Below are 144,179 nucleotides of genomic sequence, written 5' to 3'. Positions count from 1 at the left end.
CTCACCATGGTAACCCGCATCACAACACTTCATCTGCATCGACCGCATGAACCTGAACATCACTGACCTGCGGACTGACCCGTTTACCAGAAACAGCCCCGTGTTACACGCGTGTTCAGTCACTCCAGTCCTTCAGCATCTGAACCTGCAGTGAGACGGACAGCAATCACCCATCAGTCAAGCATTTATTAGATCAAAAATACTGGGAAATGTTTTTAAAAATATTATTCCAATTTAAAATAGCTGATGTGAATATGTGTTCAGCTGTAATTTATTTGTGTGATGCGCAGCTGAATTTTCAGCATCATTACTCCAGTCTTCAGTGTCACATGATCCTTCAGAAATCATTCTAATATGCTGATTTGCTGCTCAACAAACATTTATGATCAATGTTGAAAACAGTTGAGCTGAACAATATTTTTGCGGAAACTGTCATACATTTTATTTTTCAGGATTCACAGATGAATAGAAAGTTTAAAAAAACAGCATTTATTTGAAATAGAAATCTACTGTAACCTTATAAATGTCTTTACTATCACTTTTGATCAATTTAATGCATCCTTGATGAATAAAAGTGTTACACTTCATATCAGTTCTCAGAAGAGTTGATCTGTTCTAGTCTGATCTCAGCTCACAGCATCGGCTCTAAATAACACTGAAGCTCCATCTGTGATGTGAAGATGAATGAGGAGGCGGATGATATTCCTGTAAGTGACACTAGTGACAATCTCACACCAGCAGGGGTCTCCACACACACACACACACACACACTTCTGATTCACTGCTTCCACTAGTTTTGTTCTGTATGGAGACAAACACAGACAAATACAAGTCACATTACAGTCTCTGCCACTGTTTGTTTTCTGATTGTTTTCTGTTTTCTGATTGCCATCTCATTCATTTTAACTTTTTTTATAACATTATAAATGTCTTTACTACCTCTTTTGATCAATTGAATGTGTCCACGCTGAATAAAGTATTGATTTCTTTGGCATCATTAAACAGTTAAACAGCACCTGCTCATAGAGGGCTGGTTCTGTAGTTCCACAGAAACAAACACACACCTGCAGCATGTGAACACTTGTGTGTGTGTGTGTGTGTGTGTGTGTGTGTGAACCAGTCGAGCCTGTCAGAAGCTGTGCGGGAATGAGATGTGTGTGGGCGACAGGAGGTGAAGCACAGCCGGATGTCAGTCATCAGCAGTGTTGGGAAGGTTACTTTGGAAATGTAATAGGTTACAGATTACAAGTTACTCTGTTTAAAATGTGATAAGTAGTGTAACTTTTCAATTACTTCATTAAAGTACTGTAACTAATTACATTTGATTACCTTTTGATTACTTTTCTAAATTTCTAATATTTTCAACTGTTAATAATTTTGAAACATTTAAACCAGTCAGAGTTAACCGTACAGCATTCAACAATCATTACTTTCAAAACTTTCAAAATCCTTCATCACTTTATTTAAGATTATAATAAGTAAGGGATAATATACATCTTTATTTTGCAATAACAACTGGCTGGATGTACATTATCCCACTCATTACACAGCTGCTGCCACAAAACTAAATAATTAGACACGAAACACTGATCTGAGTTGAAATATCTGAACGGAAAGCTTCCATGAAGAAATCAGTTGCTAGCAAGCGGCAAGTTCAAACTAGACACACATTTTAGGGATGTGGTGCAGTCAGACCACTTTTATTACACAACATTTCACCACATACATAATTAAATACTAGTACGTACAGCAGTTATCTTATAATCCATTACAGTGTACAGTGTAAGAAATTCTGCACATAATATTGAATTAGGTTTAATATTTTATTAGCTAACCAAACGCAAAGCTTCCACCAAGAAAAACTATCAAGCGTATAGCGCTGACTTACGTTTCCTGGATGAGTCTGAGTTATTGGCTTTTACCAGTTGTTACTGGGAAATAACATACCTTGGAATGTCACGACTGACCAATCAGAATCAAGCATTTCACAGAGCCGTGTAATAGTTTAATTTAAAGCACAGCCACACAAATTCAGACTTAACACCTCTTATTTACTTTGAGATCATTCTGAGATTAAATACAGATTTAAAATCATAACTAGAAATAGTTTAATAGCTATGATACTGGTTTTAAATCAAATGTTTGCATAGTTATGACAGGAAACACTGCCATCTAACAATGCCTTGGAAAAAACAATTAATCTTAAAAAATGAAGTATATGCATAAACCCAGATAGGAAATAAAACAGTTATCGAATACGTGTCCTATTCTGTGTCCTAAACTCCCGGAACATTGTGTCAGAGACGCTGTAGATCTAAAGCATTTTATGCTTCATGAATTGCGGTCTGGTTCAGACGCGACACGAACTGGAATCTGTATTCATGCGTGTTTCATCTCTTTCTTCTGATAAACATGCGACGCCTCATGAGACCAAACACGAGCAGAATCTGAAGAAGCGCTGAATCACTGTATGTTGGTAACCTGTGTGTGAGTCACACTGATGTGTGTGTGTGTGTGTGTGTGTGTGTAGGAGCAGAATGTCCAGTACAGAGGAGGAGGAAGTGTGTTTTCTGCCTCATCACACACACACACATACACACACTTCAGTTATGAATATGAGCGAGTGTGAAATGAATGTGGTACGAGAAGAACAAATGTGTGTGTTACTGTAAGATCACGTCTCAGCTGTTCATCACACAGTTTTGAGAGGAACCCGTTACCCACAATGCATCACTTACCGTAGTTTACTGTCTCAGAGTAACCATTTGCATGACATCGATGAGACGAACAGAGAAACGCACATGTATTCTATGTGATCAGCATGTTTTATTCTCTTCCATTTCATCTGATTGTATTTGAAGTTATTGTTTTATTAACACTACTGGTAATATAGTATACTAATGCAAAACATGTATCAGCAAACAATGTTGATTTTAAAGAAATGGTTCAGCCAACAAGACGATTTGCTGTAGATCTACTCACCCTCAGGCCATCTGAGATTAGGATGAGTTTGTTTCTTCATCAGATTTGTAGAAATGTGTCGTTCCATCAGTGTCTCACCAATGGATGCTCTGTAGTGAATGGGTGCCGTCAGGATGAGAGTCCAAACAGCTGATAAAAACATCACAATAATCCACAAGTAATCCACACCACTCCAGTCCATCAGTTCACATCTTGAGAAGACAAAAGATGAAACAAATCCATCAAGATTATTTGAACTAAAATATGAGTCCATGATCCATAATAACACTTCCTCCATTGAAAAAGTGAATCAGGAGAGAAATCTGAACAGATCAAGCACCGTTTACAAGCCAAAACAGCTCTAAACAATTATGTGGCTGGATTTTGATGTGAGAGACAACAGGAGATGGACTTTTTTTCACTGGAGGAAGTGTTATTATGGATTATGCACTTATATTTTAGTTAAAAACATCTTAATGATGGATTTGTTTCAGCTTTTGCCTTCTCAAGATGTGAACTGATGGACTGGAGCGGTGTGGATTATTGTGATGTTTTAGACTCTCATTCTGACGGCATTTGCAGCAGATTTCATTTTAATACAGTTAAATGCAATTTCACATCTGAGATTTTCTGTCATCATTTACTCACCATCATGTCGTTCATACATGTTTGACTTTCCCCTGTGAAACACAAAAGATTGATCTGGTTAGTGCTGGTATAGTTACTACACAACTAATCTTGCTGCATGGTTAAGATAACAAGTTACATAATTTGAGCACAAACAGCAAGACATGAGGTTTATGAATAATATGTGAAGTGAAACTGGAGTGACACTTCAAGCTAGTTAATGGCAGAAAGTGCAAATGCAATATTTCCCTGTAATAAAGCTGATCAATGATTTATCGATCACAGCTGGATCAATTTCTGTCTTTCTCACAGTGAGATCAGCAATTCATTCATGAAGGAGATAAAGGCTGGTAATGGACATTGTGTTTGTGGACTCGAGAGATGCCATCGGCATATTCAGAGTTCATTGATCTGGAAGAAGGTCTAAGGTCAAAGTTCCCAGTTCAGACGGAGAGTGGAGCTCAGGGTCAATACGGCCTGATGGAGATTGAGTGCATTTGAATGTGACCGTCACGCCGGAGGTCAAGGATCAGCTGGAGGTTGGGTCGACTGTCTAAAGGCCTTTATAAAGCCTCATGTGTCAATATCATATGACAGGCGTGACGGATCTGAGATCACAACACCAGAAACACACCAGACTGAATTATTACCAGATGCATCTGATGTGGATCGACTGCGATTAAATAAACCACAGATGATGAAATGATTCTTTCACTCATTCATATCATGTCAGTGTGATGAAGCATCTAAATGTGAGAAAAATTTTTGATAAATGTCCCAGTATTGTTTTTTCCATATAACAGTAGTCTGAGATTATGAATATAAGTCTCTTCATGATTGATTATCCAGATGTGGAATCTGGATGCTGTTTTAACAATAATAAAGACTATTTGTGGGAGAAAAAAAATAGTTTTAAAAATAGTGTTAGTGTTCTGCAGAATTGAGAAAGAATTACAGGTTTTAATTAAAATTATGATAAAATGATCATTTTGTAGTGAACAATCCTTTTAAAGGGCAGCATTCAGAAGTGAAATCAGCAGACTTTGTATCTTTACCAGCAGTTCAACACCAATAACCAATAAACAATTTTAAATAAGCATCTTTAACTGTTCAGACTTATAGTTCAGCCCCAGACTCACGTGATTGGTCGAGTTAGTGATTGACAGGTCTGGGTTTGACTTCATGTCTTGTGAGCATCTTGTCTCGTTCAGTTTCTGTATCATCCTGTGAGAGAAGAACATGTTCAGTGTCATTAATATCTTCATCACACTGTAAAATGTGATTAGTTGACTTTACTTAGAAAAAGTGTGGAAACTGATTGCTTTAAAAAAACTAAGTAAAGTGAAATAAGAATAGTATGTTGTACTAACAAATGCTTACTTAGTATAGTTTACTTACACAAGAGTTGTAGTAACTAACAAAGAACTCTTGGGGGAACTTGATTCTTTACTTTAGGTTTACTCTTGACTTAGTATAGCGACTCACTGACTCCCAGAGTGCATTGTGACATGAATAAATTATGCAATTGCTTTGCTTTACTGTTGTTATTTGTATTTGCCAATTTCATTTGCTGTCTTGTGTCAGTAGTAGCAGAACAAAAAACAAACAAACAAAAAAAGCTAATAAAATGGTTATTGATACAGTTAATAAAAATAAATAAAATTGAGTTGTTACCATTGCTGTGATTCATGTGCTGAATGTTGACACCTGTGTGTGACTCACATACATCGCCACAAATATTAAAAGATTGTATCAACCCAGTTAGAAGCTTCTTATGGGGTTTATAAAAAAAACTCCTATGAAATTGTGAAAGATAACTAACCAACATGAAAAATGGTTTAATGGTCTAATGATTTAATTATATATAGAATATAGATCATTTTCTAAAAGCAATCTATTTACTACTTTTCTTTCTTTGAAATCAGATAACTCAGATTTCATATCAAATTGCTGCATCAATAGAAAGAAAACCATAGTAATATAAACGAAGTTCCAAGTGCCCAACCAAACACTATTCACTTTAATGGTGAGTATTAAAAAAAAAAACTTTTCAGGAAAATCAACATTATTTTATGAAGTCAGCTTATGTGATGTTCTCTCAAATATTTCAGTTGTATTGAAAATTCAAGTAGTGAATGAAAGATGTGAGTGAAAAGTCTACTAAAAATTGCCCCATCACAAAAACTTTCTTTTCTTCTTCTTCTGTTGTCATGTTGCACATTAGCAACATATTAGTGCACCGCTGCCTCTCACTGGTTTATTAATGTCATTGGTTTCTTTGTGGATACTAGAATATTTTAAGTAAACATCACTTCAATGCAGAAATTAAATTGTTTTATTTGCCTTGAAAGTAGCTGTAACTTAAAACCTAGTAAATATAGCAACTAAGTAAAGATAACTAATTATATCTAAGTAAGGTAAAATATTGGGTTTTACAGTGCAGAAACAGTGAGTGAATCCAGAGTGAGTTCAGATCAGAATAACAGAAACTCATTTATACATGATATTTAGCAAATCTCAAGTGCCTGATTTGTTATTTTGTTACATAAATGAACTAGTTTATCATCCAGCTCTTTATATAAAGTTGGATATATAAGTACAGCAAATCTCAACTGCTTTATTGTTTATATTATCACAAATGTAAATCAATTATCATCCACCTCTAATCTCATAAATGTGACTATAAGGTACGAAGTGATTACACTTTATTTTGATAGTCCACTTCAGACACTCTACTAACTATAAGTAACTACATGTCAACTAATTCTCATTAATTTGCAACTACATGTCTACTAACTCTTGGAGCAGACTGTTAGGTTAGGTTTAGGGTTAGTAGAATAAGTTGACATATACTTGCAAAGTTTAGAAGAGTGTTAGAAGATATTAAGTGGACAGTCTACTAATACTCTAATGACTAGTTGACATGTAGTTGCAAAGTTACTTACTGTTAGTAGAATATCTAAAGTGGACTATCAAAATAAAGTGTAACCGAAGAAGATATTACGATATTATAAACATTAACATTATGATTTTCAGCTGCTCTCACACACCTGCGGCTCATTCCTGTGATGGTTTGCTGCTCTCGTCCTCATGTAGGTCAGATGAGTGTGTGTGTGTGTGCGTGTGTGTATCAGTAACCACATTGCACTACTCCTGTCACACACACAATCACTCACATGTATATACATACACACACACACACACACACCCCCAAACAAATGTGAAAGTAGTAGTTTATTTTTTAATGCCATGCTAAACTATTTTTAGCACATTAAGAATTTTTTTAAATTGGGGTGACAAATGAAGTTCAGAAAGTTCAGGGCTATTTTCCTAGAATGACATGAAATGCATGTTTTAAAACAGTGGAAGACAGAAGAACACAAATTCTGGAAAGGTCTGGGGCTACATAAGGTGAATAATGACAATGATTTATTAACTGTGTGCAATTATTTTACATAATAATAATATATATTATGACTCATCAACACAGTTTCACTGATGATTTATTATAACTAATCCAAAACCCAGGTTAGAGCGGCTGAGTGAATGTGGTCTGGACTGTGTGGATGAGGCTCATTGTGTCAGAGACGCTGTAGAAGGACAGAGTTCCTGCACTGTGATCCACAAACACTCCTATTCTACTGCTGATGGGCTTCACAGGGAGAACAGTCTCTGTGTTATTGTGCATGAATGAGTATATGGAAAGAGAGCAGCGTAAACTCCAGGACTGATCATTAAATCCAAACCCACAGTCATTACCCCGTCCCTTCCTGCTGATGCTCTTATATGACACTGATATTCCCACATAATCTCCACTCCATTGCAGCTCCCAGTAACAGCGTCCACACACACTCTCTCTACACAACACCTGAGAATAATACTGAAATCTGTCTGGATGATCAGGATACGACTGATCTGTGTCAGTGTCAGTGATCACCTTGTTGTTCTCAGACAGACAGAGGAGTTTATTCAGTGTGTTCAGATCCAGAGTGAGCTGATGGGAATCTGATGGAGATAAAACACATCAGAATCAGGAATTATGAATCTGTTTGATGTTTTCATGTAGCTGAACTCTTCATGTTCAGTGTATCATCAGTGTGTCAGTACAGATGAGCAGATATCCTGTGCAAATCATCATTTACATCATCAATTATAAAATATATATTCTTTCACCTTCTACAGGAAGAACATGAACACACTCAGTGAGTTTTTCTGCTTGTTTTCTTACTGACTTACATTGTAGGAAGTCGTTCCTGGTCCTGGGAACAATGTTGTTGAATGTGACTGTGGAAATCAACAGACATGAACAGTGTGATTCTCATGATCCTGCATCCATTCCTAACACATTTCTAATATGATGTTCTCCATGATATGAGATGATGATGGACTCGTTTCTGAGAGCAGATGAATCTCCAGGACTTTACCTCTGTTTGAGATCTTCTTGAGCTCCTCTTTGCAGAAATCCTCCAGTTTGTCTTTCAGCTGATGGACAGATTCTCTCAGATCATCAAAAGAGACAAAAGAACTGAAGAAATCATAATTTCTGTCTGTAGATTCAGGAGGTGCTGAGAGAGACTGGAAACTCTACAGAAAACAGAAATCAAAACTCATCAGCTCCACACTTCACCCAATAACCTGCACCAACATCAGATTTGACTCGACTGATCTTTAGTAACTCAATCCAGCACTTTCACAGCATCAGCTTCATTCTTCTCATATTCATTATATCACATTAGAGCTACAGATTCTAGTATTTGTCACTTACACTCTACGTGAACTTTCTAGGAAATAGTTTGTATGATAAAACATCTGCTAAGAACATAAATGTCCATCTTACAGCTCAAACACATCAATGGAGTCTCATTGTAGGGTTGAGTAGATTTGCTCAGGAACAGCAGCTCAAATTCTATGATTAGATTGACCATTATTTATAACTTTGGAGACACTGAAACTTCACAAAGACCCTTAAGACATGACAGGTTTGGTTTGGGTTTCTAAACAAACCAATACAATAAATTCATGTGTTACAGACAAATAAAAATCAGTTTTGTCAGGTCTAAAGATCATCTGATCCAATTAAAATGGCTATTACTCAGAATGACATCATAAATCAAAAGGAAAAATGAGGTAAATACTGAAATGTGTGAAGTTTTGAACTGTTGGTGGCGCTAGTGGTGTTTGACAGATAATTATATCTTCCAGAAGAAAAAGCAGAGAGAAATGATTCCTAAGAGATTTCCAGAGCTGAAAGCCATTTGTAAGTGGCGTCTCTTTCAGAAGAAGATGATCAGACGAGTCTGACTGATGATTATATAATAAGACACTGATGAAATGTTTCTCTGTGAGTCTCCTGTCACAGCAGGATGTGTCTCAAGTCCACTATGATGGTGTTCTTCTAGATCTGTGTTACCTGCAGGAACTGGATGTGATCCTGTGTGTGTGAAAGCTGCTCCAGCTCAGCGTCTCTCCTCCTCAGATCATTGATCTCCTGCTCCAGTCGCTCCAGTCGTCCTTCAGCTCGACTCACCGCTCGCTTTTCCTGATCTCTGATCAGCCGTATCAGCTCAGAGCGGCTTCTCTCAATGGAGCGGATGAGCTCAGTAAAGATCCTCTCACTGTCCTCCACTGCTGTCTGTGCAGAGCGCTGTTAGGACACACAGTGATTCAGGCTTCAGTGGGACTGAAAGAGACAAGAGAGTCTGAACTGAGACTGAGACAAACTTCTCTTCTTCTCCAGACTCACCTTATGAGACTCCACAGCCTCTCTCAGCTGCTGAAGATCTTTCTCTCTCTGCTGGATTCTCTGCTGGAACGTCTTCTGCGTCTCCTTCAGCTGCTTCTGCAGGACAAACGGATGATAGCGAATGTCACAGAAAACTACTGACACTAAATCATCATGAGAACAGATGAATCCAGTAAAAGTGGAGCTGATAACTAATGATTAAAACTCCAGAAGTGATGATCGGTACAATCATCTAATTATCATCAAGGATAAGAAATGCTTCACGCTGCATGTGTAATTATTATAAAAGTGAAACTGACTCAGACGTAGAGTTTCACACTGACAGTTTTTCTGTGTTCTGTGTTATTAAGCTGCGGCTTTACACAGAAAACAGACTATTGGATCACTGCACTGAATATTAACTTGATTGTTAGTTTTAAATACCTGTTTCTCTGTCCTCTGTGCTGCAGCTGATACAGTGTCGTGGTTTTTATGTTCGTCCATCGTACACAGCACACATATACATTTCTGATCAGTGCGACAGAAAACCTCAAGGATCTTCTCATGTGTCTGGCAGATCATCTCCTGCAGTCGTCCAGTGGCATCAGTCACTTTGTGTCTCTTTCCTTTAAACAAACTCTCATGTTGTTCAAGGTGATTCTGACAGTAAGAGTTCAGACACACCAGACAGGACTTGACGGCTTTGTATTTTGTTCCAGTACAGACGTCACACTGCACATCTCCAGCTCCAGCGTAACAGTCAGCAGGAAGTTTGGTCTTCTTCAGTTTCTCCACCATTTCAGCCAAGATGGTGTTTCTAGCTAAAGCAGGTCTTGTTCTGAAGGTCTGTCTGCACTGAGGGCAGCTGTAGACTCTCATCTGATCCTCCTGATCCCAGCAGTCTGTAATACAGATCTTACAGTAACTGTGTCCACAGGGAATGGCCACTGGATCCTTCAGGAGATCCAGACACACTGGACACGAGAACTCATTCTGATCCACTGAAATTCTGGCTTCTGCCATTTTACTGCATGAATACAGAGACACAAACACACAACAGCTCAACTACACTTCAGTTTCTCTTTCCCTGAACTCATGTGATTCCTGTTTCCTGGATCTGTGTTTGAGTAACGTGTGTAAAACAGTTGTGTCTGTGAGTCTGTAAAGCAGATTCCTCATTCCTGCCTCTGTAGGGTTCAGTTTTAACACACCTGTCTGTTATTTAAAGTAAACGTGAAGAACTCTGATAATGAAATGTTTACTAGATGTCAGTCTCAGACAAACTCTCAAAGCATACAAGTTACAGAGAAGCAGGACCTTAAAGAACAGCCTTAAAAACTGCAGTAATACTGCTGTAACACTGAAGCCCAAAGTATACTTCAGCTGTCTGCGTTTTGTGACGTCCGTGTGACATAATTTTCATCATCAGAAGTGTCTGTGTATGTCTGTGCACACTGTCTGCTTGCAGCCCAATTTTTGTTACACGTACAACAGCACAGGCGTGAGGAGAATGTTGAGACAGAACGAGTCTACTAGATGATACTGCGCATTTACCGAACTTATCCATCCACATTTATCCTCATTTGAGTTTACTGAATGTGGAAAGTGAAGTATACCTGGGACTTGAGTGTTTCAGAAGCAAGAAAGAGAAGGATACAAGCAGCATTTTATTAATAAAATCACAAGAGAAAATCTCAGCAATGGGAGACACTGACAGAAAACACAGTAAAACCAAAACAGAGCAAACAGGGGCAAAACAGTTCAGTCTGTTTTGAGCTCATAATCACAAGTGGGACTTATACAGTTTGTGATAGCACACAATGACACCATGAGACCAGCTATGTCCTTATTTTTATCACGCTGTGCTCCCGGTCTATGTAATTCACAAGCGCGTATTTATTATGCACAGTACAATCAGATGAGTGACTTTTAAACCGATTCCGCTTTAAACATATGAGTCTGAACACCACTACTGAGAGTTTCTGACATTTTCAGTGTGTGAGATTGTGCTGTTTTATTTTTGTTGGCTCTTGAAGCTCCGCCCACTTCTGAAAAGCGGGCGGGAGCACCAGCTCATTTGCATTTAAAGGGACAAACACAAAAACGTCACGATTTGGCTCATACCCCAAAAGTGGTAATTTTAACAAGCTATAAAAAAATGATCTGTCAGGTATTTTGAACCAAAACTTGTCATACACACTCTGGAGACATCAAAGACTTATTTTACATCTTGTAAAAAAGGGCATAATAGCTCACCTTTAAGTTGAACCGCTTCAAAAACCTCAGTACTGACAAATGTCTAGCAGAATCAGTGTTTTTATATCTAAAGTATTCCTGTACAACACAAACATCCTATGTGTGTCAATGCTTATTTAATGTGAATTTCCCCTGCAAATTAAATAGTTACGTATCATATTCATCACAGTGGTGAACATCAGATGAACATGATAAACATCAGATGGTCGAGATCCTCAACGTATATATTACAAATGACTTTCTGAAATCTGAATGAAGATTTATGCTTTGTATACACATATACCTTAATTCACCCTGTATTTACTGTTTATGTAATTATGTTGTTTAATTGTTTTAATTCATACAATAAGCTAACTGCAAATGTTTCAACAATGATTTCATTAACAGCATGCATTTTGAAGCAGTTAATGATTTAAACGTTGTTAAATTAATAATGAATTCACTGATAGGTCAGCTGATCTGCCACTTCAGTCAGTTGGGCGACTACTGAATCAAGACAGATTTTACCCATTTTGGAGTCATACACCTTGTAGGTTTTGTTCAGTTAGGCGTATTAAGTTCAATAAAACTGTTACTAAAACTGTTTTAATTACACTGACCAAAATGATAAACGCAACACTTTTGTTTTTGTCCCCATTTTTCATGAGCTGAACTCAAAGATCGAAGACTTTTTTTATGTACACAAAAGGCGTATTTCTTTTAAATATTGTTGACAAATCTGTCTAAATCTGTGTTAGTGAGCACTTCTCCTTTTCTGAGATAATCCATCCATCTCACAGGTGTGACATATCAAGACGCTGTGAGGTGGATGGATTATCTCAGCAAAGGAGAAGTGCTCACTAACACAGATTTAGACAGATTTGTCAACAATATTTGAGAGAACAGTGTTGCGTTTATAATTTTGGTCAGTGTAGTTTAAATAAACAAATATATTTATGTGCATTCATTTCTAATTGTTTGGTTACTGGCAGCTTTGTCCTGCCGGCCTCTATTAAGCTATGAGTTTATGGCTATAAATTCCCCACCACTCTCACTGTAAGGAAATTTTATTATTGTGAATATATTCTTATAAATTCGTCAAGCACAGTTTGCAAAGGCTTCGCAAAGCAATAGTAGAAGCAATGGTACAGTAGCTTACAATTGCAGTAGTTGAAGTAGAAGGCGGCTGATAACCTTTAAAATGAGATATAAACACAAAATAGGTATTAGTACAAATAAAGATAATATTTAAACTAATATTTCACTAATAATAATAACCGTTTTATAAAAGCAATAAGCCCTGTGAAGCTGTGGTTTACAGTGAATTTACAAGACCTAGAGGGTTTAAAAACAAACAAACAAAACACCACCACCACATTCTACATGATTTATAAGCCTGTTTCCTCATGGGGACCTAAAACATGTCCCTAAAAAGTCAAAATTTACTGGTATTACTATCCTTGTGGGGACATTTGGTCCCCCATAACATGATAAATACCAGGCACACACACACATGTCTGGTTTATTATCTTTGTGGGGACTCTCCATAGGTGCAATGGTTTTTATACTGTCCACACTGTATTTTCTATCCCCTTACCCTAACCCTACCCCTAAACCTAACCCTTACAGAAAACTTTCTGCATTTTTACTTTCTCAAAAAATCTCATTCTGTATGATTTATAAGCTTTTGTACCCATAGGGACCTCAAGCCGGTCCCCACAATGTCAAAAATTTCAGGTTTTACTATCCTTGTGGGGACATTTGGTCCCCACAATGTAGCAAAAACAAGTACACACACACACACACACACACACACACAAAACTATTTGTTCATTTTTAAATGTCATGCTAAATGATGTGTCTTACATTAAGCACAACGATGAGACCAATGAAGTTTAAAAAAATTACAAGAGATTTTACCTTAAATGACATGAAATTGCTTGTAGAATAATATGAGTTATAACAGCTTGAAATTTCATGTTATTTAGATGTTTTAACACAAATTATTAACAAGCTGTGACTTGAAAATAATAATTTTTACAGTTAACAATTAAATATGTTTAACATTTAAATGCATGACAATTAAAAAAAAAACAGAAGACAAAAGAACTACACAATCTATGTAAGGTGAATAAATGATTTATTGAGTGTGTGTCATCATTTGAACTGAAAGTTAATTTTGAGAGTAATAATAAAAAATAATGACGTAACACTACATTAAAAACTAAATGACTGATTTCATTAACACAAACAGAAAAAAGCACAGAAACACATGGTCACTCAGCAGGACTCACACACACTGATCTTACTGTCTATATGAGGATTTATTACACACATTTATTCTGACATGTTATTTCACTGACAGAAGTTCAGCTGCAGTATTAATGTCATGAAGAGAAAACAAGAGACTCTATAACATCTCACTGTTACTGATTCATCATCAGCTCAAAGCATTATGGGTAGAATCTCTCATCAATCTATTCTGATTCATCAACACAGTCTCACTAATCCAGAACCAACCCAAAACCCAGGATAGAGCGGCTGAGTGAATGTGGTCTGGACTGTGTGGATGAGGCTCATTGTGTCAGAGACGCTGTAGAAGGACAGAGTTCCTGCACTGTGATCCACAAACACTCCCTATTCTACTGCTGATGCTCTTATATGACACTGATATATACACACATCCACTCCATTGCAGCTCCCAGTAACAGCGTCCACACACACTCTCTCTACACAACACCTGATACCACTCATCAAATCTGTCTGGATGAGCAGGATACGACTGATCTGTGTAAGTGTGAGTAATCACTCTGTTGTTCTCAGACAGACAAAGGTGTTTATTCAGTGTGTTCAGATCCAGAGTGAGCTGATGGGAATCTGATGGAGAGAAAACACATCAGAATCAGGAATTATGAATCTGTTTGATGTTTTCATGTAGCTGAACTCTTCATGTTCAGTGTATCATCAGTGTGTCAGTACAGATGAGCAGATATCCTGTGCAAATCATCATTTACATCATCAATTATAAAACTCTTCTTTCACCTTCTACAGGAAGAACATGAACACACTCAGTGAGTTTTTCTGCTTGTTTTCTTACTGACTTACATTGTAGGAAGTCCTGGTTCCTGGTCCTGGGAACAATGTTGTTGAATGTGACTGTGGAAATCAACAGACATGAACAGTGTGATTCTCATGATCCTGCATCCATTCCTAACACATTTCTAATATGATGTTCTCCATGATATGAGATGATGATGGACTCATCAGATGAATCTCCAGGACTTTACCTCTGTCTGAGATCTTCTTGAGCTCCTCTTTGCAGAAATCCTCCAGTTTGTCTCTTAGCTGACGGACAGATGCTCTCAGATCATCAAAAGAGACGAAAGAACTAAAGGGATTGACACTGACGTCTGTAGATTCAGGAGGTGCTGAGAGAGACTGGAAACTCTACAGAAAACAGAAATCAAAACTCATCAGCTCCACACTTCACCCAATAACCTGCACCAACATTTGATGTAATAAAGCTGAAATGTTGTTGAAGTTTTGAACTGTTGGTGGCGCTAGTGCTGTTTGACAGCTAAATATATCTTCCAGAAGAAAGAGCTGAGAGAAATGATTTTTAAAGTGAGTCTCTATCAGAAGAAGATGATAGAATAGAATACAACAGAATAGAATACCTTTATTGTCATTGCATGTAGCATACAACGAAATTGCGTAACTCTCGTAGAAATGAAACTATATCAATCTACATTCACACTCATAAAACCACACATATATAAATAAGTATACATAAAAAATGAGATTAGTCCTAAAAGAAACAATGTTAAAGAGACTTGTGCATTTTATTGCAGTAGTATGGCACAGTCCATCCTTTCAAGATTGTAAAGGTGGCTATGAAGAAAGACAAACGGGACAAGGCAGAGTTCAGGAAAAACTTCAGTTTGCATATGGCTGTTGAGTAAAAAATGTTTCTGAATCTGAAACTGTTTCTAGATCTCTGTTACCTGCAGGAACTGGATGTGATCCTGTGTGTGTGAAAGCTGCTCCAGCTCAGCGTCTCTCCTCCTCAGATCATTGATCTCCTGCTCCAGTCGCTCCAGTCGTCCTTCAGCTCGACTCACCGCTCGCTTTTCCTGATCTCTGATCAGCCGTATCAGCTCAGAGCGGCTTCTCTCAATGGAGCGGATGAGCTCAGTAAAGATCCTCTCACTGTCCTCCACTGCTGTCTGTGCAGAGCGCTGTTAGGACACACAGTGATTCAGGCTTCAGTGGGACTGAAAGAGACAAGAGAGTCTGAACTGAGACTGAGACAAACTTCCCTTCTTCTCCAGACTCACCTTATGAGACTCCACAGCCTCTCTCAGCTGCTGAAGATCTTTCTCTCTCTGCTGGATTCTCTGCTGGAACGTCTTCTGCGTCTCCTTCAGCTGCTACGGATGATAGTGAATGTCACAGAAAACTACTGGCACTAAATCATCATGTGAACAGATGAATCCAGTAAATGTAGGGTGAGGTTTAAAGGTTTAAAGGTACTTATCTGAACTCGAGAACTGATAATTGATTACAATCATGAAATATGAATTATGATGAAGCATAGAGTGTCAGCAATATTTCATCAGTGTCTAGTTTTAAATACCTGTTTCTCTGTCCTCTGTGCTGCAGCTGATACAGTGTCGTGGTTTTTATGTTCATCCATCGTACACAGCACACATATACATTTCTGGTCAGTGCGACAGAAAATCCTCAAGGATCCTCAAGGATCTTCTCATGTTTCTGGCAGATCATCTCCTGCAGTCGTCCAGTGGCATCAGTCACATTGTGTCGTTTTCCTGAGCGAAACTCCTCATGCTGCTCAAAATGAGTTTGACAGTAAGACTCCAGACACATCAGACAGGACTTGACGGCTTTGTATTTTGTTCCAGTACAGACGTCACACTGCACATCTCCAGCTCCAGCGTAACAGTCAGCAGGAAGTTTGGTCTTCTTCAGTTTCTCCACCACTTCAGCCAAGATGGTGTTTGTAGCTAAAGCAGGTCTTGGACTGAAGGTCTGTCTGCACTGAGGGCAGCTGTAGACTCTCATCTGATCCTCCTGATCCCAGCATTTTGTAATACAGCCCTTACAGTAACTGTGTCCACAGGGAATGGCCACTGGATCCTTCAGGAGATCCAGACACACTGGACACGAGAACTCATTCTGATCCACTGATATTCTGGCTTCTGCCATTTTACTGCATGAATACAGAGACACAAACACACAACAGCTCAACTACACTTCAGTTTCTCTTTCCCTCAACTGCTGAGTTGAAATAGTTTCCTGGTTCTGTGTTTGAGAGAAGTGTGTAAAACAGGCGTGTCTGTAAAGCAGTTACCCATTTCTGCTTTTACTGAGTTTAGTTTCAACACTCCTGACTGTTTTAAATTGACCTTGAAACTAGTTGAGTTTTATGATTATAGGCCTATGATACATTCTCTACCACTCTCACTGTAAGGACATGTACAATTGTATTATTTTAAATACATCAAGCACTTTTACTTAATAGTAAAAACATGAAGCCTTTGAGCACAGTGGACGTTGCGCTACATAGGACTTGCTCGAGAAGAATGCCCCAAAAGAAATGTGTTTTGGATGTGAGGGAAAGATAACCTTGTTCAGCTTACCAGAGAACCCAGGATTAACAGTGGATGGAGTATGTTTTTCCGGCACAGCAACAGATTTTCGCAAGTGTGATTGTTTGTTCCCGTTCATTTTATTGATTAATATTTTATAAACAAGGCCCAGTTTGACGGTGGATTTACACATTGTTTGATACTGGAAGATGGAGTGGTCTCAGCGATAAAAGATCCTGGCCATGAGTCAAAACTGCAGGTGGTAAGTAAAAAATTTCTGATGCATAAAGCTGTATATTTCTTTATGAAATCTGATAAATCTGAAGACTCTTTGAAGATATAAATGATGCAATAGTATTCTATAGGTACTCAAGATTAACAGGAGATTGGTCAAAACTGTGTGTAATGTAAAGTTTGACCAACTAGGAGTTAGCAAAATGGTAATCAAGTCTTATTTTTGTATTCAACTTTGACTTGTCTACTTAATCTAATGTAATTGAATTAAAAAAAAAATTATGGCCAGTCTTGCAGAAAAAAAAATAGATGACCACCTTTTTATACAATCTTCCTTGGTCATGCTAGAGCTCTCCCATTCTCACTGCCCTTGATGGTGGGGTGGCTAATGGGTATGTGGAGATAACAACTGCCAGGAGAATGGAGAATCTGTTCTCAGGTGGTCCTGATCTGGAGTCAATTCTGGGAAACCCAGGCAGACCTTTTCGCTTCCCAGGAATCCTCCCACTGCCAGCTGTTTTCTGACCTGAAGCTCCTCACGACAGCCCCTCCCTGGCATATTCTTCTGGGGAAGAACTTCCTTTCTCAGAGGTGGGCACGTATAGCACCTGCATCTATATCTGTGGAACCTCCACGTGTGACTCCTGGATGGCACAGTGAAGACTTAAGTGGCCAATCACAGGCAGTGACAGACACGATCACTCAGATCAGAGCTGGCTCTAGCAATCAGGCTTATGTACTGAAGTAGAGTCTGTCCGTTAAGTTGTGTTGCCTAAAGTTTTGTGCTTTCCTTTCTGCAAGAGAGGCTGGAGTAGAGGCTGTCCACTTGAGTCAGATGAGCTTAAGATTCTGCCTTTTAAGACAGTGCTCCTGAAATTGCTCTCATCCATCGGGGGACCTACAGGAATTTTCGGTCAAAAAAACATGCAGAGAATTTGGGCCGACTGACTCTCACGTGATCTTGAGACCCTAGCCTGGATATGTGCCCAAAAGTCTCATCACTCCCTTCCGGGAACAGGTGATGGACTTGCAAGCTCTGCCCTCAAGAGAGGCAGACTCAGTCCTTACAAGGTTTTTTTTTTTTTACAATGTCAGTGGAGCGGTCTGGTGCCAGTTCCAGTACTTGAGTTGTATACCTGTTAGATCATCACCTGTAGTGGGCTAGGTGCCCATATGTGAGATTCCTCTTGGGTATCCCTGTATGTGTATTTTGTCATGCTATGGTTTCCCTTGACAAAATTCCTTCTGTCCGACCCTGCATTGGTAGTAGTTCCATCTGTACTCATGCCATACGTAGTACTGTCCTGTCAGTTAGTCCATATGTGTATTCTCTAGGCACACTTTTACTTGCCAGCACCACAGTTCAGTGGTTGTGTTGCTTTCAATAGCGACCCCATACGCCAATATCGATGTAACATTGAATGTGACTGACTAAAAGGGAACATCTTGGTTATGAATGTGGGCCTCCACCCTGCCCTCAACCTTGAATGAGCAGAACGTGCTCTTAGTCCCTCAGCACAAACCTGAATGAGTGGATCTTAAATGCCCATATGTAGTGGGGAATGAATGAACATGTAAATTCCACTTGCCAGTGTTCATTAGGCGTTTCTCTCTCTACTCAGAGGTGAATGGGCTCCCAAATGAGACCCCAAACATCAGAATTGACTTAACATCTCTGTTCCCATTCTAACAAGGGTTACATAAATAACTGAGATGTTTCTATCCCCTTACTCTATCTCTATGCCTAATGTCCTAATTTTTAGATGTTCAAAAAAGATAATTCTGTATGATTTGTGAACATTTCCAATGATTATTTCCACATGGAGAGCAAAATGTCCCAAAAAGGTCACCATAACGCAGGGAATACCAAGACCACACACACACACACACACACATTGGGTTTCCATGTTTTATGGGTTTATTCCATAGTGTTAATGGTTTTATCTCCTTACCCTAACCCTACCCCCTTAACCCCGTAAAAATACAGGCATTTACAGATTCTCAAAACACTTCATGATGTGTGATTTATACTTTTTTTTTCCTCATGGGGACCAAAAAATGTCCCCCTCAGGTCAAAATTTACTGGTATTACAATACTTGTGGGCAACCAGGACACTTCAGCAAGACCAGATAAACTTTATGACGTAAAAGTATGTAGAGAAACCCCCCACCCTACTTAATTCTCTCTAAAACAGACACATACTGCTGTAGGATATGACTTTCATTAATTCATAGACAAACCTTTCTTTGACCTTCCTATCACAGTTAGCCCCAGGTCATTGTGTATATTATTACTGTTTTTGTATATTTGTCTTTGAAAGTGTAAATCTCCATTGGTTCTTCGATTCCCCCAGAGGTGTGACCTCGACACAACTTAAAAAGGCCTCACATCAGTGACCGCCTCCATCTGAGAGGATTCTGAGCTAGAACTCTTCTGGACCCCTATGTTTGTGCCAGGCTTCAGCCTTGTCTTTCAATTCACCAAAGATCCTCAGATTTCAGCTGATGTCTCTCAAGATCTGTGCTCTTCTCTCTTCATTTTCCACCTGGGAAGAAACCCCCAATCACCACAGCCTCAAAATAACATCTTTGGAGCTCATCACTCTTCAAACCCAAAAGAACGTGAACGCAAATCCAAACCTCGAAACCTCGAAAGACTTTAATCCGAGACTGCATCCGGACACTCGTCAGTGACCAAGGCAATGCAAGTATCGTACATATAACTAAACAAAACAGAGGTTTAGTATAAGCTGTAGACCCTGCTGTAAAATGGTTTCATTCAAAGGGTAACTGACTACCTTTCATAGCTTCATTCCTTGTTTCTCTAATGGCTTCATTCACCCAGTCTCACTTTCCCTTCCCCTATGTATGAGTGATTGTATGTTTGTTTGTTTAGATTAGTTATGTGTGTAGTGTAGCAGTTAATAAATGTAGTGCTTAGTTAATAAAACTCTTGTGCACAAATTTGCATGAGTTTCTGATTCTGTCACCGCTTGTAAATAATGTCCCTTTTATGATCCGGTCCAGCTACATGCTCTAATACATTAGTACTGTAAGAAAGTGATTTTGTGTGGCCACGAAAATATTCTTTTTTAGAGTTGATATGAAATTGCACTGAATGTTCGCTGGATGAATAGATTAGTTGATGGCAATTTAATTCTGCTTACAGTTACTACTAACAGCTGATATAAATAATTATAATTCATTGTAATTAATTGCAGCTATTTATATACATTTCCCTTTCGAGCTAATTTGCTACAAAACTGAACACGTGGTCACTAAGCAGGACTCACACACACACACTGATCTTACTGTCTATATGAGGATTTATTACACACATTTTTTCAGAAGTTCAGCTGCAGTATTAATGTCATGAAGAGAAAACAAGAGACTCTATAACATCTCACTGTTACTGATTCATCATCAGCTCAAAGCATTATGGGTAGAATCTCTCATCAATCTATTCTGATTCATCAACAGAGTCTCACTAATCCAGAACCAACCCAAAACCCAGGATAGAGCGGCTGAGTGAATGTGGTCTGGACTGTGTGGATGAGGCTCATTGTGTCAGAGACGCTGTAGAAGGACAGAGTTCCTGCACTGTGATCCACAAACACTCCTATTCTACTGCTGATGGGCTTCACAGGGAGAACAGTCTCTATGTTATTGTGTCTGAATGAGTAACTGGAGGGAGAGCACTCCAAACTCCACGACTGATCATTAAATCCAAACCAACACTGTTTACCCGATCCCTTCCTGCTGATGCTCTTATATGACACTGATATAAACACACCAATCCCACTCCATTGCAGCTCCCAGAAACAGCGTCCACACACACTCTCTCTACACAACACCTGAGAATAATGATCAAATCTGTCTGGATGATCAGGATACGGCAGCTCTGTGTAAGTGTGAGTAATCACTCTGTTTCTTTCAGACAGACGGAGGCGTTTATTCAGTGTGTTCAGATCCAGAGTGAGCTGATGGGAATCTGATGGAGAGAAAACACATCAGAATCAGGAATTATGAATCTGTTTGATGTTTTCATGTAGCTGAACTCTTCATGTTCAGTGTATCATCAGTGTGTCAGTACAGATGAGCAGATATCCTGTGCAAATCATCATTTACATCATCAATTATAAAACTCTTCTTTCACCTTCTACAGGAAGAACATGAACACACTCAGTGAGTTTTTCTGCTTGTTTTCTTACTGACTTACATTGTAGGAAGTCCTGGTTCCTGGTCCTGGGAACAATGTTGGTGAATGTGACTGTGGAAATCAACAGACATGAACAGTGTGATTCTCATGATCCTGCATCCATTCCTAACACATTTCGGTAACGCTTTAGATTACAACCCGCAAAGAACTACGTAAGTAAACTGAATTTACGGTGTATGTTTCTGTAATTATAGTGTACCTATAAAGAACGTACATGTAGGTATAAGGGAACAATATGTTATATTTGGGTAATAAGGGGATAACAAACCAGATATTCAACCTGCAAAGAACTACATAAGTATACTGAATTTACGGTGTACGTTTCTGTAATTATAGTGTACCTATTAGTACGTATGTGTAGGTATAATAGAACAATAGGCTATGTTACGTTTTGGTAATTCGGGGGTAACAACCAGATATACAACCTGCAAAGAACTGCGCTAGTAAACTGAAGTTACAGTGTATGTTTCGCATTTATATTGTACCTACGTGTAAGTATAAGGGAGCAATATGTTACGTTTGGGTAATAAGGGGGTAGCAAACAGATATACAAATAATTTATAATGGAATTACTTAAAAACTTAACAGGTACCTATTCTATTAAATCGTAAGTTTGGTGTATCTATACGTAAGCTTTTTAAAATTACTGGGAAATTATACTCTTGTTCCATGTAATTACAGGGTAAGTGTGCCCTCTGCGGGCTGTAAATTAAAGTGGCGATTGTTCCCCTCTTGTTCAACGAAGTTACAGGGTACAATACATATAACAACGTGACGTAAAATGTGGTTCTACAAAATGTACATTTATTTACATTTTTACAGACACTAAATGTACAATACTGACATATTTACATCATCTAAACATTTAACGTTTACTTCATATGAAATTATAACATTTCATTCTGTTCTGTGTGATTTCTGTTGCCAGCTCGTTTCCAAGAATAGGTCTACATAATGTTATCATGACTACACGTTAAACCCTTAAAATAAATAATATTTCTGCAATCGTTTAATCATTCATGTAATATTAACTTCGTTTGCCGTGGTGGAACACAAAGGCGTTTTCTCTAACATGCTGTGACTAACAATAGAACCATAAAATACACCGAACACACATCATAATTACAAATTAAACCATTTTATTTGTGTGCTGTAACCCAGATCTTCAGAATCCATACGATTTGCGAGGACCAGAACCAAATTCAAGGCTTTGTCCGGCGATCTTCATCTCAATCTCTAGCAGCGAGTCCAGCAGCAACAGCCATAAACCCGTGCTAAAGTGCATTTTGCAACAGGAAAATCGGACGTTCATTGGCTCTCGCCTGCATTCGTCACAGATTACGACATGCCGTGTTTCTGGTGAGATGTGTTGGAATGACGCGCGGGCGCCTTCCTGAGTGGATCAAGACAATAATCTGGATAATATTTTCAGCGATTAACAATTTAAATTCTGCTCTCATCCTACTGCACCTCAAACCTACTGTATTCCGCCAGAGAGGACTGCGGCTGCAAACGCATCGTTATTTGGATTACTTTTTTGTATGGCTGTTGACATTTTTGCAATAAATAAATGATTGTGATTGCACTTTCCTGTTTTTTTAATATTTTTATTACTGTTCAGTCATAGTTAACGTTAGGTTTAGAGGTAGAAGTGGGATTAGCGACTATAAAAAAATATTTTTACTTACTTACCCTGTAACTTCCTTGAACAAGGGGGAACAATCGCCACTTTAATTTACAGCCCGCAGAGGGCACACTTACCCTGTAACTACATGGAACAAGAGTATAATTTCCCAGTAATTTTAAAAAGCTTACGTATAGATACACCAAACTTACGATTTAATAGAATAGGTACCTGTTAAGTTTTTAAGTAATTCCATTATAAATTATTTGTATATCTGTTTGCTACCCCCTTATTACCCAAACGTAACATATTGCTCCCTTATACTTACACGTAGGTACAATATAAATGCGAAACATACACTGTAACTTCAGTTTACTAGCGCAGTTCTTTGCAGGTTGTATATCTGGTTGTTACCCCCCGAATTACCAAAACGTAACATAGCCTATTGTTCTATTATACCTACACACATACGTACTAATAGGTACACTATAATTACAGAAACGTACACCGTAAATTCAGTATACTTATGTAGTTCTTTGCAGGTTGAATATCTGGTTTGTTATCCCCTTATTACCCAAATATAACATATTGTTCCCTTATACCTACATGTACGTTCTTTATAGGTACACTATAATTACAGAAACATACACCGTAAATTCAGTTTACTTACGTAGTTCTTTGCGGGTTGTAATCTAAAGCGTTACCCACATTTCTAATATGATGTTCTCCATGATATGAGATGATGATGGACTCGTTTCTGAGAGCAGATGAATCTCCAGGACTTTACCTCTGTTTGAGATCTTCTTGAGCTCCTCTTTGCAGAAATCCTCCAGTTTGTCTCTTAGCTGACGGACAGATGCTCTCAGATCATCAAAAGAGACGAAAGAACTAAAGGGATTGACACTGACGTCTGTAGATTCAGGAGGTGCTGAGAGAGACTGGAAACTCTACAGAAAACAGAAATCAAAACTCATCAGCTCCACACTTCACCCAATAACCTGCACCAACATTTGATGTAATAAAGCTGAAATGTTGTTGAAGTTTTGAACTGTTGGTGGCGCTAGTGCTGTTTGACAGCTAAATATATCTTCCAGAAGAAAGAGCTGAGAGAAATGATTTTTAAAGTGAGTCTCTATCAGAAGAAGATGATAGAATAGAATAGAATAGAATAGAATACCTTTATTGTCATTGCATGTAGCATACAACGAAATTGCGTAACTCTCGTAGAAATGAAACTATATCAATCTACATTCACACTCATAAAACCACACATATATAAATAAGTATACATAAAAAATGAGATTAGTCCTAAAAGAAACAATGTTAAAGAGACTTGTGCATTTTATTGCAGTAGTATGGCACAGTCCATCCTTTCAAGATTGTAAAGGTGGCTATGAAGAAAGACAAACGGGACAAGGCAGAGTTCAGGAAAAACTTCAGTTTGCATATGGCTGTTGAGTAAAAAATGTTTCTGAATCTGAAACTGTTTCTAGATCTCTGTTACCTGCAGGAACTGGATGTGATCCTGTGTGTGTGAAAGCTGCTCCAGCTCAGCGTCTCTCCTCCTCAGATCATTGATCTCCTGCTCCAGTCGCTCCAGTCGTCCTTCAGCTCGACTCACCGCTCGCTTTTCCTGATCTCTGATCATCTGTATCAGCTCAGAGCGGCTTCTCTCAATGGAGCGGATGAGCTCAGTAAAGATCCTCTCACTGTCCTCCACTGCTGTCTGTGCAGAGCGCTGTTAGGACACACAGTGATTCAGGCTTCAGTGGGACTGAAAGAGACAAGAGAGTCTGAACTGAGACTGAGACAAACTTCTCTTCTTCTCCAGACTCACCTTATGAGACTCCACAGCCTCTCTCAGCTGCTGAAGATCTTTCTCTCTCTGCTGGATTCTCTGCTGGAACGTCTTCTGCGTCTCCTTCAGCTGCTTCTGCAGGACAAATGGATTATAGTGAAAGTCACAGAAAACTACTGACACTAAATCATCATGTGAACAGATGAATCCAGTAAATGTAGGGTGAGGCAGTTTAAAGGTTACTTATCTGAACTGATAAACAGTGGCTGTAGGTTCAAACTCCAGAAGGGATAATCGATTACAATCATCAGACATGAATTATATTTCATCAGTGTCTAGTTTTAAATACCTGTTTCTCTGTCCTCTGTGCTGCAGCTGATACAGTGTCGTGGTTTTTATGTTCGTCCATCGTACACAGCACACATATACATTTCTGGTCAGTGCGACAGAAAACCTCAAGGATCTTCTCGTGTTTCTGGCAGATCATCTCCTGCAGTCGTCCAGTGGCATCAGTCACTTTGTGTGGCTTACGTGAATGAAACTCCTCATGACGGACAAAATGAGTTTGACAGTAAGATTCCAGACACATCAGACAGGACTTGACGGCTTTGTATTTTCTTCCAGTACAGACGTCACACTGCACATCTCCAGCTCCAGCGTAACAGTCAGCAGGAAGTTTGGTCTTCTTCAGTTTCTCCACCATTTCAGCCAAGATGGTGTTTCTAGCTAAAGCAGGTCTTGGTCTGAAGGTCTGTCTGCACTGAGGGCAGCTGTAGACTCTCATCTGATCCTCCTGATCCCAGCATTTTGTAATACAGCCCTTACAGTAACTGTGTCCACAGGGAATGGCCACTGGATCCTTCAGGAGATCCAGACACACTGCACACAAGAACTCATTCTGATCCACTGAAATTCTGGCTTCTGCCATTTTACTGCATGAATACAGAGACACAAACACACAACAGCTCAACTACACTTCAGTTTCTCTTTCTATGCACTGATGAGTTTAAATACTTTCCTGGTTCTGTGTTTGAGTGACGTGTGTAAAACAGGCGTGTCTGTAAGTCTGTAAAGGAGGTTCCTCTTTAGCCCTATTTGGATGGGACTAATTTTCTAAGCAATGTTTTAGTTACAGGTCTTATCACCCAACATATGTGATTACAAGTACCGATTTGAATGGGACTAATATCTACTTGTTTATTATAGAGATGGGAGGGTCTGTTTTGTACATCTGGGCATTACAGAGATCACATGCTTTGTACGCATGCATTGCATATTGCTTTGCATACTTAATGTTCATAAGGGTACATACGTAATTAAAACATTATGTAATTGAGTGCAGAAATGAAGGTAAGTAATCTTACCTGACGCTGATATTACTGTAGCCAGTCTTAACAGTTTACGTGATCTGGCTCCATTATTGAATTTATTGATTTTATTTTATTGATTTATTATTATTATTTATTTATATTTTTTATTTTTATTTCTGCGCCAGGAGGCAAACTCATCTTTATCCATAATGAATGGCATGTAAATGCGCATGGTAACTTACTTAGAGTGTCTAGTTTAGTTTTAATGCACCTGACTGTTAATAAAGTAAACGCAAAGACCTTGACTAGTTGATTCAGGTGTGTTTTATCATTATAGACCTATAATGCGTTCCCTACCACTCTCCCTGTATGGAAATTCAGTTTTATTATTGTACATGTATCAAGCACTGTTACTTTATGAAAGATATGATGCCTCTGAGCACAGTGAATGTTAAAAACTCTGCTGATTTCCCCCGTCTGGGGTGGTGGCATGGAAGGCACCTTTTACTGCCTGGGGTCAGTTGCATAAACTTAGCCTGTATGTTAAGACTGTGTCTTAAGTATGAATTTGACCAACTAACAATTAGCAAAGGGCTAATCAGTCTTATTTTTGGATTTAACTTAGACTAATTTACAATTTAATGTAACTCTTCTTCATCTTCCTCTTTCAGCTTCTAGGTGTCACCACAGCGGATTATCCGTCTTCATTTTGGTCCATCCTCTGCATCTTCCTCTGTCACACCAACCATCCATATGTCCCCCATCACCACATCCATGAACCTCCACTTTAGTCTTCTTCTTCTCCTCTTGCCCGGTGGCTCCATCCTCAACACTCTTCTCCCAACATACCTTGCATCCCTTCTCTGCACATGCCCAAACAATCTTAGTCTTGCCTCTCTCACTTTGTCTACAAACTGTTCTACTTGCGCTGCCCCTCTAAAATGCTCATTTCGGATCCTGTCCATCCTCGTCACTCCCAAAGAAAATCACAGCATCTTTAACTCTGCCACCTCCAGCTCCTTCTCCTGTCTTTTTTTCAGTGCCACTGCCTCCAAGCCATACAACATAGCTGGTCTCACTACTGTCTTGTAAATATTACCTTTCACTCTTGCAGGTACTTTTGGTTTTTTACTTTTTTACCACACTCTCCATTACTTTGGACAACTGACCCCAAAGTATTTAAATTAATCCACCTGCACCACGTCTGTTCCTTGTAACTGCACCATTCTGCTTCCCTTTCTCCCGTTTATGCACATGTAATCTGTCTTTCTCCTCTTTCTACTGACTTTCATTCCCCTTCTCTCCAGTGCATACCTCCACCTCTCCAAACTCACCTCCACCTGTTCCCTACTCTCGCTACAAATCACAATATCATCTGTGAAAGTCATGGTCCGTAGGGGTTCCTTCCTAATCCCATCCATCAACCTGTCTGTGACGAGTGGCACGGGGCCAAGAGCCGTGGGAACGGAACAAGGCCGGTGGAGTATAATGATAATGAGCGACACCTGCGCCACTCACCAGTCTCGAGTCCCATGGAGGAGCTCCAGAAGGATAAAAGGAGGAGCGACGACAGTGGAAGACGAGAGAGGACCAGGCCTGGATATTAATTTTGTTTTGTGTGCGGCAGCCGTCCGTGAGGGGCTGCAGCTTTACTTTTGTGTTAGTTTATTTTATTATTAAGGTGATTAAATGTTCGCCGGTTCCCACCTCCTTCTTCCCATTCTACGAACTGTTTTACGTTGGTGCCGAAACCCGGGAGGAAGGAGGGACATGCTGTCTGAGAGCCCTCGCTGCTGATGGGGTTCACGGTGCTGAGAAGGTTGGGCAGCATTAAGGAGCAGAGACCGCCAGTGGCTGCCCGAGACGGTGGTGCTGGAACGACTGTACAACAGGTGGAACGGAAGGCTCGCTGCTGTGCTCTGGGTCAAGGAGGGGTGGCTGCCATCCGAGAGGGAGCGGAGGAGTCGGCGCCATTCGCCATGTTTGGGGAAGAGCAGGGAACGGGGGACTCGCTGCCGGCTGCCCTCAAACCGGAGGAGCCATTGCTGTCCGCCGGGAGGTGGAGGAATGTCGAGCCGTCCACCAGAGGATGTCCAGTACCACCGCATGGCACCACGAGTGAGAGCCTCGGCTGGTTGAGGACCGAGCGACAGTGTGTCCGGCAATCGGACCAAGAGCTTCTTCTTTTTTATTTTCCTCTCTCCCCTCTCTCATCTCTGTCTCTCGTCAGCCTTCCGTCCCCTTTTCTCTCGCCTTGTCTGTCCTTACCACCAGGTACACCGCGGCCGCCCTGACGGCCCCCCTGGGAGTGGGGGGAGTAGAGCGCACTCTCGAGGGTACCCCTAGGCCTGCAAGGGGCGATAGGGGTATGTAACGAGTGGGGCGGGGCCAACAGCCGTGGAAACGGAACAAGGCCAGTGTAGTATAATGACAATGTGTTTGTGTTTTGTGTGCGGCAGTCGACCATGAGGGGCTGCTGCTTTACTTTTGTGTTTGTTTAATTTATTATTAAAGTGTTTAAATGTTCGCCGGTTCCTGCCTCCTTCTTTCCGTTCTACGAACTGTTTTACACTGTCCATCACCACTGCAAACAAGAAAGGCCTAAGAGAGAAGAGCAGCTCTTCTCTCGGCATCCTGTGATAAGCTTTCTCTAAATCCACAAACACGCAATGCAATTCTATCTGGCCTTCTCTTTACTTCAACAACACTCTCAAAACAAACATTGTAGCCGTGGTGCTCTTTCCTGGAATAAACCCATGCTGCTGCTCACCATCTCCATGCCTCCACTGGTATCTCATCTGGACCAACCACCTTTCCACTCTTCATATCTGCCCTCACTTCATCCTCACTAATCCCCTGAACTTTCTGATTCACTATTTCCACATCACCCAACCTTCTCTCTCTTTCATTTTCTACATTCACCAGTTCCTCAAAATACTCTTCTCAACACAATCTCCTCACTTGTCAGCACATTTCCAACTGCATCCTTTATCACCCTAACCTGTAGCACATCCTTTCCAGCTCTATCCCTGTGTCTGGCCAATCGGTACAGGTCCTTTTCCCCTTCCTCAGTGTTTAACTTCTCATACAGCTTGTCATACGCTTACAGTCATTGATCTCCTGCAGTTTGCAGCTCCTACAGAGGACATAGTCCACCTTTGTGCACCTTCCTCTGCTCTTAAACGTCACCCTGTGCTTCTCTTTCTTCTTAAAATATGTATTTATCACTGCCATTTCCATTCTTTTTGCAAAATCTACCACCATCTGCCCTTCCACATTCCTTTCTTTGACAGCGTCAACCACCCATCACCTCCTCATCAGCTGCTCCAACATGTCGATTGAAGTCCACTCCAATCAGCACTTCTTCTTTGGTTACCCTCACCACCACTTCATTCAACTTACTCCAAAAATCTTCTTTCTCCTCCATCTCACTTCCCACTTGCAGGGCATATACACTGATGACATTTATCATCACCCCTTCAATTTCCAGCTTTACACTCACCATTCTGTCAGACACTCTCGTCACCTCCAATACACTATTTACATACTCTTCCTTCAGGATTACCCCTACGGTGTTTCTCTTTTCATCCACACCATGGTAGTTTGAATCCACCTCCTGTGAGTTTGAGCTCCGTCAAGTTAATTTATTATCGTCTGTTTTTTAATCCAAAATCAATTTTATACACCATCATTTTCGTTTCTTATAACGTGTGAATATATCCCCTGTTGTATTTTACAACTAAAACAATCAGAGTGCCTTCTCACTAGTTTTATTTGGATTTCCTGAGTCCGCTATTAGCTTATAGCTCTATTCACTCACATTACCATTGTACTTGGTGCAGCTCGAGCTGGAGGCCATGGAGAAGCAGATGTATGAGCTGTTGGAGAAGCAGGCCAAGCTGAGAGAGCGGAGAACTGTGCTGAAATCTTTCCGGGCTGACGCTCACATGTCTGAGGTAAGTATACAGCACGATACTAACACTCCCACCACCTCTACTCGGTGTGTTTCTCTGCACAGGCCCAGTGCACCCAGGACTCCTAAAGACTAAATCACTCGCACCCAAAGCAGTTATTGTAAATGAAATTATTACAGATAATAGTTTTGATGTAACCTGGCTAAAACCTGATGATTATATTGGTCTAAATAAGTCTACTCCACCAAACTACTGTTATAAGCATGAGCTCCGAGATTTGAACATTCACTCTGATAATACAAATGATGCGTTAGGACTTGCGTTTACTGACCTAATAAACTCCTTTGGCGTCATCAAAGTGAGAATTTTTCTGACCATTTCCTTGTATTGTGCATGCTGCGTATTACTGATATTAACTATATGGCTCCACGTTATCATCTTGGCAGAACTATTGTTCCAGCCACCAAAGATAGATTTACAAATAACCTGCCTGATTTATCTCAACTGCTCTGTGTGCCCCTTAATACACAGGATCTAGACAAAATGACTAGCAATATGGGCACCATCTTCTCCAATACGTTAGAAGCTGTTGCCCCCATCAAATTAAAAAAAGGTTAGAGAAAAACGTACTGCGCCATGGTACAAAAGTAATACCCATTCTCTCAAAAAAAGGAAATCGTAATCTTGAGTGCAAATGGAGAAGAACTAACTTGAAACTTGAACTGCATAGAAAAACAGTATGTCCAGATATAGACAGGCTCTAAAAGCTGCTAGGGCTGAACATATCCGCAAACTCATAGAAAATAACCAAAACAATCCAAGGTTTTTATTTAGCACAGTGGCTAGATTAGCAAATAACCAGACAACACCCGATCTAAATATTCCCTTACAGTTTAATAGTAATGACTTTATGAATTTCTTCACTGATAAAATAGATAACATCAGAAGTACAATAATAAATGTAGATTCTACAGTGTCTAATACATCAGCTTCTTTCACCACGCCCAAAGAAAAACTGCAGTTCTTTACAACTATAGGACAGGAAGAGCTAAATAAACTTATCACTGTGTCTAAACCAACAACATGCCTATTAGATCCCGTACCCACTAAATTACTGAAAGAACTGTTACCTGTAGCAGAAGAATATTATTAACTGGTGGTTATTAAGCCTCTTATTAAGAAGCCACAACTAGACCCTAGTGAACTGGCAAATTATAGACCCATTTCTAATCTTCCTTTTATGTCTAAAACTATAGAAAACGTTGTGTCTGCTCAATTGTGCTCCTTCTTGCAAAAAATGATCTCTATGAAGAATTTCAGTCAGGTTTCAGGCTCCGTCATAGCACAGAAACTGCACTTGTTAAAATCATTAATGACTTGCTTCTTGCGTCAGACCAAGGCTGCATCTCATTGTTTTACTTGATCTTAGTGCTGCGTTCAACACTATAGATCATGACATACTTATAGACTGATTACAAAACTATACGGGTATTCAAGAGCAGGCTTTAAGATGGTTTAGATTCTACCTGTCCGATCGCTACCACTTTGTTTATCTAAACAGGGAGTCATCTCAGTTATCACCAGTAAAGTATGGAGTGCCACAAGGATCTGTCCTAGGTCCTCTGCTATTTTTATATACATGCTGTCCAGGCAAAAATACTTTTTCCAAACTGCACTGTATCATCTTTATGAAGATCGCATGTTTTATAGGTTCATTCCATAGATGTAATGCTTTTTATACTGTACAAACTATATTTTCTACCTACCACACACACACAAAACTATTAGTTCATTTTTTGTAATGTCATGCTAAACGATTTTTCTTACATTTAGCATTTTACAACATTTAGCATTTTGCGGTGACAAATAAATTTCACAAAGTACAAGACTATTGTTCTTAAATGACATGAAATTGCATGTAGAACAATATGAGCTATAACAGCTTGAAATTTTGAGTCATTTACAGGTTTTAACAAATTATTAACAAGTTATAACTTAAAAAAAAACTGTATGCGTGTTTAACAATTATTAAAATGTGTGACAATAAAAACAAAGAAGAACACAAAATGCTGGAAAGGCCTGTGGCTGCATAAGCTGGAAAATGAAAATGATTAATTGGCTGTGTGATCATTTGAGTTGAAAGGTAATTTTCATAGTAACAATTAAAATAATGATATGACACACGAAAAACTAAATGACTGATTTAAATCAACACAAATTGAGAAGGTTGAGAAAAGCACAGAAACACCTGGTCACTCAGGACTCACACACACACTGATCTTACTGTCGATATGAGGATTTATTACACACATTTATTCTGACATGTTATTTCACTGACAGAAGTTCAGCTGCAGTGGAGACTGGGAGCAACTGTAACTGAGGGCAATTATAACACACTCAATTCCTGCAATCAAAAACAAGCTAGAGTGATAACACACTGTAAAAAAATGGTCATGATTTTAACAGCAAAGGCTGTAAAAATGCTACAGTAAAAAAGTTATTTGATTAACACTTTCTGTACTATATATGGTGAATAACTGTAATTACATAGTTAAAATTGCACTTTTTTGGAAGTGAAAAAGAACGTCATTGTATAATTTATAGTGAAAAACTGTAAATTAACATTCATCCAGCTCATTACCACCTGATTTTGGTGGTTATCACAATATTACAATTGTATAAAACACATATCAGTATGTTAATAGGTAGTTAAAAATGTTTTTTTTTATTATTATTATTTTTTTTTTTTACTGTGAATTTAATTCTGTAAAACCTAACGTGTTGAATTACATACATTTTATCTCTGGGTTATTGATAAAAAATTAACATGAACAACCTATGTTACAGTTTTTCTCGATTGCTAAAACACTATAACCAATCTTTTTAACTAAAATTTCAAAACCATTGTTACATCCCAGGATGTATTTTCATTATTTAGTTTTTTTTTTTTTTTGGTTTTCCAATGTGGGGCGTGGTCATATGCTCTGTGTCTGTGCTATGCTCTCTCTCTCTCTGTCTCTCTCTCTCTCTGTCTCTCTCTCTCTTTCAGGCAGAATCACCATCACCTGTGGCTCGTTAGGAGAGCGTGCCTGAGACTGAGAGTGGAGTACATGATGGCAGTCCTGTGTTTGCACGAGGGAGACACACTTCTCCCCTGCTCCAGACTGAACTTAGTGGGGTTTTTTTTCAATATCATAGTTGTCAACCTGAGTTTGTGTTGGGAATTAGCAGTGGCTAATGGTGTTTCAGTGTGAACTGTCTGGAGGTAGTACCTGTTTTTTTTTCATTTATTTATTTAAGCTAAAAACAATTGCAAGAATCTCTACTCTTTTGAAATTTGTTATTTTTTGTGTATTGTTGTGGGAAGCGTAGGGAGAGAGTGCCTTTCTTTGGACTTTTCCTTCATCCCTGTTTTTGGTTCAGTTAGGGAGTAGAGGGAAGTTTTATGTTGTTTATTTTCTCTTTTTTTTGGAATTTGAGGTAAGTTGCTCCCTAAAATTTTTGTTTGTTATTTTAGGCCTTGCTCTCTCCTGAGCCATTGCTTCCTATTTCTTTTGTTGTAAATAAACCTACTTTTTTTTGTAACTCGAAATTGGTGTCATTTTCAGGGGACTGAAGCGTGTTCTTGCTGGGTTTTTTTTATTATTTGTTTTTTTTTTTTCCCGTTGCTACTTCCCCTCTTAAACCCCTAGATAGGAGGTGAACATAACAAGTGGGGGCTCGTCCGGCCATTTTTTTTAACAACTACGATTAATTTGGTGAGCACAATTTATCTTTTCTCTCCTAACGTCTAGTTCTCGCTGTCTTTGCTTTAGTGTGAGGGGGAGGATCTCTGTGGTGGTAGAAATGGAGTTTGATTTGTTGGCATTTACTCTTTCTCCCAACACAGAGGTCTTCCATAAATATAGAAAAAGGATCTGCTTTTGATTGCAGAATTCTTTAATACAGAAGTCCCAAGAGAAGAGAAAAAGCAAGTAATTAAGGATTTTCTGTTAAAACAGCTAGTGCTCAGTGGTATTTTACCAGAAGTTGAAGAACAACCTGCAGTTATGACAAAGGCCTTAACTGAAGAGGTTGCTTCTGGGGTAAATGCCACTGAAAGTGCAAACTTTGATCCGGCCTTATCCATCCATTTAAAAGAATTAGATCTCCGCGTGAAGCAGCAGGAAAATGAAAATTTGCGCTTAAAACTTTGAGTGGTGATTACTCTCCAGTAAAATCATTACTTTTGAGCAGTTACAAGAGTTGATTTTACTGGAGGACTTTAAAAGCTGTCTTTCCGAGGGTGTTGTCGTTCATTTAAATGATCAAAAAGTAACTGCGTTGTTGGATGCTGCTGTGTTAGCAGACGAGTTTGTTTTGACGCACCGTAATGTGTTTCCATCTGTCCGTTCATCAAACATTCTGCTTGCTAGTAAAAATACTGTGCGAGATTTTTCACGTGTTCCTCAGCATATGTCAAAAAGTAACGGTAACCGAGACAGTAAGTCTGCCCCTTCAGGTGGAAGAGACAGACGTTCCTGTTTTTACTGCCTTGACCAAGGTCATCTGATTGCTGAGTGTCAGGCTTGGAAAAAGAAAAATGCTGAAGCTAAAACTAAGAAAGCTGCTTTGGTGCAAACTATGTCTTTGGTTGAAGAGGAGTCCATGCAACCTTTTCTCCTTTCTGGCTCTGTTTCCTTGTCAGACACTGAGCATCAGCCCATTGTGATTCTGCAAGATACTGGCTCGGCACAGTCCTTCATTTTAAAAAAGTTACTGCCCTTCTCACAGAGTTTGTACACAGGCACTGATGTTTTAATTTGTGGTATTGAGATGGGGTGTGATAGTGTTCCTCTCCATCAAGTACACTTAAAATCTGACCTTGTGAATGGATCAGTTCATCTGGGAGTGCGTGAACAGTTACCATTTGATGGAGTGGGTCTTATATTGGGAAATGATCTAGCAGGGGGTCGAGTCTTCCCCAGGCCTATTGTTGTGAACAACAGTAAAATTAATGATACTTTTAGTCTCTCCCAAGAATTCCCATCTACATTTCCTGTGTGTGCCATAACTCGAGCACAGTCCAAAAAGTTTGTGAAGACGTTGTAAATCTTACTGAGTCGTTCTTACAAGTGCCCTCTGAACCTCTCAAATGTGAGTTAATAAGGCCTGCACTTGGGGAAGAAACTGACATAAATAACCCCCATGAGACTCTTGGTGTTGACCAAGATCAGTTAATTGGTGCGCAAAAGATAGACCCATCTCTTACTCCCTGTTTTGATGCTGCCCTCGACTGTAACCAAGTGCCTGATGTTAGAATTGCTTACTACTGTGATAACGGTGTGTTAATGAGGAAATGGAAGCCAGAGAATGATGATTCAGACTGCCGTGAAGTTCATCAAATAGCTGCTTTTTTTCCTGCTGCTTAACGTCCACAAGTGCTGAAGCTTGCCCATGAAAATGTACTTGCAGGGCATTTGGGTGTCAATAAAACCTTTCACCGTGTAACAAAGTACTTCTTTTGGCCAGATTGCAAGTCTTCAATAACAGAGTTTTGCAGAACTTGCGATGTATGTCAAAGATCTGGCAAACCAAATCAGAAGGTCCCTGTTGCTCCTCTGCATCCCGTGCCTGTGATGGCTGAACCATTTGAGCGGTTGATATTAGACTGCGTGGGTCCACTGCCTAAAACCAAAAGTGGTTGCCAGTATGTGCTGACCATCATGTGCACCGTGACCAGGTTCCCTGAAGCAATTCCTTTGCGCACAATTAAGTCCCCTGCTGTGATTAAGGCTCTTGTGAAATTTTGCACCACGTTTGGGTTGCCCAAAGAGATCCAAACAGATCAAGGGTCAAACTTTACATCAAAAAAATTCACACAAACATTGGCCGCATTGGGAGTGTCGCACCGTATGTCAAGTGAACACCATCCTGAGTCGCAGGGTTCCCTTGAGCGGTATCATCAGACCCTAAAAGCCATGATACGTGCATACTGCGTGTTGAAACTGGAAGAGAATGGGACGAGGGGCTTCCCTTTCTTCTATTTGCCACTCGTGCCTCTATTTGCCACTTCAGCCGCCTTGTCACAATTCTGTATTCTTAAAGGCGGTATATAAATAAAGGTGATTTGATTTGATTTTGATTCGTGAGTCTGTGCAGGAATCAATCGAGTTTAGTCCTGCTGACCTTGTATTTGGCCACACGGTTCGCGGCCCATTGAAGATGCTGAGTGAACAGCTGTTGTCTGTGAAACGTTCACCTGTACCAGTGTCAGAGTATGTCAGTTCTTTCAGAGAGCGCCTGGTACCTGGGACATCGCACAAAAACATTTGAGTGCTACCCAAGTCAAAATGAAGTCACGCTTTGATAAAAAGAGTGTTGACTGGAAGTTCAGCCCTGGTGACCATGTTCTTGTCCTCTTGCCCGTTCCTGGCTCCGTGTTTGCTGCATAATTCTCTGGGCCATATATGGTTGAACGAAAACTGAGTGACACTGATTATGTGATTGCCACCCCAGATCAGCAGAAACATAAATGTGTATGTCATGTAAATATGTTAAAATGTTATTTAAAACGTGGAGACAAAACCTCTTCCACTACCGCAAGTGTTGCCCCTGTAGCTGCTGTCTCTGTGGCCAGTTATTGCCCTGCTGAGGATGGCTTGATTGACAAAATTCCTGTAAGCTCCTGTGGAAAGCTTAAACATTCAGTAATTCTGCAAGACTTGTCTAGCACTCTTTCCTATCTGACAGACTGACAACGTAAAGAACTTCTGCAGCTGATAGACAAGTACCCTTCACTGTTTGCAGATATGCCAGGTAGAACTTCAGTGCTAACCCATGACATTGATGTGGGTGATTCTCTACCAATTAACCAAAATGCATGTAGAGTTAATCCAAAGAAACATGCAATAATGAAGGAGGAGATTGAATACATGCTGTGTTATGATATTGCCATACCCAGTCAAAGCCCGTGGAGTTCCCCCTGTTTACTTGTGCCCAAGCCTGACTCATCTTTTCGATTTTGCACTGACTATCGCAAGGTGAATGAAATCACCAAGGCTGACTCATTTCCATTACCATGAGTAGAGGATTGTGTGGACAGAGTGGGCTCTGCTAACTTTGTATCTAAATTAGACCTGCTTAAGGGCTACTGGCAAGTGCCTCTAACTCCTCGTGCCTTTGAGATTTCCGCGTCTGTGACACAAGATCATTTTATGCAATACAAGGTTCTAGCGTTCGGGATGCAAATGCACCTGCTACCTTCCAACGCCTAATGCAGAGGGTCCTGGTGGGAGTCATAAATTGCGAGGTCTACATGGACGATGTTGTTGTCTATTCAAGTTCATGGGAAGAACATGTTAAAGCACTGGAGGATGTGTTTAGTAAGTTAGCTGCAGCTTCGCTAACTTTAAACGCTGCCAAAAGTGAGTTCGGAAAGGCAGTAGTCACTTATCTGGGGAAACAAGTGGATCAGGGATGTGTGAGACCTGTTGTTGCCAAAGTGGAGGCTATCCTACAGTTCCCTACCCCCAGCAATAAACATGAATTGCGCCGATTTCTTGGTATGGCAGGCTACTACCGTGGATTCTGCAGAAACTTCTCTGCAGTAGTTTCCCCACTCACTGATCTCTTAAGTAGTAGCCGTAAGTTTATCTGGGACAGCAGCTGCTCGCTAGCTTTTGATGCAGTGAAAGACCTGTTATGTAATGCTCCTGTGCTCTCTGCCCCTAACTTTGAAAAGCCGTTCAAGCTGCAGGTGGATGCCAGTGCCACCGGGTTGGGCGCAGTGTTGTTGCAAGAAGATGAACATGATGTTGATCATCCCATCTCCTATTTCTCAAAGAAGTTCATGTCCTATCAAAGATGCTATAGTACCATTGAGAAAGAGGCTCTTGCTCTCTTACTTGTGTTTCAACACTTCAATGTTTACGTAGGAGGTAGTGCAACTCCTCTTTTTGTGTACACCGATCACAACCCCTTAACTTTCCTCGCCCAGATGTCAAATGCAAATCAGCGCCTGATGCGTTGGCTTCTAATTATACAAGAATATAATCTTGAGGTCCGTCATCTAAGAGGTTCTGAAAATGTGATTGCCGATGCACTATCCAGGGCCAATGGTGCTAAAACTTAAATTGATGTGTTACACTTTTTTTCTCAGCCCCTCCCTTTTGTTTTTGCATTGGGTAAAATGCAAAAATTTGAGAAAAAAAGGGCAAGGGTGAGAAAACAAGCAGTCTTATATATTGAGTTGATGAGTGCCAGGGTTGGGTCAGGCATGCAAGAGGATTTTACCGCCGCTGCCTGTCCAGGGCCAATTTAGTCTGTGATGTTGAGGAGGTTGTTTGGCCTGTCCCAGACCAAAGACAGGATGCTGGGGCAGAATAATTATTTTTGTTGTTATTTGCCGTTTTGTGCTGTACTCTACACTACAATAAATTAAGGATTAAAACGCTTGCAAATGCATACATTTATTGTGTTCATCATGTGATTTTTTTTTTTCTCCCAAGAACACTTGGAAACACTTGGAACAACTGTTGGAAAATGAACATATTTAAACATTTAAAAATGATTAGTGTTAAACAATGTGTTACTTTTAAATCTTTAAAAGAATACAATGAATATTATTTCCACATGATCTCATTGAGTTATGCTGCTAATATGTCTATCTTGTACCATTTCATTAAAGTTTAGTTAAAGACCATCTGGAAGTTACCACTGGAATAGTTGCCTAGTTTTCTGAAAAAATAGAAATAGACTTTTGCTTTTTGAACACCTAAAGAATTTGAACACTATGCAAAAATATCTTGAGTAGTTTTCTTAAATAATACAACAGTAAAGTAATTACTTTGAGGTGGGCTTTTATTTGAAATACGGTGGCTTAATTTGACTTTTCTACACTGTAATAATCAGTCCCAGCAAGGGACAATTGTAACATTTTGACTTTTTACATTTAATTTAATGTTACAGTCTTGTGCTTATTAGTGCTAATTAGTAAAAATATATGAATTGTATTATTAATTAGTGCTACTATTTTTATTTCTTGAATCAAAAGATGACTGGTCTATTTCAAGTAGTCTGTGAGTTATAAAGCAACTCAATGTAAAAAATCTAAAAATTGCCCTGTCTCCCCTATTGAAACAATAAAGACAAAACAAGAGACTCTATAGCGTCTCACTGTTACTGATTCATCATCAGCTCAAAGCATTATGGGTAGAATCTCTCATCAGTCTATTCTGATTCATCAACACAGTTTCACTGATGATCCAGAACCAAACCAAAACCCAGGATAGAGCGGCTGAGTGAATGTGGTCTGGACTGTGTGGATGAGGCTCATTGTGTCAGAGACGCTGTAGAAGGACAGAGTTCCTGCACTGTGATCCACAAACACTCCTATTCTACTGCTGATGGACTTTACAGGGAGATCAGTCACTATGTTATTGTGTATGAATGAGTAACTGGAGGGAGAGCAGCCCAAACTCCAGGACTGACCATTAGATCCAAACAAACACTCATTACCCCGTCCCTTCCTGCTGATGCTCTTATATGACACTGATATAAACACAGCTCTATCTCCACTCCACTGCAGCTCCCAGTAACAGCGTCCACACACACTCTCTCTACACAACACCTGACAATAATGATCAAATCTGTCTGGATGATCAGGATACGACTGATCAGTTTTAGTGCCAGTAATCACTCTGTTTCTTTCAGACAGACGGAGGAGTTTATTCAGTGTGTTCAGATCCAGAGTGAGCTGATGGGAATCTGATGGAGAGAAAACACATCAGAATCAAGAATTATGAATCTGTCTGATGTTTCATGTAGCTGAACTCTTCATGTTCAGTGTATCATCAGTGTGTCAGTACAGATGAGCAGATATCCTGTGCAAATCATCATTTACATCATCAATTATAAAACTCTTCTTTCACCTTCTACAGGAAGAACATGAACACACTCAGTGAGTTTTTCTGCTTGTTTTCTTACTGACTTACATTGTAGGAAGTCGTTCCTGGTCCAGAAAACAATGTTGGTGAATGTGACTGTGGAAATCAACAGACATGAACAGTGTGATTCTCATGATCCTGCATCCATTCCTAACACATTTCTAATATGATGTTCTCCATGATATGAGATGATGATGGACTCGTTTCTGAGAGCAGATGAATCTCCAGGACTTTACCTCTGTCTGAGATCTTCTTGAGCTCCTCTTTGCAGAAATCCTCCAGTTTGTCTCTCAGCTGATGGACAGATTCTCTCAGTCCATCAAAAGAGACGAAAGAACTAAAGGGATCATCATTTCCGTCTGTAGATTCAGGAGGTGCTGAGAGAGACTGGAAACTCTACAGAAAACAGAAATCAAAACTCATCAGCTCCACACTTCACCCAATAACCTGCACCAACATCAGATTTGACTCGACTGATCTTTAGTAACTCAATCCAGCACTTTCACAGCATCAGCTTCATTCTTCTCATATTCATTATATCACATTAGAGCTACAGATTCTAGTATTTGTCACTTACACTATATGTGAACTTTTTAGGAAATAGTTTGGATGATAAAATATCTACTAAGAACATAAATGTCCATCTTACAGCTCAAACACATCAATTGAGTCTCATTGTAGGGTTGAGTAGATTTGCTCAGGAACAGCAGCGCAAATTCTATGATTAGATTGACCATTATTTATAACTTTGGAGACACTGAAACTTCACAAAGACCCTTAAGACATGACAGGTTTGGTTTGGGTTTCAAAACAAACCAATACAATAAATTAATGTGTTACAGACAAATAAACATCAATTTTGTCAGGTCTGAAGGTCATCTGATCCAATTAAAATGGCTATTACTCAGAATGACATCATAAATCAAAAGGAAAAATGAGGTCAATGCTGAAATATGTGAATTTTTGAACTGTGGGTGGCGCTAGTGGTGTTTGACAGCTAAATACACTGCTCAAAAAAATAAAGGGAACACTTAAACAACACAATGTAACTCCAAGTCAATCACACTTCTGTGAAATCAAACTGCCCACTTAGGAAGCAACACTGACAATCAATTTCACATGCTGTTGTGCAAATGGAATAGACAACAGGTGGAAATTATAGGCAATTAGCAAGACACCCCCAATAAAGGAGTGGTTCTGCAGGTGGTGACCACAGACCACTTCTCAGTTCCTACGCTTTCTGGCTGATGTTTTGGTCACTTTTGAATGCTGGCGGTGCTTTCACTCTAGTGGTAGCATGAGACGGAGTCTACAACCCACACAAGTGGCTCAGGTAGTGCAGCTCATCCCGGATGGCACATCAATGCGAGCTGTGGCAGGAAGGTTTGCTGTGTCTGTCAGCGTAGTGTCCAGAGCATGGAGGCGCTACCAGGAGACAGGCCAGTACATCAGGAGACATGGAGGAGGCCGTAGGAGGGCAACAACCCAGCAGCAGGACCGCTACCTCCGCCTTTGTGCAAGGAGGAACAGGAGGAGCACTGCCAGAGCCCTGCAAAATGACCTCCAGCAGGCCACAAATGTGCATGTGTCTGCTCAAACGGTCAGAAACAGACTCCATGAGGGTGGTATGAGGGCCCGACGTCCACAGGTGGGGGTTGTGCTTACTGCCCAACACCGTGCAGGACGTTTGGCATTTTCCAGAGAACACCAAGATTGGCAAATTCGCCACTGGCGCCCTGTGCTCTTCACAGATGAAAGCAGGTTCACACTGAGTATGTGACAGACGTGACAGAGTCTGGAGACGCCGTGGAGAAAGTTCTGCTGCCTGCAACATCCTCCAGCATGACCGGTTTGGCAGTGGGTCAGTAATGGTGTGGGGTGTCATTTCTTTGGAGAGCCGCACAGCCCTCCATGTGCTCGCCAGAGGTAGCCTGACTGCCATTAGGTACCGAGATGAGATCCTCAGACCCCTTGTGAGACCATATGCTGGTGCGGTTGGCCCTGGGTTCCTCCTAATGCAAGACGATGCTAGACCTCATGTGGCTGGAGTGTGTCAGCAGTTACTGCAAGACGAAGCCATTGATGCTATGGACTGGCCCGCCCGTTCCCCAGACCTGAATCCAATTGAGCACATCTGGCCTCATCCACATCTCGCTCCATCCACCAATGCCACGTTGCACCACAGACTGTCCAGGAGTTGGCAGATGCTTTAGTCTAGGTCTGGGAGGAGATCCCTCAGGAGACCATCCGCCACCTTATCAGGAGCATGCCCAGACGTTGTAGGGAGGTCATACAGGCACGTGGAGGCCACACACACTACTGAGCCTCATTTTGACTTGTTTTAAGGACATTACATCAAAGTTGGATCAGCCTATAGTGTGTTTTTCCACTTCAGTTTTGAGTGTGACTCCAAATCCAGACCTCCATGGGTTAATAAATTTGATTTTCATTGATAATTTTTGTGTGATTTTGTTGTCAGCACATTCAACTATGTAAAGAACAAAGTATTCAATAAGAATATTTCATTCATTCAGATCTAGGATGTGTTATTTTAGTGTTCCCTTTATTTTTTTGAGCAGTGTATATCTTTCCAGAAGAAGGAGCTGAGAGAAATGATTCCTAAGAAATTTCCAGAGCTGAAAGCCATTTGTAAGTGGCGTCTCTTTCAGAAGAAGATGATCAGATGAGAGTCTGACTGATGATTATATAATAAGACACTGATGAAATGTTTCTCTGTGAGTCTCCTGTCACAGCAGGATGTGTCTCAAGTCCACTATGATGGTGTTCTTCTAGATCTGTGTTACCTGCAGGAACTGGATGTGATCCTGTGTGTGTGAAAGCTGCTCCAGCTCAGCGTCTCTCCTCCTCAGATCATTGATCTCCTGCTCCAGTCGCTCCAGTCGTCCTTCAGCTGGACTCACCGCTCGCTTTTCCTGATCTCTGATCAGCCGTATCAGCTCAGAGCGGCTTCTCTCAATGGAGCGGATGAGCTCAGTAAAGATCCTCTCACTGTCCTCCACTGCTGTCTGTGCAGAGCGCTGTTAGGACACACAGTGATTCAGGCTTCAGTGGGACTGAAAGAGACAAGAGAGTCTGAACTGAGACTGAGACAAACTTCTCTTCTTCTCCAGACTCACCTTATGAGACTCCACAGCCTCTCTCAGCTGCTGAAGATCTTTCTCTCTCTGCTGGATTCTCTGCTGGAACGTCTTCTGCGTCTCCTTCAGCTGCTTCTGCAGGACAAACGGATGATAGCGAATGTCACAGAAAACTACTGACACTAAATCATCATGAGAACAGATGAATCCAGTAAAAGTGGAGCTGATAATGAATGGCTGTAGATTCAAACTCCAGGGGCCTTGTTTATAAAGCATGTGTATGCACAAATTTGATCTCAGACTGTGCGTATGTTGAAAGCCACTGGAACGTTCATATTTATAAACACAGTCTTTTGCATGGAAAAGTGCTTAAAGCCACGTCAGGGTCTGAGGAGACGTACACACTTTTCCTTGCGTCAAATTGGAGCACTGCAGGTATTTGGAAATATAAGCAGCGGCCATAATGATGATGATGATGATAATAATAATAATCGTATTAGGGGATGTGCATTTTGGTTATTTTTTTTCTGACAGACATCATCAAATTTATGTAACTGCATTTTATTTATTTATATTTTATTTTAATTTATTTTTTGGTTGATGCAGTTGTTGTTCTGTTTTGCATGGTTTGAGATGTGCTATGTTTGCCTTGTGCTTTTGTGTGATGATAGAACTGAAAAAAAAAGCTATATTGAGTTTTGGTTTATTTCTGTGATTCACTCCATAAATTAAAAAGAAACAAGACTGCTAAAAAGGCATCTTGTTTTTCTTGATGCTTCAAATTAAAGCCTCACTAAAATTCTTTTGCTTGCCACCCGCCATTCTCAAACAACAGTTTTCAACGTTGACTGATGCTCTTTTATATGCTGATGATATTAATTAGGGGGTGTTTACAAGGCGGAGATCTGACACCAGTCAGCTGCGCACAATTTCAAGATCATTTGTGATTTATAAATGTCATATCCGGATAAGAGGCGTACGCACACGTTTTTGTGTGCACGTTCGTTTTCTCTGAATCACACTTACATACTTTTGAGGAATGATCTTAGAACAAATTTAGGATGATTTATACGCAAACTTTTTTAAATAAGGCCACAGAAGTGATGATTGGTATAATTATCTTAATATCAGTAGCATAAGGAACGCTTCACACTGCGTGTGTTATTATTATAAAAGTGAAACTGACACAGATGTGGAGTTTCACACTGACAGTGTTTCTGTGTTCTGTGTAATGAAGCTGCGGTTCTACACAGAAAATAAACAGACTGTTGAATCACTGAGTATTAACTTGATTGTTAGTTTTAAATACCTGTTTCTCTGTCCTCTGTGCTGCAGCTGATACAGTGTCGTGGTTTTTATGTTCGTCCATCGTACACAGCACACATATACATTTCTGATCAGTGCGACAGAAAACCTCAAGGATCTTCTGATGTTTCTGGCAGATCATCTCCTGCAGTCGTCCAGTGGCTTCAGTCAAACTGTGTCTCTTTCCTTTAAACAAACTCTCATGTTGTTCAAGGTGATTCTGACAGTAAGAGTTCAGACACACCAGACAGGACTTGACGGCTTTGTATTTTGTTCCAGTACAGACGTCACACTGCACATCTCCAGCTCCAGCGTAACAGTCAGCAGGAAGTTTGGTCTTCTTCAGGTTCTTCACCATTCCAGCCAAGCTGGTGTTTCTAGCTAAAGCAGGTCTTGGTCTGAAGGTCTGTTTGCACTGATCCACCGAAATTCTGGCTTTTGCCATTTTACTGCATGAATACAGAGACACAAACACACAACAGCTCAACTACACTTCAGTTTCTCTTTCCCTGAACCAATAAGTTTAAATACTTTCCTGGTTCTGTGTTTGAGTGACGTGTGTAAAACAGGTGTGTCTGTGAATCCGTAAAGCAGGTTCCTCATACCTGCTCCTGTAGAACCTCATTCCTGCTGAGTTTAGCTTCAACACACCTTACTGTTTTTTAAATAAATGTAAAGATCTTGCCTAGTTGATCCATGTGTGTTTAAGTAGAAATCAAACTGAATCAAACCCTGTGGAAAAGTGACACTCCTGGACTAGGAATGGGAAATCTGATTCTTAGTAAATTACTTTGAATTAGTTAAAGCTATGCTTACTCATTCTTGGCCTTGGTGCCCTCTTTCAGGTTGCAGTTGCAGGACACCCTGCTTCCTCCTGCACCTTCTGCTAACCATCCACAGGATCCTGGAAACCAGGTAAGAGTTACACCACACTCACTGCCTCTACATCATGATGCTACGCTTTACGTGTTGGGCATCCACACTTCCTCTCACTGCCCCATATTGACTGTTGTCCCTTTCATGTCACTTGTACAGAGTTTGGGGGACTGGCTAGCACTGCACAAGCCGTCTTGCTGGCTCATTCAGCAATCTGCAAGGTTCAGCTGTGCTCTTTTTTTTATCTCGGTGGCAAACACTCGGTTTTCTGGAATCAGTGAATTCATTCAGGGGAAAATTGCAGTTTCACTAAAGGAATTTCAGAGGTTCTTGTGGCATATGGCATCCGCAGCAGCCGTGGCCTAATGGTTAGAGAGTTGGGCTTGTATGTGAAACGTTGCGGGTTTGATTCCCAGGTCCAGCAGGGATTGAATGTGGGGGGAGTGAATAACCAGCGCTATCTCCACCCTCAATACCACAACTGAGGTGAGTCCCTTGAGCAAGACACCAAACCCCCAAATGCTCCCCGGGCACCGCAGCGATAGCAATATGGCTGCCCACTGCTCTGGGTGTGTGTTCCCTACTCACTACTGTGTGTGCACTTGGATGGGTTAAATGCAGAGCACAAATTCCTAGTATGGGTCACTGTACTTGACCACATATCACATCCTTTTCTTTCCAGTAATAATGCCACTTGAATGGATGCATCTGAGACTGCTTCAGGGGTCTCATTTATAAAACTCTCCGTAGATTTCATCCTAAAAGTATACGTATGCACAAAAGCTAGATTTTGCTAAAAACAGAATTTTTGCCAGAACCTGCAAAAAAATCCCTTTATAAATCCCGGGCAGGGCAAGATTGTGCATACATGTATCTCCACCGTCTCCTCCCTGAAATCACCATTTATGGTGCATACAACACCTAGTTTTACTATGCATTACCTCATCTGCATATCATTTAACACTAAATGTGACACCACATTTAACACTGTCAAAGGTACAAGACATTAAGGAAATATGAGATATGGAATATTATTCCATTTGTGCCATACACATTGATTTTTATTGCTAAAAAAATATCCAGTATCCTTGATTTTTTTTTTTTTTTTACAGTGGCCAAATAGTATTTCGATTATTTTAAACAATTCAAATCAATTTAGATTTATGCATTTATGCTGATCAGGGGAACATAAGGTGAACATCTATTTTCAGTGGGAAAAGTCTATATGTATTGCAGTGTAGATTTGTCTGACTCTACACATTATGATTAAAGTATCAAAGTAGTACCTTAAATTTAAAGAACTTTAAAAAGTATTTTAAATTTTAAAAGTATTTGTGCAAGTCTTACAGTTTTCTTTGAGTTGTATCCTTCAAATACAGTGGTATTTTTCATAATGTTGTGGAGACGCCTTTGCACGACATCAGCACCTCTGTGCAGCTGCGGTTGTACAGTAATCTGTTATCAATGGACCTATTCAAACCCGAGACTATTTGACCACTAAATCCAGCAGTGTCTGTCATAATATCGAAGTGCACATCAGTGAGCAAACGGTATTGTTTGTCCTGCTTTGGTTCCGGCCATTGCTTCAGTTCAAGGATGTGCCTGTCCAGAAGAACAACACTGTGACAAGGTGGATTATGCTCATGTTGCAACTCGCCCACCATCTCTTCCTCTGGAGTCAGACAAAACTCCTATGGCTGTGTGCCATTCACATCCTGGGGAAGCTCAATCATTCATCTGATGCACTGTCATGACAGCTTATGCTCCTAGTGGTTCAGCTAATCTGGAGTTGAGTTGGTGAAAAACCCTGGTAGACCTGTTTGCTTCCCAGGAACCTTCCCATTGCCAGCTGTTCTATTCCCTGACCGAGGCTCCTCTTGGCATGGATTCATTGGTGTACTGCTGGCCCCACGGTCTGCACAAGTACACATTTTTCCAAGTGAGTCTGCTTGCACACATATTTGGCAAAATCAGGGAGGATGAGGTGCAGGACTTGATGGTTGCGCTCTACTGGCCCACCCGGACCTGGATTTCAGACCTGATGCTCTTCATGACAGCCCCTCCCAGCGCCTTTCTCAAGGATGGGCACCATATGGTACTCATGTCAAGATCTGTGGAACCTCCAGGTGTGGCTCCTAGACAGGATGCTGAAGACTTAAGTGGCCTATCACAGGTAATGATAGACACTATCACTATCAGACCAGATCCCTCTCTACCAGACAGGCTTTACATCATGACACAGTGGACAGCAGGTCCCTGGGGAAGCACAACCTGATCATCAGGTTCCTGAAAGGTGCTAGGAGGTTAAACCCTCCAAGACCCCACCTCCGAGGTCCTTGCTGCGCTACAGAGAGCTCCCTTTGAACTGCTTGAGTCAGCTGAGCTTAAGATTCTATATTTTAAAACAGCACTCCTGGCCTTGCTCACTTCCATTAAGACGTTGGAAAATCTGCAGGCATTTTTGGTCAAGCAAACATGACTAAAACTGACTCTCAGGTGATCCTAAGACCCCAGTCTGGATACGTGCCTAAAGTTTCCGTCACTCCCTTGCAGGACCAGGTGTTGAACTTGCAGGCACTGCCCTTGGGGGAGACAGACCCAGCCCTTGAAAGATTTTTTTTTGTTACAATCTCCAGGTTGAGCTAGTTTCCTCCTGTGTGTTTGGTCCAAACAGGTAACAGGCAGGAGAACTGGCTCTGTGTCAGTGCAAAACAAAGACATTGTGTTCCTCCTGCCACAACCTTGAGTGACTGGGATGCGTTCTCGGCCCTTCAGCACAAACCTGAATGAGTGTATGCACACTGTTATCTTATGTGCCTCTATGTAGGGGGAGTTGCTGGACATGTAAATTCTACTCGCCAATGTTCATTAGCCATTTCTCAGACTAAAGGTGATTGGGGTCCCCCAAATTATTAACAAGATATAACTTTAACAGTAATTAAATGTGTTTTTAACAAATGCATGTTAATAAAAACAGCAGCTTGTGACACCAGAACACAAATACTGGAAAGGGCTGGAGCTCCATGAGGTGAATAAACAAAATTACTTATTGACTCTGTGATCATTTGAAATGAAATATAATTTTGATAGTAATAATAAAAATGATTGATGCAACATTTAAAACTAAATGGCTGATTTTAATCAACACAAACACAGAAAAGCACAGAAACACATGGTCACTCAGCAGGACTCACACACACTGATCTTACTGTCTATATGAGGATTTATTACACACATTTATTCTGACATGTTATTTCACTGACAGAAGTTCAGCTGCAGTATTAATGTCATGAAGAGAAAAGAAGAGACTCTATAACATCTCACTGTTACTGATTCATCATCAGCTCAAAGCATTATGGGTAGAATCTCTCATCAATCTATTCTGATTCATCAACACAGACTCACTAATCCAGAACCAACCCAAAACCCAGGATAGAGCGGCTGAGTGAATGTGGTCTGGACTGTGTGGATGAGGCTCATTGTGTCAGAGACGCTGTAGAAGGACAGAGTTCCTGCACTGTGATCCACAAACACTCCTATTCTACTGCTGATGGACTTCACAGGGAGAACAGACTCTATGTTATTGTGTATGAATGAGTAACTGGAGGGACAGCACTCCAAACTCCAGGACTGACCATTAAATCCAAACCCACAGTCGTTACCCCGTCCCTTCCTGCTGATGCTCTTATATGACACTGATATATACACACATCCACTCCATTGCAGCTCCCAGTAACAGCGTCCACACACACTCTCTCTACACAACACCTGATACCACTCATCAAATCTGTCTGGATGATCAGGATACGACTGATCTGTGTAAGTGTGAGTAATCACTCTGTTGTTCTCAGACAGACAGAGGAGTTTATTCAGTGTGTTCAGATCCAGAGTGAGCTGATGGGAATCTGATGGAGATAAAACACATCAGAATCAGGAATTATGAATCTGTTTGATGTTTTCATGTAGCTGAACTCTTCATGTTCAGTGTATCATCAGTGTGTCAGTACAGATGAGCAGATATCCTGTGCAAATCATCATTTACATCATCAATTATAAAACTCTTCTTTCACCTTCTACAGGAAGAACATGAACACACTCAGTGAGTTTTTCTGCTTGTTTTCTTACTGACTTACATTGTAGGAAGTCCTGGTTCCTGGTCCTGGGAACAGTGTTGGTGAATGTGACTGTGGAAATCAACAGACATGAACAGTGTGATTCTCATGATCCTGCATCCATTCCTAACACATTTCTAATATGATGTTCTCCATGATATGAGATGATGATGGACTCGTTTCTGAGAGCAGATGAATCTCCAGGACTTTACCTCTGTTTGAGATCTTCTTGAGCTCCTCTTTGCAGAAATCCTCCAGTTTGTCTCTCAGCTGATGGACAGATTCTCTCAGATCATCAAAAGAGACGAAAGAACTGAAGAGATCATCATTTCCGTCTGTAGATTCAGGAGGTGCTGAGAGAGACTGGAAACTCTACAGAAAACAGAAATCAAAACTCATCAGCTCCACACTTCACCCAATAACCTGCACCAACATCAGATTTGACTCGACTGATCTTTAGTAACTCAATCCAGCACTTTCACAGCATCAGCTTCATTCTTCTCATATTCATTATATCACATTAGAGCTACAGATTCTAGTATTTGACACTTACACTATATGTGAACTTTCTAGGAAATAGTTTGTATGATTAAACATCTGCTAAGAGCATAAATGTCCATCTTACAGCTCAAACACATCAATGGAGTCTCACTGTAGGGTTGAGTAGATTTGCTCAGGAACAGCAGCTCAAATTGTACTATTAGATTGACCATTATTTATAACTTTGGAGAGACTGAAACTTCACAAAGACCCTTAAGACATGACAGGTTTGGTTTGGTTTCTAATAGAAACCAATACAATAAATTCATGTGTTACAGACAAATAAAAATCAAGTTTTGAACTGTTGGTGGCGCTAGTGGTGTTTGACAGATAATTATATCTTCCAGAAGAAAGAGCTGAGAGAAATGATTCCTAAGAGATTTCAGGAGCTGAAAGCCATTTGTAAGCGGTGTCTCTTTCAGAAGAAGATGATCAGATGAGAGTCTGACTGATGATTATATAATAAGACACTGATGAAATGTTTCTCTGTGAGTCTCCTGTCACAGCAGGATGTGTCTCAAGTCCACTATGATGGTGTTCTTCTAGATCTGTGTTACCTGCAGGAACTGGATGTGATCCTGTGTGTGTGAAAGCTGCTCCAGCTCAGCGTCTCTCCTCCTCAGATCATTGATCTCCTGCTCCAGTCGCTCCAGTCGTCCTTCAGCTGGACTCACCGCTCGCTTTTCCTGATCTCTGATCAGCCGTATCAGCTCAGAGCGGCTTCTCTCAATGGAGCGGATGAGCTCAGTAAAGATCCTCTCACTGTCCTCCACTGCTGTCTGTGCAGAGCGCTGTTAGGACACACAGTGATTCAGGCTTCAGTGGGACTGAAAGAGACAAGAGAGTCTGAACTGAGACTGAGACAAACTTCTCTTCTTCTCCAGACTCACCTTATGAGACTCCACAGCCTCTCTCAGCTGCTGAAGATCTTTCTCTCTCTGCTGGATTCTGTCCTGGAACGTCTTCTGTGTCTCCTTCAGCTGCTTCTGCAGGACAAATGGATGATAGTGACAATCAGACAAAAGGCTGGCTTTTTACGGGCACAGTGGGCTAGGGTCAGCCCACACCAAACCTAAACAGGCCCAGTGCAGGTTTGCCCAAGTGAGGCCCACAGCTTAAGGCTCGTCGCAGGCTCTCTGTGAGCAGCCCACACTAGTGGACTGTCCACATTAATCTCATGATGGCCCAGTGTGGATCAGCCCGTTTGGGCCCAGAGCAGCGTATCTACCTTTGGGCCCATGCAGGCTTTGTGTAGGCAGCCGTGTAATGCAACTAGGAGAATACTACCAACATTGACTGGCCATTCTTTAACCACTCAACTGAACTGAAATTGCTCACCAGCCTGTTGTTTCATATAGGCCAGGAATCCTCAAACCTGGCTCATAATATCCACTTTCCTGCAGAATTTCCCTGCGTTCCATTCGGAAGGGCTCATCCCTATGCCCTAATCTCTTCAAAGGGTTTACCCTCCAGAGTGAGAGCGTCGAAGGGTTGAAGGGTGTAGGGGACCACACAACTGTTTCTTGAAGTGCCCTTCTGCGTCATCATCCCGTGACCACATGGAGGCACTGTCATCATGGAAAGAATCAGCGCAAAGGATCATGGGGGCCTGAAGTGTCAATCAGTTGTACACTTCGAAATCCTTCATTCCAAAGGGCCCTTTGAAGGAGCCAGTTTTGAGCACTTTGGTTTGGAACGACCCTTCAATATGGCGGCCATGATTGTTTTCACTTATTAGAAAACCACAGGTGGGTGAGTCTGATCAAAGTAGGAGCTAAACTCTGCAGGAAAGTGGATCTCACGAGCCAGGTTTAAGGATCCTGATATAGGCCTATTTGCTTTTTCAGAGGCTGATTGAAAATGTTCCTTTCAGACAAGTCCTTCTGATTCAGAAGTTGTGAGTGAGATAAAGGTGTGGTTGCGAAATTCAAGAGACAGAGTGGGTGGACGGAAGGAGCGCTACCACTGTCTACTGACAAGTTCCCTGTTGAAAAAAACAGCATATGCTGGTTAGGTAGGTTTTGATGCTGTGATGTTGGTTTATGCTGGCTCTTTGCTGGTCCTTAGCTGGTTTAAGCTGGTCCTGGACCAGCACATGACCAGCATAAACCAGCCAAAACCAGCATCCCAGCATCAAAACCTACCTAACCATATGCTGGTCCTTTCAACAGGGTTGAGAGGCTGAAGATGGACATGAGGAGGAGAAAATACTGTAGCAGGCACAGTAATCTCACGATTCACAATGCACAAAATATTAGAAGAATCTTCTAAATAATGAATGGGGTCTAGAGTTTATATGAATGTACTGTCTGTTTTCAGAAAAATTTACATGGCGTATTTTTTTTTCATCTAGCATCTGTAAATTGCATTATAAATCAGTGTTAATAAGCATAGTACAGCTTTGTGTACAGCAGTAACCAAGAACACTATCGTTGCTTAGTGTTGAGCCCTGTATTAACTTTAATTTGTCAAAATATTGCACCCTTTCCTGCATACTAAGTCCTTTTCTATATGATTTAGCAGCTTCCACACATTTTTCCATGGTTTAGAAAGCATAAATTAACAGAACGTCTTCAATAGTGCATTAACCGTGCAATCCATGCTGCTGTTTGCATATATGTATCGCCACAATACCCGTGCAACTGACCAAAATGTGATGTCAGTGCAAACCTTCTATATGTAGTCCCTTTTAGAGAGTGTTAAATTAGCTGTATTAACCTGAATTTAATGTTTTTAGTATGTTGTATTTAAGAAATTCATTGATTTGAAATCCTTTTGACTACAGTACATTTTGGACAATACAGACATTATTTATGTGGTGACTGTATCCATTTCAGATGCATATTAACGGTTATTCCCAAAGACTAAAGTTATAGCAGTATTTATAATGCAATAGATTAACAGTGTGGGAGTGTTTGCACACCACATATGCAAGTATTATAAAAGTGAAACTGACACCAACATAGCGCTTCACACTGACAGTGTTTCTTCTGTGTTAAGTTGCAGCTCTAGACACAAAATAAATGAAGCGAAGCTTTAAATGACTGAAATCATCTGGACTCTGTCAGATCTACTGAACAGAAAGTCGTATGTCACTGCATAGAAGAATGCAAGAATATATTTTGTCAAACAACGTGAATAGTTCACTCCATTATTTTATGCTGCTTTACCAAAGCCTATTATACAAAAGATTGTGTTGATGATCAACAGTGCATTTTCAGCGAACAGTGAAATTCTTCTGCTGTTCCTTTCTGCTGTCGTGTGCAGTGTAAATGCTGTAAGATGTTAATATGGGTGCTGATATAAACACACATGAGACTAGTCTCAGCAATATATCGTCTAGTTTTAAATACCTGTTTCTCTGTCCTCTGTGCTGCAGCTGATAAAGTGTCATGGTTTTTGTGTTCATCAATCGTACACAGCACACATATACATTTCTGATCAGTGCGACAGAAAACCTCAAGGATCTTCTCATGTGTCTGGCAGATCATCTCCTGCAGTCGTCCAGTGGCATCAGTCACTTTGTGTCTCTTTCCTTTAAACAAACTCTCATGTTGTTCAAGGTGATTCTGACAGTAAGAGTTCAGACACATCAGACAGGACTTGACGGCTTTGTATTTTGTTCCAGTACAGACGTCACACTGCACATCTCCAGCTCCAGCGTAACAGTCAGCAGGAAGTTTGGTCTTCTTCAGTTTCTCCACCACTTCAGCCAGCATGGTGTTTCTAGCTAAAGCAGGTCTTGGTCTGAAGGTCTGTCTGCACTGAGGGCAGCTGTAGACTCTCATCTGATCCTCCTGATCCCAGCAGTCTGTAATACAGATCTTACAGTAACTGTGTCCACACTGGATGGTCACTGGATCCTCCAGTAGATCCTGACAAACTGCACACGTGAACTCATTCTGATCTACTGATATTCTGGCTTCTGCCATTTTACTGCATGAATACAGAGACACAAACACACAACAGCTCAACTACACTTCAGTTTCTTTTAACCTTAACTGAGGAGCTGAAATAGCTTCCTGTGACTCTGCAAAGTAGGTTCCTCATTCCTCACACCTGACTGTTAGCAAAGAAAACACAAAAACCTTCACTAGATGATTCAAGTCAGGTTTTATACTACACTTCACACAACATAAGTCGTCCTCTGTGCAAGAGGACAATAAAAAACAATCAGTTTTTCAGTTAAAGTTCATTGTTAATCCAGTGATGCCACCATCCAGCTTAGTTCAGTTCTCTTCAATAGTGTCTGTGCAATCAAGTTGAGAATATTGACAGATATTAAGTGTCCCCAACTAAGCAAACCAAAGGTAACAATAGCAATAAACCAAACCTCCAGAAACCCCAGAAAAATGGAGATAAAAAACCATGGAAGAAACCAGGCTCTCCTCTGTCTCCTCAGTTCTCCTCTGGCCAGATGAAACCAGCATAGTGAAGTTTAACTCCAGGCTGCAACGCAAGTCAGATTGAGCAGAGGACTCGTCTGTTTCTTGCGGTCTTGTCCCGACTGCTGACGAGGTCTTCACAGGATCGGTCTCTGGGGCTCATCTAGTTGTCCTTGTCTCCGCTGACATTCAGGGCTGTCGAGGTCGTCTCTAGGTGCTGATCCACCATCTGTGCTGGAAACGGACTGGATCCGGTTGACTGAAGTGACCTCGGAATAAGAATGAATCTGTGAGGTGGATGGATTATCTCGGCAAAGGAGAAGTGCTCACTAACACAGATTTAGACAGATTTGTGAACAATATTTGAGAGAAATAGGCCTTTTGTGTACATAGAAAAAGTCTTAGATCTATGAGTTCAGCTCATGAAAAATGGGGGCAAAAACAGAAGTGTTGCATTTATAATTTTGGTCAGTGTAGAAATGTGTTTTCTGTAAGCCAGGTTAAAGAGATTTAAACCGACAGAGTGTGTCTGCGTCCCAACAGTGTTAGGTAGATTGTTCCAGAGTTTGGTCGCTAAAAAGGTAAAGGATCTGCCGCCCACAGTTGGTTTTCTAGGTTTTATCAAATGGCCAACGTTTTTGAGATCGCAGTGGACGTGAAGGACTATAATGCGATAAGTGCTCATTCAAGTACTGAGGTGCTAAACCATTCAGGGCTTTGTAAGTAATTCTTTTTAGTCATGTCTGAATTTTGGCTACTTCATAGGCCTGCATCCTCCACGTCCTTCTGTCTTTTACCACTACCTTGAGGTTGCTTATTCATGGTGGTGTCCGTCTGGATGGTATTCTTTGGGCGTCCTCTCCTGCTTGCTCCACTGACCAGACCCAGCATGATGCATTTTTCTAAAGATGAATTGACATGATATGTCCAAAGAGTGTTAACGGTTGCATGATAATTTCGGCTTGATTTTGCATGGTAATTAATGTCTGGCTTGATTCAGTTTAGGACTTCCGCATTGGTTTTCATCGCCGTCAAAGGAATTCGCAGCAGCCTTCTTAAAGTGTCTTATGTGCAATGAAAGAAGTGCGGCGTGAGCTGTAGATTTTTAGAGTTCAGGAGTAGGTGGAGGTGGAAGAGAGTTTTGGACATCAGCATCCTGACAGACTGATGGATGAAGCTGTTTGAAAGGCTTGTGGAGTGAGCCTGGATGCTCCAGTACCTTCTCCCTCAAGGTATGCTCAGCGATGCTGATGGCTCTGCTAGTGAGTTGGGTGTGGAAGGTGTCCCTAAGGGAGGGCAGAGAGACACCGATGATCTTGCTGCCTACATTTACTGTGTGTTGCAGAGTCTTTCAACAGCATGCAATGCAGCATCCGTATCACACAGTGATAAAGCTGGTGAGGAGGTCCTCAGTTGTGCTCAGGCCAGAGTCTGCTCTACCAGGCAGGCTTATGCCTTGAGAGTCTTTTTGTTGAGTGGTGTTCATCGCGTCGAGTGGACCCCCGAAGATCCCTCATCAGTGTTGTGCTTTCCTTTCTGTAAGATAGGTTGGAGCGGAGGCTGTCCCCCTCTACCTTGAAAGTGGACAGCAAGTCCCCGGAGAAGCATGATCTGATAATCAGGCTCCTGAGAAGCACTAGGAGGTTAAACCCTCCAAGGCCTCATCTCATCCCCTCGTGGGATCTCTCTGTGGTCTCCCTGTGGAGCCGCTCGAGTCAGTTGAGCTTAAGATTCTGTCTTTTAAGATGTCACACCTGACCTCGCTCACTTCCATCAAGAGGTCGGGGGACCTGTGGGCATTTTTGGTCAACAAAACGTGGCTAGAATTCAGGCTGACTGACTCCTGTGTGATCCTTGGACCCCAGCCTGGATATGTGCCCAAAGTCCCATCACTTCCTTCCAGGACCAGGTTATGAACCTGCAAGCACTGCCAGTGTACAGATTGTAAAATTGGGGTAATATGATCATATTTTCTTGACCTGGTAAAGACTCCAGCAGCTGCATTTTGGACTATCTGTAGTTTGTTAATTGAAGGTGCAGGACAAACACCTAGTAGTGCATTACAACAGTTCAGTCTAGAGCTCATGAATGCATGAACTAACTTTTCTGCATCAGAAACAGGTCACATGTTCCTTAGCTTAGCAATGTTTCTAAGATGTAAGAATGCTGTTTTTGTAACATGTGAAATATGATTTTCAAAAGACAAGTTGCTGTCTAATATAACACCTACATTTTGACTTTAGAGGAAGTAACTGTACATCCGTCAAAAGATTATGTGTACTCTCATCTTTATTGGTCATCCAATCTTTTATATCTTTAACACACTCTGTTAGCTTAGATAATTTAGAAGTCTTATTTGGTCTTGTTGAAAAATATAGATGAGTATAATTAGCATAACAATGGAAACTTATCTAATATTTTCTAATAATATTACCAAGGGGCAGCGTATTAATTGAGATGATTCCTCATTTAAATAGACAAAACAGTACCGGTTGGACATGTAGGATATAAAACATCCTAAAGTCTGCCCTTGAATACCCGCACAGTTTTGTAATCGATCTATGAGTATGTTATGATCTGTCATAGTAAACTAGTATTCAAGTAAAATTAGTATTGAGATGCAGCCTTGGCCTGACACAAGAAGTCATTTTAACAAGTGCAGTTTGTGTGCTATGATGGGGCCTGAAACCTGACTGAAATTCTTCATAGATATTTTGCAGGAAGTAACACAGTTGAGCAGACACAACTACATTTTAAACACAAACTGAAGATTTGAAATGGGTCTGTAATTTGATAGTTCATTAAGATTCATTAAGAGGCTCAATAAGCTCCACATAACATCTCTGTTCCCTCCTAACAAGGGTTACATTATGTAACAGATGCTTCTATTAACCTACCCCTCACACAATTTTTGAGGGGAAAAAAAGTCATTCTGTGATGAATGATCAAAAATGACTAGTATTGCTATACCTGTAGGGACATAATGTTGGGATAATGCAGGGAAAACCAGAAGCACACACACACACACACACACACACACAGACTTTTGTACCCACTGTGTGTAAACGTGGTCTTTTCTCTGGTGTCTCGGTCAGTCTCTCTTTCATCAACAGCACTGGGACAATGTGTCTGAGGTCAAAGGTCAAGGGTTAAGGGTCATACCCCTGAGTTTGGCTCTGGCTTTTTCAAGTGTGATAAATAACAGGGAGCTGCTGGATGGGGCTCGGGTCACTCATGTCCAAAAAAACACACACACACACAATCATTTACTCAACACGCAAATACTGTTAAATTATAGAAACTTTCTTAAAACAAGATCCACCTCAAGCAAAATCATCAGGTTCATCTGCTCTGTGAACAAAAGTAGTATGTATAAAAAATGCATATGTTTTCATAATTTTCAAATTTTTGAACATTATTGAAGACCAGATAACAGTGAACAAGCTTCATTAACTTTTTTTTTTTGAAATGTTTTATTTTGATGTAGCAACATAAACGACTGTACATTATTTCAAACAAATGTAGTTACATTCTTCTCTGCTATTCAATTTTCCTTTTTTAACAAAAAACAAAACAAAATAAATTAAAAATAAACCAAAAATAAATACATAAAAATAAAATGAAATCATTTTAATAACAATAGTCACTTGTACAATTTGGAGAAGGTCGAATATAAACTTAATCAAACAAATGCTACATAATGTTAAGTGTTTACTCTTAGTCTGTGATAGAGACTGCAGGAGAAAGTCTGCTGGTGTCCGATGTGGAAAAGGCATACAATGGAGGTTACAATATTTTCATTTAGACGGGAAGGGTCATTTGTTTTAAAGTCCGGCCGTAATGGTCGTACATATTCCACCCACTTGGACCAGACTTTTCTGAACACGTTCTTCTAAAGTCGAAGGGAAAATGTAATCCTTTCCATAACATAAATATTGTTTACTATATCCATCCACTCTTGTATTGTGGGGGGTTCAGGAAGTAACCAACGCCTTGTTAGCGCTTTTTTAGCAGCAGATGTTAAAATGCCAATAGGCATCTCTCAGGACATCTGGTCTGAGGATTAGCATTTCCTAAAAACAATTTGGAAAAATGCAAAGGCAGTGTAATATTAAGTATGCTTTCCACTGCTTTATGAAGTTTCGCCCAGAAAGGTTTTATCACTGGGCATTCCCAAAATATATGCCAGTGATTAGCTTCCCGAAACCCACACTGTCTCCAACATTTGGTGTCTCCTCCATCAGTATGTGCTTTCTGTTTCGGTGTAATAGAAAATCTGATAAGGCACTTCCACCCAAACTCCGCCATATGTGAGAGTTAGCACATTTCCACGGGAATTTACATACATCAACCCACTCCTCATTTGATATCAAAAAATGACCTTCTTTTCCCCATTTTTCTTTAGTGTATTCTGTGGAGTGAGTGTTTTTTTTATCCTAAGTCCTTTATAAAATTTAGAAATGACACCTTTTTTTTTTTTTTTAAATCACCTCGGTAAGCACCTATACAAATCTTCAGTATTGGGTCAAAGTCTGTTTTTTTTTGATGTTGTTTTCAAAATGATTACGTAGCTGGAGATATCTATAAAAATCAGCTTTCTCAAGACAATATTCTTTCTTCAAACTTTCAAAGTCTTTCAAATCTCCCAAGATTTTCTCCCAAGATATCCAAGATTTAAATCTATAATCCATTCTATTTGGCTTAAATTCAGGGTCATAAGCACACCACTGAATTATCTGTAATTTACGATCCAGTTTATATTCTTCTTTTATTGTATTCCAGATTTATAATTGGGTTTTAATCCATGAGTTTGGCACCTTATCTATAAATCCTCCCAAGTTTTTATGTGCCAATATCGCTAAAATTGGGGGATCATTCATTATTGAAAGTTCAATATCTTTCCACCTATCTTGATATGTTGGATCACATATGTTAATTAAACATTTAGTCTGGGCTGCATAAAAATAATCTCTAATGTGGGGTAATCCCATACCTCCTTCCTCCGTTGGAAGCTGTAATGTTTTGAATTTAATCCTAGGTTTTTTCCCTTGCCAAATAAATCTGGAAATGATCTTATTTAATTCAGACCAATGTTTTAATCATGAACTTTCTTATTAATGTTCTGAGAATGTTGGAAAATAGTATAGAGTTCAAAAACAAATAATACTCAGTACTAGACAAATATTTTAATTACCAAAGGATGTTTGGACATGATATGATTAACACTTCTGCAGTGCATATAGGCCATCACAGATTAATGTGTGTGTGTGTGTGTGTGTACCTGGTATTTATCACGTTATGGGGACGTTACAAGGATAGTAATACCAGTAACTTTTGACCTTGTTTTTTAGGTCCCTATGAAGAAACAGTCTTATAAATCATGCAGAATGAGTTTTTTTGAGAAAGTTAAAGTGTGCACAGTCTCCTGTGAGGGCTAGGTTATGTGTAGGGCAACAGAAAATACAGTTTGTACAGTGTAAAAACCATTACACCTATGGAAAACATGGAAACACAACACGTGTGTGTGTGAGAGAAAACCCCTCACGTGACGCCAGCAGGCAGTCAGATAGACAGGATGTGATGCGTCACATGGATGCTGCTTCCTCTTTCCTTCCCACTTCCTCTTCTCTATCAGCTCACAGGACGTTGGGTAAGAGAGAGGCCTGCGCTGCTTCCTGTCTGAGATCACAGACACACACGGTCATTTCCTGCTTGGTGACGACAGCGGCGTTCACTTCCTCTGAAGATCAGCAGCACTTCTGTCTGCAGCTTCCCTGTTCGTTAACAGAATTAATGAATTAATAAAAAAGGCCACAGAATAATTTAAACACATCAGACTGATTAGAATGAAAGCTTGTTTCTGATTAGAGGGAAAAAAAATGACAATTCTGACTTTTCCTCACATTTACATTTTTCATCTCTCATTTACATTTTTTTCAGTTAATGATTATTTTATTTCAAGTAAAAAATGGCTTTGGTTGAGTTCATTTATAATGATCCACATTAACAGAGTGACAGTGAAATCACATCAGTCTCGTGTGTTGATCACATGTGCTCACGTGTGTAACCCGTAGCAACAGCCGAGCACTGATCAGCCAATCACAGGCCTGCAGACGAATGATGACGGAGGTCAAAGGTTCATGGATGCTAATATCAGACGGTGATGTGAGCGTTATTGATCGCTGAACAATAAATATCTGTTCATCAGCGTAGGGTCAGAGGAGAGCAGCGCAATTAAACATCAGCGTTTATTACAAACCCGCGTCAGACGACAGTATGGATCCGTTTACACGCAGAGCCTCATCCTCACAGCCTTCATTACTGTCATCAATGAGTCTGTGTCTGTTATCAATCACATCCATGTTCACACACAAAAGCACTGGCATCATCACTCACAGAGCTCTAATCAGAGTGAAACAGTCCGTTTGTTTTCACATGAAGTTTCGGAAGATTGTTATGATGCTGTTGAAACAGCACAATTCCTCAACAGATCTCCTTTGGTGTTGCACCTAAAAATCAGCATGTTGCAAACCCTTGAGCACAGGATGAGTCTGAATGTCTGATTGTGATTCAGCACGATCATCACAAACTGCATTTTTCTAATGATCACAAACCCAAATTACAATTACAAATTACAATTACTATTACAAAAGATTTTTTATGCATTTGAGAAGATGGAGATTTCTGAAATTAGAAATAAGTCGTATTTTATTGTGCTTTTGATGAACATTATCTCATTGTTTCCATTTGTAATAGTAATATATGTTATAAAAAAAAACCTAAATTACCAATCAAACATGTTAAAGACACAAACTGGTCCAAAATGTCAAGTAAATTCAGCAGTTTGTCAGTTTAGATCTGCGTCAGTCCAGATCAAACACTTTTACCAAAATTACAGCAAGAAAACTCATTTATCTTCAGCAGAAAGTTGTTCAGTACTTACAACCCAACATTTGTTCCTCGAGCGACAGCTTCATTTCGTTTCTCCCACAATGTTTATTCCTAAAACAGAACAAATCACACAGTTTGAAACGGTGAAAAACACTCTCATAATATTTAGTTTGACAAATGATATTAAGAAGATTTAAAAACATGCTTTCACTTACCATTTGAGGAAAGGGCCTGGTTTTGCACCCGTTTCATGAATAATGTCTGGAGTAAATCCATGTTCATCCACAATTACAGCCAGATTTGATGGTTTGTGAATTGAAGATTATGATGCTGTTTGTGTGTTTTTAAAATCTCATTCACTGACTGAAACAGCACAATTCCTCAGCATATGTCCTTTTGTGTTGCAATTAAAAAAATAAAGCTCTTTCTCAGTATTTTTGTCAGTTTTCCAGTACAAATATCAAAACGTTCCTAAAACATTTACTAGTGAAACAAAATGTCAGATTTATCAGCATGTCATAAACACTAAACGCAGAGTCTGAACGTCTGATTGATCATCATGAACTGCCTCTTTCTGATTAATAATAACTCAAACACGCTCATGTTCATTTCAAACACAGCAGAACTAAACGCTCGTTTGTCTGGATGAAATTCACACACATTCACACCTGTTCACAGACAGATACTGGTACAAACATCCCATAAAAACAATGAGATAATGTTCATTAAACGCTCAGCAAACACTCATCACAGCATGAAGCAGAAGCTGCTGTTAAACACTTCAAGAGAAATGATGCATTTCTAACCTCATAACCTCAAAAATGTCATTCATACAAAAGCATCAATCTTATTTTAAGCAATATATTTTAGAAAAACACTGAATCAATTAAAAAAAAACAAACAAACAAAAAAAAAAAAAAAAAGAGAGACAAACTGGTCCAGTAAATTGAGCAGTTTGTCAGTTTAGATCTGCATCCATCCAGGGACCGGTCGCATAAAAGGTTTAGACTACACTCTTAAAAATAAATTCTGCTTCATGATGCCACAGAAGAAACTTTTTTTGTTTAAATGGTTCCATTAAGAACCTTTAACATCTGAAGAACCTTTCTGTTTTACATAAGGTTCTTTGTGGCGAAAGAAGGTTAAAAAAAGATCTTCTTTAAAGAACCTTTGACTGAATGTTTTTTTTTGTGGAACCAAAAATGTTTTTTTTATGGCATCACTGTGAAGAACCTTTTAAATCACCTTTACTTTAAAGAGTGAAGTCTTAAAAAGTTAGTCAGCTATTTCTTTCTTTAGGACTGGTAATAATGTTTTAAATTCAGTTACAGAAAAATGTAGATTAGTTTAAGTTAATTGCAAAAAATATGACCGATTACCCTTTGGTTAACTGCTAGTTGACACTGTCTTAACATAGAGGTTAAGTTTACACAACTGGCCCCAGATCTAACACTTGTTACTAAAGTTACAGCAAGAAAACTCTTAACACAGATTTTAACATATGAAGAGTTCAGATGCAAAAACCTCTAAATCCATCTGACGTCTTTCTTTAAAATGAGCATTTCTTTCTGGCTACTTTGTGTAGGTTTCTATGTAAGTACTGGTACATCTGATCGTGCTGAGGCTGGAATGTAGTGAGTATAAAAGTATTTGATGGACGTATAATATGTGTCGAGAGCATTCACTCACTATCATTATCTCATTTTTGACCGAGATGGCTTTTAGCTGGTTTTGCATCTGAACTCTTCATATTTTTTAGTAAAGTTGTTCAGTACTTACAATCCAGCATTCAGTTCCTCTTGAGCGACAACTTAACTTCAGATCAATCTGCAGGCCTTCTCCATTTCTCCCACAATGTTTATTTGTTTATTCCTAAAAGAGAAAGAGATCTCACAGTTTGAAACTCATATGAAATAAACATCACTCATATGATATTTTGTTTGACAAACAATATTAAGAAGATTTTAAAACATCCCTTCACTTACCATATGAGGAAACACTCGAGTTTCATGACTAAAGTCTGGAGTAAATCCATGTTCATCCACAATTACAGCCAGATCTGACGGTCTGTGCACTGAAGGTCTTTGTGTTTGTCTGTTAACCTACATTGTGTCTCGAAGCAGGGATTTTATTCTTAAAAACTAAAACCATAACAAAAACATCTCTGCTACTGAACTTATTTAAAAGTTAACTGAAAAAAAAAAAAAAAAAAAAAAAACAACAACTTTTTTTTTACAGCTAGTTTCCAATGCAACATTTCTTTTTGGTTTGATTCAAGTTGAAATACTAAATAAATAATTATAATAATAAATAATTATGAAATATTTACAATAATTATAATAAAAAATAATATAAACATTATAAAAAAAACTGACAAAAACACAACAAACTTGTAAATTTAAATTTCCAGCAACGTATAAAAAAATTTTTTTTTTTAAATTTTAAGAACTGAACCAATTTAAAACATTACCAAAACCTGTAACAGTCTATTAATGACACTACAAGAACAGTAATTTAAAGTGACACACTGTTGTTTTTGCGTGTGGTGTTTGCAAATGTCAGACTCACGGTTTAATGTTTCAGATCCTGCTTTACCAACAAACACAGTGTGAAACCACCGAGATCAAACCAACGGCTGACAAACACACCTGTGACTGACTGACTCAACGTCTCTATGACACACCTGTGATATAAACACACACTCAACATCAGCAGCGTCACATGACTCACCGCCGGCTAGACCAGACCACAGTAAACCAGATTAACTAACGCTTACATGACGCTTAACATAAAGACTAGACTCGGTGACTAACTGCTTTTGTTCCTCTTTTGTAAGTCAGTTTGAATAACAGCATCTGCTGAATAAATATAAATATTGTTGTTGCACGTTTTCAACCTCTCATTCTGACGGCACCCATTCACTGCAGAGGATCCACTGGTGAGACACTGATGCAATGACACATTTCTACAAATGTGATGAACAAACAAACTCATCCTAATCTCAGACAGTCTGAGGATGAGCACATTTACATGTTTGTCTGAACTGTTAATATCAGAGGGAAAAACACTAACAAGCAGCAAACATTTCTTCATCTTAATTTATTATCTAAAAAGAAATAAAAACTAAACTGCAAGCCACACTAATTTATTGCTTATGAAAAAACATCTTCATTTTGAACACTATAGTTTACACTGGGACAAAAACACACAAACGTGAGAAAGAAAGAAAAGTGACAAAACCAAAGCACAGAATGTTTCACAGTAACCAGATGAGTTTATAAATTAATACAGTGGTATGAATGTGCTACACACTTCCTGAAACGCCCCACGACAGACCATGGGCTCAAAAACTACTGCAACCGACCTGCAACCAAAGAACACAAAACTGAAGTCCTGCTTCATGCCGAGCGTCTCTGAGAGATGATCCGATGCAAGAACAAGAGGATTTTTGTGCTGCAAAAAGACAAAACGAGACAGACGGGAGGAGCTTCATGAAACTACAGGCCGCCGATCCAGTGTGAAAGAAGACGACGTCAATCACTCATCAGAGATCAGATCGCAAACTCGGAAAGAGACGTCATTCCACATTCTGTCAGGAACAGGAAACACACGTTCACGGGAGAGTTCAGGGAATCCACACGCGTCGCTGCTCCTTACAGATTAAATAAGGCCACTGAACAAATCACAGCAAACGTCTTCCTCCACACGCGCTCCAGCAGAACCAAATCAGCACATGAGCTTTCAGTATGATGCAGATGTTCCCTCCATTTCAGATCAGAGTTTTGTCCGTGAGGAACACATGCACATCTGCACACGTGTGATGGAAACAGTCTGTGTTCAGATTCATCGCCTCAAATACAAACCACAGAAACACAAATGGACACTGGCTACCGTTTGAGAGAAAAAAAACAAAAAACAAAAAAATCAGTAAGAATCCACAAGTAAATGCTGCATTACGACTCTTATTCAGTTAATGTCTAAGAAATAGAATGAGTGAAGCTCACAAAATAGGTCCATATTTCATCCTAAAATTTAAATAAAAGAAATAAAGCCTATTTTTAGAACAATTACCCAAAAAAAAAAAAAAGAGAACAATAATAATAATAATAATAATAATAATAATAATAATGATGATGTTTTTTTTTTTTTTTTTTTACTTTATGTACTATAATAAAGGGGGAAAAAAAAAACTAAAGACAAAGAAACCTCAAAAATAACAAAGCAGGGATTAATTTAAAATATCATTATTTTTAAATAATTTATATTTAAAAAAAAAAAAATAATATATATATATATATATATATTTAGAAATAAATGTAATAATAAATATATATATATATATATATATATACACACACACACACACACATATATATATATATATATATATATATATATATATATATATATATATTTTGTGCTATCAAACGACTAATCTCGATTAATTGCATCCAAAATAAAAGTTTGTTTACATAATCTGTCTAGTATGTATATTTATTATGTATATATAAATGCACACATACAGTATACATTTAGAAATTATTTACATGTAAATATAATTATATTCATATAATTGATAATATTTAATTAGATTTAAATATTTTTTAATATAAACAACATTTTTCTTAAATATATACATGTATGTGTGTTTATATATACACAGCACACACATATGTACACAAAAACCTTTATTTTGGATTCGATTAATCGCTTGACAACACTAATGTACAATTTTTCATAAAGAAATAAAGCCTATTTTTAGAACAATTAGGAAAAAAAAATACATCAGTTTTTTTTTACTTTATGTACTATAATAAAACGGGAAAAAGGAAAAACAAAAATTTAAAAAAAAAAAAAAAAAAAAAAAAACATACACACATATATATAAAAACGTTTCAGTAATTGTTTTCTTTTGATTTTGGGGTGAAATATGAACTGTTTTCATGAGATTCGCTCAATTCCAGGATTCATAAAGGCTGAATAACAAGTCTGATCTCAGATTGAAGTACTGTCCTTTAAAACGCATATCAAAAATATTATAATGCTCAACAGAAATGAACTGTGCAAAACATCATGTAACCGGAGTTGAACACCTGACGTGAAAATGCTACATCCTGCGTTTCGTAACATCCATGAAGTGAACTGAGAATCACTGCAAACCGAACGTGAACGCCATAAAGCGTCTCCTGAGGGACCGAATCCAAACCGTCTGCGTGTTTCACAGTCGGACATTAATGCCCATGTTGTGTCACGTTTTCATCCAGCTGTGCGTCAAACTGCGGCTCAGGCCACGACAAACTCCGCGTTCATGTCTGACGGGACGTCGGGTTTCCAGACCGGCTCCTCGTAGTCCAGGTCCAGTGAGCCGTCGCTGGACAGGCTGCAGTCGCTGTGGCTGCGTGCGCTCTTGCGTTGGGCGAGCCAGTGATACGGGCCGCGCGTGTCCCTCCGGGCCTTCCGACGCAGACGCCGCTGCTGCAGCAAGAGCTGGAGCTGCTCCACCTTACAGCGCGTGGCTTTATTCTCCGTCTGACGCAGACGCTCACCTGACAGAGACACAGAGACACGGAGTCAGACCATACGCAACAAACAAAAGACCAGCGAGTTCAGAAAATGGTTATTACAGGTCAACAAGAACTATTCATTTATTTGATATAAATTAAATACATTTATACACACACATTTATTATGCGTGCAGGCCTAATCGACTTTATGCAAAGCTGGTGTGTTTGTGGTGAAAGATGAGCCGCACGTTCACGAGATTCCCGTGTAAACCTGCACTTCCTCCAGGAGTCGTGCTCTGTTCTTTCCAGAGCTGCTGACCCATGAATCATTCATGCTTCATCAGCATGTTTCCACTAAGCACACACACACACACAGGGACAAGGTGCTGCGGGGCTCCTGGAGGCCCCTGAGGGCCCGAGTGTGCCTGAGCAAAGCTGAATAATTTATGCAGCCAGTATGCTGGAAAGATGTGAGTCGAGATAAGAGTGTGTGTAAGGTCAGCGGCGGCTGGTTAATGTTCACTAACGGGGTCGTGACCCTCTGAAAGCCCAGAGCCCGGCGTGACCCCACAGATGACCTCTGAGAGCTCACGTCTCATTCAGAGCTCAGACAGGAGACACATGAGAAACGGAGCAGAGCCGCGGCTGAATGCACATGACAAGCTGTACTGTGCTAAAATGACATTATAACATGCCATTATTAGTGAGATAATCAGATTTTAACAATCAGTCTTGTATAGAGCACTGCAGGAATAAATATGGTCACTATTTTCACTAATATTAAACATTTCATAATAATCACGATAAATAAACTATTTAGCGCATTTGTTTACAGATGCATGAATGCATAATTATTCACAGCAGCTCTTTTAAACCAATTTCAGATGTGTGATTTTGGCTTTGATGAAGCAGTGTGTGTGTGTGTGTGTTTGCAGTAAATCTGATCCGATGTGCTGAATTTTACAGAATGAGACACAAATGAGCAAACGCACACTGAGCAATGAATCAGGAGAAAATGAGAAGTGTGTAAAGTTAGAAAAGACTCTGAGTCAGAATGTATGACTTCCTCTTCCTCCACGAACAGATCAGTTTACAGCAACTCAATGAATTCTCACCACAGATCTCACACGCACGCAGGTTGGGTTTTTTTGCTTTTTGAGGACTCTACATTGACAGATTTTCATACTGTACTAACGGTAGATTCCATCCTCTAACTCTAAACACTAACTCTAAAAACTGTTCCTATAAAATCAAAATTTCTGATTTTATTCCCAAACATTTTTAGAAGCCAAACACCTTTGAAACAACATTTTCCTGAATCCCCCCTGAGATTATAATATTAGTTAGAAGTTATATGTAATATTATAAGTTATTATTAATTATTAATTAACATTCACATTTTACAGTGCTCTTACGTTGTGTCTGACTGTTTGAGGGTTGTTTTTTTTTAATTAACAAATTGGTCTTTCATAGTAGCATACATTTAGACCCTGATAATCAGTTAAACCCACAAATATAGCACCTCAATACCATGGTTAAAAAAGTAATATGGTTTCGATGTATGTGTATGAAAAACATTAGTCCAAATACATTTAGTATTAATCACAAAAATTAATCACAAAAATACTGCAATTATATTCCACTACTCTCCCTTCAATGCATTTAATACATTAATAACATCTAGCAAACTCTTGTTATCGTTTACCGACGAAATTTATATTGTGCAATAATTATTGTTATCGATTTATCACCCCGCCCTAATTTGTTCACCTATCAAAGCTCATTGTGATTACCGGATTCTACAAATAATGTTTAGTGATTTAATGCGAATTAATATTGTTGGTTGTTGAAATTTCAGCACATCACCGATTTTCATGATTAAATTAATTAATTATCTTTTTATCAGCTCATGAACCTCAGTTTGGGAAAGCCTGCTTGAGCAGAAGGACGTCTGTCTCACTGTGCTGTATTTCAGCAGTGAGGTTGTGTTATATTGTGTCACTAGCTGGAGCAGCTCTGAGTCATGTCTGATGATCAACACACACACTCACCGGAGGGCCTGCGCAGGTGTGTGTGCGGCTGCTGGCGGTCTGAGGTAGGTGAGGGCGGAGGTGAGCAGGGCGCGGCCGGAGGGCAGCGGAGGTGCGCCAGCGTCGGAGGAGATCCCTGGTAATGCCGCGTGGCGCTCAAGAGGTCGTTGAGGATCTGGAGGATGGTGTTGACGTCCCGGCGAGGACGCCCGCTGCTGTCCTGACAGTTGGGGTGTAAAGTACCTGAGGAGAGAAGAGGTCACCATGAGTTCGAGATGAGTCGCTTGTTCTGACTGCTGTAATTGTCATGATGAAGCGATGCATTACCTGAGAAAGTTCCTGAGAAAACACCTGGCGCGTGGTTCACCAGGCTCTCGATGACGGCGCCGGGTTTGCATCGCTGTCTGGAGCTCTGAGTGCTGTCTTCAGACTGAAAAAAAAACACATCACAACAGGTCAACTCTCCTGTGTTCGTTTAGTATCATTAATATACTACTATAGTCTGTGTTACTATAAATTACATTTTATTTTTATAGTCATTGTTTTAACTTCAATTCAATTTTAGTTGTTTTTTGTCTTTTAATTTTTTTTTTTTTTAATGTCTATAATTTTGTTTATTTAGTTTTAGTTATTTTAGCACTAACAGATTCATTTTAGCACCACTGAAATACTATAATTTTTATAGTTCTACTTTCTGTTTTTTAATTTTTGTTAAAGTTATAGTCATTTTATGATGCATTTGTCACTTTTTTGTTTTTAACAAACTAAATTAATGAGAAATATTGAAAATAAATGTGTTTGTTTTTTTTTAATATTTTAATTTATTTCAGTTCAGTTTGTTTCTTTCAAGTAAATCTTTTCTGGTTTAAGTTTTAGTTTAACCTTGCAGTTGTCTCTTTAATACTGGAGCTGCTCAAAAGTAACTTTTACAGCACAAATGTGAAGCTGGTATATGTGCTCTCTTTGTTTTTACTCAATAAGCCACATTATGAGAGCTGTAAACTCTCTAAAGCTCCTTTCTCTAATGTCTCTGCTTTTAAGGACAGATGAACTTATCCATCTCAGACATAATTTTATGCATTTTGCAGAAATAATGTTTGCTCTTTTTTTTGAGATGTTATAGCTTGTTGAATTCAGCACAATTACTGCAAAATGTTCAGTGTTTACTGGCTTTACACTGTTATGAGACCACTATTTTTGCATTAGGATTTTACAATAAAATAAAACGAATCAAATAGTTCGACAGGAAAGACTGGAGCAGCTCCACAGTCGTGTCTCACCTGAATGCGAGGAGGAGGGGTGGGGCTTTGAGTACTGTGGGAGTGGCAAACATGTTGAGAGTGAGGAGCAGGGGCGGAGCTTCGCACACTGTGGGCGTGGTGAACATGAGATGATGGTGGGGCAGAGTGGCTCTTAAAGACATCCTGTTCCCTGGGCTGAAAGTCTGAGGGATTTTCACTGCTGACGGCCTGTCTTGGCATCTGGTTGGGGCCCGTAGGACCCCTTGAAACGGACGGCTGTCCTCCAGACGGCTGAGCCGCCAACTGAAGCTGCACAAACATCATGTGATCTCCCACACGCAGGGCAAGGGTCAGCGGGGACCGTCCCGACAGGAAGTCACTGACCTGCACACAAAACAAGACGATTGACAGACGTTAATGAGACTTGCATGTTACATTCAGCAGCAGAACATCATCTGATGCAACATTGTACAAAGAAAAAGAGTGACAGTGTATCAGTGCATGATTGTATCAGCAGAGCACTAACAAACCAGAGAAACCAACATCCCCAGAGTCTGATTCAGATACCAACAGCGCTGAGGTTTCACATACGTTGCCCAAACCACACGAGCAGCAGGGCGAGCGTCTAATGTGGAGCTGCTCTTGTAGTTTAAGAGGCCGTGGAGAATCCGCTGGCCATCAAAGGAGATGATGACTGCATGACCGAGGGAAGCCTGACACTCTCTTAAGTCAATGAGTAACGCTGACGTCACACATCTCGCTCTGCTTCATGAGGCAGACGCACAGAGCACATGAACCTACTCACACTCTCTAATTAACGCTCGTGGAGTAGAGCGAGAGATCTGAGAGCTGAAGAGCGCTCGGCTCTGATGTAAAGGTCACGTGTTGGTGTGCTGGGCTCAGGAACTGAAGTGGGTATGCGACCTTCCACTGGCATGACGCTTCAGCCTCTGAAATCAGTCAGTGGTGTGGGTGAAGACCAACAGCGCAGCAGTCTGGGAAACCGTAAATTCTCAGAAATTGTGGGCTGGTACCTTGTAAGGCAGCGCGACGCAACCGACGCGTCACGACTAATAGCAGATCTGCGCCCATAGGCGGCAGAGAACGTGAAACGCAAACGCAACACTTCACAGTACGCTTTCATTCATTCGCTTTCATTAACATGAACTCTTAGCTAATAATCTTAGCTAATGATAATCCCAATATTTACTACAAGATTTTAAACATCTAAAGTTGTATCTGTTACCATTAGGTAATGCATTGGGAACTAACATGAACCAGGGTTATTATAGTGAATGTTAAAAAAAAAATAAAAATAAATATTGGAGCACAAAACCAGTCTTGAGTATCACAGGTATATTTGTAGCAATAGCCAAAAATACATTGTATTGGTCAAAATGATCAATTTTTCTTTTATGAAAAAAATCATTAGGATATTAAGTAAAGATCATGTTCCATGAAGATATTTTGTACAAAAAAATATATATCAAAACGTAATTTTTGATTACTAATATGCATTGCTAAGAACTTCATTTGGACAACTGTAAAGGTGATTTTCTCAATATTTAGATTTTTTTTTTCCAACCCTCAGATTCCAGATTTTCAAATAGTTGTATCTCAGCCAAATATTATCCTGTCCTAACAAACCATACATCAGTGGAAAGCTTTTATATATATATATATATATATATATATATATATAAATATATATATATATATATAAAATGTATGAAACCTGTAAAAAAAATAATGTTAACTGAAATAAAAATCAAATATAAAACAAAATTCAGCTATATTTCCATTTTACTTTAATTTGTCGTACTAAAGTAAGTAAAACTAAAAATAAAAATAAAAACTATATTGACATATTTACAAAACACAAAAACAAAATTACTGTAACTTGGACTAAAATTTAAATAAAAACAAAAATATAAAATTTAAAAAAAAAACAAAAAAAAAACCTAATTGTAAACACTGACTGACATTAACAAAAGGTTAAAATGCGGTGACTAATGGAAAAAATAAATGCAACCAATCACATATTGGTGCATAGAGTAAAAAAAAAAAAAAAAAAAAAAAAAAAAGACTTTCACCACATTACAAATTAAAATCCTTAGAGAAGTGCTGTATTAAGAGGTGGATTATGGCATGAATCCGGACTGATCACAGATTTACACGATGACTTCACACTGAACAATAGTTTGGAAATCAGCAAACTAGGAGGAAACGCCCAACCCTTGATTACAAGAAGCTCTAAGTGTGGCAACCTGACATGCGTGACGTCATCACATCTCACACAGTACCAGTCCGAGGAGTCCGGTTTAAAGCGGTTTACTGTACATCAGAGCGGCTGGTATGCAGATGAGTGAGATACGAGCGACTTCACAAAACCCTGAAACTAAACACACTCCTGACTCACAGGAACTCCTGCGCTGCACTGGGGAAACGAGCGAAACGACTCAAGCACTTTTGCCCCACTGCTGATGGAGGACAGTCAAAGTGAGAAACGGCAAACAGCGAAGCTCTCGTTCTCAGAACAGCACAGCGACATTTAAAAAGCACAAACTCAGGATCACTGCAGATTACAACATCTTTCTGCTTGTGATTGCACTTCACCAGTTGCAGTGCTTTAACGGTGTCCAGGGTTCATACAGATACTGTAAAACTACATTCCAGAACTTTAACCCCACACATACAAATGATTCGTGAACCTGCACTGTACACCCGACCTGAAACAAATGATTCACCATCCATGCTTTGAAGTTCAGATCTTCGTATTGCAAATCATTTGATATAAATCAATAAACATGAATCATTCAATTCTCAAAATGATATAAAACCCATTCTGATCTAAATGAAACGATTTGTGATACGCGCTCTGAACTCCTGAACTGAATCACATGATTTGTGACCAACGCTTTGAATTTCCGATTAGAGCAAAAGAATCACAAACCCACTCCGAGGTTCCAATCGTCCGAGTTTGCGCCACGAATCATTTGATTTGAATCATTCAATCCACAAAACGATTTACAAACCCATTCTGTTTTAAATCAAATGATTTGCGATACGCATTTCCGAAGTCCCGAACTGAATCTAATGATTCGCAATACACAAAGTTCCAATCTAACAAAAAAAAAAAAAAAGGATTTAAAGTCACAATCTAAGTCAAATAATTCACGAACCCACTCCGAAGTCCCAATCTAAACCAAGTGATTTGCAATACACGATTTAAAGTCCTGATCAGAAACAAATGATTCGCAATACGTGATCCGATTGAAGCACTTCGAAACCAATCGAATCATTACAAGCGATATCGAAATTTGAAAATGAACGGCTCTTTTAATTTGATCTGGTTTTTGCTTTTTGCTAGTAAAACGCTTGCAATGAACGATCAGAGTCTGAACAAGTTTGAATCAATCGGAGCGGTTCCAGCGTAAATGACTCAACTAATTTGGTTCATCTGTTCCTCTTTTTGCATCTTCAGCAATGTTTACACATCACTGTCAGTACTACTGCTGGCTTATCTCGCTAGTTTTCTGATATTAACTCAAATAAGCAAAAAAGTAAAGATCGTTTTGATGAATTGCGTGAAAAGATGTGCTTATTGAAAAAAAATAAACACCCATTTCATACATTGTCTTTCACTACTTGAAGCACTTTTCAAGTACCTCTTCAGGAACATTCTTATTTTCAAGGGTTTTCCAAGCCTTAAATGTCAAAAAAAAAAAAATCAGAAGTACTTCAAGCACTTTAAGCACCTTGTTCAAACCCTGGGTATCTGAATAACTGATGCCCAAAAAATAAACAACTATTACATAAAAATCATAATAAAGAGAGAACCTTTATTAATTCTTAAACCCTCAAAGAATCACAGCCTGAAATCAAACCCAAACATGCAGCAGTAGTTAGCAAGGCTGTGAAATGCAGAATTGCAGCAGGGCGGTGGATGTGACGGGAATGAAACGGAGCCGATCCGCTCCTCCCGTCTCTCCAGCGAGTCACGACTCTGAGCACTTCAATCACAAAGACAGGCGGCTAATGAAAGACTGGATATCACGACCACGCAAACGCCTGTCGTGTGTTTAAACCGCACATCCATCAGCCGCTGAGAGCTGTGAACTCACGACCCAAAATCACTCACACGCTGAGCCCAATAAACACTATCTGTTATTTAACCCCGTCTCTTCCTCCTCTCTTTACACACATTCCGTCTTCACACAGAGATATTTTACACAATCCAATCAATTCATCAGTAATAACAAAGCAAATTCTTTTTCTTCCTTGAAATGACCAAAAACCTCACACAGCCCGCAGCCGAGGCTGTCGGCAAACACATTCCTCATCCGTCCTGATATCTGCCACATTCTGCATCTGAGGTTAATGAACATCGAGCTTCAGAGAGCAATGCTGAAGTGGCTAGGAGAGCATCTTCTGTCTGAAGCTCTATTGATCCGCAGGCCTTCAGCGAGATCTGCTCCCTCAACGCACAACGCTATTAAGAGCAAATGATTTCCAATCACGCTGAATGGAAAGGCCAGAGATTCCCCAGACACAAAGACGAGAGCAAGACGACACCGGAGGATCTTCACAATAACAATGAATGTTATTGTGAACACACCACAGGACCTGGATGAAAACCGTGAGGATGGAGCACTTTAATAAGCAGATAATGAAGTCGGCATTAAATGGAAGTCGCAAACAAATTCACTGCTGTATTGAGATGCATTTCAGAATTAAATGGCTAAAATGAACAAAGAAAAAGGACAAAACAGTGCACTTTTTAAATCTTCTTTTCCAGTACAAGTATCTGGTTCGACTCAAGATATTAAGAACTGCTTTCTGAAAAAAATAAACTAAAGTGAGAAAAATGTCAATGAGGTAAAAAAAAAAAAATAATAATAATAATAATTCTTGTTTCTCCTTTAAATTTATTAGTTTTTTTTCTAACCACACTGGCAGATTTGTGTGCGTGTTTGTGTTTTTTTTCTTGTTAAGGAAAACTCATTATTTTTATTATTTTTTTTAAGCAAACGCCTTAACATCATGTCATTAAGCTTCTTTTGCTTTATCTAGATTTAAAAATGTTTCGATATATTAAGACAGAAATACTGAGGAAGAAAATCATTTTTTGTAATGTGTTCACTGGAATGGATGCAGATTTGAATGCAGATTGACTGAAGTGGCATACGTCAGAGACATCAAGTGAGTCATGACACAGGAAGAGCAAGTTGACAACAATATGATTAAAGATTTTAAAGTAAACAGCAATACTGAAAAAAATGCACGGATGAATTATTCACAATAAGGCCTGGGTCACGCATTAAGAAAATACACTTGATGTCATACTGACTTTTGTTTGTTTTGGTACAGGTACGACGTCTAACGCCCTCATTGTGAGACCCGTTTCATTCAGAAAATGTCAGGGGGAGAGAAAAACAAACCTGCGCCACGACTCACAAAAACAAACTTCCTGAAACACCACCCACACACCGACCCACACAGGTGGTGCAGAAGGTGTCTAGACGCACAGACAGGTTGAGCATCGGGCTGTTCTAACACACTTCACAGGAGGATTTCCAGACTAAAAATACCTGCAGCATCAACAACCACATCTAACAGCGGATAATCTGCAAAACCCTGCATTACTGCACAAACACAGCGTCGTGAACGTGTGCGTCACTAAACTACAGTTCCAAAACAAAGAGCTCGGCTTGCTCTCCGACACATGTAAACAGGTGAAAGTCACCGAACACGTCCAGCTCTCAATTAGTTCAACAATGAGGCATGGATAAATCATTAAACACTACAATGCTCTATGTAAAAAATCAGAACTGTTCATTTTGATCTCATGTTTGCTTTAAGGTTCCTCATAGAGGACCCTAGTGAAAACTAAATATACTAAAATGAATTTAAAATACATTTATTTTATGCACGAGTATACTGCAAATACATTTACACATTATGCACTTAATAAAAAAAAAAATACCATACAAGTGTACTTTTTGTATACTAAACTGGTATATTTAAAGTCTGCTAACTGTGCTTAAGGCACTTTAATTGTGCTGAAGTCCAATAAAGATATACTTAAGTATATTTGATTGTGCTAAAGTGGAACTGTTGCAAGTATACTTCAGGCACACTTTAAATATTTTGCATTTAAAGACCGATATTTAAAGATCATACAATCCTCATCAATAAAACATCTTTTATGCCTAAAGGAGAAGTCCACTTCCAAAACAAAGATTCACATATAAATGTACCCCCTTGTCATCCAAGATGGCAAGATAGGATGATTTTGAAATGACTTTTGAAGTTGAGGGAGAAAATACAAGTTTTTTGACATAGTTCAGGGAGAGTAAGACAAGACGAGCGTTTGAGATGAAAAAGCATTTAAATTGTATTTTTTTTTTTAATGAAAATAACTGTTCGTTTCGCTAGATTAGACCCTTCTTCCTCGGTTGGGATCGTTTACAACCGCATTTGTGATCGTTTGAAGACACATTTAAACTACATTTTGGAAGTTCATAATCAGGGCACCATATCAGTCCATTATATGGAGAAAAATCCTGAAATGTTTTCCTCAAAAAAACAATTTCTTTACAAACGAAAAAAAAAAGGCAAAAACATCTTCGATGACAAGTGGGTGAGTACATTATATGTGAATCTTTGTTTTGCAAAGTGGACTTCTTTAAAATTAAGAAATGTGCATTGTGCACTAGCAGTACTCCAAATAAAGCTGAATTACAATGTTTTACATCAGTAAGTCTCGAGTGATATGTCAGTAAATATGTCAATAGACTTAAACGATACTTAGTATAAAATAAATGCATTTTAAACCTTTTTATTAGGGGAGAAACAAGAGCCGGATGAGTTTCATGAGATTCAGAGCCGCTTATAATAAGAGTGTGACATGCGTCTGTTCTAGGAAATCATTTATCGTTCTTGAGTCTAACCACACACACACACACACTGAACTGACATCAAACAGCTCAGCATTGCCAAAATGACGCACAGACCCGCTGATGGGGCGGAGCGCACACAGATATATATGCACATGTGGTTTCACAGATGTAGGTGCCACTTGCAGGGGCTAAAATGTAAAAATAGAAAGTTTTCTGCTTATCTAATGGAGTTTTTGTAGGTTAACGATCTGTTAAACATCAAATGTCACTTTTACAGTGAGCGTCTGTAAAACACACACGCACACTGATTTCAACCGGCTCGTCGCCAAAAGAGCAGCTGTTTGATTTGCTTGCATGCAAATCCATCATAACACAGAAGAACATTCATGAAAAGCATCGGCCCGTTTTTGCCGTTTACTCAGAATCCCCCAGCGCTTATTCTGAATGAGAGCGTGTATTTGTACACACGTGTGGGCGTCTTTCGCTAGTTAAATTCAGCTGCTGGTGGGAAACGCACACTCATTAGAATAGTCATTGTGCGAGTTCTTGTGAATGAGTGTGTGCTGGTAGAAGAGGAAGTGTGCGACCGCAGCGAGAGCTTCACCTGAGCGTCTGAGAGACTCTCCAGCGCCTGCAGGACCGACTGCTCCGAGCGACACGACTGCGACTGCAAACACACGACAACAACATCATCGTAACTCAAATGCATGTGCGAGATGTTAAAAACACTGTCAAAACATTTAGTTTAGGCCTTCAAATGCAAAAACAAGTGAGATTTCAGAGGAGGAAGTGATATTTACCATCAGCCCGGCTTCAACCGTAGGCACCAGCGTCAGTCTGCTTCCGTCAACCACGCCAAAATCCAGCAGTTTTCCTGAGTTTAACCTCCTGCAGATGGAAAACACAATCACTGAGATTTCCCATCATGCACCTCTCCACATACATCACAACATTCATGAGATGGTTTCAGTTCAGCGTGCTTTGCTTTTAACATCAAACACTCTGAATAAACGTCGCTGTGATCTGACAGCCTTATCGTGTTGTTGTTTTGGGAGTCAGCCTGACTGTAACACACTGGAATGAATTGCTGAAATATACACAATGAGCATTTGTAAAATATCACCTTTGACTTGCTCATTTAAGCAGTTGATATTCAGTAATATTATTATTACGGATTTAACCGCACTGACACTTTCAGATGAGAAGAGTTGAGTGCAATAATGACACAGTAGAGCTGCTTTACAGCTGAAATTGAATTTCAAACTGATTAATTTTACAACATTAAGACCGTTATGTTGCCGTTTATTACGGTGAAGCTGCTTTAAATTCATCTGAATTGTCCTGTGGCTTTACCTGTGTTGTCCAGAAGTGTCAGGACTATCACTGCATTACCTCTCATAAAACAATTCTACAGGAATCTGTATGTTTTTCTGCCAGAATTGGGAATCAGTCCTGCAGGATTCATTAGGACGATTATGATTCCCAACAAGAGAACTTTGGGATTTCTGCAGGATTTATGAAGACACATTTAAGACTTGTTTAATACTTTTTAAGACCAAGTAAAGAAAGTTCAAGGAATAAACTGAAGGGAACATCATCACTTCCAAAATCTTCCAAAAGATGTGCATTCGTTTTAATTTTTTTGACAAAGAGAAACAGCTTTAGGCTTAATTATCTCAGATCCAAACACAGAATCACATTCACTGTACCTTAAGATCACAAGACTTGAGAAGTAAAATGAGTTTAAGCTTAAAACAAAAACATACAAAATCAACTTAACTCAAAAGGAGAACATGTTTTCTTTCCCTACAGACAGATGTTCGTTCTTGCTTTAAGCATAAACTCATTTTATTCAGAGTTTAGTGTCTCAGACTAGACTCATATCTCTGTTGTGCATCTCAAGTAAATGCATCTTGACTGAAGGATGTTTAGATTTTTGCTCTGGAAAACGCTGCAAGATGTTCATTTTTTGCAGTGCATGCAACATTTACAATTCAAGACTTCCTGACCTGATTTAAAACAGTTTAAGGCCTTAATTTGAGGAAAGACCTGCAGAAACCTGGAACGTGCACGTCCAAAACCAGTTCATTGTACATTTTCCTGTCATTTGTCTTCACAGGACTGTACATTCTCCTTCAGAACGCCATCAGTCCTGATGTTCCGATCTAGATTACACTAAGAATCAGAAAGGAACCGAAAGGATTCGTCATAACCGAATCCAGATCTACAGAAACTGAGTTTTCTCGGCGGATCCCGGACTCGGACTCGGACTCACGTGTCTCGGTGCAGCAGCAGCAGTCGCTCCCCGGGCACCCGCAGTTTGTCGGACAGCCTCCTCTTCAGCCCCTCCACGGTCTCGTCCAGCGGAACGGAGAGCTCGAAGCGGGTTCCCGTCGTGGAGCTGATCGATACGTTCATGGAAGCGTCGCCGCGGAGGAGTTCCGGACACCGGGACCGCGATCCGTGATTGCTGCAGCTCCGCGCCTCGGTGTTCCGCTCCATCCGATAATCCCGTGATCTGTGAAGCGAGCAGGTGATGATGAGCTCCGAACGGCGTGTCCTCTCACCGCAATAATCCTTTCGCGACCGGTGAAATATCCGGTGTGTTCGGATCGGTCTCTCTGAGGTAAATCCACAGCGTCGCGCGAACCACCACAATAACGGCCGTTGATCTGCACAGAAACGCGTCGAAATGTCAATATCAGCAGGCCGTAAGAATACGAATGTACATCTATATTTATACGAATATCATTTTTTTTTAAATACCCGGTTTTTGATCTCCTAACGCACTCAGATAAGCTCTATTTCTTAAGCCGATTGCTCGGTCTTGTGTGCAGCACAGCTGCTGCGTCTACATTTGTTGCGAGGCCCCAGCTGAGAGATCCCGCCCACCGACACAAATAACCAATGGCGTTAGTAGATACGCTTGACTTCGTGGTGTCAGCCAATCAGCTGTCCGCTCGTAACACCCACATGCGCATAGGGTCCGCCCACCCCATCCTGTCCTCTGCGATAATTCTTGACGTGACCAATCAGAGAAGCGCTAATAAAACGGCTACGCCCATTCCCGCTATGATCATTCATAACAGCAGAGCGTAAAGCATTTGATCAAATCATTTTGTTCTTGGATTTTAACACTGGCTTTCCTGTAATGACAACATAATAAAACTATTACGCATTTTTAAAAAATTTCACTTGCACGAAGCCAACGCTATTTATTTATTTATTTAAATCACTGGCTTCTTGCTTTACTAAAAATAATTGTAATTATTTATTTATAGCATTAAAAACTTGTCTTGTTGAAAGGAGCTTCAAGTGCTGAAAAAATGCAGATTTACATACAAATTAAGATAATAAATTTAATATATACACATATACATTGAAAATATTGTAGATGTATTTGTATATAATCTGAGAAAAAAAACATCTTTTTTTAAATTTACACATTACTTTACACATTACTTTAATGATTTAAATAATTTTATAAACAAGGAAATTTTATTAGAATGTTTTTTTGGCTTTGTTATTTAATATTTGTGACCCTGGACCAATATTTTAATTTTATTTTATGCATGAAAGCTGAATAAATCAGCTTTCCACTGACGTAAAACCTGGAATCTGAGGGTGCAAAAAAATCAAAATATTGAGAAAATCACCTTTAAACTTGTCCAAATGAAGTTCTTAGCAATGCATATTACTAATCAAAAATGAGGTTTTGATATATTTACGGTAGGAAATTTACAAAATGATTTTTGGCGTTAAAGAAAAATCAATAATTTTGACCCATACAGTGTATTTTTGGCTATTGCTACAAATATACCCGTGCTACTTATGACTGGTTTTGTGCTCCAGGGTCACATTTATATTTCAGTGTTATCTGTGTGATGGACTGTGTCGTGTCAGCTCAGTTCTGATGTAGTTAGTGTGAAGGAGAGGATGTTTCTATGAACACATGAGTCATTCCTATCTGTAGATATCTGTGCATTGTTGAGGCTGTGATGAGTTTGTGTTTTCATATCTGAGCACAGTCAGCGTGAGCTCTGATGAATCAGGACGGCCTGTCTACAGTAGTGTTTGTGTCCCTCACCATCATCATCATCATCATCATCACGGGCGTGTCGGTGTGACTCGACACGTCAAAAACGCTCACTTCCTGCTTTTCCCAGCGCTGCAGCGTTCAGGAATTCGCAATCGTTTGCTGAAGTTATTAATCACTTGGCCTCGTCGGCTGGGGTTCATATCTGAGCGAGTGAGATGTTGTGGGAGGAGGTTTGCGCTCCGGAGGAATGTCGAGCATTTGTGCGAGTGAAATTCCAGCCCTGTTCCTGAAACAGAACATTCCGATACTATGATGCGTGCTGTTTTACGATTGTTCTACAATATCCATGCAGGGGTGTCTTATGTAAAGGTTACAGTAATACGAGCTACTCACGGGTTAGTCAGGATGTTTGTTAAACACATTAGAGTAACACACAATACGGATCACAATTTGGGTCAAAATGAGCAGGAAACACGTTCCTTCACCAATCACACTCATCGGCTGACAAACATAAGTTCTCAGAATGATTTCCAAACACTGCCATTAAGTGATGAAAACACTCTCAGAACATTCAAAATGTGCTGGTTTTTAAAAACATGTTGTGTTATGTGAACGTTAAGGGAACATGTAGCATAATGTTACTATAGTTTCAGAACGTTCATTAAACATTTAAAAGTAACATTCAAGGTTTGAAAGAATGTTACTTTTAAATGTTTGATGAACGTTCTGAAACAAGTAACATTTAAAATATGTTACAGGAATGTCCAACTAATATGTTTAAAAAATGTTCTATGAACAATTTATAAATAACATTTTTGTTCAAAAGTTTAAAGAACATTATTAAAGACAAATTAAACATTCCAACCAGACAAACGTTTGTTCATAACCCTGAGAAAACCTCTCTAGAACATTCTGAGAATGTTCCATGTTATCTGAGAAGGAGCAGTTCACCAAAATGAAAATGAAAGTTACTCATATTCATATTCACATCTCAAACCCGTATGCTGTTATCTGTGGAACACAAACAGACAATCTTTAAAGATTCTTTATGTAACTCTTCACAATACAACAATAGTTCATTGAGTTCATGACTGATGAGCTCCACAAGAACTGAACCAGTTGCATATATTGTAAAAGATGATATATATATATATATATATTGATTATTAGACTACTTTTCATTTCAGTCTTTCTACTTTCAAATTTCACATTCACATCAGTGTTGAAAACATTTTTTTTTCAGTGTACCATTAATAGGTAAATCATAGAGTCTAGGCTCTGTAAAATTTTATTTTAGTTTTCTATATTTTTATAAGTCTCTTCTGCTCACTAAGGCTGCATTTATTTGAACAAAAATATATTAAAAACAGTCAAATTATGAAATATTAATAGAATATAAAACAGCTGTTTTCTATGTGAAAATCTGTTAAAATATAATTTATTTCTGTGATGCGCAGCTGAATTTTCAGCGTCATTACTCCAGTCTTCAGTGTCACATGATCCTTCACAAATCATTCTAATATGCTGATTTGCTGCTCAATTTCTGATTATTAGAAATGTTGAAAACAGTTGTCCTGCACAATATTTTTGTGGAAACCATTATACACATTATTTTTCAGGATTCAGATGAATAAAAAGTTCAGAAGAACAGCATTTATTTGAATCATAAATATGAAGTAATTGTCTTTACTGTCACTTTTAATCAATTTAATGCATCCGTGAAGAATAAAAACATTCATTTGTTTTATTTTCAATACTATTTCAGTTTTTCTACTTCTAAATTGAATTCAGTATTTGCATTTGTGAAATTTACAAGTAATTTCTCAGTGAATGTAATAAATGAATGAATAAATGTGAATGTAAAATAGTTTTAAAGTAAATCTTTTTTTTTTTTTTTTTAAATTTTCTTCAATAAAAAAATTTGGAGTTTAAAACAACATTTTATGTTGCACTGAAAATGTTCATTTGGCTCAATAAAATTATATGGACTGAATGTGTTTTAACACTTTCACTTTAATTCAACCAACTGAACATTATTAATGCAGCAATTAACATAAAACATTGAGTTTTTACGCCGTACAGATATGGTATTTTAATTGGTGTTTTGTACTTTTTTGGAGTTCAACAGTCAAATATGTTCATTTATGCTTTTAGCAGATGCTTTTATGCAACCCAACTTAACTCCAAATATCTGACAGCATCAGATGTGTGTCTGTTCCTCTAGTCTGTATTTGTACATACAGTGACTGAGCTGAGAGAACTGAAGATGAGATGAGTGTGTTCTTCAGATGCCTCATGCGGTGTGTTTGTGTTTGGCAGGTGCTGCGCTGCTGTAATGCGACGGCTGCAGGAGAAGCTCGGCGTGAGTTTGGCAGGATTCTGTGGAGGAGTTTGTGACGTCAGAGCAGAGACGAGCCACTGTATTCCCCATCGCAGGACTGAAATAGCTCCTTCCTGCCACTGCGTCACTGTATTCCAGCCCACATCCGCCTCTTCATCCTCATCCTTATCCACACACGGACTCTCAGCTCCACTAATGATCATCTCTCTGAAACACAAACAGAGCTTCATGAGCTTTAATGATAGAATTACATTCTGAGAAATCACAGTGATTCATATGCATACGAGAATCAATGACTGACTTCCGAAGCGAATCTGCTGCGCACGTGTCGAGCTGATCGCCGGACGTCCAGGAATCATCTGAAGCGAATGTTCCGACGTCAGAGGAACCGACACACGTCATGCAATCATCAGGGGATCTGCAGGAGAAACACTCAACATGTTCACAAAAACAGAGCTTCAGCTGGACAATAAATCATCACAATCCTTCTGTTATTTAACAGTATTTGCTTGTGGAGTAGTTTAGTCTCATAATCACAGCTGATGCATTTAAAGAACATTATCTTAACAAAAATGTCCGGCCACAAATAATGTAGATCTTGTAACATGAGCTCTGTAGCAGATACTAATACTAATTTTAATACTGTTTTATTTTTTCTACTTCAAAATTTCACATTCAATGCAATGACTCACTTGCTGTTTATTTGTAAGGAATTGTAGAATTTACTATCAATTTCCAAATGAAAATTGGTTCTACTTTTTTTTTTTTTTTCCGGTGTACCATTAATAAATAAATCAAAAAGTCTGGGCTCTGTAAGTTTTATTTATATATTTATTTATTTGTTTATGTTTTTGTAAGTCTCTTCTGCTCACTAAAGCTGCATTTATTTAATAACAGTAAAAAAATTTAAAATATTATTACAGTTTCAAACAGCTGTTTTCTATGTGAATATCTGTTGAAATGTAATTTATTCCTGTGATCAAAGCTGCATTTTCAGCGTCATTACTCCAGTGTTCAGTGTCACATGATCCTTCAGAAATCATTCTAATATGCTGATTTGCTGCTTAATAAACATTTTGTCTTAACATTATGTTTTATTTTTCAGGATTCACAGATGAAAAGAAAGTTCAAAAGAGCAGCAACTCCATTGTAACATTATGTCTGTTACTTTTAATCAATTTAATGCATCCTTGATGAATAAGTGTTACTTTGTTTATTCTTCCACCACCTGGGGTCAAAGGTCAGCAACAGCATCTGCACCTACGACGGCAGAACTCGACTCTCACAAGCTGTTTCACATCCACGCGGAGGCCTGATAACTTTCACTTCCTGTTTGATCTGTGATTTCTGTGACTTGAGCGAAACTTAAAGAGAAACGCGCCACACGCCCTGCAAACGGTTCAGACCCTAAAGATGTTGTTGAGAGCTGCTGCACATGTTTGTGTGTGTGAGATGTTCACTCACATCACATAATATACAGTAAAACACAGTGAAGCATCAGTGTGAATGATGTGATCAGTACAGGAAGTCGCTGCAGCCCACGGTTATGAAGACTTCCAGTAATCGGTGTGCGTCTGATCTGATAGAGCGCTCGCCAATGGGGGTCACAAATCACACATTCAGCTGGGTTCTTCTTAAACATCTCCATTTTCGGTCATAACCAGCTAATCATTACCTGATGTTCTCAGGCCACTTGCTCAAAAGTCACCTGAACAGATTTCGGCTATTGGATTGGATCAAATCTCGAAAATGTTCAGTTTGCCCTCCTCCATCCTCAACTCCATCAGCATCTTGTTTACGGAAATCATCTGTAATCATTACTTATTAATCTTGTCCAATCTCATTTACAGACCTGTATCACTTCTGCATGTAATTTCATATCTGTTGCACGTTACAGTTCTGGTAACTGCATTGGGTTTCGGGGGTTTCAGACCTCAGTGAGGTTTGCATGTGGACAGATCAGAATCGGAACCCTTCAGAGCAAAGCCTGCCTCAGAAATATTGTTCAGGACCTCTACAATAACCTCAATCAAATAGTGATCCTGAATGAACTAAGACTGATCAGAAACCCAGAAATCTGAATTATTCTGATCCCAGCAGAAGGGAGGATTCCAGGAACAACAATGAAATAAAACTTTAAAACTGGTCCAAAAATACATTTATAACACGTAAAATATGCCCAAATCCCCAAACATATGTCAATATCAAACAAAAAATATAATATATCATTTAAAGTGTTTTTTAAATCACTGTTTGTAAACTACATTGGCACAATCAACCTAATTACTTATAAAGCCCTGAATGGTTTAGGCCCCCAGTACCTGAGCGAGCTCTTATTGCATTATCGTCCCTCACGTCCGCTGCGTTCTCAAAACTCTGGTAATTTGATAATACCTAGAATATCAAAATCAGCCGCAGGCGGCAGATCATTTTCTTGTCTAGCGCCCAAACTCTGGAACAATCTACCCAACACTGTTCGGGACGCAGACACACTCTGTCAGTTTAAATCTAGATTAAAGACCCATCTCTTTAACCTTGCTTACACATAACACATCGACATATTCCTATAATTCAAATCCGTTAAAGGATTGTTAGGCTGCATTAATTAGGCCAACCGGAACCGGGAACACTTCCCACAACACCCGATGTACTCAGTGCATCATAAGAAGAATGGCATCTACGCTAATATTAGTCTGTTTCTTTCTTATTCTGAGGTCACCTTAACCACCAGATCCAGTCCGTACCCAGCCCAGACGGTGATCAGCACCTAGAGACGACCTCTACAGCCCTGAATGTCAGCGGAGACCACGTCGACTAGATGAGCCCCAGAGACGGATCCCCAGTGAAGACCTCGTCACCTAGACGGCTTTTCTGTCACAGGTGGAGTTTTGGTTCCTTGCCACTGTTGCCTCTGGCTTGCTTAGTTGGGGACACTTTATCTTCACTTTATCTTCACACAATATTGTATTTTATTTTATTGTTTTTGATTAACTACCTTTACCTGAAAGTTGAGTGTTTACTTTTGCCCTTGGCATAGTTGATGAACTATTTCCTATTTAATACTGTACAGCCGCCTTGTCACAATTCTGTATTGTTAAAGGCGGTATATAAATAAAGGTGACTTGCCTTGACTTGACTATTGTGGTGGCTAGTAATCCAGATTTGGTCATCTGAAAAAAGTGTATATCTAAATATATAAATTTGCTTTCAAAACCTAGTAGAAAAGTTGCATGAGGCCAATTGTTCAAAAGTAATCTGATCGGATTTTGGCCATCGGATCGGATCAAATCTTTCAAATGGGTTGATCAAAAGAAAAAAAGGATTCTGAATTTGGATTAGATCACAAAGTCCAGTCTTGGTTTTGATCTGTATTCAATCTTCAGTTTGTGTTGTTCAAAACGTTTTAGTAAAATTGTGAAAACTGGATTATTCTGATCCCAGCAGAAGGGTGGATTTCAGGAACGAAAATGTAATAAAACTTTAAAAGTGGTCCAAACATACATTTTAACATGCAATATATCCCCAAACAAAAATATGATATTTAATTTAAAGTTGTTTTTTAAATCACTGATTGTAAACTACATGGGCACAATCATCAGAGATGGATCAGTCCGAGCGGTGCTGCTAGCTCATTTTTTTAGGGGGAAGTTGGTAAAGGAGGGTTGATTTGTTGCTAAAAGTTTCTAAATGACATTGTGATGTCGTTACGTAATCATGACGCAAAATGATGTCACTGCATCGAAACTGCAGCAACACAACATTGAATTATTGAACACTTACACATCTTTGAATTACTTAAGTTTTTTTTTTTTTTTATTAACTAATAAACTTATATGTTTATCATTTTAAGCTGTGTATTAGCAGTTAGTTAGTATGCTGAAGAGTCTGTCAAAACAGGACACAATTTATGTTAATATGAAGAAATTTTCCATATTGATTTTTCAGTTTTTTTATTTGTATTTTTTAACCTGCATTTTAAACTGCACGTTGTACTTTGTGTTTTCGGGTTACAACGGATAATGGATAACAGATGTGTCCTGGAAAATTACTATTACCTTTTCTATTTTTCTAGATATTTTTTTCTTACATTGTACCAACAATGGCAGATAAAAGCTACTAACAAGGTGTTTTATAAATGAACAATGATACAATGACTCAATGATTATTATTATTAAATTGAGCAATTGTAAAGAGCAGCTAACTTAACTCATGTGTTGTGTGCACTGCTAAACATCTTTGGTTTCCTCTTTTTGTGTAATTTAGCTGGAAATTGTGTAAATAAATTAATAAATAAAATGTAAGAATAGCTCAGATTATTGCTAGGTGTTTTTGACAGAAAAAAGTTGCTGGGGTAGACTGAAAAGTTGCCAAATTTAGCAGCAAAATTGCTGAGTTGGCAACAGAGCAGTTATTTGTGTAAATGCAACGCAAAACTAAAATGCAAAACATTGGCATTTTCCCCCATCAACATTTAGGGGCTCCGTAGAGCACTAGTAATCCAGATTTGGAAATCTGAAAACTTTAAAATTAATAATATTTAATATAATCACTGTTTGTAAACTAGATTGGCACAATCAGATGTGAACCAGTCAGAAGTAGTTATTTGTGTGAATGCAATGCAAAAGATTGAAAAAGCTTTGACATATAAATATATATTTTTGCCCCATCAGCGTGTCTCTTTAGGGGCTCCGTAGAGCACTAGTAATCCAGGTTTGGTCATCTGAAAAAGTGTATATCTGGATCATTGTCATCCAGTGCAAATTTGCTTTGAAAATCGAGCAGAAAAGTAAGATGGATTACCTGAACCTGACAGCAAAACATGGGATTTGCAAATTCAGAACATTCTGAACCAAAGTGAACGTTTTGAACAACTGGTCCTCGCATGATCATCACGTATGAAATGAAGGGAAACTGCGACACCGTGTGTCCGTCACAGGAACTACAGCACTACCGCCTCCAGTGAACGAACGGGACTGTTCTATCATGTCTCAAAAAAGGTTCTAAATCTAACACATATTATCGCTGTTATTTACTTTAAATTTTTACATTCATTTCAAAGTGTATTGTTTTGTAATTATGAAATTAGAAATCTTTAAGCAATAGTGAAAAATTATTTTCTTTTTTTAGCTCAGTTATGAATCAGTCACCTAATTTCAGACAAGCATGAGATTTCTATTAAACAACATTAAATAGAAATTCATGAATTGCTTTAAAAAAATACATTTTGCATTAGTATATGCATTCATCTGAAGGAAGAAAGTCATATACATCTAGGATGGCTTGAGTGTGAGTAAACCATGGGGTCATTTTCTTTTTTTGGATGAACTACACTGTAACAATTATTGTGCTATTTGCATCAGTTTTTAAAGTATTTTTTAACTCATTTTATTCCTGTTTGTGCTATTAGACTTTAAATGTTTCCAACCTGAACTCTTAAGTAATGGCAGCTTATTTTTTTCAGTTTACAAAATACAGTTTTAAGTTCATCAAACATAAACCCTGTTGTTTTTAAAAGTAATATTTACCAGTTTATCCTTATAAGCCACATCTTTAATTTTAAGGATGCATTCAATCTGTATTTAAATATTTCTACATTTTTTCTACAATAGAGTAATGAAACAGTAAACAGATGTCTGAAAACAAAACATTTTATTCCCTTTAAAATCTTACAACAGTGCAACAATGCAAATTACAGAGCATCATTAACACTTCAGTTTAGAGACCAGTTCTCACTGTTAACTGGTTTATTAGCGATATGCACATTGTGAGCATATTGACTGTGTATTAGTAGCCTCCTCATGAAGCACATATGAATGTATTAGCAAATACATTTGTTTTGATTGATTTTATTTTAAAATAACTTATGACTTTTATGAAAACCCCGGCCTTCAGTATGAGGTGCTTCTTTTTAGATGTGCAAATTGCATATTTATATGCAAAATATGCCATGTGCATAAATATTGCCACATTCTCGCAGATAAATATATGAATAAATAATGAGGGTTGTGAAGGGTCCGATGTTGAATATTAGAGAATCAGTATCAGTATCCATCATGAGCTCATTTCGGTGACACAGCCTCTTCTCCAGATCTGTCGGATCAATATTTATGATGTGATGATCGATCATTCACAGCATCATATGAATCGATCAACGCGTCCAGTGTGATTTTCACTGCTGATCTGTGCTGTTCGCAGAAATCCTGCTGTATCTTCATGCATCCGCTCATGACGTCATGCAGGCCGGACCCGGTTCGGGTTTTGCTCTGGTTTTGTGAATCAGTGCTTTCTGCAGTGAAGCACCACCATCCTCCTCCTCCTCCTCCTCCTCCTCCTCCGCCTCCTCCTGCTGCTGCTCCTGCTCTCTGACGCACATGAGGAGAATCCCAGCGCTCGCGTCATCCGCGCCAGTGGGCGTGGCGTCGCTCCGCTTCATTCATAAAGTCCGGCTGCCATTAGGATGAAATGTAACGCGCTGCTGGAGCGTCGTGCCATTGGCGAGCGCTTATAACGCGTCCCTCGCTCGGACAGCATGAATTACAAATAGGTGAGTGACTCCCCGCGTGCTTAGCGACGCACGTTCTGTCTGCCTGCGTTTAACGCGTTTTGTTAAAAATGCGCTGAGCGTAAAAAAAAAAAAACAGCGCGGCGGCGCGTTCTGCACGCGTCCGCCGTTCATCAATAAATAAACAAACAAACGCGTCTTCGGGTTGCGATGCGGCGCGTCGCTGATGTAGCCGTGTCCGCGATGATGGAAACCTGCGTCGCGTCCGGACCGTGGTGTCGCGTCGCGTCGAGCTCGAGTTATTATGTCAAGCCTCTGGATCAAAACATGAATAATGACGTCAGTCAGCGGCGCGGGATTAACTGTAAAAGCGCGTCGCGTCAGTGAACAACAAAAGGCTGTTGTGTGAGTTTCATTCAGCATCACCGCATCATATGATTTATGTAACGCTCGACATACATTCACATGTAAAGAGTTACACAAGAAACTACAGCACAGACACCAGCTCTGATTCTATCACTCCTCATATACCAGTTTACACTGATTATTAACAGTAAAAGGTTTTAAGATGTGCTAGTGGCACATTCTGAGATTATTAAAAGTGTAAAAAAAAATGTATTTATATTATTACTTATACTGTATAAGATACACATTACTGTATATAGCCTATATATAATGTAAATGTATATAAATAGATTATAAAAATTGACTACAAGATGCAGAAAAAACAGTAATATTGCAAAATGTTATTACAATATAAAATAATGTTTTTTAGTTTAATATACATTAAAATAGAATTTATTCCTGTGATGCAAAGCTGAATTTTCATCAGCTGTTACTCCAGTCTTAAGTGTCACATGATCCTTCAGAAATCATTCTAATATACTGATTTATTATTAGAATTATCAATGTTGGAAACGGTTGTGCTGACAAATATTTTTTGGAACCTGTGATTCTTTTTTTCAGGATTCTCTGATGAATAACAAGTTAAAAAGAACAGCATTTATTCAAAATATAAATCTTTTCTATCAGTGTAAATCTATCCAATCACTTTTTATTAATTGAACACATCCTTGGTGAATAAAAGTATTGATTTCTTTCAAAAAAGAAAGAATAAAAATGTACTGACCCCAAATGTTTGAACAGTAGTGTTTATTATTAGAAAACCTTTCTATTTTAAATAAATGCTGTTCTTTTTAGCCTTTTATTGATCAAAGAATCCTGAAATAAAATTATCACAGGTTGCAAAAAATATTTCCAACATTGATCATTCTAATAATAAATCAGCATATTATAATGATTTCTGAAGGATCATGTGACACTTAAGACTGGAGTAATGATGCTGAAAATTCAGCTGCGCATCACAGGAATAAATTATATTTTAAAGTTTATTAAAATAAAAACCTTTATTTTATATTCTAATAACATTTTGCAATATTACTGTTTTTTTTCTGTATTTTTGATCAAATAAATGCAGCACTGATGAGCGTAAGAGAGTACATATATATACATACGCCACATTTTGAGGTTGTTTAAAATGTGATTTTATAAATGTAAAAATTTGCTCATAAAATGTAAAATACAGAGAGCAGCTTTTTTGTTTTGTGATATTGCGAGTACTTAATATGCAAAATGATGATTTGATATATATCAGATGATCAGTTTGAAGGCATCTTGCTCTAGTTTCCTCCATGAATCATCCACATGAGCGCTGTGTGCTGTATTGTGTGTGTATCTGCAATGTTTGTAGATTCCGCTGTCCTACTTTCTGCAGTTATCAGCGCTGCTGAACGCCACAGCATCCTCCATCATTCCCATAATGCTCGGATGACATCAGTGGGCATCTCTGTCTCTCCTGTGTGTGTGTGTGTGTGTGTGAGCTGTAGTTTTCCTCATGAATACTCAGAGCCGTGAGCCGCTCAGTTTCCCAACATCACACATGCACAGGAAGCACAGAGTCGCTGGTTAATGGTCAGTGTGTGTGTGTGCGGTCAGAGAGTTAAACAGCTGTAATGAATGCTCAATCAAGCACAGACTGTTTATGGCGTCTAGTTCACTGGACGTCAGGGTGTGTGTGTGTGTGTGTGTGTATCATCGGCCCTACCAGAGTGTGTCTCGGTCCAGTGCGTCTCGGCCCGTTTGGCTGCAGGACACGCGTCACATGAGCACCTGTGTCAAACACGACATTCATTAACATTTACATGACCTGCATAAACTCAACAGTTTGCATCAGTAACAGCACACACAGACTCAAGTGTGAAATGTGTAATTGTGTAAATGCACAAACACACAGAACAAACACTGGTTTAATGCTGGAGCACAGTCGGCCAGATGAACAAATGACAAATGAGTGTGTGTGTCACGGACAGAAGAGTTTGATTTGACACACAGTCTTTGGGGAGAGTTTTCACATCACTTTTAAAAGCTGATTAATTATTGACTATCCTGTGCGAAGATAATTGATTTTTATTTATTTCTTTTTTTAGGATTTTGATGTGTGCTGGGAACAGGGTTATTGTTAGCTAAAACTAAAAATATAAAAACAATTTCATTACTTGAAATAGAATAAAATATTATTAAATATTAAATATATTTTATTTCAGCAGCTAGCAACATCTCATTTTCATTTTCAGTGAAGTCATAAAATAACAAAAACTAAATAGACTAAAAATAAAAACAAACTAAAACTACATATTTAAATAAAAATAACAGCAACTATAAAAGTATATCGACAGATGCCACAGCAGCTATTTAGTTTGTTAAAATACTAAAATAAAACAAATTCAATAAACTAAAACTGAAAATTAATAAAAAACTATATAAACTTTTCTTTCTAAATAAAACAAAAACTACTAAAAATGACTAAAACAATTGTATCTGTAAAAAGTATATCAATGATAATACAAAGACACTGTCTGGAAGGACTAGAGTGTGTTTGTGTCACACACAGTCACATGAATGGCTGCATGTGTGTGTGTGTGTGTGTGTGTGTGTTCTGATCCAGACGGTCTGTCGTTCTGCAGTGAATCTGCTCATGTTGCTGAGTCAGCGCTCTGGGGTCCTGATGATGGACGAGCGTCTGTCCGTCTGACTGCCTGACATTTTCTCTTGTGTTTCTCACAGGCGTCTCACACACGCTTTTGGACCATGAGTGATGAGTCTCCATTACAGACGCGCCTCACCACTGTGAGTACAACACACACACACACACACACACACAAACAAATCTCTATCTGACATGAGGAGAAATGTTCAAAAGGCTTTTGAACATTTTTTCTTTTCATTTTCTGGTGATTATTTTGCCTCTTCAAGTAAAGCAAAAATTAAACTAAATAAATAAATAAATCTGTATCTATAATAAATCTAAAATATATATTCGAAAGTAAAATAAGAAGCTTTTGATAATATTTTGCACCAGCAGCAGTTGAACTATGATGTGACTAAATACAGAAGTGTCTTCTTTTAGCATCTTTGATTCAGCTGGCAGGTGGGAATATGTTGCTTTATTTTACTTTTATTTTTTCAAAAATAATCAGAGAAATTAATGGAAATGTGTCTTCATTTCCCTCATAGAAACGAATGGGTAACTTTGGTTAAGTAGCCTTTTTTTTTCAGTTTTCATGTATAACATCAGTGTGAGAAACACTTCACTAGAAACTGCAGACGAGGTGTTTTTCTGTGTCTTTTGGCATTTCTCTGTTTGGAAACACACAGTGAGAGAAAATCTGTTTGTTTGCACATTCATTCTCTGTGGATGAGAAAAACATGAACAGCTTGTGTTATTGGGTGTGTTCAAACTCACGTCACCCGTACGACATACCGGAGGATTCAGTGTGTGTTCACTACACGACATCCCACCGACAGCAAAACCTGAGACAGACACAGAAATTCAGAAAATACATTAGTATAGATCGAACTCTGATGCTGCGAGAGTGAAATATCTACACAGATGATTACAGACAGAAAAAGAAAATTTACGGGTGAAGCCTGTATATGTTAGTGTTATCATATGTATATGATTACGCACAGTAAAAACAGTGATATTGTGAAATATTATTACAATTTCGAACAGCTGTTTTCTATGTGAATATGTGTTCAGCTGTAATTTATTTCTGTGATGCGCAGCTGAATTTTCAGCATCATTACTCCAGTCTTCAGTGTCACATGATCCTTCAGAAATCATTCTAATATGCTGATTTGCTGCTCAACAAATATTTATGACTATTTGCGATGTTGAAAACACAATTTTTGTTTTTTATAAACAATATTTTTGCTGTCTTTACTGTCACTTTTGATCAATTTAGGCTAGATAAAAAATATATTTATTCTAAATAGCAGTGGTTTTCACAAACATATTGTGCAGCACAACTGTTTTTAACATTGCTAATAATCATAAATGTTTGTTGAGCAGCAAATCAGCAAATTAGAATGATTTGTGAAGGATCATGTGACACTGAAGACTGGAGTAATGATGCTGAAAATTCAGCTGCGCATCACAGAAATCAATTACAGTTTAACACATATTTACTTAGAAAACAGCTGTTTTATATTCTAATAATATTTCACAATTTTTACAGTATTTTTGATCAAATAAATGCAGCTTTGGTGAGCAGAAGAGACTTTCAGAAACATAAATCTTCATTATTCCAGTCTGTGTGGCTGATCTGAGGTCAGTGGTGTTTCACCTGCTGTAGGTGAGGGAGGGGCTGCAGGGATGCTGTTGCCATGGAGACACAGACAGACAGATTCACCTGACAGAAGGAAACCCCTCACAGGACGCCTGTTTGTGTCTCAGTGCTGCACACTAATTAGTTTACATAGAGCACGGATGGAAAATCTTCATAAGCACATGCACTTAATGTTTGTCTGCTTCACACACACACAAACTTATGTGGTTTACAGGGACTCTCCATAGGCGTAATGGTTTTCTACTGTACAAACTATATTTTCTATCATCCTACACCTGAAACTACCCCTCACAGGAAACTACTGCAATTTTTGAATTTCATAAAACACCATTAAGTATGTTTGTAAGACATTTGGTTTATGGGGACACAAGAAGTCTAAGCCTCATAAAGCATGTTTACATTGTAAAAGCCATGTCTTTATACACATTTGCATCCTTATAAACCATAAACCATACCACAACACAACACAACACAACACACACACACACACACACACACACACACACACACACACACACACACACAATCGAGGAGCTGCAGTAAATGTGTCGTTGCTCAAGGCTTTATTCCGTGTCTAATTTTAGAGCTCGTGTCCTCATTTCTCATTCAGAGACGCAGAAACTGAAGAGAAGAGTTTTGATTATGAAGAGACTCCTTCTTACAGTCAGCACTAATTAATCAATCATCTCTCTCAGAGTTAATTGTATTATCCAGCGCTGCTGAGAGACTCTCGAGTGACTGCGGTTTTAGTACTGTACATCCCGCTGACGGGTCGCACACACCGGTAATGTGTCCGGTATATATTTAATAAGGATCCTACAGTACATCAGTCTCTTTGTTTAAACAGACGTCTCTTTTTAATTCATTTCCTATAAAAACTGTGAACTGTATATGAAGCACTTTGAATTGTCACTGCGTATGAAATGTGCTAAATAATAAAACCATACCTAGTAAACACAAGGGATCATTCACACAGAAATGATCATTCTGAGTTACAACCTGTGTGACTTTATTGCTTCTATAAAACACGAAAGATGATATTTTAAAGGAGCCAAACAACATTGGAGCTCATTGACTTTCATTATATGGACAAAAACACCTGTCACTTTTGATCAATTTAGGCTAGATAAAAATATTATTTTTTTAAAAAAAAAAATATTTATTGTAAAAGGCAGTGGTTTCCACAAATATTGTGCAGCCCAGCTGTTTTTATATTGATGATAATCATAAATGTTTGTTGAGCAGCAAATCAGCATATTAGAATGATTTGTGAAGGATCATGTGACACTGAAGACTGGAGTAATGATGCTGAAAATTCAGCTGCGCATCACAGAAATAAATGACAGTTTAACAAATATTATATAAATAAATAAAATCATATCTAGTAAACACAAGGGATCATTCACACAGAAATGATCATTCTGTTATGATTTACTATGTCGTTCAAACCTGTGTGACTGTATTGCTTCTGTGAAACATAAAAGATGATATTTTAAATGAACCAAAAAACACTGGACATCGAGTTTCATAAAATGGACCAAAACACATTTCTGAAAGTATTTCACTAAGAAAGTCACACAGTTTGAACAACAAGAGTAAATGAAGACATGAAACTATTCCATTAATCCATTTACAGCATTAGTGGCATAATTATGGTTATAGTTATAATAAAAGTGACCCTGGACCACAGTCATAAAGGTCATTTTTTTTAAATTGAGATGTATACATCATCTGAAAGATAAATAAATAAGCTTTTCCACTGATGTATGGTTTGTTAGGATAGGACAATATTTGTCTGAGATACAACTATTTGAAAATCTGGAATCTGAGGTGTAAAAAAAAAAAAATAAATATATATATTGAGAACATCACCTTTAAAGTTGTCCAAATGAAGTTCTTAGTAATGCATATTACTAATCAAAAATTAGGTTTTGATATATTTACAGTAGGAAATTTACAAAATGTATTCCTGGAACTTTACTTGATATCCTAATGATTTTTGGCATAAAAGAAAAATTGATCATTTTGACCCATACAAGGTTTTTTTAGACATTGCTACAAATATACCTGTGATACCTAAGACTGGTTTTGTGCTCAAGGGTCACAAATAGTAAAATAACACTTTAAATTCATCAAATATGAAACCAATTCAATTGAGTTGTGTTTCTGCTTTATTATTTTGTGTAATTCAGTGTTTTAACGTTTGCTGTTTTTAACGTTGTAAATCTAAATCATTATCTGTGATTTATGGACATACATTCATGCATTCAGCAGTGATTTGCCTTGCGTTCAACTACACATTTTTTGCCAGTTCTTACCATCTCTGGGAATCGAACCCATGACCTGTGCGTTGCAAGCACTGTGATCTACAGTTTGAGGACTTCCAGGAAGTCTGTAGATGGAGTTCACCGCATGACGCTCTGCTGTGGTTCAGCGTCACATCTCTGATCTGGAGAAAATGCACATGATTTTAAATCAGACGAGCAGAAGCACAGAGATCTGTATGTGTGTAACGCAGCACTGATGTGTGTGTGTGTTCAGGACGTGCCGCTGGCGTCCGGCTCTCAGGAGAACTACGTCCTGCTGTTGGTGCTGCTGTGTGTGTTCGCCGGTGGGACGCTGGTCCTCCTGGCCATCCTGCTGATCTTCTGTCACCGCTGCTGTCGAGGAGAACGACGCTACTCCAGGTGAGGAACATTCACACCTCCAAACCTCCAGAAACACCACTGAATCTCACCTGCAGAAATGAATTAATTTCTGGATTGTGTGTGTGTGTGTGTGTGTGTGTTTACAAACTCCAAACAGTTCAATATATCTCAGATGCTTCAGTTCAACTTGCTTATGTTGTTCGTGTTTGTTTGGTGTTCAGAGCCAGTGATGACCTGGAGAAAACCAACACCACATACGTAGAGGAGAGTCAGCCGATGCAAGGTGAACACGACAAACACAGCAATACAGTCAGGCCAAATTAACTAATTAAGATCAAAATCATTAGGATATTAAGTGAAGATCATGTTCCATGAAGATATTTTGTAAATTCCCTACCATAAATATATCAAAACTTCATTTTTGATTAGTAATATGCATAGCTAAAAACGTCTTTTGGACAACTTTAAAGGTGATTTTCTCAATATTTAGATTTTTCCAGATTCCAGATTTTCATATAGTTGTACCTCAGCCAAATATTGTCCTATCATAACAAACCATACATCAACCAGCCTTCAGATGATCAGTTTCTCAATTTCAAGAAATGGGCCCTTATGATTGGTTTTGTGGTCCAGTGTCACAAATGTGCCTTACTTTCATTTCTGTTTTCTGCAGACGTCAGCATCAGACTCGAGAGCGGCGAGTCGCTGTCCACTTCCAGCTGTCATGGCGATACGGACGCGGATCACTTCCTGTCTGCGTCGGTCACCGGGCGACGGGTGTCTTTCAATGAGGCCGCCATCTATGAGCAGAGCGCCAAAGACCAGGAGAAAGGTCGAAGGTCAGACACACTCATTTGAAGGTCAAGGGTCAATAGCGGCAGTGACCTGAGAATGACAACAGGTTGAGAATCAAATTCATGGTTTAGTTCAGTTTTATTTGATTAATGACTTTAAATATGGGTCGGTTTTGTTCCAATTACATTTAAATATCAGCCAGTTTTGTTCAATTAACACTCTTAAATGTTGATTGATTTTGTTTGATTAACAGATTTAAACATTGATCGGTTTTGTTCGATTAAAAGATTCAAACGTTGGTTTGGTTCGATTAAAAGATTCAAACGTTGGTTTTGTTCAATTAAAAGATTCAAACATTGGTTGGTTTTGATCGATTAAAAGATTCAAACGTTGGCTTTGTTCAATTAAAAGATTCAAACGTTGGTTTTGTTCGATTAAAAGATTCAAACATTGGTTGGTTTTGATCGATTAAAAGATTCAAACATTGGTTTTGTTAGATTAAAAGATTCAAACATTGGTTTGTTTGTTTGATTAAAAGATTCAAACGCTGGTTTTGCTTGATTAAAAGATTCAAACATTGGTTGGTTTTGATCGATTAAAAGATTCAAACATTGGTTGGTTTTGTTCGATTAAAAGATTCAAATGTTGGTTTTGTTCGATTAAAAGATTCAAACATTGGTTGGTTTTGTTCGATTAAAAGATTCAAATGTTGGTTTTGTTCGATTAAAAGATTCAAACATTGGTTGGTTTTGATCGATTAAAAGATTCAAACATTGGTTGGTTTTGTTCGATTAAAAGATTTAAACATTGGTTGGTTTTGATCGATTAAAAGATTTAAACATTGGTTGGTTTTGATCGATTAAAAGATTCAAACGTTGGTTTTGTTCGATTAAAAGATTCAAACATTGGTTGGTTTTGTTCAATTAAAAGATTCAAACATTGGTTGGTTTTGTTCAATTAAAAGATTCAAACATTGGTTGGTTTTGATCGATTAAAAGATTCAAACGTTGGTTTTGTTCGATTAAAAGATTCAAACATTGGTTGGTTTTGATCGATTAAAAGATTCAAACATTGGTTGGTTTTGTTCGATTAAAAGATTCAAACGTTGGTTTTGTTAGATTAAAAGATTCAAACATTGGTTTTGTTCGATTAAAAGATTCAAACATTGGCTGGTTTTGATCGATTAAAAGATTCAAACGTTGGTTTTGATCGATTAAAAGATTCAAACGTTGGTTTTGTTAGATTAAAAGATTCAAACATTGGTTTGTTTGATTAAAAGATTCAAACATTGGTTTTGTTAGATTAAAAGATTCAAACATTGGTTTGTTTGTTTGATTAAAAGATTCAAACGCTGGTTTTGCTTGATTAAAAGTTTCAAACATTGGTTTGTTTGTTTGATTAAAAGATTCAAACGCTGGTTTTGTTTGATTAAAAGATTCAAACATTGGTTGGTTTTGATCGATTAAAAGATTCAAACATTGGTTGGTTTTGTTCGATTAAAAGATTCAAACGTTGGCTTTGTTCGATTAAAAGATTCAAACGTTGGTTTTGTTCGATTAAAAGATTCAAACATTGGTTGGTTTTGATCGATTAAAAGATTCAAACATTGGTTGGTTTTGTTCGATTAAAAGATTCAAACATTGGTTGGTTTTGATCGATTAAAAGATTCAAACGTTGGCTTTGTTCGATTAAAAGATTCAAATGCTGGTTTTGCTTGATTAAAAGTTTCAAACATTGGTTTGTTTGTTTGATTAAAAGATTCAAACGCTGGTTTTGTTTGATTAAAAGATTCAAACATTGGTTGGTTTTGATCGATTAAAAGATTCAAACATTGGTTGGTTTTGATTGATTAAAAGATTCAAACATTGGTTTGTTTGATTAAAAGATTCAAACGCTGGTTTTGTTCGATTAAAAGATTCAAAGTTGGTTGGTTTCGTTTAAGTATGATATTTAAATGTCTGTCAATTTAGTTTGATTAATAGAGTTAAATAGTTTGACTTAAATAGTTAGTTTGAGCTAAATAGAGTCGGTTTTGCTTTGTCCACTTTAGCTGTCTGTCAGAGAATCGAGTCCATGTTTTAGCTCACAACCATAAGGAACAGAAAGGAAAACAAATAACCAGTGAATACTGGAAAACAGCACATGAGTCAGATTTACACTGGAGCTCATATTGATTCTGAATCTGTAACGGTTTCTCAGGTACACACTGACGGAGGGTGACTTCCATCACCTGAAGAAAGCTCGTCTGACGCACCTGCACATGCAGCCGCCAGCGCTGAAGATCCTCACCATCATGGAGTGTGAATCACCGGAGAACAGCGTGACGCTTCCTGAACAGCCCTCACAACACCCGTCCCTCTCCATATTCCAGGTGACACACTGCTTTATTATCTCTCCAACACGAAGAGCATCAGCAGCGTGTTTATTTCTGTCGAACGCACTGCAGAAAACATAAAATACGCACTAGTGACCCATTTGCAACACAGGCTTTTGTGAAGCAACATTAAACAGCTCACATTATACAAACAACTAAACAAACTCTGACTGGGCCTGATGATCCGCAAACAAACAAAGACTCTCTTTTGAATAAAGAACATATCAGCAGATTACAGCAGCACTTTTGGGTTCCGATTAATTATCATTTGGGCGTAAACGGGAATCGCTTTCTCATGTAAATTAGATAAAGTTCATCGTAACTGTCACTGACTCACTGCTGATTCACTTTCTGCATAGAGCTGCGGTTCAGTTACGCAACACAAGCGCTGTCAGTGTGTCTGACTCAACTGCTTCTGAAACTGCTTTATAGATAGTAAAATATAAGAATATTATGAATTATAATAATTAATCGACCTGTTAGAACATCTGTCAACCAATCAGAATTGTTTATTTGCACAATGCTCAAAATATTATTTTGATATTTCCTGTTTTCAATTTTAAGTTAAGATTTTAATCATTTTGATAATAATCATGCTTTTGTCATTTTTATTTTACAGGAGATTTTTAAATATAATGTTTTTACATTATAAATATTTAAAATATTTTTTATATTATATAAAATATGTCTATGTATGTCTATATGGCTTGTATTCATTCAACTTTTTTTAGTCACAAATATTTTTTTCATAGTTAATTAGAGTTATAGTTTATTAGTTATTAACAACTCTGTGCTGGACTGAAGCGGGAGCCTCATAAGCTGTTAAATTAACACTGTCATACTCATAATGAGCCTAAGTGTTGAGCAAAGTGCATTTTCAATTAGGCTGAATGTTTTGATATTGCATAGATTTTTCATTTGTATAATCATATGCATTTTGGGATTCAGTTCCGGGATTGGATACTGCATTAAAATCTGGTCAAAGGAAAGCTCTTACAAGCAGCATTATCACACTGGCTATAGTCTGGAGTGTATGATGCCTTAAAATGCACCCTGTGCAGTCAACTCATTAGATTGTGTGTGTGTGTGTGTGTGTGTGTGTGTGTTTTTTCAGCCTGCGGAGGGTTCCGTGCCGGAGGCTGCAAGCTTGTGGAGCACTCAAAGCCCCAGCTGCGCTCTGCCCGGAAACACACTGAACTCCAGCGCCGAACACACCGGCAAACCAGCCCGATCACACACCGTGAGTCACGTCGATCATCAATGAAACACAGCAGTACTGTAAACTGTACAGTACAATTGGTGCATATCAGTGTTTGTTTGTTGAACTGAATTAAATTTATGCGCTGCATCTGGACAGAATGACTTTAAATGGCTTTAAATGTGTTTGACTTTGGGTTTTAATGTGAGCCGGATGTTTTCCTGAGATTGACCGGCGTTACCTGTGACCTGCTGGACACTTTCATGATCTTTTCCCTCCTGATGTTCCTCTCCAGATTGAGGTGATGAGCAGAAGCCTGCTGATGGACAGAGATTCCACTTCCTGTGCGGCCGGCGGTGCTGCAGGTCCAGCTCAGGGCACCATGTTCCACTTCCTGTCTAAACTCAGACGCCACGCCAGCCTGGAGGGAGCAGGTCCGTTCTTCAGTGTCAAGAAATGGAGACTGGACACCATCCAGCGGGCAGCGAGTCTCGAGACGAGAGGTGAGCATGACCTGAAACACACAAACACTTCCATTCTCCATTCTCAGATCAAGTTTTGTCATCTAAAAGATGTTCCATAATTCAATGAGTAATAATGATTCCTCATAATATGAGATGCAATATTATACAGGAATCACATTCCATAAAACAATCCAAGCCAGACGTCCTGCAGTCTACTTAAACAATGTTTTACACCCAGAGATCTTATTCAGCCCTGAATGAGCCTGGAGACGAAGAATCAATACAGGATCAATACGGGTAGAGTAGCTCAGTTTAGTTAGAGTCACGTGGCTGGTGTGAGATCTGATTGGCTCAGAGATTTAAAGCAGGAGTGCAGGACAAAAGCTGCTTCCTGATAAATGAATTATAAAATAATCGCATTATTCTTCACCTGATGTGAAAGGTCAGTCAGTAACGCACGCTCATTTCCTGCTAATGAGCAATAGATCGCATTACACGCTCTCATTATTGAGGATGAGGGGAGCCGTGGCGCCTCCTTTCCAAGCTTCTTTGCTACTCTGTAGCTCTGTTCCAAAACCTGCTGAGCTGCTGACGTGAAGAACACGCTGTGAGGAGCTCCGGGAAAACAAATAAAATAAAAGCCAATTGAAGATATAAAGAAATACTATAATGGTACATAAAAAAAATACTAGATTAACACTTACACATTTCTGCCTATGTAGAGCGTCTCAAATCAGTCACTTCTAAGGTTTCATCGTAGTTATGATTCTGTCTTAGAAGGTTCTGGAACAGAGCTTGTGTTCAGTCTGTGATTGTGTATGTTCTTGTGTTCTCTTAGGTTCTCCACGGAGACGTGCGTTTCAGAGGCAGCGGGCGGCCAGCGAGACTCTGGATCAGGGAGAAGAAACCTTGCAGTGTGGAGTCAGTGACTTGCTGTTGCGAAAACCCACCACACCACTGCAGAAGGAACCGCCAAGACGCCTCTCGGCCGGTTCTTTGGATGCCACTGCAGGAGCTCCTCCTGCCCTCAGCAGGTACAGCTATATCCTAAAATTAGAGCAGTTGTGTCCAATCTTTCCTCACGAAGGGCCAATATCCTATGAAGGAGTAGTTCCTAACCAGGTCCCATTTTTAACCTAACCCCAACCTAAAGAGTTTAGCTCCAATTGCCCACTTGCCTGAAAGTTTCTAGTGATCCTAAAGACATTGATTAGCTGGTATAGGCGTGTTTAATTAGTATTTGAGCCAAACTCTGCAGGGTTGTGGACCTCTAGGACTGGGATTGGACAACCTTAAATTAGTGTCTTATCTGGCTCTCAGAAGGCAAATGTCCTACAGCAGTGCTGTCAAAATCTTGTCCTGGAGACCTTCCTGCAAAGTTTAGCTCTAACCCTGACCAAACACAAATGAACCAGCTGAATGACTGAGATTTTCAGGAGCACTGATAATTACAAACAGGTGTGTTGGAACTAAATGCTACTCTAGGGAAGAGATTGGGCATCCCTGACTGGCCCTGCGTTCCATTCATAGGGGCTCATCCCTATGCCCTAATCCCTTCGAAGCTCTCACTCTGGAGGGTAAACCCTTTGAAGGGATTAGGGCATAGGGATGAGCCCTTCCGAATGGAACGCAGGGTGTGATGCCAAACATTCCCTGTGCAAAGGATCATGGGGGTGGAAGTGTCCATCAGTTGTACCCTTCGAAATCCTTCATTCCAAAGGGCCCTTTGAAGTGGCTAGTTTTAAGCACTTCAGTTTGAAACAACCCTTCAATATGGCAGCCATAATTGTTTTCATTCCGAAGTGCCCTTTGGAGACGATATATGCCGCTTGGAACGCACCACTAGAGTTTAGATCCAATCTGACCAAATTCACTTGCCTGAGAGATTCTAGAGATCCTGAAGACCTTGATTAGCTAGTTTAGTTGTGTTAGTATTTGAACTCTGCAGGGTTGTGGACCTCCAGGAGTAGGATTGGACACTCCTATCCAGCTCTCAGAAGGCAAATGTCCTATAGCATTGGTGCCAAATCCTTTTCCTGGAAATCAACCTTCATGCAAAGTTTAGCTCCAACCCTGAACACAAATGAGCCAGATGATTGATTGAAATTTTCAGGAGCACTGATAATTACAGACATTGGAACTAAATGCTGCAGGTAGGTGGATCTCTAGGGAAAGGATAGGGCACCCTTGACCTAGAAAAGGGATGGGCAACTTCGGTCCTGGAGGGCCACTGTCCTGCAGAGTTTAGCTCCAACCCTAATTGAACACACCTGAACAAGCTAATCAGTGTCTTTCAGATCACTAGAAACCTACAGGCAGATGTATTTGATTAGAGTTGGAGCTAAACTCTGCAGGACAGTAACCCTCCAGGACTGAAGTTGCCTGACCTAGAGTTTAGCTCAAACCTGACCAAACACTCACCTCATAGTCTGTACTGATCCTGAAGACCTTGATTAGTTGGTTCAGGTGTATTTAATTAGGACTGCAGACAAACTTTGAAGGATAGTGGACCTCCAGGAGCAGGATTGGACCCTCCAGACCTATAGAGCAATGCTCTCAAACCTGTCCTGGGGACTTTTGGACATCACCTTCAATCTAAGCAAGTTCAGTCCTAGAGAGCCGCTTCTGCAAAGTTTAGGTTTAACCCTAGTCAAACGTACCACACACCAGAACAAGCTAGACAGTGTCTTCAGGATTACTAAGGCTGTAGGCAGGTGGGATTATTTAGCATCTCTCTAGGACAGCAGCTCTCTAGGACCAAACTTGCCTACTCCTGATCTAGAATGTTTGCAGAAGAATCAGAATCAGAATTGGCCTTCCACCTCTACTAGTTATATAGAACATTTTACTGTAACATAACAGTCTTGTTTACCTTTAGGTTAGAGGTAGAAGCCGTAATGGAGCTCAGAGTCGACACAGATGCAGTGAAAGACATGACTCCAACATTCCCCTCATCCCATGGACCTCTGGAAGTGGAGGATGGTGACGGGGATGGACAGGAGGTGATGGCAGGAGCATCTGGAGGCGGCGGTGAAGAGTTTGGACCAGTGAGTTGTCAGGAGAGTCTAGAGCAGCCCAGCCTGTACCGCGACATCTGGAGCCTGAGAGCGTCGCTGGAGCAGTACGCCTCCTCCGACCTGAGCAGCAATGACAGGGACTCCACTCGGAGCGATGCCGACAGCGTTTGCTCAGCAGGAGCAACGAGAGCGGGCGTCCCCAGCTACCAGTCCCAAGACATCGATGATGATATAGACGGAGACAGTGAGCTTCCATATGATGATGTGGTCAGGGAAGCCGGGCAGAGGAGAAACGGACGGGACAGCGTGGACTCGGAGAGAGGCAGTGATGGAGAAACAAACAATCGCAAGCTTCTGCAGATGGACAGCGGATACGCCTCTATCGAGGCACCTTGCAAGGCTCCGGAGGAATTCAGATTGTTCGGAAGTAGCTCCGGAAAGACAGCATCAGAACGTCGCCGCTTTTTCACCAATTCTGGCCGTAAAGGCACGGTTTGTGAGAGTTTTGAGGCAAGGTTGTTCAAAGAGGAGCTGGAAGACGAGGCGTCGGAGAGCAGCGTAAGTTTAGAGGCAGAGACTCCCGCTACGGTTTCCCACCAAGAACCGCAACCCGCGACCAAACCCAGGCCGCGCTTCCGCCGCAGAGACTACAGCATCGATGAGAAGACGGAAGCGCTGTTTAATGAATTCCTACGCCACGATCCCCAGTTCGACCAACAGGGCTCGCCCTTGTTGCGTCACCGGCACCGCTCCCGAATCCATCTCAGGAAGCAGTGGCAGCGCAGCAAGCAGTACAGCGACCCCGGAGCCGCTCGATACTCGCCATCTCTAGAGCGACAGCGCTGCTACCCGCTACGCCGAGGCGACAGCGCCAACTACCCCTTGGACACGCGCTACCACAGTACCTTGCCTCGAATCGCTAGCGCAGCAGACGAGGAGGCCAGCGAGGGAGCGGCGGGAACGGAATCGCCCGAGCCGGAAAAATCCGGTCCGGAGCTGGAGGGTGCTGGTCCGCCCTCAGAAACAGGCAGTTCTGGTCCAGACCTGGAGGAAAACGCAAACAACAGCAGCAACAACACAAGCCGGCATTTCTTTTCAACACAAACGCAGGACAACAGTACCAGGGATTGTGAGATACTGGAAGACCTGAGAACAAATGCTCATCCCGGAGATTCACATAAACATTCACAGATGACACGAATGACTACATTTAGTTCTCATTTGCATTCACATACAGACACACTCACGCCAGACCCCACCGATCTGGATCAGGATTACACGTGTCACATGCTCGCCGACATCAGTCCGTCAGACAAACTGGTGTCCACACTGGACGATCGGCTCTACTCTAACCTGAGGACTCAAAGAGGAAGTCAAGAGTGTGTCGTGACCGTAAGCCGCACCTCACCGGATCTAGAAGAATAAAGGGCTGTTCACACAAAGAACGATAACTTTAACCATGAAGTTTTATTAATCGCTCTAAAAGAATTGCAAAGCCCACACCACAACTCTAACGATAACGTCACAGATAAACGATATAGTTGGAATTGCGAAAAAACATCATCCGCCAATCTGACTTTAATGACCTTGAGCATTTAAAGCAGCAGATGAGATGACAACGTTATCGTCCATTGGTGTGGACGCTAATATAGTTAATGTTATAGTTTGAAATGGTACAGCGCCACCTATCGGAAAATTGACTGATGTACAGACTCAGATCTGTTTTATGAATATCAGTAGCTCCTTTTCCACCGACAGGGTGCTGGTGCTGGCCAACTAATGTCCTTATCACGTAAATAACAAGAACTCAATCTAGCAACAGTGATACAAATCTAGATCACAACTATTATAATTAACAAACACACTGCTTCCATGTCTGTCACATTGCATTGTGGCACTAAACAATTACTATTTGCAATCCGAAATGAATTTGGTCGTCACTCAGGTCTGAGTGAGTTCTGTAGATCCCACGGCTGAGCACCAGCACCGTGCCTGTGGAAGAAGAACAGCAAACATCACATGGAGAGAAATGAAAATAACACTACTGCAGTAGAACATGAAAAAAGAGAACACAAGCATGACGTCTAATGGGAACATTAGCAATAAATACACACACGTAAAGACTGAGGCGTGTTGTAACTGACCAATGGCATTATTTTAGCAAATCTGTTTGCTGACAGAAATGACACACTTTATTAGAGTAACTATAATAGAGTTGAGAACATCCATCCAAGATGAAATAATAGAAATCCTCATATAACTTCATCTCATGGGACTAAACATAGAAACACGGATCTGCAGTCAAACTAACTTTCACTGTGAATCAAACTGCAGCCGTTTGGTGCTTCAAGACTCAAAATCAGCACTGAACATCATAAATAAACAGGTCTAGAACACATTCTGTGATGTGCTTCTGACAGTGAAGGTTGAGATCTGGTCCTGCGGATGGATTGACGTACAGCAGAACTTACTGCAGATAATAGAGATCTTACATATCCCATAATGCATATTACCCTTGACGAGGGTCTGCAGTTAATTTGTGAATCCAGAACATCATGAGTCCTTGTTATTAAATCATTGATGGTAAGATGATCAGTGCTCAATATCTCAGTCTTCAGATCATACGTGTATAACTATTAGGCTCAGAAATGTGTCTTGTATCATTTATTCCATCCAGATCATGTTTAGCGTTAAGAACGAGGGGTAGGCTGTAGGTGATTGTATATACATGTACATCTAGATCACTCTGAACTGTCATTTTTAAATTATAACTCCTTTGCAATAAAGGTACTTTTGTTGGTTTTATGTAAAAATCATTCTTGCACAATTATTGGGGGAAAAAATGTAAACAATCTGGCTGACTGATTAAAATGTCAGGTAATATCAATGCAAATGAGACGTCTACTTGTATGCTTAAATTAAATGATTGCTTTTACACAATAATGACTTAAAATATTTGGAAAAATCCAGAATTCCAAAACAAACTGCTAGATGCATGTTGGGTTGTTTAAAAATACATTAGTTATATGCGGTCTAGTGAGCTAGAAGAGAAACGTTCTGTTACTGTCGTGTTCTTGAACACATATTTTAGATGCCTTGAGCAACATGAACTCTGATGGACATAAAGCTGTCGGCTAGATATCGCACATAATGAAATACTACAGAACACATTAAACAAAACCGGAGCTGAAGGTGATTTTCTGTGGAAGTGGGCTTGTTGCCATGGAAACAGGCGTGTAAGGAGTCATAGGTCACACGCCAGAGACGGAGCAGCACCGTTCTGCTGATTCTGGACAATCTCGCCCTTTCCTCTCACTGTATTCATAGATTTTTTTGTTTGAATGATTGGATTGAAACAGCAGCGGAAGAGAAGCTGCAGCCGCGGGAGGAATGCGCCGAGTTTCCTGCAGCTCTAAAAATACTGGAGAACTTCCAATCATCCATCAACAAAACCATGACCTCACTGAATCAGTCTCTCAGAAATACCGTTTGATTTCACAGATAATAATGAAGGCCAATTTTAAGAACAAACTTCTATTGTTTTCATGACTAGTAAGCACAAAATATTTATTTTACATTTTGCTCATTCATTTGTATTACTGCCACGCCAAAAAAAAATGCAAATGATATCACTTTAATTGCACAGCATCTGTATACTACAATGTTGTACAGCCTTTATAAAAATAAATTAATAAAATAAATAATTATAAACAACTATGACAATAAATCTGACCATTCCCAGTGATGACTTTAATAATGCAAATTACAAAACAAGCCAAAAGATGTCTGTATGCATTACAGTAATCATTAATTTGTGAGTAAATATCCATAATAGTCATGAAATAATAATGACAATTCAAAGTGTGATAAAAAAAAACAAAAAACAAAAAACAAAAAACAAAAAAGTGTGCTGAAGAACATCAACAGAAGATCATGGATCCACAGCTGCAGGAGGAACATCTTCTCGTTCACGGCCAAATTGTTTTGCTTTAATACAGATGGAGCTCAAACAAACATCTTAGATTTGGTTTGATCAAAAAATGTGGGTTCATTCTCAGATTTCTGAACCGAGAAAACAGCTTCACAGATGCTGCTTAACAGTTCAACACATATATGGCTATTTAATTATTTATTTTTTTTTTTAAGTAAATCAATTCTTAGAAAAAAAAGTCAGAAAACAATAGTGAGCTATAAATTCTGATAATTGTTTTTAAACTGTGACATTAAAAAGTAATTTCACTTATTTAATTGCAAAAAAACTAATACATTTTAAAAATGCAAGATGTAAAATCAGAATTTGTAGCAAAAGTTAAAAAATAAACTCAGAATTGTGAGATTCTTGACGAAAGACAAAAACTTGCAATTAGCAATAATGAGAAACAAAGTCTGAACTGCAAACCAAAAAATGAAATGTGGTTTGATTCTCAGATTTCTAAAGCAGTAAAACAGCTTCACAGATATTGTTTGTTAAATCTTGGGAAAACTGGGTCTCGTGTTTGTTTACAACAAATGTTAAAGTCAGAAACATATTAAAGCAATATTTCCTCTATGATTAACGGTTTTGGCAGTAACTGCAGCATCGAGTGTCTTACTGCTTTGAACTGAATTGTCAACAGCAAAATGACATCAGAGAAACAAGTTAAAGGCTGATGATACACTGTGTATCAGTGCCACTTTTTGAGAAATGTTGCAACAAATTTCAGGATACTTCAGATCGGTTGTGGCCATAGGCGGATTAACAATATGAGCAATTGGGCAAGTGCCCAGGGGCACCAGGTCCAGGGGGGCACCACGCAAATAAATGAGCATCAGCCTTGCGCTTTCACCTAGTTTGTAGCCGTTGGCAATCAAGAAAGAGTCAGAGTGTGAACGAGTGAGTTTGTAAGTTTAATTTTCAGTACAAATCCTTACAAAACAACGTGGCTATATACAGTTCTTAACAAATTTGTTAAACCACCCATTACCCGCCAACTTTATTTAAAACAAAAAGTTGTATTGTCTTGTATTAGGCAAATAACTGAAACAATAATAACCAAAAAAAAAACACAATAAACAAACCAGGGGTGTAACAATACAATGAATCGTTCGGTTTGCAATGTGTACCGAATAAACACCTTGTAAATGCCAATTGATTGAATTGACAACAACAAAACCATTGTGTCGAACCAAACCTTTACACCCCTAAAACAAATTTTAAATTTCATATTAATAAACTTAGAAAAAAGTGTGTGTGTGTGTGTGTGTGTGTGTGGGGGGGGGGGTCGGGTCTTAATCCACCACTGGTTGTGGCCCTTTCTCTCACCTGGTTGCTCACATTGCTCAAAGTTGCCCCATGTATCATCACTATATTCATTAAGCCAGCAATAAATGACTCCACATAATGGAGCAGATGTGAGTTCAGCAGCATTTACACAACAGCTTTAAACACGCCTCATCCGATCAGAACCACAATCATAACATATATCACCTTCTGTGGACTCATTTGTTTTTTTGTTCTCATTACCAGTGTAGGGGTAACACATTACTAGTAATGCGAGTTATTTAATCGGATTACTTTCCTCAAGTAACGGATTACTTTTACATTTACAAAAAATATCAGTTACTTTTTCAATTAACACAAGTTACTTTGTTTTCCCATGTATTGACTGACGTGTCTCCTGTTGAGAGAAATCAGGAGTAAGTGCAGAGGCAGAAACACTAAAGATTATTCATTTCACTTTTGGTCAAGTCTTTTTTTATTAAAAATAAATAAGGAAGTCCAGCTCAGGTGACAAAAAGTAGCGCAAAGGTCATGTAATGCATTACTTCCCAAAAGAAGTAACTAAGTAACAGTTACTTTTTTACAGAGTAATGCAACATTGTAACGCATTATTTTTTAAAAGTAACTTCCCTCAATACTGCTCAAAAACCAACGTTTTCTGCATAGACCACACCGTACCATGCTGTGCATCAAAGGGAAAACTCTCTGATCAGGAGAGCAGTGATTGTGCCGGCGGTCGAGAATGACTGAATGCGTCACCGATGAGTCAAAGCTCCTGTCCTGCACAAACACTGATGACACACACACACTTCAGAGAAACACGACAATTCTGCATCAGATTCTCGCTCTCATGTCGCTTTACGGAAAGCGCAAATGGAGAAGTTTAACAGAATGTTCACGCTGCTCTTCTCTAGACACCGTCAAACTCCAAAAATGACCAAAAAAACATTCAAAAGATCACAGAATCCTCATCCTCCATCAGGAACATCATCTTTGTGATGCAAAGAAGAAAAAGTGCATGTGAAACCACATGTTGAGTAAATAATGACAGAACCTTGAAGACTTTATGCATAATACAACAAACATTGTACATGCATTGTATCTTTTCATAATTACTAAAACGCAACATAATATTTGTCATTGTATGGTCTGTCATTTCGAAGTGTGGCTTAAAAGCCCTTTAGAAAATAAAGGATCTAGAATCAAATTGTATGGAAGCATGTTTTTGCTGCATTACAGAAAAAAAATGAAAGATAATTGCCATGTTTTCTCTTACAATTCTGACTTTTCCGTGCAGTTTTAAGGAAAAAAAAAAAAAAAATTCCAAAATAGAATTGTGAGAAAAATCAGAATTGCAAGAAAAAGAGTCAGAATTGTGAAATATAAACCACTGGGAGAGGGAAAAAAAAAAAAAGATATAAACTCTAGAAATATATATTGTGAAATCTAAACACTTATGAGAAAAAAAAAGGAATATGTTAACTCACAATTGCAAGAAAAGTCACAATTTTGAGATGCAAAATGTTGTGTCTTATTTTCTTTTTTTTCTCAACTTTTCTTATTTGGTGGTGGAAAAAAACCTGAATTGCAAGAACTCAAGAAAAAAAACTCAGTTTATATCTCAAAATTCTTAATTTTGTCCTTGCAATACCGTGAAAAAACTAAATCCTGGACAACTGTGAGCTAAAATGTTGCAATTTAAAAAATGAAAATTTCAAATAAATAAACGTCCACACAGTCGAGTACGAAGGCGTTTCTCGCAGCTAAAGGCCTTTTTCCAATCAAACACATGCAAATAAAGACCAGGAGCTCAGCTTCAGTTGGGATGTGTTTTATATAAATAATACTTAAAAAATATTTAATGGGGAAAAACAAACCAAATGGGGAAAATGAACCCAAACGTCCTGCGGTGAGCAGCTCTCCGTCCGCTGTCCTCTCCCAACGCGTCACAGCATGCAGTTTAGTTTTTAACATTGGTATAATCATCATCATCATCATCATCATCATCTGCAGCATATTTCTCTACAATAACTGATCTCTTTACATTAAACCATCTGCATCTTTAACTGCAGGTAACGACTGTAAATTAAAAGACGGTCTAAAACTAAACGGAAGGTCGGGTGAGACGCGCGTCGTCCGCGAGAGAAACCGAATGGATGATCCTCAGCCATGGAGGAGGACTGTGGGAAACGTCTCCACTCTTTAACAGCATTCTCAAGTGAAGTTCAGTCCGGTCCAGTCCAGATAAAGTCCTGGCACTGTGTGTTTGAGTTCATCATCATGGCAGAAATGTGCGTCGGGAACAGCGTTCAGTACTTACTGCTGGGAAACAACATAAACCTGCGGAGAACAGAGAACAGACAGAACACTCGTGACGAAACGTCTCGTTAAGAGAACGACTGTCAGACACTATTATTAACCCGTCAGGAGCGTCACAGCTGCAGAGACATCAATACAACCAAACACACACTGGAGCACAAAACCGGTCTTAAGTGTCACGGGTATATTTGTAGCAATAGCCAACAATGCATTGTATGGGTCAAAATGATCGATTTTTCTTTTATGCCAAAAATCATTAGGACATTAAGTAAAGATCATGTTCCATGAAGATATTTTGTAAATTCCCTACCATGAATATTTTCAAACTTAATTTTTTACTAGTAACATGCATTGCTAAGAGCTTCATTTGGACAACTCTGAAGGTGATTTTCTTAATATTTTGATTTTTTTGCACCCTCAGATTCCAGATTTTCAAATGGCTGTATCTCAGACAAATATTGTCCCTAACAAACCACACATCAATGGAAAATGCTTATTTATTCATCTTTCAGATTATGTATCTCAATATCAAAAAATTGTCCCTTATGAGTGGTTTTGTGGTCCAGGGTCACATATAACCATTTAATGTTGTAAACAAAGTTTACTCTACTATGATTAACAAGAAAATTATTCCTGATTATTTTAGTCCATTTCCAAATTTCATGTTTAATTCAATGTGTTACTTGCCATTTCTTTATAATTATTTGTGAAATTCACTAACAATTCCTGAGGGAAAACACCATCATACTGCATCCCAAAATAAAAAAAGAAAGCAACAAATGTGCAAAACATTCTGAAAATATGCTGCAATTACACTGTAATGTAAAAAAAAAAAAAAAATCCATGAATATATTTTTTAAATAATAAAATATATATCATATATATATATCTGATATATATAATTGTACTTACAAAATGGTAGTGTAAATATTTAATAAAAATAAAATATTTTTCAGTAATGTGAAAGAACAGATAAATTTCTAAAATGTTTAAGGTGAGACACTGAAGGTGAATAGGGTAAAAAAAAAAAAAAAAAAAAAAACTCATAATTATTGCCTTACCCAGTTGACTGATTACATTTACAACTGGAAAAACATTTTTTGTATTACAAGTTTTTTTAAATGTTATGTTTAAATATGCAAATGAGCAATTATTTAATGAAATATGCACACATTTGCAAAAATCTATTAAAAACACTGAATGGAGTCAGTTTCAAAATTCTTCCTTAATTTTTTGGACATTTTAGAGTCAAAAGTTTTTACAGAGGGAATCTCATTTTTGTCACCCGATAGTCCAGAAAACAGTCACAGAACAATATATTTTCACAATTTTCAGGGAATACAATGTAAATAATCAAGCAAATTACATATGAACAAATCCCTCTGTAAAAACCGTCAGGATATGAACAGGAATAACAATGTTTGGTGTGGTGTGTGTAAGTGCTGCTGAAGTGTTGACTTTAAAAATCTGTATTGTAATTGCAATCTATTGGAACAAATAGATAAAATGCTATAAAAGAAACATTTAACAGTGTCTTTAGGATGTTTTCTTTCCACTAGTCTGAAAAAACACTTTTTAAAAAACCAAAAAGCCCAAAATTTCAAACTTGACAGGTGCATGAAAAACAGTATTTTTGCCTGCAGTGTCTCCCCTTAAAAACACATGAATTGTACTTAGAACAGTAGTGAAAATATTTTATGAAAACATGATATATAAATATAGTTATATAATATATAAGAACTGGAGATATATATATATATACTGTATATACTGTGTGCCAATATAAAATGGTAGTGAAAATAGGATTATAAAAATATCAGATTTCATCAATATAACTTATTCATCATCTCATTCGTAAACATCAGCGAGATCTGTTTCAGATTCGTTAGGTGTTGTTCTCGTTATTCAATGTGATTTGATGCCTTTGCATTTCCAATTTCCGCATGTTGTGAGATGAAAGTGTAAACAGGTTTCCATCCAACTGCATCCAATCGAGCAGAGCTGAAGATGAAAGCGCTAAATATAGACGGACGCAGAGAGAGAAGAGTCTGAGTCACTCGCTCCATCAGAGACAGAGAGAGAGAAAGAGAGATGATGCGATGGAGGGAGACTGAGTCATCGCATTCACTGCGGCATCTCATCAGCATGAGAGGAACCCCACCCCGAAAACACACACACACACACACACACACACACAAAGCTGTCACTGCACTTCCTGTCTCTGGATAACACTGATCATCCTCGGTTCACTGCTGATCCATTAACAGGACATGAACATCATGAGATTCAACAGAGGACAGTTCAGCTCATGGAACACACTACTGCTTAAAGCTTGGAATAATAAAGATTTTTTAAAGTTAAAGTCTCTTCTGTTTACCAAGGCTGCATTTATTTGGTCAAAAACACAACAAAAACATGAAATATTAATAAGCTGTTTTCTATGTGAATATCTGTTAAAGTGTAATTTATTTCTGTGATGCGCAGCTGAATTTTCAGCATCATTACTCCAGTCTTCAGTGTCACATGATCCTTCAGAAATCATTCTAATATGCTGATTTGCTGCTCAACAAACATTTGTTGAAAACACAGCACAATATTTTTTGTCAAAACTGTCATGCATATTATTTTTCAGGATTCACAGATGAATAGAAAGTTCAAAAGCACAGCATTTATTTGGAATAGAAATCTTTTGTAACATTATAAATGTCTTTACTGTCACATTTGATCATATTAATGTCTAAAATTATAGTTTTTGGTACAGTTTTATGATTTCCACAAAAATATTGTTCAGCACAACTGTTTTCGACATTGCTAATAATCATAAATGTTCGTTGAGCAGCAAATCAGCATATTAGAATGATTTCTGAAGGATCATGTGACACTGAAGACTGGAGTAATGATGCTGAAAATTCAGCTGCGCATCACAGAAATACATTACACTTTAACAGATATTCACATAGAAAACAGCTGTTCGAAAATGCAAAAAATTTTCACATTTTTTACAGTATTTTTGATCAAACATTAAACACTAGTTGAATTCATAACACAGATCATCTGATGCCGCTCGGTCTCTGGCGCGCAGCGAGTGTCTCACCTGTACAGAGGAGGCGCAGGTGTGCAGCGCAGCAGCTGCATGGGGTCATTGCTGCTTGCAGGTGGAAAGTTTGCGGATCTTGCTGGCGGCGGAGACGCCCTTCCTGGAGGGGTTAGAGGAAGAACTGGAGCGCCGCTCGGATTTGGGTTTCAGTGCGGCCGACTCTGTCCCGTTCACACACACCGGTTTGGCCACGGCACAGGTGCGCTCCGGAGCGCGCTCTTCCTCGTCCTCCTCATCCTCCGGAACCTGCCCTGTTCAAACCCCACGACGGGAGCGTTAGTGACGAACACACCGACAAACACAACAGCAGAGATAATGAGCTGCTGCAGAACTGAGTCTGTTTGAAACCAGAGAAACTACTAAATCACTTAAAAAAATAAAAAAAATAAAAATAGGGGTAGAAACACTTGAAATTGCTAGTAAACTAAAAAAAAAAAATAAATAAATAAAAAAAAAGACAGACACACTAAGCCTGACAGAAAACTTTATGCATTTTTAATTAATTAAAAAAAAAATATTTTCTATTTTTATTTTCTTATTTTAACATTAACTTTACATAAAAAAAAAAAAAAAAAACACAATTTATAAAAAACATATATAGTTTATTTTTATACCATTTTTACAAACAAGGATTTCCAAAAGGAGTTTTTGTCAGATTTAAATCACTTCTAGGTACACACAAACACTAACACACAGCAGGTCAAGCAGTGCAGTACTAACTAGGAGCTGAAAATCAAATGTGGGTGGAGTCACAGTGTTCAACAAGCCCCGCCCCCATGCCCCCGCTCACCTGGTACAGTGAAGTCCTGAGTGTATATGATGTCATCCTCCCCATCGAACAGCTCGTCATCATCCTCCTCCTCAGCGTAACCGTGGAGATCCTCCAGGTACGGCACCACCGTCATGCTCCGCCACCGGTCACGCGTCTCTGCGCTGGGTGGGATGGGGACGGGCGGCTCCGAGGGAGGGTGTTTCTTACGCACCCAGCTAAACAGGAAGAGCAAATGACTCGTGAGACCAGTTATGGTGGACATCAACTGAAGTGAACCATTAAAAACATTTTCTTTATTTGAAATAAAATACATTAAAAAAAGTATCTAATATTTCTCATTTTCATTTAGTTTAACATGATGCACTAAAATAAGTGATATTTAAAAAAGATTCTATACATATATATATATATATATATATATATATATATAAAAAAAAAAAAAAAACTATAATTTTTAAAAAAGCAAAAAATAAGAAAAAACTATTTTAAAAAAAAATAACAATTACGTAAGATTAATTATTTAATATTTGATAAATTTTTTTTTAAAATGCTCAGCAAGGCTATATTTGTTTGATCAAAAATGCAGTAAAAATACTGAAATATTATTAGAATTTAAAACAGCTGTTTTCTATGTGAATATCTGTTGAATTGTAATTGATTGCTGTGATCAAAGCTGAATTTTCAGCATCATTACTCCAGTCTTCCTCCAGAAATCATTCTAATATGCCGATCTCAGGTGAGCTCAAACATCATTAGTGCACGTGCTAATGAGCTCTTCCGTATCCATGGAAACCGCATCCGTTTCCTCACTGGAGGATGTCTGCTGGATGAAGATCTCAAATCCAGGCCAGGTTTATTTCTAGCTCATCTCTCCCACTCTCACTATTCTCCACTTCCTCTTCCTCCCACTCTCGGCTCTCTGTGTTCATCTAACATCAGCTCTCCTGCTTCCCTGGCTCTGATTCAAACCTAACCATTCTGGTGCTCTAATGATTTCGTTAAAGTTTTGAATAGAATCAGGCAGCTAAATGAACAATACTCCGAAAACGAGCCTTCAACGCTGCATTTGATCACAGCGACCCGTCTGTCCTGAAGAATCACACTCATCACATTAGGCGCTTGGTAATTCTGCACTGATGGACTCACTTGTGTTGTCTGATGCGCTGTATTGAAAACCTCTTCACAGGATCATATTCCAGCATCCCTGCGAATAAAAACACTTCAGATGAAGGAACAGAGAGGGAGGTTTGCTTCATCAGCACAGGATCAAACACACAAAGCCACACGATCAATATCAGGATCACTCAGAATATGCTTCAACCACCGACTTTATATCTATACAACTATTTTTAAATGATTAACAATTAATAAACATGAAAGCTGAAATGTGAGAGATTTCGGGTTTACCACATTTGATGCACTTGTTTAGTTTATTTGTTTTCAGGGGCAAAACATGTCGGTAAATGTGCCAGAATGAGCCCAAAAAAGGCTATTTTTTTATCTGTAGACCCTTGAGAGAATGTTAAAAAGTTACCCTAAAAACAAAAACACAGCATCTTATACAGATTTACACACATATACACAATCACAAAGATCGATCGCTGTTTATATAAGAATAAAAGCCTGCATTAAATCAGTTTTAACATTAATTTTTTGCTGAACTGCAAACAATACATATTTCATTTTTGTATTGTGATATATTGTGACAAGATACATTGTTACACCCCTAGTGGTTGCTTAAGGGCTTGGGGCGGTTGCTAGGTGATGGCCTATGGATGCTTTTGTTGTTTAAAAAAATGTTACACTCAAATGTAGCATTCAGTGTTAGGAGTTTGTTTATCTAATGAACAAGTTTAATGGCTGTGTGTGTGTGTGTGTGTGTGTGTGTGTGTGTGTGTGTGTGTGTGTGTGTTCATTCATGAGTGTTCGCTCTGAGCTTGTGATAATAAAGCTCTCAAACTCGAGCTGATCCAACATCAGTGCTGAACATTAATGTCATGGCGCCATCTAAGGGTCAAACATATGAATTACAGCACAGCCATTATAAACAATGCTGACTGTGCACAACAAGGTAAAGGGCATTTAATTAAATAAATGGGCTCAATTTTAATTTAATGTGTTTGACTTATACTCAGGATGCATTACGCATTTAATCAGATATATACTGACACTATATAATAGTGTCAGTATATATCTGTATATATCTATATATATAAATAATGCATATTATATTATTCAATTTTTTTTTATTAACGCTTTTTGAGAATTGCTTACTGTTGCTTTGAACACAATCAGTATTTGCTGTGAATGCTCAGCCGTGAGTCACTGCAGCACTGATATATGTGCTAGAAAACACTATAAATACAATACAGCTAGATGTAAATCTGGAGGATCTCTTGTATCGTTATATATCATCATATCTGCCAGTACTAAAACTGCTCTCTGTTAAAGCACTCAGGCATTATACTCATAACAGTCAGGCTTTCTGCGAAAGCGTGTGTATTGTGAAATGTTCTACACGAATAAATTTGACTACATTTTCAAGTCAAACGAGCTCTGCGGTTTCATCGCTCACCTCTCAGCAGGTCCGAGAGCAGCGGGCCGCACTCCTCTGGAATAGTGTAGTCGCCCTTCCCAATGTTCTCAAATAGCTTATAGATGTTGTCCCCTTCAAACGGGTACAGGCTCGTGGTTATGTTGTATCTGTGAGGAGAGACGGACAACTTTCACTGCATGTGTGCAGCTTAAATGACCATCAGACGACGTCTGTTCAGGTTTACAGCGAGAGAAAGCAAGAAATCTAAACGTTTTCCCACACGGGTTCACTGATGGAGCACAACAGTCAGTTCTGGAAGTAAAAATCATTTTCTTCATAGGGAAATTTAATTTGCTTTTGTTAAATCCATCTGTTCGCTTTATTTCAACTTGTTTTTAAAATGTGTTTAGCAGCAGAATTCATGGTGAAAACTACAACACCCATAATGCTGTGCAGAAAATTCCACCAATCAGAGCCAAGGCAAAGAAATAGCGTTGGGGGGGTAATGCATTACAAGTAACACCAGTTACGTAATCAGATGACTTTTTGAGTAACTAGTAAAGTAACGCATCACTTTTGAATTTACAAGAAAATATCTGAATTACTTTTTCATGTAACACCAGTTACTTTTTTTTTTTTTTTTACCATTTATTGACTGATAAGTCTTCTGTCGGGAGATTGGGAGTAATTACTGTGCATTAATTCATCTCGCTCACAAAAATTCCTCAAAATTAATAAAAACAGTGAAATGGAAACTCGGAGTATGACACAAACTTGCAATTAATTTTCTGAAACTGAAATTTATACATCATATATATGAATAAATAGTCTTTCCATTGATGTATGGTTTGTTAGGATAGGACAATATTTGGCTGAGATACAACTATTTGATAATCTGGAATCTAAGGGTGCAAAAAATCAAAATATTAAGAAGATCCCCTTTAAAGTTGTGCAAATGAAGTTCTTAGCAATGCATATTACTAATCAAAAATTAAGTTTTGATATATTTATGATAGGAAATTTACAAAATATCTTCATGGGACATGATCTTTACTTAATACTCTAATGATTTTTGGCATAAAAGAAAAATCAATAATTTTGACCCATACAATGTATTTTTGGCTATTACTACAAATATACCCGTGATACTTCAGACTAGTTTTGTGGATCAGGGTCACAAATATCCTTTATGTATGTAATCCCGCTTTATTAACCAATGTCTTTGGTGCTGACCTGTCTTTCGATGATCCAATTCAACCATAACAATAAGAAAATTATTTTATATACACTAACATTCATGCTTCATTTTTTTTTTTTTATTGCTGAAGAGTGTTTTTCTCCTAAGAGAATTTACTTTTCTTTCAGCCAGAGGTGCATTCATTTCACTTTTGGTGTGAAAGGGCTTTTATGTTTGCTAAAAAGAGAAATTTTTATATTATAAACAAACAAGCCCTGCCCAGATTTACGTAATTAGTTACTTTTTAGGAAGTAACACAAAACTTTAATGCATTACTTTTAAAAGTAATATTGCCAAACACTGCGAAGAAATCATGCCAGAATTGCTTAATCGAGTCAGCTTCTGTACACTCTCAAGATACTTATATAAAGTAAAAAAATAATGAAAAATAAATTCAAATCAAAGTTTGTTTTTCTTCGTGGCTCATAACTATTGTGACGAGTCGACTGCCTCCCCCCCTTATTGTCAGCTGCACCCCGTCGGTAATCGCCGCCCTTCACCAGGCTCCCGACGGGAGTGGGCGTGTGGGAGGAGGAGGGGCGCCGAAACATCCAGGTCTGGCGGCGTGTGATGAGGCACACCTGATGTGAATGAAGCCTCATCACCGCCGCTGTTAAAATGCCGAGCGCGCCTCTCCTCAGGAGACCGGTCTCTTCCCCGTGCATGCACGCTGGTGTCCTCGTGGGTCCAGGAAGGGGTGAAGAGGGAACCAGCGCCGCAGGACGAGTTGCCGGACCCCGCGGGTTCGGATGAGGACCGCACCCGTAACGGCTGACGGGCCAAGATGCCGGGCCGTGATATCCCCCAGAAGCGCCACGTAGGTGGAGGAGCACGATGCCGCTAGAGAAGCCGCCGCCCCTCGCACCCCGGACCTGAGTGGGGAGCGCGTGCGGCCGCCGGACTCCGCCCCTTACCTGGACCCTTCCCTTTTGGAACACTACCCCTCCTTCACGGAACCCCGTCACTTCGAGGACACCAGATCCCCCTTTTGTTTTGGACACTTTTTCCCCCTTTTTTGGACACTTTGTTTTATTGTTTAATAAAAGCCTCTCCGAGGCCTGACGTCACGCCCACTGTGTCTGTCGCTTTGCTCCGCCCCCGTGACAAGTGGTGGAGAATGCGGGCATGGGCGGAGCTTAGGCAGCGCAGTGGGAATCACCTGGTGACGTCATCCCCTCTCGCTCGCAAAAGAAGTCAATGGAGATTCGGACCCGGAGGACGGAGAGACGACGGTGACGGCCTCCCAGCCGCTAAAGGGGTAAGTGACTTGTTTCATTTAATATCACTTACCCTGCGGTTGGTTGAGGCTGTCGACTAAATTCCGGCTTCTCTGTCCCCGGTCCGGTGGCGTTGCGAGAGGGAGTCGCCCGGAGAGGAATCCCCGCCCACTCCGACCGCTGGAGCCTGGTTGAGGAAGGTAGCACTCCTGCGTGGGCGGCGACCGGATGACGGGGATGTCGCTTGGGGGGGGGGATGTGACGAGTCGACTGCCTCCCCCCCTTATTGTCAGCTGCACCCCGTCGGTAATCGCCGCCCTTCACCAGGCTCCCGACGGGAGTGGGCGTGTGGGAGGAGGAGGGGCGCCGAAACATCCAGGTCTGGCGGCGTGTGATGAGGCACACCTGATGTGAATGAAGCCTCATCACCGCCGCTGTTAAAATGCCGAGCGCGCCTCTCCTCAGGAGACCGGTCTCTTCCCGTGCATGCACGCTGGTGTCCTCGTGGGTCCAGGAAGGGGTGAAGAGGGAACCAGCGCCGCAGGACGAGTTGCCGGACCCCGCGGGTTCGGATGAGGACCGCACCCGTAACGGCTGACGGGCCAAGATGCCGGGCCGTGATATCCCCCAGAAGCGCCACGTAGGTGGAGGAGCACGATGCCGCTAGAGAAGCCGCCGCCCCTCGCACCCCGGACCTGAGTGGGGAGCGCGTGCGGCCGCCGGACTCCGCCCCTTACCTGGACCCTTCCCTTTTGGAACACTACCCCTCCTTCACGGAACCCCGTCACTTCGAGGACACCAGATCCCCCTTTTGTTTTGGACACTTTTTCCCCCTTTTTTGGACACTTTGTTTTATTGTTTAATAAAAGCCTCTCCGAGGCCTGACGTCACGCCCACTGTGTCTGTCGCTTTGCTCCGCCCCCGTGACACTATTCAAAGCTTTTTTTTTTTAAATCCCTAAAACACTTCCATAACCAAAGCCGCTGAAAAAGTGGGTGGTACTAATGCACTCCACTGGCCTGAGTCAGAGTCTGACTCCACCCAGCAGCTTCAGCAATCTCTGTTTACATTAAACTGCAGTGTGTTTCATCACCAGCATCAAGTTGCGCTGCTAATCGTGTCTGAAGGAACTCACAGTGTGACCCCAGCAGACCAGATGTCCACCTTGAACCCTGAAAACGTGTCCAGGCCATTGGCGATCTCTGGTGGCTGGAACGCCGGCGACCCCTGACTCGTCCGACACGTGTCGTCCTCCGCAAACGGGTGGAGCGCCTGGGGGTCAAAGGTCAGAGATCAACAAAAAAACCTGTGCAGAAGGATGTATCCGTTCACTGATGTTTCTGAGTAGTTCTGTACACAAACATAAGCTTTTTTTCTATGATTTAACACATCAGGATTCACAGGGTTAATGATTTAAATGAGCTCAGCATGTTGATAAGAACACAGACGGGCGTCTCACCTCCGCTACACCCAAGTCAGAGATCTTCAACGCCCCGTCTGTAGTGAGCAGCAAATTCCCTGGTTTAATATCTTTGTGTACAATTCCCTGGCTGTGCAAGTATTCAAGACCATCCAGAAGCTGGCAAAAGTACCTGAGAGACACACGGGAAGAACAACAGAGACACAAATGTGTGATCTGGGTGAGAAAGACCAGCAGATCAGAACAGTTACACTGACATGAATTAGTTATCAGTAACACAATAATGCATTTTAATTTATTTTAAGTCTTCTTAACACACTAAAGTCTAAAAAACAAATTTCAGGCCCAAACTAGGCCAACACTTCATAAGGCCAATTAACCTCAGTTAAAACAAGATGCCAAAATAACATAAATAAATCTACATACACAAATGGAATGACATATGACATCTGTGGGAAATAAAACCCAATATTAAGAGGCTAAAAACAGGCCATGATGGAAATTTTACGACCCATGAGAGTGGCTGATAACGACCCGGCAGAGCCTCAGGTGTGGTGGCGTCTCTTAGTCTTTGGCTTTCAGTGATGTGTGTGTGTGTGTGTGTGTGTGTGTGTTTTATCTGATCGTTTCTGTTTGAGCGTCTCACCCGTGAGCTTGAAATACTGGAAATCTCTTCTCTGGAACGCTGTCCAACATTTCCTGCATTCCACAGACACAATACTCCATCACCATATACGTGCAGCAGCAGTCAAGGATCAAACACACGAGACACAGCCAATCACTGATTCAGCATTACAACTAGTGACCTGACACACAACAGGGTTATCACCACCAACTAAACTATTACAACATTTTTATGACCTGAAATAAAATAAAAGCTAAACATTAGATTAGATTAGAAACTACAAGAAAAGAGAAACACTGCCTTGAGACATTCATTTTTCATTTCAGGCCCAATGAACAAGGCCCTTCTGCAGTGAATGGGTGCCGTCAGAATGAGAGTCCAAACAGTTGATAAATATCGCACTAATCCACACCACTCCAGTCCATCAGTTCACATCTTGAGAAATTACTAAAATACAACTTTTGGCTAAAATCAGAGTCCATAACCCATAACGCTTTATACAGTGAAAACGTGGTCTGAATCAGGAGAGAAACCTGTGCAGATCAAACACTGTTTACGAGCCAAAACAGCTCTAAACATAGGGTCCTATGATTTCCGCGATGCGGAAAACCCGGACGGAATCACGGAATCCAGTCCAAAAAAACGGAATTTATTGAATAACGCGGAATGTCATGGAATTTGTCAAAGTTTGAACGAATTAATCTAAAGCAGATCATTACACTTAAATCAAACCACAATATGGACTAGTATCTGTAAATATTACGCCACAAAAATACCATTTAAATGTGAATCCTACATGTTCTGCGTGTCTGTGTTTTAATGAACGAGCGCTTTTGTTTACGACACACACTGAAGCGCGTGACGCTCGCCGTGATTTCAGCATTTGACCGTTCCATTTTAGGAAAACTAGCATTATGTCATATACACAGAAATGTAAAGGTAAACACGGCAACCCGTCAAAATAAAAGTCCGGTTTAACTTGAAGACATTGTGCCAGAAATATATTACTACTATTACTACTGCTACTAAAATGAGACAAACATTTTTTAGGGTACAACCACACAACATTTCTTCCATGTTTTAATTTTAATAGTAAATTCCCCTTCGTGTGCCAAAAAAAAAAAAGTTTGCTTACTTTTCAATAACTAAAAGATAAATTTATGTTTTATGCCTTCATTTGATAACCAGAACATTTTAAATACACAACACAGAATTTCTGAGGGTACAAAAACCTTTCTTAAGGCTATTATAAGAATAAATCTGAATAAATTAAGTATGCATTCAAATAATTAGACATGCTAAAACACAGAATTTGATAACAATAAAACACGGTGAGAAAAAATAAAACATTTCATCGGGCCCTAAATTTACCTTTATTAAATTGATGTGAAATTGTACGCGTTTCATGATTTTAATTAATTAGACATGCTTTTTGATTAGTAAAATTGAATTTACTATTAAAAAGGAGTTGAGAAAAAAAAAAAAAAAAAAAATTTGGGAAAAATACAACGGAATTCACAGGGCTCTATAAACAAATAGGAGATTTGGACTTTTTCCACTCGATGCATTATTATGGATCATGGACTCATATTTTAGTTTAAAACATCTTGATGGATTTGTTTCAGCTTTTGTCTTCTCAAGATGTGAACTGATGGACTGGAGAGGTGTGGATTAGTTGTGGATTATTGTGATGTTTTTATCAGCTGTTTGGACTCTCATTCTGACGGCACCCATTCACTGCAGAGCATCCATTGGTGAGACACTGATGGAATGACACATTTCTGCAAATCTGTTGAAGAAACAAACTCATCCTAATCTTGGATGACCTGAGGGGGAGTATACTTTCAGCACATTTTTATTTTGGTTGAACTGTTCCTTTAAGACAGTGAGTGTAAAGCAGAGGCTGAATGCTGAGCTGACGCAGTAGCGCATGTTTAGTCATTTCTGCGTCACACTCACACACACACACACACACACAGTGCGGCTGGTGTAAAGGATATATTTTCTGCTTCTCCTCGTTGTACAGCACATCCACCAGCTGGATGACGTTTTTGTGCTGTAGTCGTCTCAGCAGCTGAATCTCCCTGCAGAACAACAAAACACACACACATCCATTAAACACACACACACACACACACACCTCCCATCTGTTCATATCAGCAATCAAAAAATGATGGATAATTCAACGTGCGTCCGTCATTATGACACAATCACCATTCTAGCGAACGTTCTATCACATTTTTGAGATAAAAATACTAAATGTCTAACTGATCACCGCTTGTTTAAGGTTTTAGGAGGTTGTGTGACAACAGACTGACACAAACATTTGCATAGTGAACATTCAAGAGAAATCCTGAAATTATTCAAATAAACATGAGTTGAAAAGCGTGAGAGAGATGTGTAGTAATCAGCAGAGCTCTGAGAACAGAGACGGGCCGCGTTTCCACACGACCAAAATAGCTGCAGGCTGATGCAAACACACACTAGTGCACGCGCATGTGCCGCCGAGTTTATCTGACTGACCGCATCACTAACACACACACACACACTTCTGTGTGTTCAGAAGTCAACAAATATGATGTAGGATTTCTCTGAGTTTATTTTACTTACAGTCCGTCTGTAATATATGGAAGTGAAAGAGTGAGCATGAAAACAATAATTGATGATAAATGATTTTTCAGTTAGACAGACTTCTAATTAGGATCATTACAGTTAACTAAAACTGAAACTAAAACCATCAAAAATACTTTATATTTTATTTTATTAATCATGTGCGACCCTGGTCCACAAAACCAGTGGACACATAAGGGTCAATTTTTGAAGGTGAGATTTATAAATCATAAAACAAATGAAACAACGAAAAGTTCTTAGCAATGCATTTTACTCATCAAAAATTAAGTTTTGATATATTTACAGTAAGAAATTTAACAAATATCTTCATGGAACATGATCTTTACATAATTTCCTAATAATGTTTTATCATAAAAGAAAAATCAATCATTTTGACCCATACAATTTATTTTTGGCTATTGCTACAAATACACCTGTGATACTTACGACTGGTTTTGTGCTCCAGGGTCACATTTATGTGATTTAGTTATAAAATAAATATTATTATCTAAGAATAAAATAAAACATTTTTATTTTTTTATAAATAAAAATATTGCTAATGCATTTTTTACTTTTTTTTTTTTTTTCTAGAGGATGCAGGACACTACAGCAAAATAAAGTACTGAGATAATGTGAGAAATGTTGAAGGTGTCTGAATACATTTTGGTTTGACTGTACACATAAAAACAACACTAAATTACTAAAACTTTAAAACTTATACAAATAAATACATTAAAAATATAAATGGATTCAAAATCTAAATAAAAACTAAAATAGTATTTCAAATATAGTAAAGAAACAATATTTTTCCAGAATTGATCATTTTATCAATATCTCATTTGACGTGTCCATCAGTAAGGAGTTTAACTCTGAGTTCTTGTCATATTTTATTACTATTTTCTAAACTATCGTGAACATACTGTGATAACGTGAGAAATGTTGAAGGTGTCAACGACACTAAATTACTACAACTACAAAAATAAAAAAATAAAAAATAAATATTACAATAAATGGGTTCAAAACATACACTGCCCTCCAAAAGTTTGGAAACACCCCTGGCAAAGTGTGGTTTTGGACGATATCAGCATAAATCCTTATCATTTTTGGGTGCAAATACATTAAAGTAAGTTGACATTATCACTGAAGAGCAGCAATAATAATAATTGTCCCTTATCAGTGCAAAATGATCACAAATTAAAAAGGATTCATGCCAATATTGTCCAAAACCCCACTTTTCTAGGGCGTTTCCAAACTTTTGGAGGGCAGTGTAAATAAAAACTAAAATAGTATCTCGAATACAGTAATGAAACAATTCTTCCAATCAATGTTTTTCCTGAACTTATCATATTATCAATATCTCATTTGACGTGTCCATCAATATGGTCCCATAAGTTAACATTAGTTTATAAATTAACCATTTGCAATACGTTTAGTACAATATTTATTAATCCTTGTTAACAGTAGTTAATAAAAATACAACTGTTCATTGTTACTTCATATGAGCTCAGGTTCATTAAATAATGCATTAGTCAACATTTGATGTGGATCAAAACATTTCAAGTTGTCCTAAAACCAAAACAACACCCGTTCTGGTCTTAGGACAACTTTTTGGATCCACTTCAAATGTTGACTACTGCATTGACAGGTGCAACTATTGATTTTAATAATGTATTAGCAAATACTACAATTAACATTAACTACAACTGAGAAATGCTATTTTTTATTGTTAGATCATGTTAACTATGGCAATTAGCAAATGAACCTTATTGTAAAGTGTTACCAGATATTTCATTCTTTAATGTGACATGCATTCTGGGATTCCCTTCTTCCAAGCATTCGAATACAATGCTGCCTTACGGTCTGGCCAAAACAACAACAACAACAGTGCGACGGGCCTCTCATCTCACACCGAGCACACTAGAGCCCTCACTAGTATCCAAACAGAGCTTCGTTCTCTGACGCTCAATGTCACCTGTGCTCCTCTCGAGCACTTCCTGTTTCCTGTACTCCACTGACCTCGTTCCCCGCTCGGGCTCTGGCATCGCTCCGGCGTGACCATGGGAACGGCGCACGCGTTACGTAACGCTCGTCCTGCTGCGCGTGCGGCTGCCGGTCCAGACCTGCTGTCAATGAACACGCGACGAGAGCGCAGCAGCCGTATAAGGACACGAACACACAGCGATCGCTTCAATCAGCAGCATGAAATTCAGCGATCCGGCACGACACGTCACAATTCATCTAAAACTACAGCTGGCAATGTGTCACTCCAGTAAAGCTCAATAAATGAGACACAACCTGGATTATTATAATATTGCTGCTTTAGGTGAAACATCACATGCAGTGGTCAGCTGATTAAAAATGCACACTTAAGTGTTTCTTTTACTGCAGTTGATCTGCGCGTCTGTAGATTTCAATTCGGATCCACGCAACACATTAACATGAGCTGTGATGTGTGATTCACTAGAAAACAGCCTGTGATCATAATGACTCTGTAGTGAGCGTCCTGTGAAGACGTCACAAGCTTACGTTTCTTTCTAAGCACCTTCTTCTAAGGCAGCATCACATGTATTCTGCACAGAGAAGACAACGGACTCTTTTCACATCCCTGTGGCTCTCAGAAGCAGAAGTCGTCACAGTCTGTAAACTTCTATAGCGGTGAATAAATGTAATAAACGCACGTTCACTGGAGCGAGGAGGACGCTGCCTTATAAGGGTGCCGTCTACGTAGTTTATCACCGGTTTCGACACACGTGGACTAATCTTCTAACAGAGATTCAACCAAGACAAGCAGAAGACCAAACACACGTGTCCTGGCACGCGAGGGTTTTGAAGCCGGTCCAAAAGCTCTCGTCTATTTAAAGCAGAAGCCCGCGGCCTCACTGCACATTATTTTAATTAATTTAACTGCTCTGTGTGATTAAACGGCAAGAAGAGGAGATGAAGATGATATTTCACAGCGCAGAACGAACATGACGAGTGTCAGAAAACACAGAAGATGAGAGGCATTTCTAAAGTGAAGTTAAAGTCAACATGAACATCCACAAGCCATTTCACTTCCGTCGTGTGACGTGATATTTATGAGCGAAACAGACGTTCAGTGAGGAAGAACAAAACAACTGTAGCAGGACTTTCTCTGGTTAACCAGCTATAAATGAGTGGTTTATCTGTTGAGAAAACTGAAAATGCTGCACTACAATCGCTCAATGGCTGACTATTGCTTAATGTTTACATTAACCAGCAGAAAAGGAATGCTTATATTTAGATAAACAAACATTTATTTCTACATCATTAGAAAACAGATAAATATCTAAACATTAAAATATTATTTAAATAAAATATAAAAAAAAAATTGTTGTATAATTAAATATTAAAACAGAATGTTAAAAAATAATTCTAATAATTTTAATATAATTAATTTCTAATATAAAAATAGTTATAAATAGTATTTATATAGTAAATAAACATTTATAAAAATAAAAAATAATTACAAATAATTGATTTTTTTTTAAATAATTAAAAAAATAACATTCCTTTAAATAAAAATACTAAATTTCTATTTTCTCAAATTAAATCTTTTTATAAATAAAAAATACATAAACATTCATTTTGATACATAAAATATTTTACAAATAAATTAATACATTTTTTATATTTTCATAATTTTTATAAATAAAGATTCATAAATAAAATTTAAATTTTGTAAATAAAAAATAAAAATTAACTATAAATAAAATGTTTATAAATAAAAAGATCCCATAAAAAATTACGTAATTGTGACCCATGCTGGCAAAATACATTTCAAAAATTTGTTCCTTTTTTTTTTTACTTTAAAAAACAAAAATGACTGAGCTACAACCGTTTGAAATTTTCTAAAGATTCCAAAGCAAAATCAACAAGCAACGTTGCATATTTTCCTCCAATTCTTTTCTTAATAATATTTACTATATTATTACTCACAATATAGCTATTTTTTATTTTGTCTTTCTTATTAAATATAAGAACAAAGACGTAAATAATCAAGAGCAGCGAATGATTCCAGCTTTTCTTTAAATGTCTAATTAACATTGAGACAAATCTATATTAAGACCTACTGTAGTGCATGGATCTAATATAATGTTAAACAACAGATGTTTATGTAAGACATAAAAGTTAATGTTTGTGTGAATCTTACCAAGACATATTTTGCAATAATGTGCTTTATAGGAAGATCGCACGCTCCCAGAATCTCGAATACGACCAAAACTGACATTTTACACTTTTTTTTTTTGACTCCAGCTCAAAATGAGACTGTGCGCATCTTATATGTATTTATCTATTATTACAGATAAAAAGTAGGTTTATTTTGATGCCAGGCTGATGTTAAAATTCAAAGGAAGCAAGCAGCTCTTACTTTTTCACATTGGCCTCTCCGTTGGGAATTCTCCTCAGCTTCTTCTTCTTCAGGATCTTAACGGCTCTGCGACACAGAGTCTCCGAGTCCAACATCTCCTTGACCTTCCCGTACGACCCCTCCCCGAGCAGATCGCCCATCAGGTACTTCCCGATCAGCTTGGCGCGCTTGCGTCGGGGCTGGTAGATGACCTCGGTGGAGTCGATGCGGTGGATGAAGGTGTCCATCCCCATGAGCTCGTTCTCCGTCAGGTAGTCCAGATGCTGGAGTTCGCCACCTACGCTCATCTTCCCGGGCCTCTCGCTCTCCTTCCGCCGGTCCCGCGCTCTTTCCCGATCGCTCGACGGGAATATCGGTATTCCGAAGCAACGGAGGAGCAGTTCAGATTGGGGAGATCGGTCAGTAGAACAACATCACAATTGATAAACGCCTGTTAAACCGCAGCAGGAGCATCGCGCGACGGCGGCTCGGTGAACCGGAGGGTGAAACGAACAGATCCAAAGGATAACCTAAAACAAACCGCGTCTAACAAGTCTTTGATAACTGCTGGTGCTGTTAGGTTGTAGTCCCGAGGCTTTATTAGCCGACGCTGGGAATCGCTGGAGCTCTGGACATCTTTGCAGAAACACCCTAAATCAAAACTTCAGTCTCAGAAAAAGCGCAGGTCAGCGTCGGGCCGCTGGGAAACCTCGCATCCTTTCCAGAAGCACGTGAACGCTCTCTTTGGTGAGGATTAGCGATTTCACTTCAGCATTACGGGAAATCCATGACCAAGATCCAAAATACCTACGAGAAATAAGCAGCAAGATTAATCAAACAGCCTCACCATCAATCTGCTTATGAAGTGGCAAAACAGGCCTCATTATTTTCATACATCCACTCATGTGTCATATAAAACGCCGCAGGATCTTTCCTCTTCTCTTCATCATGAAGTCTCTAACTGTGTGTGAATCAGATGGCGTTTTGGTGATTTGTAGTGGATGTAAGCTATTATGCAGCTATTAGATCATTGCAAAATATATCACCCAGTGACGTACCTCAAACTTCATCCTCACACATTCAGTACACTCACATAAAGTGATATATTCCTTACATAAAAAAAAATCTCAACAGCTTAATTGTTTACATAAACACAAATGCATCATTCAGCGCTGATAAACGCATTTATAAGGCATGAAGATAATTTGATATTTTAAACATTAACATCATGATTTTCTTTCTGTTTTTTTTTGGGAATAACTACACTTTAAATGCAAGCACATAAAACTACTACACTATAACAAAAATGCATTAAACACACCCACATAAAAGTAAAAATAACTGCAAAGAAAGATTAAAGTTAATAAATAAAGAAAAAAGTAAATATATAAATAAAAAAACAAGCAAATTCAAAATAAAAATAAAAAACACCCAAAAACTCAACCCGACTGCGCTATCCAATCATAGAAGCAAAAAAACCCACTTTAAAACATGAATTAAATACGTAATTTAATTAATCACATAATTCAAACACATAAATAAAATTGTAATTATAATAATTTAAATATTAATCACAAGTTTGAAGAAAAGATACAAAAGCAAACCAGATTCACGATTAATTGATTCAAAATAAAAAGTTTATGTTTACATACTATGTGTGTGCCCTGTGTCTGTTTATTAGGCACATGTAAATACACACACACACACACATATATTTTATATACAAATATATTTGTATGTAAACACTTGTATATGCAAATATAAATATTTTACATATAAATGTAACATTTTCCTTAATATATACATGTATGTGTGTATTTATATATATACATAATAAATACACACAGCACACACATATAGTATGTAAACATAAACTTTTATTTTAAACCAATTAATAGCGACTAATTCTTTTGCAGCTCTAAACTAGGTTTTGTTCTTTAATATTTCTTTTTTAATAATATTTATTTATTCTTCATGAGCCAGTTTAAGTCTCAGATAATCTTAAGAAACTCCAAATGTAATGGTCACAGGATCTGGATCAAAACGTATGTCAAACGTATCATTTTGCTTCAGAAATGTTGTAATTTTGGACACACAACATCTAAAAATTGACATCTGTCAACCTGACATTAAATGACATTAATCATCTAATACTCACAAACTAACACAAAACACAGTCTGTCTTCATCACACACTACATCTACTGATGGAGCAGCTCAAACCCAAAAAACTTCAGTCTGTCGGTCAGATTTACAGTAAACGACTCCTGCTTTGACATTTAGCAAACTAATGTAATGACATTCATTCATATGAACGGGTGATCTGTTAAAATTGATCACCAATCATGTCAAACTTTGGTTGGATGAGTGTGAGGGAATACAAATCTGATCATACAGCCTTGATTCTATAAATACTGAAAGAACTGTCCATTTTTAAAGCACATCCTCTGACAAACTTATGAATTACTTTACATTACACTAACAACTTTATAAACTACCATAGCATCTGTCGAAGTCCCATGTAAACAATGACATTTGACCGTGATAACCATAAAATACCACAGTATTACCGTCTGATGGCACAGTACTGTTTTGATCAGGTGATAATATTAAACCAGAGAGAGATAAACACACAATCCAGACTCGGACAGCACTAAAATCCCTCAGATGAGGTGAAACGAAGAGAATAAAACACCGGACAGTAAAGTGAGATGTTTGATGATCGATCCGATCATCTGATCACGTAACGCGGATAATCGATCAAAGCCCGCAGCTCGACACAAACCCACAAACATCGTCAGAAGTTCACATATGTGATTTGAGGTGTGTGAGAGGGAGTTTGAGCGCTAAACGGCTGTTTGTGTCGATGGAAATGAGCGTGTTTGATCGGCAGCGGTTAGCGGCGGCTAACACTCATCGCTGACAGAGAAAAAGCTCGTCAAACTCACCGACCTGAGGCTGCGATCATCAGCACGACTCGATGGCGGACGGAAACTCGCCTTTCTGCTGCTGTTCTACTCTTCGTTCGTTTATTTTCTCGCATCTGTTCTTCACAGCTGCTGCTGCTTCAAGGCTGCCGCCATCTTGTTTACCTCCCTCCCCTCGATCCACCGCGCGTGCGCAGAACCGTGAACGCGCCCGCCGGCCTCCAGCGGCGCTCTTCTCGCATCGGGCGCGCGCAGAGAAAATACGAACTTCCCACGCTGAATTTATATCAAATTTAATATTTAAATTATGTATGTAATACATGTAATATTACCGAAGTCTGTTCGAGCGATGGTTAATAAAATGGGATTAAATACATGAAGGATATTTGTATTATTTAACATTTAATTATTGCAGGTTTGCATCATATTCTGAGCTGCATTTCACTGTTTTTATTCATTTTGATGAATACTGAGTTTTTTTTTGTGTGTGTATGTGTGAGAGAGATGAATTAATGCATGTTCACATTTATTCTCGAACTAAAGTAACGTCTTACTCCTGATTTACTTGAAAAAGTAACTTGAAAAAGTAATCTGATTACATAACTCCTGTTACTTGTAATGTGTTTCCAACACTGATTATGATTACATGTAAACACTTTGATTAATTGTAGCAACCGTAATTGTATTAAATGTATGGCGTATGAATAATCGTATTTTTAATCTTTTTTTTTCCTGAAAAGTATATATTTCAAATATATATGCTATGTTGTAAACAGTGCAGCTCAATGAAGTATATTTTTGAAATCGAAAATATATTTTCAACCTTCATATACTAAAATATATTTCAAAATCTGTTTTAGGTGCAAGAAAATACTTTTGCAATCTTAGAGAAGGCCTGTATATTTATTAAAATCTATTTATATTTTCAAAATATAATTTCAAAAATATACGAAAAATGCCCACAAATAATAATCATTTGCCATATGAGTACTGACACTGTTGTCCTCTACTGCTTTACAATTTATTTAAAATGAACATTAGATTAAAGTTGTGAAAGCACAAAACCAGTCATAAGTAGCACGATTTTATTTTGTAGCAATAGCCAACAATACATTGTTTGGGTCAAAATGATCAAATAATTTTATTTAATGTCAAAAATCATTAGGATATTAAGTAAAGATCATGTTTCATGAAGATATTTTGTACATTTCCTACCATAAATATATCAAAACTTAATTTTTGATTAGTAATGTCCATTGCTAAGAGCTTAAATTGCACAATTTTAAAGGTGATTTTCTTAGTATTTTGATTTTTTTGCACCCTCAGATTCCAGATTTTCAAATAGTTGTAGCTCAGACAAATATTGTCCTATCCTAACAAACCACACGTCAGTGGAAAAAAGCTTATTTATTCAGCTTTCAGATGATGTATAAATGTCAATTTCAAAAAATGTACCCTTTTGACTGGTTTTGTGGTCCAGGGTCACAATGTATTAATACGAAACTGTTTTTGGAACAATCTGTGTTGTATTAAGCACTTTATAAACAAACATGACTTGACTTTAAATGATAAGATGAGCAATATTCCATCAAACAGGGAATGTTTTTAACTTTTAAGTTACATAAATGTTGACATAACATTAAAGTAATGTTATATTTTGAGTAAAAACAAAGTTAGAAAGTTTAGAATGAGGAAACTTTTGTCCTTTCCTAAGTGTCATATGAAGTCTAAGACAAACGTCCCAAAAGCGGAACAATAAACTATACTGAATTCAAATCAGAGATCTACATACATATATTTTCAGACACTTGAGTGAGACGAGTGCTCTTGAGTCGTGTCATCACAGCCGCTGTGGGCCGTCAGGGCCCGTTTTGGCTCGGCCGAGGCTGTGGGTTATATTTAACTAGTGTTAACCCTGTGGAATGTCAAACTCAAGCTCTGATTACAAACTCACACTCGCTTCCCTCATTACAGTCCGTCTTAATGAGCACAAACACAAATCAAACAGCAGAATCTCCACGAGCGCCGACGGCTTCTCTGTGAATTTCTTTGTAATCCTCGTTAATGATGCAGCAATCAGTGATTTAATGTGTGTTTGTGACCAAACTAACGTCCCTTGACTAATGAAGCTCTGGATTTAAACTCACTAACCCATGTGTTAACTAGCAACGCTGAAGAATTTGGACCTAATGAAGAATCAGAAGAAAAACAAAACAAAAGCAAAACCATTAATGTTGTGACATGCAAACGTCTGGACCCTCAAGATGAACCGAAGTACTGAAAATGACCTCCTTCGTTCCAACACAACTCATTAAATAATCAAACAATTAAGAGCCACTAAACAATTGTGAGCACTACTAACTAAGGAGAGCAGTAACTAACTGACATAAAAAGAAAACAAGAATGCTTGCATTTCTCATTCGTAAGTCACTTTGAATAAAAGTTTTTGCTTAATGAACACAAGCCTTCAGTATGTGTGTCTCCCTCTAGTGCTGCTTTACTGCTTCAGCACCAGTCATAAAACACTAATACAGCTGTGTATAACATAACAAAACAATATAATAAAAACCCATTCAGTGCTTTCTGCATCTCTGAATGAAAATCCAAGGGAAACACGTGGCGAAATTAACTATTGACTGAATGCACAAACTCATATAGACATAGTGAGAACATGGAGGAAAAAAACAGCTAAAACAAACCAAAAATATGCAATTTGGTGCTGAGATTGAAATGATCCAAACATATAATGTAATGCAATGCAATGATGACTGAGAGACGAACAAATAAACGTTCCTCAAAAGATGTGAGATGCTTTGGAGGCTTGTGAAGATCATTTCTCCAGTGAGGAACAGTGAAAATAAAGCTACTGGAAACAAATGTTCCTCAAAAGATCCTGATCATCAGATTTGAGACTAAAAAATGATTGATGGAGAATCAAGTAAAGCCAAGCTGCTTCAGTCCGGTAAGTGTTCATCTGGAAATATTATGACTACAGTCATTCTGATGTTTACTTGATAAAAATCAGTCAAGATTTGACAGCAAACACACGTGAAGCACCAGCAGAATGAGGACAATTGTACAATTACACTAAAAACTCTAAAGATCAATCAGACGACAGAAGGCTTGGAGCAGATCGAGTGTCACAGCAGTTTCACGAGTTCACCCTCACATCTAATCTGGTTGAGTAAACAGTAAGCATATTTTGGCGTGCTGTTCTGGGGGAAGGGCTCCGAGCCCGGACCATGGCCCGAACCCAGAGAACTCCCCCCATCCCAAGTGTGGGATGAGGATAGATCAAGAGTGAGGAGTTGGGGTGGAGGGGGGATGCCGAAAAAACAGTCGAATGACAGAGGTAAGACGGCTGCGTGCATATATATGACTTCTGCTAGATTGGATGATTACCTAGACGAGTTGCACCTGAGCCAAATTAGTTGATTATCTGATCGTGCTCCTCCCGAACTTTATCAAACATCATTTGTTTATGATGAAAGGTCAAAGATCAAATATAAGGTTAATGAAGTCATGTTCTGAAGCTGATGCGTGTCCGTGACGTCTGTGGAAGAGCCAAACCTCAGAAACAGAAAACACTTTGATCAGATCTTGTTACAGAAGAACATTTACTCACACATTTGTCATCTGAGCCGTATTCACTGGTTCTGCTTGTGTTCCTGGATCTCCAGCACTGCAGATGCTGGTTGTGTCCCTCATCAAACGCACGATTCGTCTCAAAATCGTGTAAATAGAAGCTTCTTAATGTGTCACATCAGATTTGTGTCCACATGAGGAATGAGAATCATTAGATGATATTTTTGATCTAATCTTTTCTACTTTAATAACCAAACACTCGTGTCTCTAGTCATGTACGACTCCTTCTAAGACCAGTGTATCTGTGAATCTATTGGTGAAGATGACATTTATCAATCTGTCAGCAGCTGTTGTGATCAGTGTTTCACACGCTGCTCCAGTTCTGGACTGAACAAACTCTCATTAAACTCTCACTGATTCTTTATACTGTAACACAGCGAACAAAAATATGAGTAAAGTTTTTTTTTTTTAAAAATGTTTTAGGGGGCTCATACAAGAAACGGTGAAATGTAAGGCCTGGAAATCCCTTGAAAATAGCAATTAAACATCAAAAAACTAAAAAAGTGCTTGAATTATTGAAAGACCATTTGTGTTTAACTTTTTAATAAGCACATATATTTTCACGCAATCAAAAAAAACATCATACTTTTTTTGTCTATTTCAGTCAATTTCATAAACATAAATATGGCTGAAAAGTGGAACAGATGAACCGAATCAATTGAGTGAGTCATTTAAGCTGGAACCGCTCTGATTGGTTCAAATTCGTGACTTCTTTTCATGTCAAGCGATTCACTAGCAAAAACCAGATCGAATTAAAAGAACTATTAATTTTTTTTAAGTTCAACAACGCTTATAATAAAAAAATAAAAATAATTCACTGTTTCGAAGCGCTCCAATTGAATCGCAAATCATTTGATTCAGATCGGGCCTTCGCCTATTGCGAATCATTTGAAGACCAGTTCGGAGCGGGCTCGAGAATCATTTGGGGTGGTCGGAACTTTGCGTACTGTGAATCATATGATTTAGATCGGAACTTCACGTATCGCGAATCATTTGATTCAGATCGGGCTTCGGAGCGGGTTCTTGAATCATTCGGCGAATTAAATGATTCGCGATCCGCGCTACGAGTCTTGATCTGAAATGATGGTTCGCGAATCATTATTGGGATCGGGACTTCGGACTGGTTTACATGGGATGTTTAAACTTTAGCGTGTTACAGTGATCATCGTCTGACAATAAAGCATCACAAGAGCAGTTCATATGATTCATATGATGCTTTATATAGCACATCTTTTAAAGTCACACGAGAGTCGACTCACTGAATCCTTTTATTAGTCCCAGTTTTCACACTGTTGAACTTCAACTTAAAACATGTCTTTGACTGAAGCCTTGTGTTATGTAATAACGTTTTGTGTAACACTTTACTGTAAGGCATTTATTAACACAAGTAAAATAATAATGATTTTTAATAATAATAAAAAAAAATAATCAAATAAACCTGTTAATATTATTTAATGGATCTGAGCTAATATGAACTAACACCGCAAAAAAAAAAACAAAAACAAAAAACAAAAAAAAAAAAAATTTTCTCTCTCTCTCTATATATATTAGGGATGTCAAATGATTAATTGTGATTATGTACAAATATATATATGTATAATATAAATTCTATACAAATTATAATAAATACATATAATTTTAAATATTTCTTAAATATATACATGCATGTGTTTGTACTTATATATTAATAATAAATACAAACAGTACACACACATATATCAGCCAAACTCAAATTTTGTATGTGATATATTTCTATATTATACATTTCATATATATATATATATATATATATATAGATGTGAAATAAACTTAATTCTAAAGGAAAATTTTGTTTTTGTTTTAAGAATAAATTTACTTAATTCACTTAATGTCAATATGTTTTTTCAGAAATTAAGACTTTATATCTTAAGTTATTTTGTATGTCAAGTAAATATATATTTATTTATAAATGTTTAGATATTTGTACTGGAAAACAAAACCGTTGTGCATTAGCTAATGTGAACGAATGGGACCTTAACGTAATTGTTGAAATGCAATCAGACATGTTGAAATAAATTAATTCATAAATTGTTATAAATTCACAGTAACACTATAATTAAAATCCTTTATATATAAGGCATCATAGGTTTTAATGCATTTATGCATTCAATGATCTTAAATAATTATAATCACAGTTATAACGCATTATAATACTTATCTAATCATCATTACACTATTTAAAGTAAGTATAATGCATTAGAAAGGTATTGAGAATGTATAACGCATTATATATTTTCATAAATAACCAAACCTATAATGCAATATAACATTTGAAGGTGTGTTTGTCTGTGTTTCAATGCATTATACATAAAGAGTTGAAATAAAGTGTTACTGATTTCACTTTTTAGAGCCGTGTGAGATTTTCTACTCTGACATTCAGCCTGATTTTCACAGGCAGTTAAACAGATATAAAAGAACTCCGAGCAATAAATAGATATAATATCTAGAACAGAAAGATCGTAGTGAGTTACGAGCAGGCAGACGTTTGTTGATCCATACAGTATATTTGATCATGTACAATATGAACTCAAGAACCAGTACAAGATGATTGTCCTGAATAAATATCACAGCACACCTCCAATATTTACAGTATAAACAAACAATATTAAAAACACAATAAAAGCAAAGGAACAGATGCGTGGAGAGCGAGCGATGACGAGCTTTGGATCGCGATGATGATGATGATGATGATGATGATTCCTCCATATCTTATGAGATTTCATATGTTACACAATTTACACCAAATTACACTCGCGTCTCCAACCGGTCCGCTTTATATAACAGGAGCATTTCAGCCAATCACAGCAGACTTGTCTCATTAATATGCAAATGAGGCTCATTATAGTATCGAAGAGGACGTCAGTGATGTGCCGCGTCGTCGGGCACTAATCTTGTGAATTCCTTCAGTGAATGGCAGAACATCGTCCACATCAACGCCGTCCCACATCAACGCAAAACACTTTCTAACCACGTCAGGGAAACGAACGCCAGCGGGAAACAGAGGCAGGAGTCGAATCTGCTCTTCACAGTCTTGATGCATCCAGACGGATGAGTTTCATTGTAAAGATATACAAGCCGACTGTACACACACACACACACACACACACACACACACACACACACACGGAGCGTCAGTCCGTTAGCCTGAGTTCAGATACTCCAACGCCACTTCATAGCAGAACTTGTACTGATCCTGCAGAAACACACAAGACAACAGTGAGAAGACGATCATCACAGCGATTCAGTGTTTAGAGCAGATGTCTTTACTGTCATTACACATTACACATTTCTATTTCAGTTTAATTGAGTTTGGTACAAGTTATTTAGTTAAAACTGAATTAATTTTGTTGTGTATTTATGTCGTATTTATTTATTTTTTTCTAATTTCTTTTACTTAGTACATCTATTTTAATTAAAATTTTACCTTTTGTCATTTTTAATAACTTTTCCTTATGTAGTTTTTAAACTTTTTTTTTTGGTTTTGTACAAGTTATGTAGTTAAAATTGTATTGTGTTGTATATTTTTGTCATTGTTATTATTTTTTCTAGTTTTTAAAAACTATTTCTATATAGTGCTATTTTGTGTGTTTTTAAAATTTTTAATAACTTTTTCTTATGTAGTTTTTAAACATTTATTTTAGTTTCGTTTTTGGACATCAAGTTATTTAGTTAAAACTGTATGATTTTTCTTGTGTTTTGTTGTCATTTTTATTTGTTGTAGTTTTTAAAAACTCTATTTCTATACAGGTTTTTATTTTATTTAATTTTAGAATTTTTGATTCAGTTTTACTTTTAATTATTTTGATACATCAGCTTTAAATAAAACTTTTCCTTCTGTAGTTTTTATACATTTTTTTTATACAACTTTTGTTTTTGTACAAGTTATTTAGTTAAAATTGTATTGCTTTTGTTGTGGTTTTTTTTGTTCTACTTTTTTTTTCTTTTCTTTTTTTTTTTAAAAATACCTATATAATTTTTTAAAAATATTTGTTTTGTTTCAGTTTTTTAATTTTGCTTAGTATTAAATTAATTTAAACTATATTCTGAAATACAGTAAGTTTACTTTTATATACACTTATTTGATCTCACTTAAAGTTTTTTTTGTGTTTAAATCAAGTAACAAAATCTTTGAAGTTACAAAAGTGTTTTTTTATTTGTATTTTTTTAAATTAATTTTATTATTTTTTGTTCTCTTTTCTTTCTTTCTTTCTTTCTTTCTTAAATGCCTATATATATATATATTTTTTATAATTTTCTGTTTCAGTTTTAGTTAACAATGAACTTGCTCTGATCAGTGAAGGTTTCAACCAGAAATGATCCTGATGGTGTAGTTCTCGTCTACATGATCTCTGTTCTGTATCTCTGGGGTTCTGGTGTGTGTGTGTCAGCGAGGTGTGACGTGATGTGACACATTCAGTACCAGCAGATCCACCATGTTGGGTTTGTTGTTCCGCAGGGTTTTGACGGCGTGAAACACGTCGACGGAGCGCTGATGCCGCAGCATTTCACTAACGATACTGATGGCGCAAAACGTCCCGCTGCGACCGCCGCCGTTCCTGACGGGACGAAACAAAACACAGTTCAGATAAAGACAACACTTCTGACTGATGCTCAGTCAAATCAACAAAACAGATTCATTTGTCCTGATTCAGATTCAGTGATCAAACAAACACAATGTTGATCATTCATCAATCAACCACAACATAAACTGAAAGAAATGTAGAATTTACTTTAAATTTCACAACTAGTTGCAACGAAATGAAAAGCAACACATTGAATTACCGGTGAAAATTTGATGTCGAAAAATGTAAATATTATTTTCCTGTAAAATGGTCTCCAATAACTGTTTTATTAACAACTTTGAAAAATATTTTGTTAACATGTTAATTAAAGACTTTATGTATAATGCAAAAAAACCCCCTAAAAATCATATATATAATCAAATATATATCACAGTATAACATTTTTATAACTTTGTGATGTGATGTGTGATCTGAAGCGGCTGTGCTGGGTGCAGTGAGTGTGTTTGGCCACTAGATGGGAGTGTTTCTCTTCACATCACATCATCGTGTCAACCAAAGGCCTTCAGATGATGATCGATCTGTTTCCTGCTGTGATCAGAGAGGATTATGGGATTGTGCGAGGAGTCTGACGCTCCTGTGCGCTGGACTGAAATTACTAATCATTTAGAAAATTTACCACGGTAACCACAGGTTTCATTACAGAACAGCTTGAGTGTGTTTAAGTGTGGTTTAGGTTGAAGTGTGTGTGTGTGTGTGCGTGTGTGTGTGTGTGATGCTCACAGGCAGTGTACGACGGTGCGTCCCTCTCCTCCGTCGTACTCCTCCTGCCATTTGTCCACCTGATGGATGAGTTTGAGGAAGGAGCGTTTGGAGACGGGCGTGTCGCGGTACATCGGCCAGCCCAGAAACTGGAACTGCTGCACCATCCGGTACCCGTCCTGCGGCTGAAACGCACACACAGACATTTACCAGGGTAAACACCACGTCCACAGTAAAGCCGTCGTGAATGTGGGATGAGTTTATGTAAGTGTGCTGCTGCGGCGGGTCGTGCTGAGGTCAGGGTCGGCTCGGGGTCAAAGAGGTCACGTGGTCTGGGTCACTGTTTAATTCTGCGTCAGGTTCATCTGATGTCACAGGTGAGGATTCTGACAGTTTAAGGAGATTACGTGAGATTGTGTGTGTGTGTGTGTGTGTGTGTGTGTGTGACACTACAGCAGAAATGTGTCGTCCGCTGGAGACGGTGCTGTGCTGTACATCTTGCTTTTCTCTGATTCAGACTGATTCATTCATTTGATCTGAATCATCTGATCTTCTGCTTTCAGTCCATCAAGATCCAAATAAACAGACATTTATCCAATGAAATAATTATCTTTTGTTGCTGGGTCAAAGACGTTAAGTTGTCCACACCAAAAGAAATTTGTAAAATTATTCTGACATGTACATATTAAATTATATAAAAGAATAAGGACACATATTAAATTTGATTGTGTTTTAAAGGAGTAAAAATTACTGACAAATGGGCAAAAAAACCTAGGATAGTGGCAAATTTTAAAAATGTACAATTACAACTAATTAGTATTTGGGGTGAAAGTAATTTGTCTTTTAATATGTCAAAAACAGATTTTTGTTGTAAATATGCCTGACAAAATTGTTACACTGAAAAACATGTTAGTGGGTGTCTTCTGTAAATTAGGGGAAAATGTATGATATTTATTTTTTTGCTCAGAAAAATAAATAAATTAAATTAAATCATAAAAACACAGAATTAAAATAACTATATCATTTTATAAAAACAATCAAAACAAAACACCAATTAAAAAAAATAATTATACAAATGTAAAACTAAAATGAAAAAATAATAAAAAGCTTACTAAAATAAAAGCATAAAGTATAGAATGTAAATAATTTCATTTTAAAATGAATATAATCAAAAAAAAAAAACAAATTAAATAATAAAAATGTAAAATAAAGAAATAATTAAAAAAATGCCTACTAAAATGAAATCATAAAATATTAAATTAAAATAAATAATTTCAAAATAAATATATTAAAAAAAGTATAATTTTAAAAATATAAATAATCAAAATATAAAGAATTAAAATGAATTCAATGATAATAACACCAAATTAAATTAACATCATTTTATAAAAACAATCCAATCAAAACAGCAACTGAAAACAAACTAAATAACACAAATGTAAAATTAAAATGAATAAATAATAAAAAGCTTACTAAAACAAAATCATAAAGTATAAAATTTTAATAAATTAATTTTAAAATGAATATAATCAAAATAACACATTAACACATTAAATAATAAATAACAAAAATGCCTACTAAAATAAAATCATAAAATATAAAATTCAAATATAATTTCATAATAAAAATAATTAAAATAAGACACTAAAAACAAATGAAATTATATAAAATGTAAATAAAAATAAATGATATAAAT

The 144,179-nt window shown here is 38.6% G+C and overlaps 7 protein-coding genes, 1 long non-coding RNA gene and 2 pseudogenes across 11 annotated transcripts in view; 1 reads left to right on the top strand and 9 right to left on the bottom strand.

Moving 5' to 3' along the window:
* Window positions 1-6,976: 6,976 nt before the first annotated feature.
* Window positions 6,977-10,382, bottom strand: LOC127183285 (tripartite motif-containing protein 16-like). Its single transcript, XM_051139226.1, has 6 exons — window positions 9,755-10,382; window positions 9,332-9,427; window positions 8,999-9,232; window positions 8,013-8,172; window positions 7,825-7,872; window positions 6,977-7,593 (listed from the first exon to the last, which is right to left on the bottom strand). Exons 1-6 carry the CDS (start codon window positions 10,331-10,333, stop codon window positions 7,118-7,120), a joined length of 1,593 nt encoding a protein of 530 aa, XP_050995183.1. The 5' UTR covers window positions 10,334-10,382; the 3' UTR covers window positions 6,977-7,117.
* A 3,410-nt stretch (window positions 10,383-13,792) lies between these two features.
* On the bottom strand, window positions 13,793-16,829 carry LOC127183296 (tripartite motif-containing protein 16-like; annotated as a pseudogene).
* A 2,591-nt stretch (window positions 16,830-19,420) lies between these two features.
* On the bottom strand, window positions 19,421-26,004 carry LOC127183270 (tripartite motif-containing protein 16-like protein; annotated as a pseudogene).
* Window positions 26,005-38,465: 12,461 nt separating this feature from the next.
* On the bottom strand, window positions 38,466-45,340 carry LOC127183496 (tripartite motif-containing protein 16-like). Its single transcript, XM_051139578.1, has 6 exons — window positions 44,587-45,340; window positions 43,317-43,412; window positions 42,984-43,217; window positions 40,370-40,575; window positions 40,228-40,247; window positions 38,466-40,000 (listed from the first exon to the last, which is right to left on the bottom strand). The coding sequence occupies exons 1-6, from the start codon at window positions 45,025-45,027 to the stop codon at window positions 39,477-39,479; spliced, it is 1,521 nt and encodes a 506-aa protein (XP_050995535.1). The 5' UTR covers window positions 45,028-45,340; the 3' UTR covers window positions 38,466-39,476.
* A 3,272-nt stretch (window positions 45,341-48,612) lies between these two features.
* LOC127183279 (tripartite motif-containing protein 16-like) lies at window positions 48,613-54,089 on the bottom strand. Its single transcript, XM_051139217.1, has 6 exons — window positions 53,464-54,089; window positions 51,001-51,096; window positions 50,668-50,901; window positions 49,783-49,942; window positions 49,592-49,642; window positions 48,613-49,363 (listed from the first exon to the last, which is right to left on the bottom strand). Exons 1-6 carry the CDS (start codon window positions 54,040-54,042, stop codon window positions 48,849-48,851), a joined length of 1,635 nt encoding a protein of 544 aa, XP_050995174.1. The 5' UTR covers window positions 54,043-54,089; the 3' UTR covers window positions 48,613-48,848.
* Window positions 54,090-59,759: 5,670 nt separating this feature from the next.
* On the bottom strand, window positions 59,760-63,595 carry LOC127151789 (uncharacterized). Its single transcript, XR_007824963.1, has 3 exons — window positions 63,372-63,595; window positions 63,166-63,258; window positions 59,760-61,779 (listed from the first exon to the last, which is right to left on the bottom strand). It is a non-coding gene; the product is annotated as an uncharacterized LOC127151789 (long non-coding RNA).
* A 2,214-nt stretch (window positions 63,596-65,809) lies between these two features.
* Window positions 65,810-79,923, bottom strand: LOC127173924 (midnolin-like). The gene is made up of 8 exons (XM_051124009.1): window positions 79,830-79,923; window positions 79,339-79,735; window positions 77,864-77,951; window positions 77,668-77,730; window positions 70,201-70,545; window positions 69,248-69,350; window positions 68,942-69,163; window positions 65,810-66,932 (listed from the first exon to the last, which is right to left on the bottom strand). The coding sequence occupies exons 2-8, from the start codon at window positions 79,563-79,565 to the stop codon at window positions 66,670-66,672; spliced, it is 1,311 nt and encodes a 436-aa protein (XP_050979966.1). The 5' UTR covers window positions 79,566-79,735; window positions 79,830-79,923; the 3' UTR covers window positions 65,810-66,669.
* Window positions 77,961-133,707, bottom strand: stk11 (serine/threonine kinase 11). Of its 3 annotated transcripts, none has more exons than XM_051123996.1 (11): window positions 133,539-133,707; window positions 130,613-131,398; window positions 125,613-125,696; window positions 123,634-123,723; window positions 123,027-123,159; window positions 122,703-122,839; window positions 119,153-119,280; window positions 117,724-117,781; window positions 116,596-116,792; window positions 116,023-116,056; window positions 77,961-79,231 (listed from the first exon to the last, which is right to left on the bottom strand). In XM_051123996.1, the coding sequence occupies exons 2-11, from the start codon at window positions 130,897-130,899 to the stop codon at window positions 79,210-79,212; spliced, it is 1,170 nt and encodes a 389-aa protein (XP_050979953.1). In that variant the 5' UTR covers window positions 130,900-131,398; window positions 133,539-133,707; the 3' UTR covers window positions 77,961-79,209. The 3 variants fall into 3 exon arrangements, with proteins under 3 accessions (XP_050979953.1, XP_050979935.1, XP_050979944.1); XM_051123978.1 differs by lacking the exon at window positions 77,961-79,231 and adding an exon at window positions 111,865-112,729 and having other exon boundaries at window positions 115,803-116,056; XM_051123987.1 differs by lacking the exon at window positions 77,961-79,231 and adding an exon at window positions 111,865-112,729 and having other exon boundaries at window positions 115,803-116,056; window positions 133,543-133,707.
* Window positions 89,799-108,783, top strand: LOC127173898 (voltage-dependent calcium channel beta subunit-associated regulatory protein). Its single transcript, XM_051123967.1, has 10 exons — window positions 89,799-89,987; window positions 93,069-93,131; window positions 97,175-97,320; window positions 97,503-97,564; window positions 97,955-98,120; window positions 100,276-100,447; window positions 101,565-101,690; window positions 101,944-102,151; window positions 102,951-103,146; window positions 104,991-108,783. The coding sequence occupies exons 2-10, from the start codon at window positions 93,093-93,095 to the stop codon at window positions 106,552-106,554; spliced, it is 2,679 nt and encodes an 892-aa protein (XP_050979924.1). The 5' UTR covers window positions 89,799-89,987; window positions 93,069-93,092; the 3' UTR covers window positions 106,555-108,783.
* A 5,317-nt stretch (window positions 133,708-139,024) lies between the features above and the next one.
* LOC127173883 (receptor-type tyrosine-protein phosphatase mu) overlaps window positions 139,025-144,179 on the bottom strand; it is a 228,799-nt gene continuing 223,644 nt past the window's right edge. The window contains exons 31-33 of one of the 2 annotated variants that reach the window (XM_051123958.1): window positions 142,505-142,668; window positions 141,622-141,757; window positions 139,025-140,394 (exon numbers count right to left, since the gene is read on the bottom strand). In XM_051123958.1, coding sequence (XP_050979915.1) covers window positions 140,341-140,394; window positions 141,622-141,757; window positions 142,505-142,668 — 354 coding nt within the window. In that variant the 3' untranslated portion in view covers window positions 139,025-140,340. The remainder of the gene's footprint in view (window positions 140,395-141,621; window positions 141,758-142,504; window positions 142,669-144,179) is intronic. The other variant, XM_051123950.1, reaches the window with a different exon arrangement.

The sequence above is a fragment of the Labeo rohita genome, chromosome 2 (genome assembly GCF_022985175.1).
Source record: "Labeo rohita strain BAU-BD-2019 chromosome 2, IGBB_LRoh.1.0, whole genome shotgun sequence".
Classification (NCBI taxonomy): Eukaryota; Metazoa; Chordata; class Actinopteri; order Cypriniformes; family Cyprinidae; genus Labeo; species Labeo rohita.
Note: the sequence above shows the minus strand (reverse complement) of the source record. Positions and strands in the feature narration are given on the sequence as shown.

Coding starts and splice junctions, on each gene's coding strand:
- LOC127183285 (XM_051139226.1), bottom strand. CDS start 10,333: ATGGCAGAAGCCAGAATTTCAGTGGATCAGAATGAGTTCTCGTGTCCA. Junction 9,428..9,754: donor CACAGAGGACAGAGAAACAG/GTATTTAAAACT, acceptor TTTGTCCTGCAG/AAGCAGCTGAAGGAGACGCA. Junction 8,173..8,998: donor ATCACATCCAGTTCCTGCAG/GTAACACAGATC, acceptor TGTTTTCTGTAG/AGTTTCCAGTCTCTCTCAGC.
- LOC127183496 (XM_051139578.1), bottom strand. CDS start 45,027: ATGGCAAAAGCCAGAATTTCGGTGGATCAGTGCAAACAGACCTTCAGA. Junction 40,576..42,983: donor ATCACATCCAGTTCCTGCAG/GTAACACAGATC, acceptor TGTTTTCTGTAG/AGTTTCCAGTCTCTCTCAGC. Junction 40,001..40,227: donor CAGGAACGACTTCCTACAAT/GTAAGTCAGTAA, acceptor TCTCTCCATCAG/ATTCCCATCAGCTCACTCTG.
- LOC127183279 (XM_051139217.1), bottom strand. CDS start 54,042: ATGGCAGAAGCCAGAATATCAGTAGATCAGAATGAGTTCACGTGTGCA. Junction 50,902..51,000: donor AGGCTGTGGAGTCTCATAAG/GTGAGTCTGGAG, acceptor GTGTCCTAACAG/CGCTCTGCACAGACAGCAGT. Junction 49,643..49,782: donor CAAGAAGATCTCAAACAGAG/GTAAAGTCCTGG, acceptor TGATTTCCACAG/TCACATTCACCAACACTGTT.
- LOC127173924 (XM_051124009.1), bottom strand. CDS start 79,565: ATGGAGCGGAACACCGAGGCGCGGAGCTGCAGCAATCACGGATCGCGG. Junction 69,351..70,200: donor CCCCTCCTCCTCGCATTCAG/GTGAGACACGAC, acceptor TTTTTTTTTCAG/TCTGAAGACAGCACTCAGAG. Junction 66,933..68,941: donor ACACCTGCGCAGGCCCTCCG/GTGAGTGTGTGT, acceptor TGTCTCTGTCAG/GTGAGCGTCTGCGTCAGACG.
- LOC127173898 (XM_051123967.1), top strand. CDS start 93,093: ATGAGTGATGAGTCTCCATTACAGACGCGCCTCACCACT. Junction 93,132..97,174: donor TACAGACGCGCCTCACCACT/GTGAGTACAACA, acceptor GTGTGTGTTCAG/GACGTGCCGCTGGCGTCCGG. Junction 97,565..97,954: donor GGAGAGTCAGCCGATGCAAG/GTGAACACGACA, acceptor TGTTTTCTGCAG/ACGTCAGCATCAGACTCGAG.
- stk11 (XM_051123978.1), bottom strand. CDS start 130,899: ATGAGCGTAGGTGGCGAACTCCAGCATCTGGACTACCTGACGGAGAAC. Junction 116,793..117,723: donor CAGCGCATCAGACAACACAA/GTGAGTCCATCA, acceptor CTTCCTGTTTAG/CTGGGTGCGTAAGAAACACC. Junction 116,057..116,595: donor TCAGGACTTCACTGTACCAG/GTGAGCGGGGGC, acceptor GGGTTTGAACAG/GGCAGGTTCCGGAGGATGAG.